The 144,179-nt window shown below is 49.0% G+C and overlaps 4 protein-coding genes across 4 annotated transcripts; 3 read left to right on the top strand and 1 right to left on the bottom strand.

Moving 5' to 3' along the window:
• Window positions 1–12,785: 12,785 nt before the first annotated feature.
• SLC1A5 (solute carrier family 1 member 5) lies at window positions 12,786–19,976 on the top strand. The gene is made up of 8 exons (XM_077286427.1): window positions 12,786–13,353; window positions 14,747–14,789; window positions 14,881–14,964; window positions 15,062–15,228; window positions 15,302–15,535; window positions 15,921–16,115; window positions 16,199–16,333; window positions 19,179–19,976. The coding sequence occupies exons 1-8, from the start codon at window positions 12,788–12,790 to the stop codon at window positions 19,393–19,395; spliced, it is 1,641 nt and encodes a 546-aa protein (XP_077142542.1). The 5' UTR covers window positions 12,786–12,787; the 3' UTR covers window positions 19,396–19,976.
• An 18,998-nt stretch (window positions 19,977–38,974) lies between these two features.
• FKRP (fukutin related protein) lies at window positions 38,975–54,458 on the bottom strand. Its single transcript, XM_077286425.1, has 2 exons — window positions 54,186–54,458; window positions 38,975–40,682 (listed from the first exon to the last, which is right to left on the bottom strand). Exon 2 carries the CDS (start codon window positions 40,651–40,653, stop codon window positions 39,205–39,207), a length of 1,449 nt encoding a protein of 482 aa, XP_077142540.1. The 5' UTR covers window positions 40,654–40,682; window positions 54,186–54,458; the 3' UTR covers window positions 38,975–39,204.
• Window positions 54,459–54,891: 433 nt separating this feature from the next.
• DACT3 (dishevelled binding antagonist of beta catenin 3) lies at window positions 54,892–99,070 on the top strand. Its single transcript, XM_077286424.1, has 4 exons — window positions 54,892–55,105; window positions 95,492–95,570; window positions 97,325–97,438; window positions 97,521–99,070. Exons 1-4 carry the CDS (start codon window positions 54,968–54,970, stop codon window positions 98,444–98,446), a joined length of 1,257 nt encoding a protein of 418 aa, XP_077142539.1. The 5' UTR covers window positions 54,892–54,967; the 3' UTR covers window positions 98,447–99,070.
• A 4,341-nt stretch (window positions 99,071–103,411) lies between these two features.
• On the top strand, window positions 103,412–107,215 carry GNG8 (G protein subunit gamma 8). The gene is made up of 3 exons (XM_077292575.1): window positions 103,412–103,690; window positions 106,794–106,878; window positions 107,002–107,215. Exons 2-3 carry the CDS (start codon window positions 106,795–106,797, stop codon window positions 107,128–107,130), a joined length of 213 nt encoding a protein of 70 aa, XP_077148690.1. The 5' UTR covers window positions 103,412–103,690; window position 106,794; the 3' UTR covers window positions 107,131–107,215.
• Window positions 107,216–144,179: the final 36,964 nt, after the last annotated feature.

Genomic DNA, 144,179 nt, shown 5'->3' with positions numbered 1-144,179 from the left:
CGTTCGCGTTTTTCCGCGTTTGACGACGCATGCGTCGTTTGCGGCTTGGCGCGGAAATGCAACATGTAGTAATTTTTAGAGGCGTCAATTTGCCGCCTGGAAACGCATGCGGTCGATTGCGAAAGGATTTCTGCAAAAAAAGCATTGCTGTCTATATGAACGCATGCGTTTACAAGCACATGCGTCTGCTTGCGTTCATGAACGCATGCGTTCCACAAGAGAAAAACATGTCTAGACTCTGATAAGCCGCCCCCCACATACAAGGTGATAAAGGGAGGGAGTTATCATTTCATATTATCATTTCAGAAAATTACTGGTACAGATCGAATAACAACAGGACATTTACACAACATTGTCCTGCCATGACACACGTCCAATAACTGAATCAAAAAAGGCAGCAAATTGGTCCCGCATGTGACCAACTTCAGCAGTTGACCGCAGCGGGTGATGATGGAAATCGGGCAGTGGGTGTGCAACTGGTTCATCCAGTTCAGTGTTGGGTCGCTCCTTAGCCATTATATAATTGTGTAGAACCACACAGGCTTTGACCACCTCGTCGACTGTTTCCACTTTTAGATTTATGGCTGATGCAAGAATGCGCCATTTAGAGACCAGAATGCCAAAGGTACACTCTACTGTTCTTCGGGCCCTGGTCAGTCTGTAGTTAAAGATCCTTCTAGTGTGGTTCAAGTCCTGACTGGAATATGGCTTCAGTAGGTTTTCACACATCTGAAAGGCCTCATCCCCAACCATAACAAATGGCATCGGTGGACCTTGAGTGTTGGGGAGAGGTTGTGGCGGGGGAAAATTGAAATTTTTGCCATACACACGGCGGCCCATATCCGAGTTCTTGAAAGTCTGGGAATCGTTGCCACGGCCAAAAGCTCCAATGTCCACGGCGATGAAGCGACAGTTCGCATTGGCTATTGCCATAAGCACAACAGAAAAATATTTTTTGTAATTGAAGTACTCCGATCCTGTTCTGGCTGGTTTGATAATGCGAATGTGCTTTCCATCCACCGCTCCTAAACAGTTGGGGAAATCACACACACTCCAGAATTTTTCCGCAATTTCAAGCCACATGTCGACGGTGGGTAGGGGTATAAACTCATCCCGGAATACATTCCACAAAGCCCGACAGGTGTCCGCAACTATTCCCGACAGGGTGGATATTCCAAGCCGGTATTGGAAGTGGAGGGATGATAAACTCTCTCCGGTTGCCAGAAATTTAGAAGAAAAAGAAACCCCCCAAAAATTACAAACTATTCTATTTATGGTGTGGTTACGCTAAAGAAAGAAAGGAAAATACCCAATAAATACATGACAGAAAACACAAAATTTGGACTGTCATTGTTTTAGATTTGGAACGTACCTTAATGTAACCAGCAGACGTTCCTCCGGTGGAATCGCTCTACGGAGCTGGGTGTCCTGTCTCCGTATGGCTCCTTGGACATGAGCAAGCAAATCCCGGAACGAGTCTTGCGACATCCTTCTATATTCATGAATTTCTCCGGGTTGGCATTAAGCTCGCCATACAGCGTGTGATAGGCACCACGGCTCTCACGTAGTTCGATAATGGGGTGTCTCCAAAAACGCCTATGTTGTCGTCTCCTCCATCTTTCGCGATTTTTGTCTTGCTCCCAAGCAAAAGCACAGGCAAGAAACAGCTTGAAGCTTAAATCCAGGTTGAAATAAAAGCTCTCCATGCGAAGATCCATCATAACACAGGATACAGGAGCAAAATCTGAAGATTACAGCTGTTCAGGGGTCTATATAAAGAAATCCCATAATACACACCCTCTGTAGTCCCATTGGCGGTGTCTGGTTATCTTGATTTTTCTCTTGTGAAATTTCTCATCATGCGCACCAAAAACGCAAACGCAGGGAAAAACGCATATAAACGCGGCATTTTTTTAACCGCATGCATTACCGTATGCTTCTAAAAAACGCCGCGTTTGTACGCGTTTATATGCGTTTTTTCCACCACTTGCGGATGCAGATTAAACGCTGCGGATTTAAACGCAAATGTGAAACTAGCCTAATTGTATGACCATTCTTCGGCCACGCCAGACGGTTTTTGTTCTTGGTCAACAGTTAAATAAAGGATGTTCTACTCGCACTGACAATGTGATGTAAAACCAATAAGGAGCACTTAAAGTGATAACTATTTACAATTAAGTTCTGATGATCACTCACTGTTCATGACCACAATGTCCTGAAACCTTCCTGAACAGACCTAACCAGGTTAACCAACTATCAACTATAAACATTGACTTTCTGCTACCTCATTTACTTTCTTTTCCAGGGCAGTTCCTGGTGCTCACAGCCTCCTGCTTGGGGAAGCTCTCTTTCCTGTATCACAGCGGGTGATACCAATAGGGCTAGTCCAGCAACTGGGGTCTGCGTTGCCTGTGACCGCACTGCGGTTTCGGTTGCTGCAGCTGCAAGTGAAGCTGCCGATTGCTTCTTTGGCATCGCTTCCATTTGTTTGGAATCAGCATGCTCCCCCGTGCATTTTTTTACATCGTGGGTGTACCAGCCCCTTTCACCCCCTACGCCGGGTAAATGTTACCTGATCCCCCAGGTAGAGGTCACGGTACGGGTGTCCCTTTTGTAAACCGCCGGAACGTGGAATCACATCTCTTATAGGTCACGGTACGGGTGTCCCTTTAAGAGATGTGATTCCACGTTCCGGCGGTTTACAAAGAGTTCCGAGGACTCTCCATGCTCCCTGATGAATCCCCAGCCCTTGTTCAGGTTGAAAGAGACCACAGTGCCCTGCCTTAGCGGACCCCGGTCAGCAGGTCTGACTTTGCGGGTCTGGGCCTTTGCCTGCATGTTGTGCTCCTCCATTGCCTCCCACTGGGCCCTGTGCTCCCGCCCCTCCGCCTCCAACTTCAGCCCCTGCCGCCGGCAGTAGTCCTCCCCGCTAATGGTCTTCACATGGTTTGCCCCTGCTTGGGCCTCCTCCAGAAACCCCATCAAGTCTGTCCCCGGGTGTTCGCAGCTGAGTGCCTCTCCTTCGCCGCGCACCTCCAGGAACAAGGGTTCAGGTATCAGCGGATCCACCAGCATACCCCCTAGGTCTGCCATCCGGTACCAGGTTCTATCTATCACTACCTGGCCGGCGGGGGGCCTTAAAGGTCCCACCAGGGTCTCCTCTGCTACCGGGTCAATGTTCGTACCTCTCCTCCGCCACCGCTGGCGTTAAGGACGCTGGTTTCGAGGCCTTTCTCCGCTTAGTCACCCGCTTCAGCAGAGCCTCCTTCCACATTGTCACTGCGGCCAGCTGTGACCGCAGAGCAGAAGTTGGCGTGTCACGTCCTCCACCCCAACGCCGAGGAGCTCTGGGTCCACCGCTGGCAGCTGGTCTGGGGCTTTATCTCGCTGGCCGGGGGAATCTACTTCTCCCACTGCACACTCCTGAGGCTTTCGATCACCGCCCGCCATCATGTCCACCGGGTAGCGTTCCGCCATGCCTGCTTTACACTTTTCTGCGCGTGTCTCCTGCGCTCCGTCTCGTGGGCGGTTCCTTTTTCCTTTCTCTCCCGCCAGCCATATCAGGAGGCGGATCCGTCTCACTGACGGACAAGATCTTTCTCCATTGAAGTCTTTACAGTGGGCGGGTACAGTTTTTGCGCCCTTTCTTGGGCTCTGCCCACGACAACTCATCTCCATGTCTCGCACACCACGTGGTGCAATAATGGTGATAATTAAATAATTCAATAAAGTCCCTCGCACACCTGACCCAGTTTGCTGGGTCGGTCCATCCTGTTTGTGATGCCAAAATGGAGCGCCCCCCAGGGCCGTGGGGATACTCTGTACCGGGCCGATTCTTAAAGGGATGTCACGGCAGCAGTGATCTGGTCCGTGGTCCTGGGTGTCCAATGAAAAATGATCATTAAAGGGGAAATAAAGTTTATAGGGGAATTATTCGTGACGCCACCTGTGGTACTCGGCTAGGGATGGCAGACGCTGCTTAAAGAGACAGCTGGGGCTGATGATGATGCAGCAGAGTTGTTGCAGCTCTTCACTGGTAGAGCTTAGTCCCAGGGCAGTTAAGTGTTAAGATGAAGTTACTGATGGAAGATAGTAGTGCAGGGCAAGTGACACAGGAAAGAATGGAGAGGACACAGCAGGGTGCAGTCTTCACATTTTCCTCACAGTTCTCAGAGTACGGTACCCAGCCGGGTGCTGTGTCCTCCGGGTCAGTGGTCCAGCCAATTCTCCAGTAACTTGGGGCACTTGTCCAGGACCCCCTTTGTCTGTGCCTTTTCCTGGCCGACTCGCTGCGCTGGCTCCCACCTCTCCTGCCCTGCGCTCCGCACACAGTGTCCTAAGCCGGTAGCTGCGGGTCCTGTCTGGTGACGTCCTCACTGTTCCCTGGATCCTCTTTGGCTCCCTTTTAGCGAGATATGTGGGAATGTGGCTGTCGCACATACAGAAACGACAGCCTCCGGATAACTAGCTGGGACTTGTAGTTCCTCCACTAGTTCGGGGTTGGTCCCCTACTGCGATCTGGTCCCTCCACCTGACTATAGTCAGCGTCAATGCGGGCCCCACAGGTGGTTTCACACTTCCCATGCCCCTAGAACCCCTTTGTTCCTTCTGGGAGCTTCTCTCCCTCTCTCTCTTGTTCTCTCGTGCTGGGACGAGCTCCTCACAGCTCGAGTCCCCAGCTCCAACTCTTCTCTCTCTCTTTCCTTACCCGACTCCACCCCTTCTCCACTTTCTCCACCCACACATTCTGTCTAATCCCTCCCTGGCCGAGAGAGGTCTAGTGATGGGTGCAAGTGTTATGGTTCTGTACAGTGTCTCCTCCTTACCAGAGAGTTGCTCTTCTCTCTCTCGGTGCTGTGCGCTGCCTGTTCCCGCCAAGACTGTAGCGCCGACAACCACTGGCGCGCTGCTTCTCCAGCGAGGTCCTGCAGACCACGGTCCGACGACGAGGGCAGCAGCGCGAACAGTCCTGGACTCTGCCCTGGCTCTTAGGCTGGCGTGTGGCGCTTACTGCGGGGGGCTCCGGCAGCCTCCCAGCATCGGCCCGGCTGCGCACCCCTCAGAGCCCGCTGCGCATGCACCTTGCTTCTGTCACCACCGGTGGGAAACTGCCCGACGCTGCCCGCGCTTTTACTTATAACCGCGCCCCCAGCTTCCGGGTCAGGGAGCCTGTCCGGGCTTTTTTGCCTTCCCCCGGACAACATGGGACGCAGCCTCAGTAGTTCCGGACCCGGTCTGGCACAGCTACCCACAGTCCGGTCTTCCTCCTTACAGCTGCACCAACCTGTCATATTTGTCACAATGTATCGGTGCAGTTGGACTGTTCCTCTCCATAAAGCTGACCTACAACATTTCAGTAGCCAAAATCAGGACATTTAAAGGGATTGTCCACTGCTCAGACCGGTCGGCTGTGGGGAGGCCAAATATGGACACTGTGCGGGGCAATATATTCTGCGAGGGACATTATACTGACCGGGGGGCATATGATGAGTCACATGATCCATAATCCATCACAGGCCTGGAATACAGGCGAGGTCTCCATGGAAACCATTACGTCTTCTTACACGAGTCACCATGGAAACCGATAGGGGAAAAAAGGGTGAAAAATGACCCCAAGACAACTCAGCACGAGGATCAGTGACGGGTTTCCTGCTTCATCCTCGGGGGTCCGGTAGCTGCTTTTCTGGATGAGCCGCCTGTGACACGATCCATAACCAGAATATCAGGATAGACCGGGCTGTCGGGATTCCCAGGATCCGGCCATTAACCCGATGCTGCCTGTCAGACCCCCCATCAACAATATATAAACAAGGAATGTTCTCATTCACTGACAGCAAGCAGAGATCTTTTAAAATGAAGCAAAACAAAATTATTAGAATGTCGCAGAACATTTTAATATTACAACCATGAATCCGTCATTTCCAGAAAACTGGCCGCCGGCCCTTGAACTGTAGCTGGGGACCACCGCATCACAGATTGAGGGCACCAGTAATGGTGGCACAGCTGGCCCAAGGGTCTTACATTCAGGAGGACACAGATGAGCGGGCGAGGGTCACCATGTGCCAGATCACTGCATGCACATCTGGAGCCTGGGGGCGCCCAAAAGATCACACTGTTAAAGACCCATAATAGTTGGGGGCCATGAGTTTCTGGTTTCACCACAGCCCTATGACTCTGCAGTAAAATGCCAGGGGGTCGCTGCCAGCACACAACCAACGAGATCAAGTCCAAGTCTCAGTCGGGTTAAATAAGGTCAAGATGCAGGAAATAAGAGACTGGGCCGACACATGATATGAGAAGGTGAGTGCCAGCAGCGGAGGGTGTGGGGTACAGAGGACGAGTGCCAACAGCGGAGGGTGTGGGGTACAGAGGACAAGTGCCAGCAGCAGAGGGTGCTGGGTACAGAGGGTGAAGCCAGCAGTGAACGGTACAGAGGGCGAGTGCCAGCAGCAGAGGTTTCGGGCTCCAGAAGACAAGTGCCGGCAGTGAAGGGTGCTTGGTACAGAGGGTGAGTGCCAGCAGCGGAGGGTGCGGGGTACAGAGGGTGAGTGCCAGGAGCGGAAGGTGTGGGGTACAGAGGACGAGTGCCAACAGCGGAGGGTGTGGGGTACAGAGGACAAATGCCAGCAGCAGAGGGTGCTGGGTACAGAGAGTGAAGCCAGCAGTGAAGGGTACAGAGGGCGAGTGCCAGCAGCAGAGGTTTCGGGCTCCAGAAGACAAGTGCCGGCAGTGAAGGGTGCTTGGTACAGAGGGTGAGTGCCAGCAGCGGAGGGTGCGGGGTACAGAGGGTGAGTGCCAGCAGCGGAAGGTGCGGGGTACAGAGGGTGAGTGCCAGCAGCGGAGGGTGCGGGGTACAGAGGGTGAGTGCCAGCAGCGGAGGGTGCGGGGTACAGAGGGTGAGTGCCAGCAGCGGAGGGTGCGGGGTACAGAGGGTGAGTGCCAGCAGCGGAGGGTGCGGGGTACAGAGGGTGAGTGCCAGCAGCGGAAGGTGCGGGGTACAGAGGGTGAGTGCCAGCAGCGGAGGGTGCGGGGTACAGAGGGTGAGTGCCAGCAGCGGAGGGTGCGGGGTACAGAGGGTGAGTGCCAGCAGCGGAGGGTGCGGGGTACAGAGGGTGATGCCAGCAGCGGAGGGTGCGGGGTACAGAGGACGATGCCAGCAGCGGAGGGTGCGGGGTTCAGAGGGTGAGTGCCAGCAACGGAGGGTGCTTGGTACAGAGGGTGAGTGCCAGCAGCGGAGGGTGCGGGGTACAGAGGGTGAGTGCCAGCAGCGGAGGGTGCGGGGTACAGAGGGTGAGTGCCAGCAGCGGAGGGTGCGGGGTACAGAGGGTGAGTGCCAGCAGCGGAGGGTGCGGGGTACAGAGGGTGAGTGCCAGCAGCGGAGGGTGCGGGGTACAGAGGGCGATGCCAGCAGCGGAGGGTGCGGGGTACAGAGGGCGATGCCAGCAGCGGAGGGTGCGGGGTACAGAGGACGATGCCAGCAGCGGAGGGTGCGGGGTTCAGAGGGTGAGTGCCAGCAGCGGAGGGTGCGCGGGTGAGAAGTACGCACAGAAAGCACGTATCATCCCTCGCTGTGAGGGCCGGTGCCAGGCCTGAGGGGCAGATTACACAGGGATTATTGTGGAGCAGTTGGCAGGCCATGGCGCGGGGTGTGGTGTTCTGTTCTTAGCAGGATTCCATCGCTCCTGTTCTGGGGATTGTGAGATCTTTGCTTTTCCTTAGTTGCAATGTTAGAGGGCCGGGGGGTATTTTGTGCCCCCGTGGTTGCAGCGGCCGGAGGGGAATGTTCGGGTCTCCTCATTCGTACCCGTGGGGCAGGTGAACAGACGCCACGTTTGCGCCGCTGACTGGCACATTGCAGTGACCTGCAGCAGCGCGGGCGGCGGCGGCGTCAGCCTGTAATGAGCCGCTTGGGTTATTAGCCCAGGATTTCTGAAAATCTCCCCCGGAGGCTACAAATCTGGAGCTTTATAGGGAGCGTCCTCATGTCTGGCGGCAGACATTCCCGCCTGGACCCCCCGCCGCTGCTGTGTGTATGTCAGGAGCACCGTCACTATGGCTACGTTCACATTAGCGTTAAGCTAATGTGCGTCGGGTTTGCGTCGGCGACGCAGCGGCGACGCATGCGTCATGCGCCCCCTATACTTAACATGGGGGACGCATGCGTTTTTTTTTTGTTGCGTTGTGCCACACATGCGTCTTTTTTGCCGCAAGCGTCGGACCAAGAAAACGCAACAAGTTGCATTTTTCTTGCGTCCGATTTTCGGCAAAAAACGACGCATGCGTTTTTGCGTGCGTTGTGCGTTGCGTCGCCGACGCAGCGGCGCACAACGCTAGTGTGAACTTAGCCTATGAGAACACATCACTGCGCAGGAGGCTGCATACCCGGCGTGTAACACTACTCTGCAGCCCGACCACATGCGAATGAATGAGAGCAGTAAACAGCAGGCGTGGCCCCAGGGGTCATCAACCTGCAGAAACAGGGGTTAATAATATCCTGCACTTAGGGTCAAGTTATGGAACCTGACAAAGGGGCGGGGCATAGAAAAGGGAGTGGCTTATATTTTACTCCTGAAGGAAAAGCAGGGGGAGAGGCTCCTGCTGCAGCCATGTGGCCTTTATATAGCAGTAATATATTAGCAGTGTATGGCAGTATTATTTCAGTGCTGTACGGTGGTAGCGTCACTGATGTGCTGCAGTATTGTCACTGTCGGGCGATGTTATATGGCGGTGTTAGGCAGCACTGTACAGTTTATCCTGCTCTTTGTTATCGCTCAGTGCTGTGACCGCTCCGTTTTATAGTTTTGTTATTCTTCTCACTTTTCCCCTTTGCTCTGGATTCGGGGAGTTCAGATCAGACGTCCGGAGTCGCCACGTCCGCACTCGATATTAAATATAACGCTCTAGACTACAAAATACTCACTAAAATCCTGGCAGATCGCTTGCAAGAGTTTTTACCAGGTTTACTCATACCCTCACAACTGGGTTTTACAAGAGGCCGCCACTCTGCCCTGGGAGTTAGGACGGCTGTGGCCGCAACAATTCTTGCTAAACAACAAAACTGTCCTCCCTTACTGCTACTCAGCCTTGATGCTGAGAAGGCATTTGACTCAATATCATGGAGCTTTCTGAGCACGGTTTTAAGGCACAGAGGCTTTGGCGATATTTTTCTTAGATTTCTACATACCATACAACATAACGCAACCACTAAACTATCCATAAATAATTTACTATCTCCTCCAATCACTTTGGAAAGGGGAGCAAGACAGGGATGCCCAATCTCACCGATACTTTTTAATCTGGCACTGGACCCTCTATTAAGGTACTTGCAGAAGTGGCCAGGTCTTCAGGGATTACAATTTGGGAATACTGAAATTAAAACGATGGCTTTCGCAGATGACCTTTTAATCTTTATGTCAAGACCTCGGGTCAATCTGGGCCCTTTGCTTTCAATAGTAGAGCAAAAGGGAGCAATAATAGGTTTCTCAATAAATGTGACAAAATCTGAAGCTCTGATGCTCACGGGACCCGCAAAACCTATGTGGACTCAAAATTACCCTATCCAGTGGAAAACCCAATCTATTACATACTTGGGTGTTCAAATTACTAGATCTCCAACAGAACTGCAGCGGACTAACCTGCAGGCATTTATCAAATCATTACAGGACGACTTAAATGCGTGGAGTAAATTCACCCTCTCTTTTATAGGTCGGGCAAACCTAATAAAAATGATCTCCTTCCCGCGGCTGCTATACCTGTTTAATGTCTTGCCGTTCTATCTAAGACCTGTAGATGAACGCAACATCAATCGACTATTCCGCAATTTCATATGGCAGGGAAAGAGACCTAGAATTGGACTGTACATCCTCCAACAGCCTAAGACTAATGGGGGAATCAATTTCCCAGATGTTAAATTATATAATTTGGCAGCCAATATGCGGATCCTTAAGGACTGGCTGAACGGTACATCCACTTATTCTTCCAATGCCGTAGAATCACCTCTGATAGGTAGTGGGTCCCTGGTAAACTTGTTACATTCCCCTTATCCCTCACTAACATCAGACCATAAAAATAACCCCTTATTCATGTCAATGTGGAGGACGTGGGTGATGGTGCGTAGGAGGCTGCATTTATCCAGTGGTGTTTCACTTGCACAATCATTTTCCAATAATCCTAATTTCCATGATGGAAAGGCACACCCCATCTTCTCTAGATGGCAGAGGGAGGGTTTACGGTCCATTGGAGACATAGTTGACATACAGACAAGGACCGTAATTTCATTTGCTCAGGCATGCACTTTGTTTGATTATATACGCGCACACCCTTTCCACTACATGCAGCTGCAAAGCTACGCACATAGTGTCATACACACTTTCAATGACGATGACTGGCAGGACAAATTACTGAACAAGTTGAATACATGCACTCAGAATAGGGGCCTGGTCTCGGAGTACTATACATTCCTTCGTCCTTTGCTACAATATGATACCGTAGGGGTGGGAATTACAAAATGGCAGGTGGATGATGTCTCCTTTACGCCATCTCTTCTCTTGCGGGCATTACAGAAAGCACTTAAATATATACCTTCTGTCTCTTATTGGGAAATGGCATTACAGATCCTACACAAGACCTATGTTTCACCAAAACGTAGTTATCTGATGGGGAATCTGGCGAGCCCGGCCTGTTCTAGATGTGGGGAACCTGAAGCGGACCACTATCATTGCTTCTGGGCTTGTCCACAAATTCAATTGTTCTGGCAGCGTATACATACCTTTGTGTTGACGCACACTTTATATAACATCACACTTACTCCAGCCTGGGCTCTCTTTGGTCATATTACAGATAATGATGTCCATGTACCATACCATGGTAAAAAATTCCTTTTTATTATCTCAGCTGCAGCTCGTAAAACAATTCTACAAAACTGGTTGGCGCCTAAAGTGCCCACATTGCGACTTTTCCTAGAGAAACTTGCTTTTCTGTTTAGAATGGACTGGATAGACGCTTCCCTTCAGAAAGAGAGACGGACTCAGACATTCTTTGACACATGGGAACCATTTATAGCGATTCTTCCGGCTCACACTAAGCAAGGAATCAGAGATTGTTTTGAGATGACTACTTGGTTCTTGGAACAGACAATAGCAGGTCGTCCGCCTTTGTGAGGATGATTCGCGGATTGGGGCATGCAAACCTGAGGATGTAGAGGTGGAAGCCGTGTGCTCTCCCCCCTTCCCCCTCCACCCCTCCCCCCACTCCCTTTTTCCCCAGATGTTCTCCTCCCCCCCCTCCCCTCCCCCCCAAGAACAGACCTTTCAAAATTAGTCATTTTGCTTATTTGTTATGTTTATGCAAATTATTTTATTTACTCACACCGTATTGCTCGAGATGTGACGTAGCATTGACTGATATGAGAATGTGCAAGTTATATCTTGTTTCAGTTTTTCCTTGACCCCCCCCCCCCCCTTTTTTGTCTACTTTTATATTTGTATTGTTAAAAAAGTTTAATAAAAACATTATTGAAAAAAAAAAAAAAATATAACGCTCTAGTGGCAGGAACATAACCCCCAGCCGCCATGACGCCTGCTGGGGGTTATATTGCTATCATTATTAAAGTGCTGTGGAATATGTTGGCGCTATATAAATAAAGAGATTATTATTATTATTGCACTTTCTGATTGATGACATCTTGATCAGCGCTGATCGATCCTCCGCTACAAATCAATTCAGCTCAGAAGAACCCGTTTCCAGGAGCCAACAGGGCGGAGCTATGCAAATCGGCTCAAATAACAGCAATACGTGTATGTGGAGGGTCTCTACATATCAGCAATGTGGCCACAGGGACCGCAGAACCAAAGTCCCATCATGCCTGGCTTTATATCAGTTGCAGAAGAACCACAAGTCCCAGCCTATCATGCCAGCAGTTCAATACATTGCAAGGAGAGATATAAAATGTGACAGGCCTCCACCAGTGCTCCTCCGTTAACCCTTCCATCATCCATCCCATCTCCCAGGTATATTCCTGGGGTCTTCTCAGGGGGCAGAGGGGGCTTCCGGCTCCAGGGTCCGTGATACCCCTAATACCCGCCCCGGTTTGTGTCCTGGGGTCTCTCCTCTGTCCTTGATAGACATTGCAGTATATAGTGCAAGCGATCGAACATTTGCAGGTTAAAGTCCCTTATGGGGACTACAAATAATTATAGTAAAAAAAAATATATGTTTTTAAAAATGTTTTAAATAATATAATAATAAATAATAATAAATACATAGTAATAATAATTATTAATAATAATAATAATAAAAATTGGCTTTTCCCAATCTAAAAATGCATTGACAAAAATAAATACATTAGAATTTATCATACTGAGGATCGCCGGGTCCCTTACAAGTCCGATCTATAAAACTATTGTCTGTACAAGTCCCCTCTAAAATGTGAGGGGCTGCGGAATATGTTGGCGCTAAAGAAATAAAATTCTTATTATATATAACAGTATCTAACTCATAAGGGTAAAGTCCTTTAAAAAAAATTACTAATTAAAACAACAAACGTTTTGGTGGATGCACCTCACCCAAAAATGCAATAAAAAGAGAGCAAAATGTACCCAGAAATAAAAGTAACACAGTGACAAGTTTGGGAAGAGAGGGAAAAAATGAAAACTGGCAGGAAAGGGTTAAAAAGGGGGCGTGGTCATGCTTACACCCTAGACACACCCCCTCTAGTTTCCGCCTGTGTTGCGTCAGTGTTGACAGTGGCCACGCCCCTCAGTATAAGAGCGACACCTCCGCTCGTTCCATGCTCTCTAGAAGCGGCAGCGGGCGGTGCACGTTACGTGCGGGTCTCTGGCTTACAGACACGTGTCCAGGCATCATGAAGGAATGTAACGGAGGCGACCCGCCGGTGCCCCCCGGCCTGCACCGGCCCCAGAAGGACTCCTCTTCCTGCTGCGCCCGCACCCGGCGCTTCCTCGGCGGCAATGCCCTGGTGCTGCTGACCGTGGCCGGGGTGCTGGCGGGAGCGGCGCTGGGGATGGGGGTCCGGCAGCTGGAGCTGAACGCGGCGCAGATCTCCCGCTTCTCGTTCCCCGGGGAGCTGCTGCTGCGGCTGCTGAAGATGATCATCCTGCCGCTGGTGGTCTGCAGCCTGGTGTCCGGAGCCGCCTCCCTGCAGCCCTCCGCCCTGGGGAAGCTCGGCGGCTGGGCGCTGCTCTTCTTCCTGGTCACCACCCTGCTTGCCTCCGGCCTGGGAGTCTGCCTGGCGCTGCTCATCCGGCCCGGGGACGGCGCCGAGGCCAAGCTCGGGAAGGACGGCGACATCCCGGAGAAGAAGGAGGTGGTGGACTCCTTCCTGGACCTCGTGCGGTGAGTTACGGGCGACAGAGGAGGAACCGGGTGTGAGGAGCCGGGAGACAGAGGGGGAACCGGGGCGAGAAGTGTGGGGTGAGGAGCCGGGAGAATGAGGGGGAACTGTTGGGCGAGGAATCGGGAGACTGAGGGAGAGCTGTGGGGCGAGGAACCGGGAGACTGAGGGGGAGCTGTGGGGCGAGGAGCCGGGAGACTGAGGGGGAGCTGTGGGGCGAGGAGCCGGGAGAATGAGGGGGAACTGTTGGGCGAGGAATCGGGAGACTGAGGGAGAGCTGTGGGGCGAGGAACCGGGAGACTGAGGGAGAGCTGTGGGGCGAGGAACCGGGAGACTGAGGGGGAGCTGTGGGGCGAGGAGCCGGGAGACTGAGGGGGAGCTGTGGGGCGAGGAGCCGGGAGAATGAGGGGGAACTGTTGGGCGAGGAATCGGGAGACTGAGGGAGAGCTGTGGGGCGAGGAACCGGGAGACTGAGGGGGAGCTGTGGGGAGAGGAGCCGGGAGACTGAGGGGGAGCTGTGGGGCGAGGAGCCGGGAGAATGAGGGGGAGCTGTGGGGCGAGGAGCCGGGAGACTGAGGGGGAGCTGTGGGGCGAGGAGCCGGGAGACTGAGGGGGAGCTGTGGGGCGAGGAGCCGGGAGACTGAGGGGGAGCTGTGGGGCGAGGAATCGGGAGACTGAGGGAGAGCTGTGGGGCGAGGAACCGGGAGACTGAGGGGGAGCTGTGGGGAGAGGAGCCGGGAGACTGAGGGGGAGCTGTGGGGCGAGGAGCCGGGAGAATGAGGGGGAGCTGTGGGGCGAGGAGCCGGGAGACTGAGGGGGAGCTGTGGGGCGAGGAGCCGGGAGACTGAGGGGGAGCTGTGGGGCGAGGAGCCGGGAGACTGAGGGGGAGCTGTGGGGCGAGGAGCCGGGAGACTGACAGGGATGGGAGCTGTAGTTCTGGATTGAGGGGTGCAGATGATATTGGGGTCTTGGTTAGATGAGGCTCTGGTGTTATGGAGTTGCCGCGCTCCCCTCATACTTCCTCTGCATTCAGCTGATGCAATGTTGACTGTGGATTGTGTGAGACACGTGGGGGGGGCTGGCTGTTGTGACGGTGTGTGTGTGTGTGTGTGTGGGGGGGCTGGCTGTGGTGACATCGCCTCCTCCCTGTGATGTCAGCCGCTCATTGTTTCCCTCCTGCGTCACTTGTGGTCTCTGGTTACACGGTCCGGGATGTTCCTCCTCTGATGTCAGTGCGGGGTCCGGCCTCTTGTTGCCTGATTACAGGCTGTTATTGTCCTGTCTGGTTGCTACGGAGACGGGCAGAGAGGTGTATGTCTGCAGCTCCTCGTCCTGACACCTGTTGCGTGCAGACGGATGTCACTTCCATGTCTGATGTTCGTCTTTTCTCCACAGAAACATCTTCCCTTCGAACTTGGTGTCGGCCGCCTTCCAGTCGGTGAGTTTGGTGTGGCCCCCCGAGCTGTGGGTGAGCTGTAGTGGCGGCTCCTCCGGGCGGCAGCGCTGTGACCTGTGCGTTTCTCTTGCAGTACTCCACCTCCTATACCTGGGAACACCTCAATGGTTCCCGCGTCAATGTGTCCGAGGCTGCCGACATGAACAGTACGATCCAGGTGAGCGGTCACAGCCATCGTCCACAGCCATCGTCCGCAGCCATCATCCACCATCGTGCCCACCCGCTGCTTGTGTCTCACAGCTTGTGTCCTCTAGGTGCCCTATGGTAAAGAGGTGGAGGGCATGAACATCCTGGGCCTGGTGGTCTTCGCCATCGTCTTTGGGGTTGCTCTGCGCAAGTTGGGGGAAGAGGGAGAGATTCTCATCAAGTTCTTCAACTCCTTTAATGAGGCCACGATGGTGCTGGTGACCTGGATCATGTGGTAGGTGCCGCAGACGTAGATGCCGCTGCTCAGGCTGTCACTGCCGCCCGCTAAATGTCTGTCTGCTTCCCAGGTACGCACCGCTCGGTATCATGTTCCTGGTGGCTGGAAAGATTGTGGAGATGGAAGATGTGGTGCAGCTGTTCACCAGCCTGGGCAAGTACATCTGCTGCTGCCTCGTGGGCCACGCCATCCACGGCCTCATCGTCCTGCCACTCATCTACTTCGCCTTCACCCGGAAGAACCCGTACCGCTTTCTCTGGGGCATCATCAGTGCTCTGGCCACAGCGTTTGGAACATCTTCTAGGTGAGGTTGTCAAGCGGGTAGTGATGTGTGTACACAGAATAGTGAGTGCAGCTCTGGGGTATAATACAGGATGTAACTCAGGATCAGTAATGTATGTACACAGTGACTGCACAAGCAGAATAGTGAGTGCAGCTCTGGAGTATAATACAGGATGTAATTCAGGATCAGTAATGTAATGTATGTACGCAGTGACTGCACCAGCAGAATAGTGAGTGCAGCTCTGGGGTATAATACAGGAGGTAACGCAGGATCAGTAATGTATGTACACAGTGACTGTACCAGCAGAATAGTGAGTGCAGCTCTGGAGTTATATCCTGATGTAATCGCCTTTGTTTAGTGGTCCATGTGTTGTGCTGTAGTGTTAATTCCTCTGCTCTTCCTTTAGCTCGGCCACCCTCCCTTTGATGATGAAATGTGTAGAAGAGAGGAATGGTGTTTCTAAGCAGATCAGTAGATTCATCCTCCCCATCGGTGCCACAGTTAACATGGACGGTGCGGCGTTATTCCAGTGTGTGGCAGCCGTCTTCATTGCGCAGCTTAATAACCATCCCCTGGACTTCATCCAGATCATCACCATCCTGTGAGTGCGGTGCCCGGAGCGGCTTCTCTCCTGACCAGGGGCCATTTATCTGGATCTGACCTTTTCTCTTCACTTTCTCTCAGGGTCACGGCCACAGCGTCCAGTGTGGGGGCTGCGGGGATCCCGGCGGGCGGCGTGCTGACACTCGCTATCATTCTCGAGGCGGTGGGGCTGCCCACTAATGACATCTCCCTCATCCTGGCTGTGGACTGGTTGGTGTAAGTATTGGCCTTTGGTCTCAACAGTCTTTGATACCTGGTTTGTAGCTGAGCTCTGATGTGATGAGGACGACAGGGGGAGCGGCTGCTGTAATCTGACACATGGGTGGAAATAATCCACACTATTACTTAACACCGGCCACAAGTTGAAATGTAAAAATGTTCAATACCTGTCTAGGGTTGAAACGATTCTTTAAAGCGCCTTAATTACATGGGCCAAAGCTGCAGTGTGACTGTGGGTGGTAGAGTCTGGCATTGCGTGGGTGTTCAGAGAGCAAAGATAAACTGCTCAAAAAGATAACGGGAACACTTAAACAACAGACTATAAGGCCATATGCACACGTTCAGTTTTTTTCGCTATAAAAACGCTTACATATGCCTCCCATTATTTTAAGTGTTTCTTGTGCAAATGTTGCATTTTTTTCTGCGAAAAAAATCGCATCGCGGAAAAAAAAGCAACATGTTCATTAAATTTGCGGAATTGTGGGGATTCCGCACACCTAGGAATGCATTGATTCTGGCCTGTGCCCACCATGCGGGAAGTAAGCGGATCATGTGCGGTTGGTACCCAGGGTGGAGGAGAGGAGACTCTCCTCCACGGACTGGGCACTGTATAATTGGTAAATAAAAAAAAGAATTAAAATAAAAAATAATGATATACTCACCTTTGATGTCCCCCGGAGTCTTCCCACCTCTCAGCGGTGCATGCTGCCGCTTCCGTTCCTATAGATGGTGTGTGTGAAGGACCTGCGATGACGTTGCGGTCACATGACCGCGACGTCATCGAAGGTCCTGCACACACCATCTATAGGAACGGACGCCGCTGAGATCGGCTGTCTGCAGAGGGTGAGTATAACCTTTTTTTTTTTTTTATCATGATATCTTTTTACTATTGATGCTGCATAAGCAGCATCTATAGTTAAAAGCTGGTCACACTTGTCAAACAGTATGATTGACAAGTGTGACCAACGTGTCAGTCAAATTTCCAAGCGATGCTACAGATCGCTTGGAAAACTTTAGCTTTCTGCAAGCTAATTTCGCTTGCAAAATGCTAAAAAAAACCCGCAAAAAAAAAAGCGGACTTCTTGCAGAAAATTTCTGGTTTTCTTCAGGAAATTTCTGCAAGAAATCCTGACGTGTGCACATACCCTAACTCCAAGTAAATCAAACTGTCCATTTAGTATGCAACACTGTTTGACAATCAATTTCACCTGCTGTTGTACAAATGGAATAGACAACAGATGGAAATTATTGGCAATTTTCAAAACACCCTCAATAAAGGAGTGGTTCTGCAGGTGGGGACCAGCTTTCTGGCTGATGTTTTGGTCACTTTTGAATGTTGGTTGTGCTTTCACACTCGTGGTAGCATGATACGGACTCTATGACCCACACAAGTGGCTCAGGCAGTGCAGCTCATCCAGGATGGCACATCAATGCGAATGTGCATGTGTCTGCACAAGCTGTTAGAAACTGACTCCATGAGGATGGTCTGAGTGCCCGACGTCCACAGATAGGGGTTGTGCTCACAGCCCAACACCATGCAGGACACTTGGCATTTGCCACAGAACACCAGGACTGGCAAATTTGTTACTGGCGCCCTGTGCTCTTCACAGATGAAAGCAGGTTCACACTGAGCACATGTGACAGGCGTAACAGAGTCTGGAGACGCCGTTGAGAGCGATCTGCTGCCTGCAACATCCTTCAGCATGACCAGTTTGGCAGTGGGTCAGTAATGGTGTGGGGTGGCATTTCTTTGGAGGGCCGCACAGCCCTCCATGTGCTCGCCAGAGGTAGCCTGCCATTAGGTACCGAGATGAGATCCTCAGACCCCTTGTGAGACCATACGCTGGTGCGGTTGGCTCTGGGTTTCTCCTAATGCAGGACAATGCCAGACCTCATGTGGCTGGAGTGTGTCAGCAGTCCCGGCAAGATGAAGGCATTGAAGCTATGGACTGGCCCGCCCGTTCCCCAGACCTGAATCCGATTGAACATATCTGGGACATCATGTCTCGCACCATCCACGAACGTCACATTGCACCACAGACTGTCCAGGAGTTGGCGGATGCCTTAGTCCAGGTCTGGGAGGAGATCCCTCAGGAGACCATCCGATGCCTCATCAGGAGCATGCCCAGGCGTTGTAGGGAGATCATACAGGCACATGGAGGCCACACACACACTCTACTGAGAATTTCCTTGTCATGATGCATTTCCACTGAAGCTGGATCAGCCTGCAATTTGATTTTCCACTTTGATTTTGAGCATCATTCCAACTGCAGACCTCTGTGGGATATTCATTGAGATAATTGTTGTTTTATTGTTCTGAACACATCCATTATGCAATGAATAAAAATTTGCAAATTGAATATTTCATTCAGAGATATTTAGGATGTGGGATTTTAGTGTTCCTTTTTTCTTTTTTTTTTTTTTTTGAGCAGTGTATATAGCAACAATGAAATACAAGACTCCAGACTCATCCAATGTCCACAACACAGGGCAGGAGTGGAAGATCTGTTGAGTCCAGCACCGCAACATAAGTCGGGTCTGAATGTGACAAGGTCTAGCTGGTTCTCATCTAAGCTCTCTAAAACACAAGGGTGAATGCCATCAGATTTTCAGGTGTTAGTACCAGATGCTGTAATCTGATCAATGTTCTGCGTGACTGCACAATGCCTGGTCCATAGACGACTCTGCCTGCCCGTTAGAAAACGGTAAGCTTGTGGACAAGTAGTAACTATCAACCAGCAGTACTGGGAGTTCAGCTCTGTAGTATAATAAATCAGTACAGTGTGTAGGGATGAGTCTGTGCGCTCTGTCATTATATTAACACCATTTTTGTTTCCCCTAGTGACCGCACTTGTACGATTCTGAATGTAGAGGGAGATGCGTTTGGTGCCGGCCTTCTCCAGGTTTATAGCGACCGGACTGCAAAAACCAGCGCTGACGACGTGGCTTTAACATCGGTCCGTGTGGTGGAGGATCAGCCAGAAGGCAACCCCCTCCTGAAGGACGCATGTGTGGTGGAGGACGGCTACAGCCCTTCAGAAAAGGAGTCCACCATGTGAGGCCGAGCGTGGTGACGTCTGGACTTGTTTAGGTCGAGGGCAGTTTTATTTTTTTATATTATATTATTTTTTTTACCTGGACTTTAACTTATGCTGCATCTTCGGGGCAATTGGGTTCATTTTCTGTCAATCCGAGCCCAGCGCTGCCTCCTTTACCTCCAATCACGGTGACGTAATTATCTGCCAGCAGGTCCTGCCTGTGTCCGCTATGCTGCATGGAGCCGTTTCCCAGGTTCCGCACTATTTTATACGTTTGTCGGGGACGTGAGTGTCTGTAACTCTATTTTGGGAATATGATTTTTTTTTTTTTTTGGGACCAAATTGACTTTGTATAATTATCGCTGTGGCTGCAGTGCGGTACAGAGGTCGTAGCTGTGATCGGCCCGCTCTACTGGGTCCACATGGGTGATTACTGCACACGGGGAAGCGGTCGCTGCTAATCAAGCACTGTACAGGACGTGTGTAATATGGAGTCTGTTACTTGTGGTGATCCCCCAAATCTAAACATAAAGTGTGAGTGACGGAGTGGATAATGAGAACGTAGTGCTCAATGAAGTAAAGACAAACAATCACATAATTGACTTTATTGTGCATTTTCTCCGTAACGCAGACATGATCCTGGGTACAATGGTCCTTTCCCTCTGATCTGGTCCTGGGAGCTCACAATCTGATCACTACCACACTGTCTGGCTCCATCCTCCACTCATCAGTAAATGCTTGGGGGGGGGGGTAAAGTCACTGTTCAACCCCCCTAATTATGCCATTATCTGTGGGGGGCTTACAGCACCTGCCAGTCTATTAAATGGCTGGATCAGCTCTAGACGTTCTGCTGGACTTGTAGGAATACACTATGTTCCAAATTATTATGCAAATGACATTTTTCTCTGATTTTCCTAAATGGTCGGTGCAAATGACAATCAGTCTAATAAAAGTAATCACCCGTTAGATTATACATCGAATTTTATTGAAGAAACCTCCCAATGATAACAGTATAATCTCCAAAATGAATAAAAACTTAAAATGCACTGTTCCAAATTATTAGGCACAGTAGAATTTCTAAACATTTGATATGTTTTAAAGAACTGAAAATGCTCATTTGTGGAATTTGCAGCATTTAGGAGGTTACATTCACTGAACAACAAAGATATTTAACTCCAAAACCTCCTAACAGGCCAAGATACATGTTACCATAGGAACCCTTCTTTGATATCACCTTCACAATTCTTGCATCCATTGAACTTGTAAGTTTTTGGAGAGTTTCTGCTTGTATTTCTTTGCCTCCCAGAGCTGCTGTTTTGATGTGAACTGCCTCCCACCCTCATAGATCTTTTGCTTGATGATACTCCAAAGGTTCTCTATAGGGTTGAGGTCAGGGGAAGATGGTGGCCGCACCATGAGTTTATCTCCTTTTATGCCCATAGCAGCCAATGACTCAGAGGTATTTTTTTGCAGCATGAGTTGGTGCATTGTCAGCATGAAGATGATTTTGCTCCTGAAGGCACATTTCTGCTTTTTATACCAGGGAGGAAAGTTGTCAGTCAGAAACTCTATACAGTATACTTTGCAGAGGTCATTTTCACACCTTCAGGAACCTTAAAGGGCCCTACCAGCTGTTTCTCCATGATTCCGGCCCAAAACATGACTCCTCCACCTCCTTGCTGTTGTTGCAGCCTTGTTGGGACATGGTGGCCATCCACCAACCATCCACTACTCCATCCATTTGGACCATCCAGGGTTGCTCAACACTTATCAGTAAACAAGAATGTTTGGAAATTAGTCTTCATGTATGTGTGGGCCCAATGCAACCATTTCTGCTTGTGAACACTGTTTAAGGGTGGCCAAATAATAGGTTCATGCACCACAGCAAGCCTTTGAAGGAGCCTACACCTTGAGGTTCGAGGGACTCCAGAGGCACCAGCAGCTTTAAATATCTGTTTGCTGCTTTGTAATGGCTTTTTAGCAGCTGCTCTCTTAATCCGATGAACTTGCCTGGCAGAAATCTTCCTCATTATGCCTTTATCAGCACAAACACATCTGTGCTCCGATACAGCCACAAATCTCTTAACAGTACGATGATCACGCTTAAGTTTTTGGGAAATTTCTAATGTTTACATCCCTTCACCAAGGCATTGCACTGTTTGATGCTTTTCAGCAGCAGAGAGATCCTTTTTCTTTCCCATGTTACTTGAAAACTGTGACCTGCCTAATAATGTGGAACATCATTTTTATGTAGTTTTCCTTTAATTAGAATCACCTGGAAAACTAATTATCCCATGTGTTTAAGATTGATTTCAGTGATCCATTGAGCCCTGAGACACAATACCATCCACGAGTTTATTTGAAAAACAAAACAATTATTTTTCACACTTAAATCCAATTTGCATAATAATTTGGAACACCGTGTAGTGGTGCTGATGGTGGTCCCAGTTCAGGACTGCACCCAATTCTCACTGCTCGGTGTGACGGGAGTTGACGCTTCATTGCCTTCTCTAAACTACCAAGACACAAGTAATAGGTTGTGCAGCAGGAACCACCAAAATACAGGGGCATCTCACAAAATTAGAATATCATCAAAAAGTAAATTTGTTTCAGTTCTTTAATACAAAAGGTGAATCTCATATATTATACAGAGTTATTACACAGAGTGATCTATTTCACGTGTTTATTTCTGTTAATGTTGATGATTATAGCTTACAACCAATGAAAACCCAACAGTCTTATCTCAGTAAATTAGAATACTTTATAACATCAGCCGGAAAAATGATTGTAAAATCCGAAATGTTGGCCTACTGGAATGTATGTTCAATAAATGCGCTCAGTACTTGGTCGAGGCTCCTTTTGCATCAATTACTGCATCAATGCCGCGTGGCATGGAGTCGATTAGTCTGTGGCACTGCTGAGGGGTTATGGAAGCCCAGGTTGCTTTGATAGCAGCCTTCAGCTCCTCTGCATTGTTGGGTCTGGTGTCTAATCTTCCTCTTGACAATACTCCATAGATTCTCTATGGGGTTAAGGTCAGGTGAGTTTGCTGCCAGTCAAGCACAGTGATACTGTTTGTACACCAGGTATTGGTACTTTTGGCAGTGTGGACAGGGGCCAAGTACTGCTGGAGAATTACATTTCTGTCTCCAAAAAGCTTGTCGGCAGAGGGAAGCATGAAGTGCTCTAAAATGTCCTGGTAGACTGCTGCGCTGACTTTAGTCTTGATAACACAGTGGACCTACACCAGCAGATGACATGGCTCCCCAAACCATCACTGATTGTGGACACTTCACACTAGACCTTGGAAATCAAGGTCCCAGAGTCTGGAGGAAGAGTGGAGAGGCCACAATCCAAGCTGCTGGAGGTCTGGTGTGAAGTCTCCACAATCAGTGATCGTTTGGGGAGCCATGTTTTCTGCTGGTATAGGTCCACTGTTTTATCAAGACCAAGGTCAGCGCAGCCGTCTACCAGGACATTTTAGAGCACTTCATGCTTCCCTCTGCTGACAAGCTTTTTGGAGATGGGAATGTCACTTTCCAGCAGGACTTGGCCCCTGTCCACACTGCCAAAAGTACCAATACCTGGTTTAAAGACAACAGTATCACTGGGCTTGATTGGCAGCAAACTCACCTGACCCTAACCCCAGAGAGAATCTATGGAGTATTGTCAAGAGGAAGATGAGACACCAGACCCAACAATGCAGACGAGCTGAAGGCTGCTATCAAAGCAACCTGGGCTTCCATAACCCCTCAGCAGTGCCACAGGCTGATCGCCTCCATGCCACGCCGCATTGATGCAGTAAATTATGCAAAAGGAGCCTCGACCAAGTACTGAGCGCATTTACTGAACATATTTCAGTAGGCCAACATTTCGGATTCTAAAATCATTTTTCAAGCTGGTGTTATAAAGTATTCTAATTTACTGAGATAATGACTTGTGTTTTCATTGGCTGTAAGCCATAATCATTAACCCTTTAAAAGGCGTATCGGCGGTCATTAACGGCGGCCGCTAAGGGTACTTAAACCACAGCGCCGTTAATAAACGGCGCTGTGGAAAAAGTGAATAGCGCCCCCCAGAGTCAGATTTTCTCTGGGGTCTTGGTTTCCGAGGGTAGCCGAGACCCCAGAGAACATAATTCGGGGGGTTTTTACCGACCCCCGAGTTGCGATCGCCGGTAATTAACAGTTTACCGGCGGTCGCAACAAACAAAAAAAAAAAAAACGCGATTTGCCATTTAATTTCTCTGTCCTCCGATGTGATCGCACATCGGAGGACAGACAAATAGTGTCCCCGATGGCCCCCCAATACTCACCTATCTCCCCCGGTGCTCCTCGTGGCTCCCGATGGGCGCCGCCATCTTTTTTCTGGGAAAAAATGGCGGGCGCATGCGCAGTGCGCCCGCTGCCCGGAAAATCTTTGGGGTCTCTGCTGCCGGGGGTAGCCGAGACCCCAAAGAACATGATCGGGATCGGTTTTTACCGACCCCTGTTTTGCGATCGCCGGTAATTAACTGTTTACCGGCGACCGCAAAAAACGATCTGTAATTCTCTGTCCTCTGATGTGATCGCACATCAGAGGACAGAGAAATAGGGGGATTCGGGGACCCTATCATACTCACCCGGTGTCCCCGGGTCCTCCTGCGTCTCCTCTTGCCGGCCGGCTTCTTCCTCTGCAAAGAAAATGGCGGGCGCATGTGCAGTGCGCCCGCCATCTGCTGGCTGGCAGGAGAGACGAGTTGGGGCTAAAATTAGGGTTAGGGCTAGTGTTAGGGATAGGGTTACGCTACTTTCACACTAGCGTTTTTTGGCTTCCGTCGCAATGCGTCGTTGGAGAAAAAACGCATCCTGCAAAAGTGCTTGCAGGATGCGTTTTTTTCTCCATTGACTTGCATTAGCGACGGATTGCCACGTCGCATCCGTCGTGCGACGGATGCGTCGTGCTTTGGCGGACCGTCGGCACAAAAAAAGCTACATGTAACTTTTTTTGTGCGACGTGTCCGCCATTTCCGACCGCGCATGCGCGGCCGGAACTCCGCCCCCCCCGCACCTCACAATGGGGCAGCGGATGCGTTGAAAAAACAGCATCCTCTGCACCCGTTGTGCGGCGCTTAGAACGCTAGCGTCGGTACGTCGGCCCGACACACTGCGATGGGCCGAGTACGACGCTAGTGTGAAAGTAGCCTTAGGCTTTTTTCACACTTGCGTCGGTACGGGGCGGTCGCAATGCGTCAGACTGACGTACCGACGCACGTTGTGAAAATTGTGCACAACGTGGGCAGTGGATGCAGTTTTTCAACGCAGTTTTTTAGACTCTGCCCAGTCTGTCTTGGGGAGGAGGGGCAGAGTTACGGCCACGCATGCGCGGAAATGGCGGACGCGACGTACAAAAAAAAGTTACATTGAACTTTTTTTGTGACGACGGTCCGCCAAAACACAACGGATCCAGTGCACGATGGACGCGACGTGTGGCCATCCGTCGGTAATACAAGTCTATGGGCAAAAAAGGCATCCTGTGGGCACATTTGCAGGATCCGTTTTTTGTCCAAAACGACGGATTGTGACGGATGCCACACGACGCAAGTGTGAAAGTAGCCTTAGGGTTAGGGTTAAATTTAGGGTTAGGATTGGGGCTAAAGTTAGGGTTGGGGCTAAAATTAGGGATAGAGTTGGGATTAGGGTTGGGATTAGGGTTAGGGTTAAGGTTAGGTTTGAGGTTAGGGTTGAGATTAGGGTTAGGGGTGTGTTGGATTTAGGGTTTTGATTAGGGTTATGGTTAGAGTTGAGATTAGGGCTGTATTGGGGTTAGGGTTGTGATTATCGTTAGGGTTGTGATTAGGATTATGGATCAGGTTGGGGTTAGGGGGTGTGTTGGAGTGAGAATTGGGGGGTTTCCACTGTTTAGGTACATCAGGGGGTCTCCAAACACGACAGACAATTTTGCGCTAAAAAAGTCAAATGGTGCTCCCTCCCTTCTGAGCTCTGCCGTGCGCCCAAACAGTGGTTTACCCCCACATATGGGGCATCAGCGTACTCGGGATAAATTGGACAACAACTTTTGGGGTCCAATTTCTCCTGTTACCCTTTTGAAAATAAAAACTTGGGGGCTAAAAATCTTTTTTTGTGGGGAAAAAAAATATTTTTTTATTTTCACTACTCTGCATTATAAACTTCTGTGAAGCACTTGAGCATTCAAAGTTCTCACCACATATCTAGATAAGTTCCTTAGGGGGTCTAGTTTCCAAAATTTGGTCACTTGTGGGGGGTTTCTACTGTTTAGGTACATCAGGAGCTCTGCAAACGCAACATAACACCCACAGACAATTCTATCAAAGTCTGAATTCCAAAATGGCGCTCCTTCTCTTCCGAGCTCTGCCGCGTGCCCAAACAGTGGTTTACCCCCACATATGGGGTACCAGCATACTCAGGACAAATTGGACAACAACTTTTGGGGTCCAATTTCTCTTGTTACCCTTGTGAAAATAAAAATTTGGGGGCTAAAAAAGTCTTTTTTGTGGGAAAAAAATATTTATTTTCACTACTCTGCATTATAAACTTATGTGAAGCACTTGGGCATTCAAAGTTCTCACCACATATCTAGATAAGTTCCTTGGGGGGTCTATTTTCCAAAATGGGGTCACTTGTTGGGGGTTTCTACTGTTTAGGTACATTAGGGGTCTGCAAACGCAACATAACGCCAGCAGACAATTCTATCAGTCTGCATTCCAAAACGGCGCTCCTTCCCTTCCGAGCTCAGCCATGCGCCCAAACAGTGGTTTACCCCCACATATGGGGTACCAGCATACTCAGGACAAATTGGACAACAACTTTTGGGGTCCAATTTCTCTTGTTACCCTTGTGAAAATAAAAATTTGGGGGCTAAAAAAGTCTTTTTTGTGGGAAAAAAATATTTATTTTCACTACTCTGCATTATAAACTTATGTGAAGCACTTGGGCATTCAAAGTTCTCACCACATATCTAGATAAGTTCCTTGGGGGGTCTATTTTCCAAAATGGGGTCACTTGTTGGGGGTTTCTACTGTTTAGGTACATTAGGGGTCTGCAAACGCAACATAACGCCAGCAGACAATTCTATCAGTCTGCATTCCAAAACGGCGCTCCTTCCCTTCCGAGCTCAGCCATGCGCCCAAACAGTGGTTTACCCCCACATATGGGGTACCAGCATACTCAGGACAAATTGGACAACAACTTTTGGGGTCCAATTTCTCTTGTTACCCTTGTGAAAATAAAAACTTGGGGGCTAAAAAAATCTTTGTTAAAAAAAAAATATATTTTTTATTTTCACGACTCTGCATTATAAACTTCTGTGATGCACTTGGGCATTCAAAGTTCTCACTACACATTTAGATAAGTTCCATGGGGGGTATAGTTTCCAAAATGGGGTCACTTTTGGGGGGTTTCTACTGTTTAGGCACATCAGGGGCTCTCCAAACGCGACATGGCGTCCGATCTCAATTCCAGTCAATTTTGCATTGAAAAGTCAAATGGCGCTCCTTTGCTTCCGAGCTCAGCCATGCGCCCAAACAGTGGTTTACCCCCACATATGGGGTGTCGGCGTACTCAGGACAAATTGTACAACAACTTCTGGGGTCCATTTTCTCCTGTTACCCTTGGTAAAATAAAAATTTGGAGGCAAAAAGATCATTTTTGTAGAAAAAATGCGATTTTTTTTTTTTTTTTTATTTTCACGGCTCTACGTTATAAACTTCTGTGAAGCACCTGGGGGTTTAAAGTGCTCACCACACATCTAGATAAGTTCCTTAAGGGGTCTAGTTTCCAAAATGGTATCACTTGCGGGGGGTTTCTACTGTTTAGGCACATCAGGGGCTCTCCAAACGTGACATGGCGTCCGATCTCAATTCCAGCCAATTCTACATTGAAAAAGTAAAACGACACTCCTTCTCTTCCAAGCTCTGCGGTGCGCCCAAACAGTGGTTTACCCCCACATATGGGGTATCGACGTACTCAGGAGAAATTGCACAACAACTTTTGTGGTCTAATTTCTCCTGTTACCCTTGTGAAAATAAAAATTTGGGGGCAAAAATCATTTTTGTAGAAAAAATGCGATTTTTTTATTTTCACGGCTCTACGTTATAAACTTCTGTGAAGCACTTGGGGGTTCAAAGTGCTCACCACACATCTAGAGAAGTTCCTTAAGGGGTCTAGTTTCCAAAATGGTATCACTTGTGGGGGGTTTCCACTGTTTAGGCACATTAGGGGCTCTCCAAACGCGACATGGCGTCCGATCTCAATTCCAGCCAATTCTGCATTGAAACAGTCAAACGGTGCTCCTTCACTTCCAAGCTCTGCGGTGCGCCCAAACAGTGGTTTACCTCCACATATGGGGAATCGGCGTACTCAGGAGAAATTGCACAACAAAATTTGTGGTTAAATTTCTGTTTTTACACTTGTGAAAATTAAAAAATGGTTCTGAAGTAAAATGTTTGCAAAAAAAAGTTAAATGTTCATTTTTTTCTTCCACATTGTTTCAGTTCCTGTGAAGTACATAAAGGGTTAATAAACTTCTTGAATGTGGTTTTGAGCAGCTTGAGGGGTGCAGTTTTTAGAATGGTGTCACACTTGGTTATTTTCTATCATATAGACCCCTCAAAATCACTTCAAAGGTGATGTGGTCCCTAAAAAAACATGGTGTTGTAAAAATGAGAAATTGCTGGTCAACTTTTAACCCTTAACTCCCTAACAAAAAAAAATGTGTTTCCAAAATTGTGCTGATGTAAAGTGGACATGTGGGAAATGTTATTTATTAACTATTTTTTGTGACATATCTCTCTGATTTAAGGCCATAAAAATACAAAGTTTGAAAATTGCAAAATTTTAAAAATTTGCCATATTTGCGATTATTTATGAAAAAAACGGAAGTAATATCGAAGAAATGTTACCACTAACTTGAAGTACAATATGTCACGAAAAAACAATCTCCGAATCAGCGGGATCCGATAAAGCGTTCCAGAGTTATAACCTCATAAAGGGACAGTGGTCAGAATTGTAAAAATTGGCTCGGTTATTAAGTACCAAATTGGCTCTGTCACTAAGGGGTTAACATTAACAGAAATAAACACGTGAAATAGATCACTCTGTGTGTAATGTCTCTAAAGAATATAGGAAATTCACTTTTTGTATTGAAGAACTGAAATAAATTCACTTTTTGAAGATATTCTAATTTTGTGAGACGCGCCTGTAAGAACTCATTCTGAGGCTGCGGGTGATTCCCAGAACTGAATAGAATCATTGTGAGGATGAATAACAAATGTATCCGGTGGAGCTGAACCTCTGCACACTGTTACATTGTTGACTATGTGCACAAAAAGAGGTGCAGAATTTTCTGCACAAAATCCACAGCTGCGGATTTGCCGTGGTTTTTATGCAGTTTTAGTGCGGATTTTCTGCAGTTTTTACCACTGTGGATTTCTATTAATGGAGGGGTGCAGAAACGCTGCAGATCCGCACAAAAGAAGTGACATGCACAAAAGAAGTGACATGCACTTCTTTGAAATCTGCAGCGTTTCTGCGTGGATTTTTCTGCACAGCTTTTTTTTTTCTCACATTGATTTACATTGTACTGTAAATCACAGTGCAGTTCTGCATCGTGTGCACAGGCCCTGTGTGCTGCCTGGCGATCTACATACATATATGGGAAGATCGGGGTTGAAGACGTCTCGTTCCTCTACTATATATTACCAGCGTTACATACACCGCCATATACAGCTAGTGTCAGGTGCGGCTCCTCCGTGTACAGAACCAGATCAAACTCGTCACTGCTTTTCTTAGACTCGTATTCAAGGTCAGCGACGCCTTATCCTGTAGTGTAGCACAGCGCTGCCCCCAAGTGGTTAAAGCCTTGAAGTGCAGGACTTATCAATACAGTATATACCTGTTATTCAAACAGCCTCCGTTATCTGGAATGTATTAATTCAGTCTTAGCTAAATTCTATTTTGGCAAATGCACATATATCCAAACCTCACTGGAAAGGCCATGGGCAGTAAAATGTCCACTTTCTCTAGTCACCTTCCACGACAGCCACTTCGGAGGTTGTCTTCCCCGCCCTAATAGGGGACAGGAACACAAAGAGGTTAAATACCCCTCCCCTTCCTGCACCACCAGTGTTTTCCTGTCCCCTATGGGGCATGAGGAGATTCTGAAGGGGCTGCCGTGGCCGGCGACCGGAGCTCCACTTACCAGAAAGCCGGGCAGCATGAGGTCGGGCGTCCCTCCTCAAAGAACGCTGTTCCCGTCTCCTCTCTTCGGAGGGACTCGGGACCTTCCCGCCCCTCCTGCGCTCCCTTCGTGGGGTAATGCGGGGCGGTGACGTGCGTACCGGGGGCCTCCTGCAGCCCCCCGGTTTCCTTCTCCCTGCCTGCAGCGCTGGAGGTGGCGCGCGTCCCAGAGTCTGTGGCCGGCCGACGGCTGGGTCACTTCCGGGTTAACGCGCGTCACTTCCGGTTCACTCAGGTGCGTTCCAGGGAGCACGCGCCGGCCGGCAATGGCGTCCGAAGCAGCAAACACGCCATACAGCAGCGTTTTCGGGGGCGTTCCAGGACCCTACCCCAATCGGGCAATGGGGGGGGGGGGGGGGGGAGGAGCACCATGGCGCTGGGCCTTCGAGCCTACATAAAGAGATCCGGGTAGCAAGGTAAGCTGTCTGACTGTTCACTACGTGACGGACATAGACGGTAACAGACCCCCTTGCTCTGCATCTGCAGATGCCAGCGTTCCCCCTCCTACCAAAGTAAGTAGCAGGTGTTGGGCCCATCTATCCCGTATATACGTATATGCATATATGTATATATAGCTATACACCCTTAAGTGGCTTAGCAAACCCTCTTTCTCTCTTTTATAGGGAGAAAAAGTTTCTGATCCTAGAAAGTCAAGCCGCAAATGTAAAGTGTGTGCGACCAAACTCCCATTAACATACGGTAAAAAGCTCTGCCAATCCTGTACGGATGAGGTCCTACACGCTGAACAACCCTCGCTGCTGGATAGCATTAGATCCCTCATTAAAGATGAGGTCCGTTCTTCTATGGCCACCTTCTCACAAATGTCGGTGCCTCAGCCACCCCCTCCAAAGAAGAGGAAAAAAGCCCCAGTAGAATCCGACCCAGACTCAGGAGAAATCCAGTCCTCGGGTTCGGAAGATAACTGGGAAAATGAAGGCTCCACTTCTACCCCCACCCTTAAATCAGAAAACAAAAAATACTATTTTAATTCTGAGGACATGAGTGACCTAATCAGTTTAGTAAGAGGCACCATGGGGGTAGAGGATGAAGAAGTTACACTCACAGTACAAGATGAGATGTTTGAGGGTCTGAAGCCTAAAGATCAAAAAGGGTTTCCAGTACATAAGAATTTACGAGATCTAATTCTTCATGAATGGGACCTCCCTGAAAAGGGTCTGACTGTGCAATCAGAGCTAAAAAAACGGTGTCCATTGGACGGGGATAACTCTCTATGGGAGACCCCCGAAAGTGGATGTACAGGTGTCCAGGGTAACTAAGAAAACAGCCCTTCCAGTTGAGGACTCTTTGCAACTCAAGCATCCGATGGATCGTAAACTAGAGAGTTTGTTAAAAAAGTCCTGGGACACCTCCACAAATTTACTAAAGTCCAATATAGCCTCCACTTGCGTGGCCAGATCTCTATTTGTCTGGTTACGCAAGCTTGAGGATCACTTGACACAGGGTACCCCAAGAGAGGAGATTTTAGACTCCCTACCCTTGCTACAGAAGGCAACGGGATTCCTAGCTGATGCTTCTGCTGAATCGGTCCGAGTAGCCGCGAAAGCTGCCGTCCTTTCTAACTCATCCAGGAGAGCACTTTGGATAAAATCCTGGGGAGGCGATTTTGTCTCCAAGTCCAAATTATGTAGCATACCCTTTCAGGGTCATAATGTGTTTGGACCCGTTCTGGATGATATTTTGGATAAGGCGGCAGATAAAAAGAAATCTCTCCCTGAGCAGAAGATTCCTAAAAAACGCTTTTTTCATCCCTCCCGTGACCAATCTTCACAGAGAGGAAAAGGCAAAACGGGAAGGTGGAGCTATCCCAAGGGAGGCAGGGGAAAAAATATCCTGGCCCCTCAGGCCCAACAGACCCCAGATAAGCAATGACTGTGCTCCGGTCGGGGGTCGACTCTCACGCTTTTTCACCAAGTGGCAGAACATCTCCACAAATCAATTCGTGAGACCACCCCCTCAATGCCTAAGGATAACCTCCCTTCAAAACCCAGACCTCCAAAACTCCTTGTTACAAGATCTACAAAAACTACTACGGTCAAATGTGATCTCGCAGGTACAGAAATTGGAGGAAGGACGTGGTCATTATTCACGCCTTTTTCTGATAACCAAGCCATCGGGGAAGAACAGAATTATCATAAATTTGAAACCCTTAAACGAATCAGTCCGGTACAGGAGATTCAAAATGGAGACAGTCAAATCAGTAATTCCCCTCATCGGTCAAAATTGGATGATGGCGACTGTGGATCTGAGGGATGCGTATTACCATGTGCCAATCCACCCAGAGCACAGGAAATTCCTCAGATTCGCAGTCTCCAAGGGTCACCAGATCGAACATTTCCAGTTCAGTGTCCTCCCCTTCGGCATCTCATCAGCCCCACGGGTTTTCACGAAAATTATGGCAGAAGCAATAATCTTCATCCGTCAACAAGGAATATGCATCGTCCCGTATTTAGACGACTTCCTTATTATGGCTCCATCTGCCCCCCGTCTGGAAACAGACGTATCAAAGACCCTAGAGATATTACAAACCCTAGGTTGGATCCCAAATCTGGAGAAGTCAGAGATCCATCCCTCCACAAGAAGAAAATTTCTGGGTGTGCTACTGGACTCGGAAGTAAGAACATCTTTTCTGCCCAAAGATCATCAAATCAACCTTGTCCGCAAAGTAGCCAAATTCAGGGGCCAGCGTGCACCGACCCTCAGAGAATCGATGTCTGTACTAGGGTCCCTGACCGCATGTATACAATCAGTGTCCTGGGCCCAGGCTCACACACGAGCTCTCCAGACTTACGTACTCCTACATTCCAGGAGACGACAGATTCCATTGAGTCAAAAGATTCTTCTCCCTGGCCATGTGAAAGCAGCTCTAAAATGGTGGCTAAATTACCAAAATCTCCAGAGAGGAGTCAGCTGGGACCACCTTCCCCTAAAAACACTCCGCTCAGATGCCAGCAAAAGAGGCTGGGGTGCAGTGGTAGAGGGTTTCCACTTTCAGGGACAATGGGCATCGAATATCAGCAGCAGCTCCTCAAATCTAAGAGAACTAAAAGCTGTAGAGGAAGCCCTAAAGGCGTCATCTACGCTGATCAAGAATCATCACGTTCGTATTTACTCGGACAATATGACCACGGTAGCCTATCTACAACACCAGGGAGGAACAAAGTATGCCTCTCTGAAGGAAGTAGCTGCAAGAATATTTTTCTGGGCAGAGAAAAACCTTCTATCGGTCACAGCGGTACATCTGAGGGGGTTAGACAACACTCAGGCGGATTTCCTCAGCAGGAAAGACGTTCATCCAGGAGAGTGGTCCCTAGACCAAACAGTGTTTCAATCCCTAACCTCAAAATGGGGTACTCCAGAGGTGGATCTATTCGCCAACAGGCAAAATGCGAAGGTAGAAACATTTTTCTCCCTTCATCACAAAGACAAGGCACAGGGAATAGATGCCTTCTCACAGCAGTGGAAGTTCAACCTTGCATATGCTTTTCCTCCCATTCCCATGCTGGCGAAAACTCTGCAAAAGATCAGAGCGGATGGAGTGACCACAATTTTGATTGCCCCATTATGGCCCGGGAGGAGTTGGTACGGCGCCCTGTTAGATATGGCCCTGGAAGGTCACTGCCTTCTACCTCAAAAGCTCGATCTCCTACACCAGGGTCCCCTACTACATCCAGACCTAAACAGGTTGAACTTGGCAGCATGGCTACTGAAGCCACAATCTTAAAAGCTAAAGGTCTCTCGGATGACGTAATTCGGACCCTTCAAAAAAAGCAGGAAAGTGGTAACCAACGCCATCTATACTAAGGTCTGGAAAAAATTTACGTCCTGGTGCTCAACAGAAGTTCCAGACCCCTTCAATCCTGATATAGCAAAAATCTTACAATTTTTACAGAAGGGCTTGGAAATGGGCCTTACCCCTAGCACACTCAAAGTGCAAGTATCGGCCCTTAGTAGCTTTTTTGATTTCAGCTTAGCCAATCACCGCTGGATCAAACGATTTATGACAGCAGCATCCAGAATTCGTCCTACGCTCCGTAGTAAGGTGCCTTCCTGGGACCTCAATACAGTACTTAACGCACTAACCCAGAGTCCATTTGAACCCCTGGATGCTATAACCATAAAGAACTTATCTTTGAAAACAGTCTTTCTAGTTGCAATCACTACGGCTAGACGTATTGGTGAGTTACAGGCCCTGTCGATACAGGAGCCTTATCTAACGGTCACTGAGGATAGCATTATACTAAAACTAGACCGGTCCTTTTTACCTAAAGTGGTCTCGAATTTCCACAGAGATCAGGACATTCTACTACCTTTATTTTGCCCAAACCCCTCCAACCCTAAAGAACAAGCCTTCCACACCTTGGATGTTCGCAGGGTGGTCTTATCTTACTTATAACAGACTGAAGCCTGGCGAATTGATCAAAATTATTCATCCAGTTCTCGGGACGAAACAAGGGAAAGAAGGCGGCAAAAAATACTATTGCAAGATGGATCAAACAGTCTATTTGGCATATTCATCACAGGGACTGGATCCACCTGCCTCTCTGAAAGCACACTCTACCCGAGGGATGGCAACATCATGGGCAGAGAGGGGGAATGCCTCATCAGAGCAGATTTGCAGAGCCGCCACCTGGTCGTCCATCCATACGTTCACCAGACATTACCGGCTTAATTTCAATAGGGATTTAACATTTGGCAGACGTGTTCTGCAGGCCGTGGTCCCTCCCTAGAGAAATTAGTTGTTGGTACTACTCCGAAGTGGCTGTCGTGGAAGGTGACTAGAGAAAAAAGAATTAGTTCTTACCGGTAATTCGGTTTCTAGGAACCTTCCACGACAGCACTAATTTCCCTCCCTATCTGATATTCTTATTGGATGATTCCTGCACTTTTGTGGTAATTATACATGCTACTGTGTCCAGGAAAACACTGGCGGTGCAGGAAGGGGAGGGGTATTTAACCTCTTTGTGTTCCTGTCCCCTATTAGGGTATGTGCACACGTTGCGGATTTCTTGCAGAAAATTCCTGAAGAAAACCGGAAATTTTCTGCAAGAAATCCGCATTTTTTTTTTTGCGTTTTTTTTCCGTTTTTTTCGCGTTTTTTTAGCATTCTGCAAGCGTAATTAGCTTGCAGAATGCTAAAGTTTTCCCTGCGATCTGTAGCATCGCTTGGAAAACTGACTGACAGGTTGGTCACACTTGTCAAACATAGCGTTTGACAAGTGTGACCAACTTTTTACTATAGATGCAGCTTATGCAGCATCAACAGTAAAAGATAGAATGTTTAAAAATAATAAAAAAAATAAAAAAATGCTTATACTCACCCAGACATCTCACCGGCGTCCGTTCCGTATAGCTGGTCTGTGCGCACAGGACCTCCCGTGACGTCACGGTCACGTGAGCGGTCACATGACCGCTCACGACCAATCACAGGACAGTGACGTCATTCGGCGAGGTCCTTCAGCGCACACCAGGTACAGAAACCGAACGGCAGCGTGCGAGGAGGCGGCAAGACATCGAGGGTGAGTATAGGACTGTTTATTATTTTATTTCTTATTTTTTGACCACTTATATGGTGCCCAGTGCGTGGAGGAGAGTCTCCTCTCCTCCACCCTGGGTACCAACCGCATATAATCTGCTTACTTCCCGCATGGTGTGCACAGCCCCGTGCGGGAAGTAAGCAGATCAATGGACCCCTAGGTGTGCGGAATCCCTGCAATTCCGCATTTTTAATGAACATGTTGCTTTTTTTTCCGCTATGCGATTTTTTCGCGGAAAAAATCGCAACATTTGCACCAAAAATGCGGAATACCCTGTAAATAATAGGAGGCTTATGTAAGCGTTTTTTTTCGCGTTTTTATCACGTTTTTATAGCGAAAAAACGCGAAAAAAACGCTAACAATCCTGAACGTGTGCACATGGCCTTAGGGCGGGGAAGACAACCTCCGAAGTGGCTGTCGTGGAAGGTTCCTAGAAACCGAATTACCGGTAAGAACTAATTCTATTTTCCGTGGCTTCTTTGCCTACATCGATATTACCTGTGCAATAGTAAGGAAATCCTGAAAACATGATGTTTTGGGGCTCTTGGGGACTGGTGTTTGGGAAACACTGACCTAACTGGTTTTCACTTTTTGGATAAATGCCATTGCAGTTTGAGTCCAGGCCTGAACTGGAGCCAGAAAGCTACAAACGCTGCGAAGCCTTACAAGGCTATGTGATGAATAGATGTAGAATGTTCCCTCTCCTATACAGTCAACTGGTCCCCTAGTAGATTCCTCCATCATGCACCTCACCTTGTGACCTACTGCCCCCCAATACCTCCAACATATGCAGTAAATGGGTGGTCCATCCCCCGATGCTATGGGTGCATGTCACAGCCCTGTCCTATGGAGTGAGGAGGTCCGGGCCATCAGCAAGTTACCTGGTGGTTAATAACTTGCATAGATGAGAATAAGCCTTTGACATTTTCTTTTACTTGCCATTAACCATTTGTGACCAGGAGAATGTGTTTTGGCGCTTTCCTTTATCCTCGCCTCCTGCTGAGGGCCATAACTTTCTGTTTTTCCTGTCGCCATATTGGAGCTGTTTTTTTGCTGTGGGAGTTGTAGTTTATGACTCCATTCACTTCACTAAAAAACGCAGAACAAGAAACATGCGGTAGAATGACAACAAAAAAACCCACGATGCCATCATTCAGTTTTATGGCGGTCTGTGAGCAGAAATTATGAGACTTTGAGTTTCACATTTTACTGGTTAAAATGAAATCTTAAATTTGTTAGGAAAAAAAATAGCTTCTGTCCAACTTCTCTGAGAGCAGTCACTCATTTTTCGGTCAGTGTCGCGATCTACATTGTGACTGTCACTTTCTGATGCACCTTCAGCTCGGTGTGACACACACGGTAGTGGGGAACATCACAGACCGACAACTCTCCAAACGCTGACCAATAATAAAAGATGTGTTCTAATTAGAAACGTTATCACTTTTAGGGGGCAGGCAAATAAACTCGCCAGTTCTGCCGCTCCATGTGGGTTTATTTATTCCTTTGACATTTCCCACATGGGTTAATTTTATATCTTCATGGATCGGACTTTACAGAAGTGGTAACAGGAAATATATGTTGTGTTTTTAGATTGGCAACAGCAGGCGGGGGGGGGGGGGGGGATTCAATTGTTTTTTTAAATTATATATATATATATATATATACACACTCACCGGCCACTTTATTAGGTACACCTGTCCAACTTCTTGTTAACACTTAATTTCTAATCAGCCAATCACATGGCGGCAACTCAGTGCATTTAGGCATGTAGACATGGTCAAGACAATCTCCTGCAGTTCAAACCGAGCATCAGTATGGGGAAGAAAGGTGATTTGAGTGCCTTTGAACGTGGCATGGTTGTTGGTGCCAGAAGGGCTGGTCTGAGTATTTCAGAAACTGCTGATCTACTGGGATTTTCACGCACAACCATCTCTAGGGTTTACAGAGAATGGTCCGAAAAAGAAAAAAAATCCAGTGAGCGGCAGTTCTGTGGGCGGAAATGCCAGAGGTCAGAGGAGAATGGGCAGACTGGTTCGAGCTGATAGAAAGGCAACAGTGACTCAAATCGCCACCCGTTACAACCAAGGTAGGCCTAAGAGCATCTCTGAACGCACAGTGCGTCGAACTTTGAGGCAGATGGGCTACAGCAGCAGAAGACCACACCGGGTACCACTCCTTTCAGCTAAGAACAGGAAACTGAGGCTACAATTTGTACAAGCTCATCGAAATTGGACAGTAGAAGATTGGAAAAACGTTGCTTGGTCTGATGAGTTTCGATTTCTGCTGCGACATTCGGATGGTAGGGTCAGAATTTGGCGTAAACAACATGAAAGCATGGATCCATCCTGCCTTGTATGGAGCATCATTGGGATGTGCAGCCGACAAATCTGCGGCAACTGTGTGATGCCATCATGTCAATATGGACCAAAATCTCTGAGGAATGCTTCCAGCACCTTGTTGAATCTATGCCACGAAGAATTGAGGCAGTTCTGAAGGCAAAAGGGGGTCCAACCCGTTACTAGCATGGTGTACCTAATAAAGTGGCCGGTGAGAGGTTTTTTTTGGGGGGGAATGGGAACTTCGTGGGCATACAAAGATGGCAACATTGGGGACCTTCAGCAGGAACATAACTGTCTTAACTCATCGGCACGCAGCGATCTCGTGTACAGAAGGGGGATGAGCACGCTCAGACTGTAACCATTTAAATGCTGCTGTCAAAGTTTGACAGCTATGATCGGAGCCAACTTCTGTTACTGCTGTTTGAGCCAGATAGTGGAGTCAGCAGCTGCGCTTGTTCCTTACACCCACACTGGACATAGAAGGTACTTGGACATTGCATGTAGGCAACAGCGAGATGATCATTTTGAGTCAGATGTAGCGGGTGCTCTTCATGTTGTGGGCCCTGCACCCCTCGCCCCCGCTGACCGCCTGGCTCCGGCCTCCTGCATCCCTCGCCCCCGCTGACCGCCTGGCTCCGGCCTCCTGCACCCCTCACCCCAGCTGACCGCCTGGCTCCGGCCTCCTGCACCCCTCGCCCCAGCTGACCGCCCGGCTCCGGCCTCCTGCACTCCTCGCCCCCGCTGACCGTCCGGCTCCGGCCTCCTGCACCCCTCGCCCCCGCTGACCGTCCGGCTCCGGCCTCCTGCACCCCTCGCCCCCGCTGACCGTCCGGCTCCGGCCTCCTGCACCCCTCGCCCCCGCTGACCGCCCGGCTCCGGCCTCCTGCACCCCTCGCCCCCGCTGACCGCCCGGCTCCGGCCTCCCGCACCCCACCTGGCTCCGGCCTCCCGCACCCCACCTGGCTCCGGCCTCCTGCACCCCCGCTGACCGCCCGGCTCCGGCCTCCCGCACCCCCGCTGACCGCCTGGCTCCGGCCTGCTGCACCCCTCGCCCCCGCTGACCGCCCGGCTCTGGCCTCCCGCACCCCGCCTGGCTCCGGCCTCCTGCACCCCCGCTGACCGCCCGGCTCCGGCCTGCGGCACCCCTCACCCCCCCTGACCAACTGGCTCCAGCCTCCTGCACCTCTCGCCCCCGCTGACCGACTGGCTCCGACATCCTGCACCCCTCGCCCCCGCTGCCCGACCAGCTCCGACGTCCTGCACCCCTCGCCCCCGCTGACCGACCGGCTCCGACGTCCTGCACCCCTCGCCCCCACTGACCGCCTGGCTCCAGCCTCCTGCACCCCTCGCCCCCGCTGACCGACTGGCTCCAGCCTCCTGCACCCCTCGCCCCCGCTGACCGACTGGCTCCTGCACCCCTCGCCCCCGCTGACCGCCTGGCTCCTGCACCCCTCGCCCCCGCTGACCGCCTGGCTCTGGCCTCCTGCACCCCTCGCCCCCGCTGACCGCCTGGCTCTGGCCTCCTGCACCCCTCGCCCCCGCTGACCGACTGGCTCCAGCCTCCTGCACCTCTCACCACCACTGACCGCCTGGCTCCGACGTCCTGCACCCCTCGCCGCGATGACCACCTGGCTCTCGCCTCCTCCACCCCTCGCCCCCGATGACCGCCTGGTTCCGGCCTCACTGCCCCTCTATTCTCAGTACGGCTGGGTTTGGATACTGAGGAACCTCTATTGCTCTCTCCCCAAACTTCATCTTCAGCAGCTCCACATGGTGATTTGGAGCCTGAACTAAAGCACCAGCAAAAGGCAACGTCTGGAGGGGCCGGAGGAAGCGCTCTGGAAACTCAATGTCCTGCGGGTGACCGGTCCACGAGTCCCGGGTCATTAACCCATCCCGGGGATAGAAAGGCCACAGATCCACATGTAAGTGGTTGCTCTGACTGTACTGCACCCTGAAGAAGTCGCCCTCCACGGCCCGCTCCCACACAAAGCCCTCCTCATCTATGAGAGACCCCCCCTGAGCCCCCCGAAGCTCTGGACACAGTGTGACATCTTCCAGGTAGATGCCCAGATCCACATCAAAGTCCCAAGGTATGATGTCCCCGTGCCGGGCCGCCCCCAGCAAGCTTCCACCTTCGAGCCAGTACCGTATATTGTTTGCTTCCAGGACCTTGATAACATGGAGGGCAGTGACCCTCAGCGCACGGAGGCAGCAGGGGGGTGTCCAGCGCCCCTCATACAGGTAATCCGGGGTTTCTCCAACCACAGTCCCAAAGCAGCGCGGGGTCTCCTTACTGCATCCGAACCAGCGATCCCCTCCGTCCAGACCGCGGACCCGTCTAATGTTCAGCGCTCGCATTGTTGCTGCCTCCTCCGCTCGCTCCGCCTGCTCGGCCTTCCAGCGACCATGGTCTGTTGCTGGAAACGAAGTGCGAGGAAACACAGCGTCAGCCATCACCTTAACCTTCCACCCCCGAAGAGCTGCCTGGATAAATATGGCCGCCTGTAGAGGGCGGGAGAGAGGGAAAGGCAGGTCAAACAAGTCACGGGAGCGCATCAGCAGGACGGCAGCGCCAGACACGGCTCCGCAGGACTCTCCGGTGCCGGCCGCTCGGTACTGTGCTGTCCACTCGCGCTGAGACACGTTCAGGTGCAGACAGTGCAGGGCAGCGCCAGCTCCGGCCGCCACGAGCCGGACTCCGGGGGGAGCATCGCGCAGTCCTCGAGCCATCCGCTCCAGGAGATCAGGAGGGTCCAGAGCACATCCATCCGGAACCAGCGCCACCAGACGAGTGTGAACATGGGACTCTAGGCGGGAGGCCGAGCCGGGCTGCTCCGGGGACGGGTGAAGCCGCAGCAGGGTTACCCCAGGTACCGGGGGGTACGGAGCCGTCTCTGAAGCCACCAGGATATGGAGAGAAGGGTGGGAGCGCAGGAAGCTGCGGTGTAACTCCGCCAGGCCATGCTCAAAGGGGCGGAACTCCCGCACAATGACGGTGACCCCAGCGGACAACGAGGATGGAGGGCGTCCTGCCGGCCGAACGTGGAGGTGCCAGGTGTAGTACAGCAGCAGCACATTACAGAGCAGGGTCAGCGCCACCAGGACGTGGCAGAGCGGGCAGCGCATCCTGCGGCCATCACACGTCCCTGCCCAGCCTGCGGGAGAAGACAACACATTACTACACCAGGGATGGTGGGGGTTATGGGACCTCGGCCCCGTCTGGATGGTGGGTGTTATGGGACCTCGGCCCCGTCTGGATGGTGGGTGTTATGGGACCTCGGCCCCGTCTGGATGGTGGGTGTTATGGGACCTCGGCCCCGTCTGGATGGTGGGTGTTATGGGACCTCGGCCCCGTCTGGATGGTGGGTGTTATGGGACCTCGGCCCCGTCTGGATGGTGGGTGTTATGGGACCTCGGCCCCGTCTGGATGGTGGGTGTTATGGGACCTCGGCCCCGTCTGGATGGTGGGTGTTATGGGACCTCGGCCCCGTCTGGATGGTGGGGGTTATGGGACCTCGGCCCCGTCTGGATGGTGGGTGTTATGGGACCTCGGCCCCGTCTGGATGGTGGGGGTTATGGGACCTCGGCCCCGTCTGGATGGTGGGGGTTATGGGACCTCGGCCCCGTCTGGATGGTGGGGGTTATGGGACCTCGGCCCCGTCTGGATGGTGGGGGTTATGGGACCTCGGCCCCGTCTGGATGGTGGGGGTTATGGGACCTCGGCCCCGTCTGGATGGTGGGGGTTATGGGACCTCGGCCCCGTCTGGATGGTGGGGGTTATGGGACCTCGGCCCCGTCTGGATGGTGGGGGTTATGGGACCTCGGCCCCGTCTGGATGGTGGGGGTTATGGGACCTCGGCCCCGTCTGGATGGTGGGGGTTATGGGACCTCGGCCCCGTCTGGATGGTGGGGGTTATGGGACCTCGGCCCCGTCTGGATGGTGGGGGTTATGGGACCTCGGCCCCGTCTGGATGGTGGGGGTTATGGGACCTCGGCCCCGTCTGGATGGTGGGGGTTATGGGACCTCGGCCCCGTCTGGATGGTGGGGGTTATGGGACCTCGGCCCCGTCTGGATGGTGGGGGTTATGGGACCTCGGCCCCGTCTGGATGGTGGGGGTTATGGGACCTCGGCCCCGTCTGGATGGTGGGGGTTATGGGACCTCGGCCCCGTCTGGATGGTGGGGGTTATGGGACCTCGGCCCCGTCTGGATGGTGGGGGTTATGGGACCTCGGCCCCGTCTGGATGGTGGGGGTTATGGGACCTCGGCCCCGTCTGGATGGTGGGGGTTATGGGACCTCGGCCCCGTCTGGATGGTGGGGGTTATGGGACCTCGGCCCCGTCTGGATGGTGGGGGTTATGGGACCTCGGCCCCGTCTGGATGGTGGGGGTTATGGGACCTCGGCCCCGTCTGGATGGTGGGGGTTATGGGACCTCGGCCCCGTCTGGATGGTGGGGGTTATGGGACCTCGGCCCCGTCTGGATGGTGGGGGTTATGGGACCTCGGCCCCGTCTGGATGGTGGGGGTTATGGGACCTCGGCCCCGTCTGGATGGTGGGGGTTATGGGACCTCGGCCCCGTCTGGATGGTGGGGGTTATGGGACCTCGGCCCCGTCTGGATGGTGGGGGTTATGGGACCTCGGCCCCGTCTGGATGGTGGGGGTTATGGGACCTCGGCCCCGTCTGGATGGTGGGGGTTATGGGACCTCGGCCCCGTCTGGATGGTGGGGGTTATGGGACCTCGGCCCCGTCTGGATGGTGGGGGTTATGGGACCTCGGCCCCGTCTGGATGGTGGGGGTTATGGGACCTCGGCCCCGTCTGGATGGTGGGGGTTATGGGACCTCGGCCCCGTCTGGATGGTGGGGGTTATGGGACCTCGGCCCCGTCTGGATGGTGGGGGTTATGGGACCTCGGCCCCGTCTGGATGGTGGGGGTTATGGGACCTCGGCCCCGTCTGGATGGTGGGGGTTATGGGACCTCGGCCCCGTCTGGATGGTGGGGGTTATGGGACCTCGGCCCCGTCTGGATGGTGGGGGTTATGGGACCTCGGCCCCGTCTGGATGGTGGGGGTTATGGGACCTCGGCCCCGTCTGGATGGTGGGGGTTATGGGACCTCGGCCCCGTCTGGATGGTGGGGGTTATGGGACCTCGGCCCCGTCTGGATGGTGGGGGTTATGGGACCTCGGCCCCGTCTGGATGGTGGGGGTTATGGGACCTCGGCCCCGTCTGGATGGTGGGGGTTATGGGACCTCGGCCCCGTCTGGATGGTGGGGGTTATGGGACCTCGGCCCCGTCTGGATGGTGGGGGTTATGGGACCTCGGCCCCGTCTGGATGGTGGGGGTTATGGGACCTCGGCCCCGTCTGGATGGTGGGGGTTATGGGACCTCGGCCCCGTCTGGATGGTGGGGGTTATGGGACCTCGGCCCCGTCTGGATGGTGGGGGTTATGGGACCTCGGCCCCGTCTGGATGGTGGGGGTTATGGGACCTCGGCCCCGTCTGGATGGTGGGGGTTATGGGACCTCGGCCCCGTCTGGATGGTGGGGGTTATGGGACCTCGGCCCCGTCTGGATGGTGGGGGTTATGGGACCTCGGCCCCGTCTGGATGGTGGGGGTTATGGGACCTCGGCCCCGTCTGGATGGTGGGGGTTATGGGACCTCGGCCCCGTCTGGATGGTGGGGGTTATGGGACCTCGGCCCCGTCTGGATGGTGGGGGTTATGGGACCTCGGCCCCGTCTGGATGGTGGGGGTTATGGGACCTCGGCCCCGTCTGGATGGTGGGGGTTATGGGACCTCGGCCCCGTCTGGATGGTGGGGGTTATGGGACCTCGGCCCCGTCTGGATGGTGGGGGTTATGGGACCTCGGCCCCGTCTGGATGGTGGGGGTTATGGGACCTCGGCCCCGTCTGGATGGTGGGGGTTATGGGACCTCGGCCCCGTCTGGATGGTGGGGGTTATGGGACCTCGGCCCCGTCTGGATGGTGGGGGTTATGGGACCTCGGCCCCGTCTGGATGGTGGGGGTTATGGGACCTCGGCCCCGTCTGGATGGTGGGGGTTATGGGACCTCGGCCCCGTCTGGATGGTGGGGGTTATGGGACCTCGGCCCCGTCTGGATGGTGGGGGTTATGGGACCTCGGCCCCGTCTGGATGGTGGGGGTTATGGGACCTCGGCCCCGTCTGGATGGTGGGGGTTATGGGACCTCGGCCCCGTCTGGATGGTGGGGGTTATGGGACCTCGGCCCCGTCTGGATGGTGGGGGTTATGGGACCTCGGCCCCGTCTGGATGGTGGGGGTTATGGGACCTCGGCCCCGTCTGGATGGTGGGGGTTATGGGACCTCGGCCCCGTCTGGATGGTGGGGGTTATGGGACCTCGGCCCCGTCTGGATGGTGGGGGTTATGGGACCTCGGCCCCGTCTGGATGGTGGGGGTTATGGGACCTCGGCCCCGTCTGGATGGTGGGGGTTATGGGACCTCGGCCCCGTCTGGATGGTGGGGGTTATGGGACCTCGGCCCCGTCTGGATGGTGGGGGTTATGGGACCTCGGCCCCGTCTGGATGGTGGGGGTTATGGGACCTCGGCCCCGTCTGGATGGTGGGGGTTATGGGACCTCGGCCCCGTCTGGATGGTGGGGGTTATGGGACCTCGGCCCCGTCTGGATGGTGGGGGTTATGGGACCTCGGCCCCGTCTGGATGGTGGGGGTTATGGGACCTCGGCCCCGTCTGGATGGTGGGGGTTATGGGACCTCGGCCCCGTCTGGATGGTGGGGGTTATGGGACCTCGGCCCCGTCTGGATGGTGGGGGTTATGGGACCTCGGCCCCGTCTGGATGGTGGGGGTTATGGGACCTCGGCCCCGTCTGGATGGTGGGGGTTATGGGACCTCGGCCCCGTCTGGATGGTGGGGGTTATGGGACCTCGGCCCCGTCTGGATGGTGGGGGTTATGGGACCTCGGCCCCGTCTGGATGGTGGGGGTTATGGGACCTCGGCCCCGTCTGGATGGTGGGGGTTATGGGACCTCGGCCCCGTCTGGATGGTGGGGGTTATGGGACCTCGGCCCCGTCTGGATGGTGGGGGTTATGGGACCTCGGCCCCGTCTGGATGGTGGGGGTTATGGGACCTCGGCCCCGTCTGGATGGTGGGGGTTATGGGACCTCGGCCCCGTCTGGATGGTGGGGGTTATGGGACCTCGGCCCCGTCTGGATGGTGGGGGTTATGGGACCTCGGCCCCGTCTGGATGGTGGGGGTTATGGGACCTCGGCCCCGTCTGGATGGTGGGGGTTATGGGACCTCGGCCCCGTCTGGATGGTGGGGGTTATGGGACCTCGGCCCCGTCTGGATGGTGGGGGTTATGGGACCTCGGCCCCGTCTGGATGGTGGGGGTTATGGGACCTCGGCCCCGTCTGGATGGTGGGGGTTATGGGACCTCGGCCCCGTCTGGATGGTGGGGGTTATGGGACCTCGGCCCCGTCTGGATGGTGGGGGTTATGGGACCTCGGCCCCGTCTGGATGGTGGGGGTTATGGGACCTCGGCCCCGTCTGGATGGTGGGGGTTATGGGACCTCGGCCCCGTCTGGATGGTGGGGGTTATGGGACCTCGGCCCCGTCTGGATGGTGGGGGTTATGGGACCTCGGCCCCGTCTGGATGGTGGGGGTTATGGGACCTCGGCCCCGTCTGGATGGTGGGGGTTATGGGACCTCGGCCCCGTCTGGATGGTGGGGGTTATGGGACCTCGGCCCCGTCTGGATGGTGGGGGTTATGGGACCTCGGCCCCGTCTGGATGGTGGGGGTTATGGGACCTCGGCCCCGTCTGGATGGTGGGGGTTATGGGACCTCGGCCCCGTCTGGATGGTGGGGGTTATGGGACCTCGGCCCCGTCTGGATGGTGGGGGTTATGGGACCTCGGCCCCGTCTGGATGGTGGGGGTTATGGGACCTCGGCCCCGTCTGGATGGTGGGGGTTATGGGACCTCGGCCCCGTCTGGATGGTGGGGGTTATGGGACCTCGGCCCCGTCTGGATGGTGGGGGTTATGGGACCTCGGCCCCGTCTGGATGGTGGGGGTTATGGGACCTCGGCCCCGTCTGGATGGTGGGGGTTATGGGACCTCGGCCCCGTCTGGATGGTGGGGGTTATGGGACCTCGGCCCCGTCTGGATGGTGGGGGTTATGGGACCTCGGCCCCGTCTGGATGGTGGGGGTTATGGGACCTCGGCCCCGTCTGGATGGTGGGGGTTATGGGACCTCGGCCCCGTCTGGATGGTGGGGGTTATGGGACCTCGGCCCCGTCTGGATGGTGGGGGTTATGGGACCTCGGCCCCGTCTGGATGGTGGGGGTTATGGGACCTCGGCCCCGTCTGGATGGTGGGGGTTATGGGACCTCGGCCCCGTCTGGATGGTGGGGGTTATGGGACCTCGGCCCCGTCTGGATGGTGGGGGTTATGGGACCTCGGCCCCGTCTGGATGGTGGGGGTTATGGGACCTCGGCCCCGTCTGGATGGTGGGGGTTATGGGACCTCGGCCCCGTCTGGATGGTGGGGGTTATGGGACCTCGGCCCCGTCTGGATGGTGGGGGTTATGGGACCTCGGCCCCGTCTGGATGGTGGGGGTTATGGGACCTCGGCCCCGTCTGGATGGTGGGGGTTATGGGACCTCGGCCCCGTCTGGATGGTGGGGGTTATGGGACCTCGGCCCCGTCTGGATGGTGGGGGTTATGGGACCTCGGCCCCGTCTGGATGGTGGGGGTTATGGGACCTCGGCCCCGTCTGGATGGTGGGGGTTATGGGACCTCGGCCCCGTCTGGATGGTGGGGGTTATGGGACCTCGGCCCCGTCTGGATGGTGGGGGTTATGGGACCTCGGCCCCGTCTGGATGGTGGGGGTTATGGGACCTCGGCCCCGTCTGGATGGTGGGGGTTATGGGACCTCGGCCCCGTCTGGATGGTGGGGGTTATGGGACCTCGGCCCCGTCTGGATGGTGGGGGTTATGGGACCTCGGCCCCGTCTGGATGGTGGGGGTTATGGGACCTCGGCCCCGTCTGGATGGTGGGGGTTATGGGACCTCGGCCCCGTCTGGATGGTGGGGGTTATGGGACCTCGGCCCCGTCTGGATGGTGGGGGTTATGGGACCTCGGCCCCGTCTGGATGGTGGGGGTTATGGGACCTCGGCCCCGTCTGGATGGTGGGGGTTATGGGACCTCGGCCCCGTCTGGATGGTGGGGGTTATGGGACCTCGGCCCCGTCTGGATGGTGGGGGTTATGGGACCTCGGCCCCGTCTGGATGGTGGGGGTTATGGGACCTCGGCCCCGTCTGGATGGTGGGGGTTATGGGACCTCGGCCCCGTCTGGATGGTGGGGGTTATGGGACCTCGGCCCCGTCTGGATGGTGGGGGTTATGGGACCTCGGCCCCGTCTGGATGGTGGGGGTTATGGGACCTCGGCCCCGTCTGGATGGTGGGGGTTATGGGACCTCGGCCCCGTCTGGATGGTGGGGGTTATGGGACCTCGGCCCCGTCTGGATGGTGGGGGTTATGGGACCTCGGCCCCGTCTGGATGGTGGGGGTTATGGGACCTCGGCCCCGTCTGGATGGTGGGGGTTATGGGACCTCGGCCCCGTCTGGATGGTGGGGGTTATGGGACCTCGGCCCCGTCTGGATGGTGGGGGTTATGGGACCTCGGCCCCGTCTGGATGGTGGGGGTTATGGGACCTCGGCCCCGTCTGGATGGTGGGGGTTATGGGACCTCGGCCCCGTCTGGATGGTGGGGGTTATGGGACCTCGGCCCCGTCTGGATGGTGGGGGTTATGGGACCTCGGCCCCGTCTGGATGGTGGGGGTTATGGGACCTCGGCCCCGTCTGGATGGTGGGGGTTATGGGACCTCGGCCCCGTCTGGATGGTGGGGGTTATGGGACCTCGGCCCCGTCTGGATGGTGGGGGTTATGGGACCTCGGCCCCGTCTGGATGGTGGGGGTTATGGGACCTCGGCCCCGTCTGGATGGTGGGGGTTATGGGACCTCGGCCCCGTCTGGATGGTGGGGGTTATGGGACCTCGGCCCCGTCTGGATGGTGGGGGTTATGGGACCTCGGCCCCGTCTGGATGGTGGGGGTTATGGGACCTCGGCCCCGTCTGGATGGTGGGGGTTATGGGACCTCGGCCCCGTCTGGATGGTGGGGGTTATGGGACCTCGGCCCCGTCTGGATGGTGGGGGTTATGGGACCTCGGCCCCGTCTGGATGGTGGGGGTTATGGGACCTCGGCCCCGTCTGGATGGTGGGGGTTATGGGACCTCGGCCCCGTCTGGATGGTGGGGGTTATGGGACCTCGGCCCCGTCTGGATGGTGGGGGTTATGGGACCTCGGCCCCGTCTGGATGGTGGGGGTTATGGGACCTCGGCCCCGTCTGGATGGTGGGGGTTATGGGACCTCGGCCCCGTCTGGATGGTGGGGGTTATGGGACCTCGGCCCCGTCTGGATGGTGGGGGTTATGGGACCTCGGCCCCGTCTGGATGGTGGGGGTTATGGGACCTCGGCCCCGTCTGGATGGTGGGGGTTATGGGACCTCGGCCCCGTCTGGATGGTGGGGGTTATGGGACCTCGGCCCCGTCTGGATGGTGGGGGTTATGGGACCTCGGCCCCGTCTGGATGGTGGGGGTTATGGGACCTCGGCCCCGTCTGGATGGTGGGGGTTATGGGACCTCGGCCCCGTCTGGATGGTGGGGGTTATGGGACCTCGGCCCCGTCTGGATGGTGGGGGTTATGGGACCTCGGCCCCGTCTGGATGGTGGGGGTTATGGGACCTCGGCCCCGTCTGGATGGTGGGGGTTATGGGACCTCGGCCCCGTCTGGATGGTGGGGGTTATGGGACCTCGGCCCCGTCTGGATGGTGGGGGTTATGGGACCTCGGCCCCGTCTGGATGGTGGGGGTTATGGGACCTCGGCCCCGTCTGGATGGTGGGGGTTATGGGACCTCGGCCCCGTCTGGATGGTGGGGGTTATGGGACCTCGGCCCCGTCTGGATGGTGGGGGTTATGGGACCTCGGCCCCGTCTGGATGGTGGGGGTTATGGGACCTCGGCCCCGTCTGGATGGTGGGGGTTATGGGACCTCGGCCCCGTCTGGATGGTGGGGGTTATGGGACCTCGGCCCCGTCTGGATGGTGGGGGTTATGGGACCTCGGCCCCGTCTGGATGGTGGGGGTTATGGGACCTCGGCCCCGTCTGGATGGTGGGGGTTATGGGACCTCGGCCCCGTCTGGATGGTGGGGGTTATGGGACCTCGGCCCCGTCTGGATGGTGGGGGTTATGGGACCTCGGCCCCGTCTGGATGGTGGGGGTTATGGGACCTCGGCCCCGTCTGGATGGTGGGGGTTATGGGACCTCGGCCCCGTCTGGATGGTGGGGGTTATGGGACCTCGGCCCCGTCTGGATGGTGGGGGTTATGGGACCTCGGCCCCGTCTGGATGGTGGGGGTTATGGGACCTCGGCCCCGTCTGGATGGTGGGGGTTATGGGACCTCGGCCCCGTCTGGATGGTGGGGGTTATGGGACCTCGGCCCCGTCTGGATGGTGGGGGTTATGGGACCTCGGCCCCGTCTGGATGGTGGGGGTTATGGGACCTCGGCCCCGTCTGGATGGTGGGGGTTATGGGACCTCGGCCCCGTCTGGATGGTGGGGGTTATGGGACCTCGGCCCCGTCTGGATGGTGGGGGTTATGGGACCTCGGCCCCGTCTGGATGGTGGGGGTTATGGGACCTCGGCCCCGTCTGGATGGTGGGGGTTATGGGACCTCGGCCCCGTCTGGATGGTGGGGGTTATGGGACCTCGGCCCCGTCTGGATGGTGGGGGTTATGGGACCTCGGCCCCGTCTGGATGGTGGGGGTTATGGGACCTCGGCCCCGTCTGGATGGTGGGGGTTATGGGACCTCGGCCCCGTCTGGATGGTGGGGGTTATGGGACCTCGGCCCCGTCTGGATGGTGGGGGTTATGGGACCTCGGCCCCGTCTGGATGGTGGGGGTTATGGGACCTCGGCCCCGTCTGGATGGTGGGGGTTATGGGACCTCGGCCCCGTCTGGATGGTGGGGGTTATGGGACCTCGGCCCCGTCTGGATGGTGGGGGTTATGGGACCTCGGCCCCGTCTGGATGGTGGGGGTTATGGGACCTCGGCCCCGTCTGGATGGTGGGGGTTATGGGACCTCGGCCCCGTCTGGATGGTGGGGGTTATGGGACCTCGGCCCCGTCTGGATGGTGGGGGTTATGGGACCTCGGCCCCGTCTGGATGGTGGGGGTTATGGGACCTCGGCCCCGTCTGGATGGTGGGGGTTATGGGACCTCGGCCCCGTCTGGATGGTGGGGGTTATGGGACCTCGGCCCCGTCTGGATGGTGGGGGTTATGGGACCTCGGCCCCGTCTGGATGGTGGGGGTTATGGGACCTCGGCCCCGTCTGGATGGTGGGGGTTATGGGACCTCGGCCCCGTCTGGATGGTGGGGGTTATGGGACCTCGGCCCCGTCTGGATGGTGGGGGTTATGGGACCTCGGCCCCGTCTGGATGGTGGGGGTTATGGGACCTCGGCCCCGTCTGGATGGTGGGGGTTATGGGACCTCGGCCCCGTCTGGATGGTGGGGGTTATGGGACCTCGGCCCCGTCTGGATGGTGGGGGTTATGGGACCTCGGCCCCGTCTGGATGGTGGGGGTTATGGGACCTCGGCCCCGTCTGGATGGTGGGGGTTATGGGACCTCGGCCCCGTCTGGATGGTGGGGGTTATGGGACCTCGGCCCCGTCTGGATGGTGGGGGTTATGGGACCTCGGCCCCGTCTGGATGGTGGGGGTTATGGGACCTCGGCCCCGTCTGGATGGTGGGGGTTATGGGACCTCGGCCCCGTCTGGATGGTGGGGGTTATGGGACCTCGGCCCCGTCTGGATGGTGGGGGTTATGGGACCTCGGCCCCGTCTGGATGGTGGGGGTTATGGGACCTCGGCCCCGTCTGGATGGTGGGGGTTATGGGACCTCGGCCCCGTCTGGATGGTGGGGGTTATGGGACCTCGGCCCCGTCTGGATGGTGGGGGTTATGGGACCTCGGCCCCGTCTGGATGGTGGGGGTTATGGGACCTCGGCCCCGTCTGGATGGTGGGGGTTATGGGACCTCGGCCCCGTCTGGATGGTGGGGGTTATGGGACCTCGGCCCCGTCTGGATGGTGGGGGTTATGGGACCTCGGCCCCGTCTGGATGGTGGGGGTTATGGGACCTCGGCCCCGTCTGGATGGTGGGGGTTATGGGACCTCGGCCCCGTCTGGATGGTGGGGGTTATGGGACCTCGGCCCCGTCTGGATGGTGGGGGTTATGGGACCTCGGCCCCGTCTGGATGGTGGGGGTTATGGGACCTCGGCCCCGTCTGGATGGTGGGGGTTATGGGACCTCGGCCCCGTCTGGATGGTGGGGGTTATGGGACCTCGGCCCCGTCTGGATGGTGGGGGTTATGGGACCTCGGCCCCGTCTGGATGGTGGGGGTTATGGGACCTCGGCCCCGTCTGGATGGTGGGGGTTATGGGACCTCGGCCCCGTCTGGATGGTGGGGGTTATGGGACCTCGGCCCCGTCTGGATGGTGGGGGTTATGGGACCTCGGCCCCGTCTGGATGGTGGGGGTTATGGGACCTCGGCCCCGTCTGGATGGTGGGGGTTATGGGACCTCGGCCCCGTCTGGATGGTGGGGGTTATGGGACCTCGGCCCCGTCTGGATGGTGGGGGTTATGGGACCTCGGCCCCGTCTGGATGGTGGGGGTTATGGGACCTCGGCCCCGTCTGGATGGTGGGGGTTATGGGACCTCGGCCCCGTCTGGATGGTGGGGGTTATGGGACCTCGGCCCCGTCTGGATGGTGGGGGTTATGGGACCTCGGCCCCGTCTGGATGGTGGGGGTTATGGGACCTCGGCCCCGTCTGGATGGTGGGGGTTATGGGACCTCGGCCCCGTCTGGATGGTGGGGGTTATGGGACCTCGGCCCCGTCTGGATGGTGGGGGTTATGGGACCTCGGCCCCGTCTGGATGGTGGGGGTTATGGGACCTCGGCCCCGTCTGGATGGTGGGGGTTATGGGACCTCGGCCCCGTCTGGATGGTGGGGGTTATGGGACCTCGGCCCCGTCTGGATGGTGGGGGTTATGGGACCTCGGCCCCGTCTGGATGGTGGGGGTTATGGGACCTCGGCCCCGTCTGGATGGTGGGGGTTATGGGACCTCGGCCCCGTCTGGATGGTGGGGGTTATGGGACCTCGGCCCCGTCTGGATGGTGGGGGTTATGGGACCTCGGCCCCGTCTGGATGGTGGGGGTTATGGGACCTCGGCCCCGTCTGGATGGTGGGGGTTATGGGACCTCGGCCCCGTCTGGATGGTGGGGGTTATGGGACCTCGGCCCCGTCTGGATGGTGGGGGTTATGGGACCTCGGCCCCGTCTGGATGGTGGGGGTTATGGGACCTCGGCCCCGTCTGGATGGTGGGGGTTATGGGACCTCGGCCCCGTCTGGATGGTGGGGGTTATGGGACCTCGGCCCCGCCTGGATGGTGGGGGTTATGGGACCTCGGCCCCGCCTGGATGGTGGGGGTTATGGGCGCTCGGCCCCGTCTGGATGGTGGGGGTTATGGGCGCTCGGCCCCGTCTGGATGATGAGGGTTATCGGCGCACAGCTCTGTATGAATGATAGGGGTTATGGGCGCTCGGCCCCGTCTGGATGGTGGGGGTTATGGGACCTCGGCCCCGTCTGGATGATGGGGGTTATGGGCGCTCGGCCCCGTCTGGATGATGGGGGTTATGGGCGCTCGGCCCCGTCTGGATGATGGGGGTTATGGGCGCTCGGCCCCGTCTGGATGATGGGGGTTATGGGCGCTCGGCCCCGTCTGGATGATGGGGGTTATGGGCGCTCGGCCCCGTCTGGATGATGGGGGTTATGGGCGCTCGGCCCCGTCTGGATGATGGGGGTTATGGGCGCTCGGCCCCGTCTGGATGATGGGGGTTATGGGCGCTCGGCCCCGTCTGGATGATGGGGGTTATGGGCGCTCGGCCCCGTCTGGATGATGGGGGTTATGGGCGCTCGGCCCCGTCTGGATGATGGGGGTTATGGGCGCTCGGCCCCGTCTGGATGATGGGGGTTATGGGCGCTCGGCCTCGTCTGGATGATGGGGGTTATGGGCGCTCGGCCCCGTCTGGATGATGGGGGTTATGGGCGCTCGGCCCCGTCTGGATGATGGGGGTTATGGGCGCTCGGCCCCGTCTGGATGATGGGGGTTATGGGCGCTCGGCCCCGTCTGGATGATGGGGGTTATGGGCGCTCGGCCCCGTCTGGATGATGGGGGTTATGGGCGCTCGGCCCCGTCTGGATGATGGGGGTTATGGGCGCTCGGCCCCGTCTGGATGATGGGGGTTATGGGCGCTCGGCCCCGTCTGGATGATGGGGGTTATGGGCGCTCGGCCCCGTCTGGATGATGGGGGTTATGGGCGCTCGGCCCCGTCTGGATGATGGGGGTTATGGGCGCTCGGCCCCGTCTGGATGATGGGGGTTATGGGCGCTCGGCCCCGTCTGGATGATGGGGGTTATGGGCGCTCGGCCCCGTCTGGATGATGGGGGTTATGGGCGCTCGGCCCCGTCTGGATGATGGGGGTTATGGGCGCTCGGCCCCGTCTGGATGATGGGGGTTATGGGCGCTCGGCCCCGTCTGGATGATGGGGGTTATGGGCGCTCGGCCCCGTCTGGATGATGGGGGTTATGGGCGCTCGGCCCCGTCTGGATGATGGGGGTTATGGGCGCTCGGCCCCGTCTGGATGATGGGGGTTATGGGCGCTCGGCCCCGTCTGGATGATGGGGGTTATGGGCGCTCGGCCCCGTCTGGATGATGGGGGTTATGGGCGCTCGGCCCCGTCTGGATGATGGGGGTTATGGGCGCTCGGCCCCGTCTGGATTATGGGGGTTATGGGCGCTCGGCCCCGTCTGGATGATGGGGGTTATGGGCGCTCGGCCCCGTCTGGATTATGGGGGTTATGGGCGCTCGGCCCCGTCTGGATGATTGGGGTTATGGGCGCTCGGCCCCGTCTGGATGATGGGGGTTATGGGCGCTCGGCCCCGTCTGGATGATGGGGGTTATGGGCGCTCGGCCCCGTCTGGATGATGGGGGTTATGGGCGCTCGGCCCCGTCTGGATGATGGGGGTTATGGGCGCTCGGCCCCGTCTGGATGATGGGGGTTATGGGCGCTCGGCCCCGTCTGGATGATGGGGGTTATGGGCGCTCGGCCCCGTCTGGATGATGGGGGTTATGGGCGCTCGGCCCCGTCTGGATGATGGGGGTTATGGGCGCTCGGCCCCGTCTCGATGATGGGGGTTATCGGCGCACAGCTCTGTATGGATGATGGGGGTTATGGGCGCTTGGTCTGGTCTTGGATGATGGGAGTTATGAGCTCGGTCTGACAGTCCGGTTGCTATGGAGATATTGCTACACAGGTTATCAGACTCCATAGTAACGGGTCACATGACTGTTACACAGCCCCTATGGGTCAGTGGGGCCCTAACCTCTGCCGGGTGCCGGGACGCAGCACATTTTAGAGGCCCCCTCGCCTCGCGCATCTATGACCTCGGCTCACATTGACCTATAATTACGGCTTCAGGTTTCCCCTTTTTCTTACCGTTAGAAAGCCCGAAATCCCTGATGGAAACGTGACCGGAGAGCAGGCGGAGCACCGTGCGGCCGCGAGGTGCCGGCTCTATGAGGGAGGAGCCGCCATCACCGCAGTTTCCGCCGCTGGATACAATGTATCACTGCATTTACATCAAACCCACGTGTTTTCCTATGTTCCCGCCCCTATGACGTCACTTATTCTAAACTTTATTGTTCTCCACGACACGGACATAAAGAAACACTGTCTGTTCCTTCAGGAGTTTGTCTCCGCCCACCTCCTAAACAACACTGTCAGCTCCTCCCTGGGTTACGCCCACTGATGACGTTAAAAGCTCTACTTTGACGTGGCAACGCATTAGGGTGTGGCTAGTAGGGGGCATTTATAACGGCAGCCTAGGCAACTATGTGCTTATTGGCTCTTAGAGAGCTAAATACTAATCCGTGATTGGCTGCTACGTTCCTCTGAGTAATGGTATTGGCTCAGCTAAATGTCAGTTATGCAGGCTTCTTTTAAGAGGCGTGGTTTATTCGTTCGCTGAGCTCTGGGCGTGGCTAAAATATTTACAGATGACTCGTTATGTGATTGGATCAGCTCAGGGTGGGCGGGGTTAATTGCATCCGATCCGGCCTGTCTGAGACAGGGCGGGACTTGTCAGTATCTCCTGCCTATGATTGGGTAAGACGCAGCGCGTCAGTGGATCAGCGGCCTGTGATTGGTTCCTGCTGCGCTCCGGGCCGCGGAGCTGTAGCTGCGGCTGCTCAGTCAGATCGCCGCCGGCTCCGGGTGACATGCTGGGCTCCGGGGTCTCTGTGGACCGGGGGCGGCTCCGGCAGTTGTTGCGGGGCAGTGTGGCCGGGCTGTGCGAGCTGAAACTCCTGCGGGAGCGACAGGAGGTGCGAGTGCGGCGGGCGCTACTGGGCGGAGAGGTAAGAAGGCGGCGAGAGCTTCATCCCCCGCACTGTGTGCACGGCCAGCGTCCGACGTGAGCACGAGTATAACCCCCAGCATCCCACCTCAGTGTGTGTGTGTGTATATATATATCCCCCATCATCCCCCGCACTGTGTGCACGGCCAGCGTCCGACGTGAGCACGAGTACAACCCCCAGCATCCCACCTCAGTGTGTATATGTATATATATAACCCCCAGTATCCCACCTCAGTATATATATCCCCCATCATCCCCCGCACTGTGTGCACCGCCAGCGTCCGACGTGAGCACGAGTACAACCCCCAGCATCCCCCCTCAGTGTATATGGAGCGCCCCCATAGGGCAGTGGGGTACTCGTTACCGGGTCCTTCGGTTCTCGGTGGGGATGTCTCGGTGGCTGACCCGGTCTGTGGCCCTTGGGAGGTCCATTGAGAAATGGGGGAAAGGTCTTTAAAGGAATAATGTTCGTGATGCCACCTGTGGTATTCGGTCAGGGTGACCAACGCTGCTTAGGGGTCCGCTGGGGTGATGTTATGGCAGCTAGATGGTATACCTTCCCACAGGTGAAGTGTATCCCCAGGGCTTCCCAGAGTGAAGATGGTGGATGGTGTGAGGTGCAGTGAAGAACGAGGACACAAGGTTGCAGTCTCTTTACCTTTACTGAAGGCTTCAGCATCCACAGTCCAGGGTACGGACCACAGGGCTGGCAGAGTCCGGCCGGTCTGAAGGCAAATCCAGAGTCCCCTTATGCAGGTGGAAATCAGTAGCCTTCCTCTAGCGCCTGAGTGTTGTAGTACCTCCCTGCTGAGCTTCTCGGTAAGGTCCTCACAACTGCTGTCGGTGTTCTAGATGTTATGTCTCTCTTTCTGTCCCCCTAATGGAATGGACAGGACAAAACCGTATGACTGATGGCCTGAGGCTTTTTACAGGGACCCTATCACGCCCCAGCCCCCACAAGTTGCCACCGTGCCTCCTGGGTATAGGTCGGGCAGGTAACGTGGAATTAGCTGTCCTGCCGGTCTCTGAAGTAAAGCATAGAGATCCTTACTCCCTCGGTGTTCTGGCTACCGGATTCCTGCGCCTCAGAAAGGAGGCAGCCTATTTCAGGGCAGAACTCCTTCTGGTTTCCTCTCCTTTTGCTATGACTTCGTTTCTCACTCTCTACAACACAATGCCCGTCTACACTGTGTTCCAAATTATTATGCAAATATCATTTTCTCATATTTTCTCTAAATTACCTATCTGAACTGCAGTCATTGTTATTTTCCAGTCATCTACTATTCTAGTATAATTGCAATGTTTTGGAACAAACTGTCTATGAAAACAGTATCTTTTTTTAACCCCTTCACCCCCAAGGGTGGTTTGCACGTTAATGACCGGGCCAATTTTTACAATTCTGACCACTGTCCCTTTATGAGGTTATAACTCTGGAACGCTTCAACGGATCTTGGCGATTCTGACATTGTTTTCTCGTGACATATTGTACTTCATGATAGTGGTAAAATTTCTTCGATATAACTTGCGTTTATTTGTGAAAAAAACGAATATTTGGCGAAAATTTTGAAAATTTCGCAATTTTCCAACTTTGAATTTTTATGCCCTTAAATCACAGACATATGTCACGCAAAATACTTAATAAGTAACATTTCCCACATGTCTACTTTACATCAGCACAATTTTGGAACCAAAATTTTTTTTTGTGACGGAGTTATAAGGGTTAAAAGTTGACCAGCAATTTCTCATTTTTACAACACCATTTTTTTTTAGGGACCACATCTCATTTGAAGTCATTTTGAGGGGTCTATATGATAGAAAATACCCAAGTGTGACACCATTCTAAAAACTGCACCCCTCAAGGTACTCAAAACCACTTTCAAGAAGTTTATTAACCCTTCAGGTGTTTCACAGGAATTTTTGGAATGTTTAAATAAAAATAAACATTTAACTTTTTTTCACACAAAATTTGTTTCAGCTCCAATTTGTTTTATTTTACCAAGGGTAACAGGAGAAAATAGACCACAAAATTTGTTGTACAATTCATCCTGAGTACGCTGATACCCCATATGTGGGTGTAAACCATTGTTTGGGCGCAGGGCAGAGCTCGGAAGGAAAGGAGCGCCATTTGACTTTTCAATGCAAAATTGACTGGAATTGAGATGGGACGCCATGTTGCATTTGGAGAGCCCCTGATGTGCCTAAACATTGAAACCCCCCACAAGTGACACCATTTTGGAAAGTAGACCCCCTAAGGATCTTATCTAGATGTGTGGTGAGCACTTTGACCCAACAAGTGCTTCACAGAAGTTTATAATGCAGAGCCGTAAAAATAAAAAATCATATTTTTTCACAAAAATGATCTTTTCGCCCCCAATTTTTTATTTTCCCAAGGGTAAGAGAAGAAATTGGACCCCAAAAATTGTTGTGCAATTTGTCCTGAGTACGCTGATACCCCATATGTGGGTGTAAACCATTGTTTGGGCGCAGGGCAGAGCTCGGAAGGGAAGGAGCGCCATTTGACTTTTCAATGCAAAATTGACTGGAATTGAGATGGGACGCCATGTTGCGTTTGGAGAGCCCCTGATGTGCCTAAACATTGAAACCCCCCACAAGTGACACCATTTTGGAAAGTAGACCCCCTAAGGATCTTATCTAGATGTGTGGTGAGCACTTTGACCCAACAAGTGCTTCACAGAAGTTTATAATGCAGAGCCGTAAAAATAAAAAATCATATTTTTTCACAAAAATGATCTTTTCGCCCCCAATTTTTTATTTTCCCAAGGGTAAGAGAAGAAATTGGACCCCAAAAATTGTTGTGCAATTTGTCCTGAGTACGCTGATACCCCATATGTGGGTGTAAACCATTGTTTGGGCGCAGGGCAGAGCTCGGAAGGGAAGGAGCGCCATTTGACTTTTCAATGCAAAATTGACTGGAATTGAGATGGGACGCCATGTTGCGTTTGGAGAGCCCCTGATGTGCCTAAACATTGAAACCCCCCACAAGTGACACCATTTTGGAAAGTAGACCCCTTAAGGAACTTATCTAGATGTGTGTTGAGCACTTTGACCCAACAAGTGCTTCACAGAAGTTTATAATGCAGAGCCGTAAAAATAAAAATCATATTTTTTCACAAAAATGATCTTTTCGCCCCCATTTTTTTATTTCCCCACGGGTAAGAGAAGAAATTAGACCACAAAAGTTGTTGTGCAATTTGTCCTGAGTACGACGATACCCCATATGTGGGGGTAAACCACTGTTTGGGCGCATAGCAGAGCTCGGAAGGGAAGGAGCGCTATTTTACTTTTCAATGCAAAATTGACTGGAATTAAGATGGGATGCCATGTTGCGTTTGGAGAGCCCCTGATGTACCTAAACATTAAAAAACCCCACAAGTGACACCATTTTGGAAAGTAGACCCCCTAAGGAACTTATCTAGATGTGTTTTGATAGCTTTGAACCCCCAAGTGTTTCACTACAGTTTATAACGCAGAGCCATGAAAATAAAAATTATTTTTTTTTTTTCACAAAAATGATTTTTAGCCCCCAGTTTTGTATTTTCACAAGGGTATCAGGATAAATTGGACCCCAAACTTTGTTGTCCAATTTGTCCTGAGTACGCTGATACTCCATATGTGGGGGAGAACCACTGTTTGGGCGCATGACAGAGCTCGGAAGGGAAGGAGCGCCATTTGGAATGCAGACTTAAATGGATTGGTCTGCAGGCGTCACGTTGCATTTGCAGAGCTCCTGATGTACCCAAACAGTACAAACCCCCCACAAGTGACCCCATATCGGAAACTAGACCCCCCAAGGAACTTATCTAGATGTGTTGTGAGAACTTTGAACCTCCAAGTGTTTCACTACAGTTTATAACGAAGAGCCGTGAAAATAAAAATTCTTTTTTTTTTCACAAAAATGATTTTTTAGCCCCCAGTTTTGTATTTTCACAAGGGTATCAGGATAAATTGGGCTCCAAAAGTTGTTGTCCAATTTGTCCTGAGTACGTTGATACCCCATATGTGGGGGGGAACCACTGTTTGGGTGCATGACAGAGCTCGGAAGGGAAGGAGCGTCATTTGGAATGCAGACTTAAATGGATTGGTCTGCAGGCGTCACGTTGCATTTGCAGAGCCCCTGATGTACCCAAACAGTACAAACCCCCCCCAAGTGACCCCATATTGGAAACTAGACCCCCAAAGTAACTTATCTAGATGTGTTGTGAGAACTTTGAACCCCCAAGTGTTTCACTACAGTTTACAACGCAGAGCCGTGAAAATAAAAAATCTTTTTTTTCCCACAAAACTTATTTTTTGGCCCCCAGTTTTGTATTTTCCCAAGGGTAGCAGGAGAAATTGGACCCCAAAAGATGATGTCCAATTTGTCCTGAGTACGCTGATACCCAATATGTTGGGGTAAACCCCTGTTTGGGCACACGGGAGAGCTCTGAAGGGAAGGAGCACTGTTTTCCTTTTTCAACGCAGAATTGGCTGGAATTCAGATCGGATGCCATGTCCCGTTTGGAGAGCCCCTGATGTGCCTAAACAGTGGAAACCCCCCAATTATAACTGAAACCCTAATCCAAACACATCCCTAACCCTAATCCCAACGGTAACCCTAACCACTCCTCTAACCCAGACACACCCAACCCTATTCCCAACCGTAAATGTAATCCAAACCCTAACCCTATCTTTAGCCCCAACTCTAACTGTAGCTCCAACCCTAACCCTAGCCCTAACCCTAGCAATAACCCTAGTCCTATCACTAGCCCTAACACTAGCCCTAACACTAGCCCTAACACTAGCCCTAACACTAGCCCTAACACTAGCCGTAACACTAGCCCTAACCCTAGCCCTAACCCTAGCCCTAACCCTATCCCCAACCCTAGCCCTAACCCTAGCCCTAACCCTATCCCCAACCCTAACCCTAGCCCTAACCCTAGCCCCAACCCTAGCCCTAACCCTAGTCCTAACCCTTGCCCTAACCCTAGCCCTAACTCTAGTCCTAACTCTAGCCCTAACCCTAGCCCCAACCCTAGCCCTAACCCTTGCCCTAACCCTAGTCCTAACTCTAGCCCTAACCCTAGCCCCAACCCTAGCCCTAACCCTAGCCCTAACCCTAGCCCTAACCCTAGCCCTAACTCTAGTCCTAACTCTAGCCCTAACCCTAATGGGAAAATGGAAATAAATACATTTTTTTAATTTTTTTATTTTTCCCTAACTAAGCGGGTGATGAAGGGGGGTTTGATTTACTTTTATAGCGGGTTATTTAGCGGATTTTTATGATTGGCAGCCGTCACACACTGAAAGACGCTTTTCATTGCAAAAAATATTTTTTGCGTTACCACATTTTGAGAGCTGTAATTTTTCCATATTTGAGTCCACAGAGTCATGTGAGATCTTGTTTTTTGCGGGACGCGTTGACGTTTTTATTGGTAACATTTTCGGACACGTGACATTTTTTGATCGCTTTTTATTCCGATTTTTGTGAGGCAGAGTGATCAAAAACCAGCTATTCATGAATTTCTTTTGGGGGAGGCGTTTATACCGTTCCGTGTTTGGTAAAATTGATAAAGCAGTTTTATTCGTCGGGTCAGTACGATTACAGCGATATCTCATTTATATCATTTTTTTATGTTTTGGCGCTTTTATACGATAAAAACTATTTTATAGAAAAAATAATTATTTTGGTATCGCTTTATTCTCAGGACTATAACTTTTTTATTTTTTTGCTGATGATGCTATATGGCGGCTCGTTTTTTGCGGGACAAGATGACGTTTTCAGCGGTACCATGGTTATTTATATCCGTCTTTTTGATCGCGTGTTATTCCACTTTTTGTTCGGCGGTATGGTAATAAAGCGTTGTTTTTTGCCTCGTTTTTTTTTTTTTTTTCTTACGGTGTTTACTGAAGGGGTTAACTAGTGGGCCAGTTTTATAGGTCGGGTCGTTACGGACGCGGCGATACTAAATATGTGTACTTTTATTGTTTTTTTTATTTTATTTAGCTAAAGAAATGTATTTATGGGAATCATTTTTTTTTTTTTTCTTTATTTAGGATATTTTTTTTATTTTTTTTTTATACACATGTGGGGAATTTTTTTTTTTACTTTTTTACTTTGTCCCAGGGGGGGACATCACAGATCATTGATCTGGCAGTGTGCACAGCACTCTGCCAGATCTGCGATCTGCTGTGCAGGGCTGCAGGCTTACCAAGCGTCTGCTCTGAGCAGACACTCGGTAAGCCACCTCCCTCCCTGCAGGACCCGGATGCCGCGGCCATCTTGGATCCGGGACCTGCGGCGAGGAGGGAGGTAGGAGACCCTCAGAGCAACGCGATCACATCGCGTTGCTCCGGGGGTCTCAGGGAAGCCCGCAGGGAGCCCCCTCCCTGCGCGATGCTTCCCTATACCGCCGGTACACCGCGATCATGTTTGATCGCGGTGTGCCGGGGGTTAATGTGCCGGGGGCGGTCCGTGACCGCTCCTGGCACATAGTGCCGGATGTCAGCTGCGATAGTCAGCTGACACCCAGCCGCGATCGGCCGCGCTCCCCCCGTGAGCGCGGCCGATCGGCTATGACGTACTATCCCGTCGAGGGTCAGATAGGCCCAGGTCACCTCGACGGGATAGTACGTCCAAGGTCACAGAGGGGTTAAAAAAAAAAAAACACTCAAAATGCATGTTCCAAATTATTATGCACAGCAGAGTTTTCAACCTTTTTTTTTATTTTGAACAAACAAATGGTCAATAGTGAAGTTATAAGCATTATCAGCTTATTACAAAATGAAATCAGTTTTCAAGTGAAAACTTTATTCTAGGTGATGTTACATTTGCACATAGGACCCCTTGTTATAAAGAAGCTTCTGAACTCTCTCGTCCATTGAATTTGTCAGTTTTTGGATGGTTTCTGCTTCAGTTGTTTTGCATGTGGACAGAATCCCCTCCCAGAGCTGTTGCTTAGATGTGAACTGCCTCCCGCCATCATAGACACTCCTTTTGATGACGCTCCAGAGGTTCACAATGGGGTTGAGGTCAGGGGAAGATGGTGGCCACACCATAAGTTTGTCCTCTTTTATGCCCATAGCAGCCAGAGATGCAGATGTGTTTTTTGCAGCATGAGACGGTGCATTATCATGCATGAAAATGATCTTGCTGCGGAAAGCACAGTTCTTCCTCTTAAACCATGGCAGGAAGTGTTGTTTTAGAAACTCCACATAGATTATGGAGTTCATCTTTACCCCTTCAAGGATCATAAAGGGGCCGACAATCTCTCTCCCCATGATTCCAGCCCAAAACATTACTCCACCTCCTCTTTGTTGGCGCCTTAGCCGTGTTTTCATGGGATGTCCTTCAACCAGCCATCCTCCACTCCATCCATCTGGACCATTGAGCGTTGCACGGCACTCATCGGTGAACAAAACAGTTTGGAAGTCAGTCTTCATGTATCGTTTGGCCCACTGGAGCCGTTTCTGCTTGTGTGCAGTGGATAGAGGTGGTTGACAGGATGGCTTACGCACAGCTGCAAACCTCTGAAGGACCTTGCATCTTGTTGTTCTGGGGACGTTGGAGGCACCAGAAGCTTCAAAAACTTGTCTGCTGCTATGACAAGGCATTTTTGCTGCTGCTCTTTTAACCTTACGCAATTGCCTGTTGGAAAGAGTCCTCAATTTTTCCTTATCAGCACGCACACGTGTGTGCTGGGAATCAGCTACATACTTCTTGATTGTGCGATGATCACGATGAAGTGTCTTGGCAATGTTGATTGTAGTCATGCCTTGACCTAAATACTCCACAATTTGTTGCTTCTCAGCAGCCGACACATCCTTTTTCTTTCCCATTTTGGCAAAAAATGTAGGCTGTTTAATAATGTGGAACAGCCTTCTTAAGTAGTCTTGCCTTTATTTGGACACACCGGCCAAACTAATGTGCACAGGTATCTGCAATTGCTTTCAGTGATATAAAGAGCCCTGACACATATCACCATCAATGAGTTTAGATGACAAACAAAAACATTCTAACCTTATCACTCCTAAACTCTTTGTGCAGAATAATTTGGAACACAGTGTAATGTCTCTTTCTTAGGATGCTGCCGCACGTGGGGCAGGCGCAGCTCCGTGGCCTTCTGTCTAGGCCTCTGACAGGATCCCACCCCTGATAGGGACTCTCTGTCTGCTGCGTTAAGATGTTCCTCCTTCCCTCTGGCTGCCTGACAGGGTGCTGCCTGGGTGAAGCCCAGTCAGCTTCTGCCTAACTTCCTATCCAGTCCACCAGTTTAACCTAATTGTGAGGAGTGCCCTAATAGATAGGAGCGTAGCTCCCCCTGGCGGCCTGGAGTGTGAAGTGTGTTGTGTGGTTTGTGATACCTGGTAAAGAGATCTCCTTTATTGCCTTCAGATGTAATATCACTCCCCCTGGTGGAAGAACGACATCACTGCAACGACCAGGACTCTGGGGCGCTGTGTGTGTGTGTGTGTGTATATATATATATATATATATATATATATATATATATATATATATATATATATATATATATATATATATATATATATATATATATATATATATATATATATATATATCCTGATTCTGATGCATCGGGTATTCTAGAATATGCATGTCCACATATATTGCCCAGTGACGTAGTATGTTGCACAGCCACGTAGTATATTGCCCAGTGATACAGAACAGAGCCACGTAGTATATTGCCCAGCCACGTAGTATATTGCCCAGCCACGTATGTCACAGGTTAAAAAATAAACATATACTCACCTTCCGAGGGCCCCCTTGTAGTTCTGTCGCCTGTGTTCGGTTCAGGCGGCAGCTTCTGGTCCGAGGGTGTGATGACGTCGCGGTCACATGACCGTGACATCACGGCAGGTCCTTCTCGCGCAGGGCCTGCGATGATGTCGCGGTCACATGACTGTGACGTCATGGCAGGTCCTTCTCGCGCAGGGCCTGCGATGACGTCGCGGTCACATGACTGTGACATCACGGCAGGTCCTTCTCGCGCAGGGCCTGTGATGACGTCGCGGTCACATGACCGTGACGTCATGGCAGGTTCTTGTCGCACACCAACCTTGGCACCGGAACCTGACGCTTGCATGGACCGGTCACCAGAGCGTCGGAAAGGCGGCGGAAGGTGAGTATATAATGATTTGTTATTTTTTTTAAATTATTTTTAACATTAGATGTTTTTACTATTGAGGCTGCCTAGGCAGCCTCAATAGTAAAAACTTGGTCACACAGGGTTAATAGCGGTGGTAACGGAGTGAGTTACCCGCGGCATAACGCGGTCCGTTACCGCTGGCATTAACCCTGTGTGAGCCGTGACTGTGGGGAGTATGGAGCGGGCGCCGGGCAGTGACTGCAGGGGAGTAGGGAGGGGCTAATCGGACTGTGCCCGTCGCTGATTGGTCGCGGCAGTCATGACAGGCAGCTGGCGAGACCAATCAGCGAATCGAATGAATATCCATGACGGAAGTTGCCGACAGAAAGACGGAAGTACCCCTTAGACAATTATATATATATATATATATATATATATATATATTATCTCTATCCCCCATCAGAAAAATCAAAAAAGAAAAAAAGTTTGACGCACTATCAGCACCGACCCACCTGTGCATCACTTACAAATAACCAGGCGTTGTTGCTGCCACAACAGAATCGGGTGCTCGTGAAAACAGGAAACAATTGTCTGTATAACGATAATAGCAAGAAAACGAGCACTCACCATCTGTACAAAAAGTCTTCCTTTATTGAGGCTTAATGTTAAAAAAGCAGGACATTGCAGGGAGAACTGTGGTTCCTAATGACGACGATCGTTTCGCTCCTCTGAGCTTCTACGGGTCCCTTAGAAGCTCAGAGGAGCGAAACGATCGTCGTCATTAGGAACCACAGTTCTCCCTGCAATGTCCTGCTTTTTTAACATTAAGCCTCAATAAAGGAAGACTTTTTGTACAGATGGTGAGTGCTCGTTTTCTTGCCATTATCGTTATATATCCCCCATCATCCCACCTCAGTGTATATACAGTTATATGAAAAAGTTTGGGCACCCCTATTAATCTTAAGCTTAATGTTTTATGAAAATTGTTTTTTTTTTGCAACAGCTATTTCAGTTTCATATATCTAATAACTGTTGGACACAGTAATGTTTCTGCCTTGAAATGAGGTTTATTGTACGAACAGAAAATGTGCAATCTGCATTCAAACAAAATTTGACAGGTGCATAAGTATGGGCACCTCACCAGAAAAGTGACATTAATGTTTAGTAGATCCTCCTTTTGCAAAAATAACAGCCTCTAGTTGCTTCCTGTAGCTTTTAATGAGTTCCTGGATCCTGGATGAAGGTATTTTTGACCATTCCTCTTTACAAAACAATTCCAGTTCAATTAAGTTTGATGGTCACCGAGCATGGAGAGCCCTCTTCAAATGATCCCACAGATGTTCAATGATATTCAGGTCTGGGGACTGGGATGGCCATTCCAGAACAGTGTAATTGTTCCTCTGCATGAATGCCTGAGTAGATTTGGAGCGATGTTTTGGATCATTGTCTTGCTGAAAGATCCATCCCCTGCGTAACTTCAACTTTGTCACTGATTCATGAACATTATTGTCAAGAATCTGCTGATACTGAGAGGAATCCATGCATCTCTCAACTTTAACAAGATTCCCGGTGCCGGCATTGGCCACACAGCCCCAATGCATGATGGAACCTCCACCAAATTTTACTGTGGGTAGCAAGTGTTTTTCTTGGAATGCTGTGTTTTTTTTGCCGCCATGCATAACGCCTTTTTGTATGACCAAACAACTCAATCTTGGTTTCATCAGTCCACAGGACCTTCTTCCAAAAAGAATTTGGCTTCTCCAAATGTGCTTTTGCATACCTCAGCCGACTCGGTTTGTGGCGTGCTTGCAGAAACGGCTTCTTTTGCATCACTCTCCCATACAGCTTCTCCTTGTGCAAAGTGCGTTGTATAGTTGACCAATGCACAGTGACACCATCTGCAGCAAGTTGATGCTGCAGCTCTCTGGAGGTGGTCTGAGGATTGTCCTTGACTGATCTCACCATTCTTCTTCTCTGCCTTTCTGATGTTTTTCTTGGCCTGCCACTTCTGGCCTTAACAAGAACTGTACCTGTGTTCTTCCATTTCCTTACTATGTTCCTCACAGTGGAAATTGACAGGTTAAATCTCTTAGACAGCTTTTTGTATCCTTCCCCTGAACAACTATGTTGAATAATCTTTGTTTTCAGATCATTTGAGCGTTGTTTTGAGGAGCCCCTGATGCCACTCTTCAGAGGAGATTCAAACAGGAGAACAACTTGCAAGTGGCCACTTTAAGTAGCTTTTCTCATGATTGCATACACCTGGCTATAAAGTTCAAAGCTCAATGAGGTTACAAACCAAAAAAAGTGCTTTAGTAAGTCAGTAAAAAGTAGGTAGGAGTATTTAAAACAAGAAAATGATAAGGGTGCCCATACTTATGCACATGTCAAATTTTGTTTGAATGCAGATTGCACATTTTCTGTTAGTACAATAAACCTCATTTCAAGGCAGAAACATTACTGTGTCCAACAGTTATTAGATATATGAAACTGAAATAGCTGTTGCAAAAAAAAACAATTTTTATAAAACATTAAGCTTAAGATTAATAGGGGTGCCCAAACTTTTTCATATAACTGTATATACATATATATATGTGTGACTGTGGAGGCCAGGTCATCTGGCGTAGCATCCCATCACTCTCCTTCTTGGTCAAATAGCCCTTACACAGCCTGGAGGTGTGTTTGGGGTCATTGTCCTGTTGAAAAATAAATGATGGTCCAACTAAACGCAATCCGGATGAAATAGCATGCCGCTGCAAGATGCTGTGGTAGCCATGCTGATTCAGTATGCCTTCAATTTTGAATAAATCCCCAACAGTGTCACCAGCAAAGCACCCCCACACCATCACACCTCTTCTTCCATGCTTCACGGTGGGAACCAGGCATGTAGAGTCCATCCATTCACCTTTTCTGCGTCTCACAGACACACGGTGATTGGAACCAAAGATCTCAAATTTGGACTCATCAGACCAAAGCACAGATTTCCACTGGTCTAATGTCCATTCCTTGTGTTCTTTAGCCCAAACAAGTCTCTTCTGCTTGTTGCCTGTCCTTAGCAGTGGTTTCCTAACAGCTATTTTACCATGAAGGCCTGCTGCACAAAGTCTCCTCTTAACAGTTGTTGTAGAGATGTGTCTGCTGCTAGAACTCTGTGTGGCATTGACCTGGTCTCTAATCTGAGCTGCTGTTAACCTGCAATTTCTGAGGCTGGTGACTCGGATAAACTTATCCTCAGAAGCAGAGGTGACTCTTGGTCTTCCTTTCCTGGGGCGGTCTTCATGTGAGCCAGTTTCTTTGTAGCGCTTGATGGTTTTTGTCACTGCACTTGGGGACACTTTCAAAGTTTTCCCAATTTTTCTGACTGACTGATCTTCATCTTTATCTGATCTTCATTTCTTAAAGTAATGATGGCCACTTGTTTTTCTTTACTTTGCTGCTTTTTTCTTGCCATAATACAAATTCTAACAGTCTATTCAGTAGGACTATCAGCTGTGTATCCACCAGACTTCTGCTCAACCCAACTGATGGTCCCAACACCATTTATAAGGCAAGAAATCCCACTTATAAAACCTTACAGGGCACACCTGAGAATTGAAAATCATTCACGGTGATTACCTCTTGAAGCTCATCTAGAGAAAGCCAAGAGTGTGCAAAGTAGTCATCAAAGCAAAAGGTGGCTACTTTGAAGAACCTAGAATATAAGACATATTTTCAGTTGTTTCACACTTTGTTGTTAAGTATATAATTCCACATGTGTTAATTCATAGTTTTGATGCCTTCAGTGTGAAAGTACAATATTCATAGCCATGAAAATACCGAAAATTCTTTAAATGAGGTGTGTCCAAACTTTTGGTCTGTACTCTGTGTGTGTGTGTGTGTGTGTGTGTGTGTATATATATATATATATATATATATATATATATATATATATATATATATATATATATATATATATATATATATATATATATATATACATATACACACTCACCGGCCACTTTATTAGGTACACCATGCTAGTAACGGGTTGGACCCCCTTTTGCCTTCAGAACTGCCTCAATTCTTCGTGGCATAGATTCAACAAGGTGCTGGAAGCATTCCTCAGAGATTTTGGTCCATATTGACATGATGGCATCACACAGTTGCCGCAGATTTGTCGGCTGCACATCCCAAAGATGCTCCATACAAGGCAGGATGGATCCATGCTTTCATGTTGTTTACGCCAAATTCTGACCCTACCATCCGAATGTCGCAGCAGAAATCGAGACTCATCAGACCAAGCAACGTTTTTCCAATCTTCTACTGTCCAATTTCGATGAGCTTGTACAAATTGTAGCCTCAGTTTCCTGTTCTTAGCTGAAAGGAGTGGTACCCGGTGTGGTCTTCTGCTGCTGTAGCCCATCTGCCTCAAAGTTCGACGCACTGTGCGTTCAGAGATGCTCTTAGGCCTACCTTGGTTGTAACGGGTGGCGATTTGAGTCACTGTTGCCTTTCTATCAGCTCGAACCAGTCTGCCCATTCTCCTCTGACCTCTGGCATCAACAAGGCATTTCCGCCCACAGAACTGCCGCTCACTGGATTTTTTTTCTTTTTCGGACCATTCTCTGTAAACCCTAGAGATGGTTGTGCGTGAAAATCCCAGTAGATCAGCAGTTTCTGAAATACTCAGACCAGCCCTTCTGGCACCAACAACCATGCCACGTTCAAAGGCACTCAAATCACCTTTCTTCCCCATACTGATGCTCGGTTTGAACTGCAGGAGATTGTCTTGACCATGTCTACATGCCTAAATGCACTGAGTTGCTGCCATGTGATTGGCTGATTAGAAATTAAGTGTTAACAAGAAGTTGGACAGGTGTACCTAATAAAGTGGCCAGTGAGTGTGTGTGTGTGTGTGTATGTATATATATATATATATATATATATATATATATATATATATATATATATATATATATATATATATATATATATATATATATAATCTCTAATATCTCTATATCCCATCATCCCCACCTCAGTATGTGTGTATACACTGTGTGCAGAATTATTAGGCATGTTGTATTTTACAGGACTATTTTTTTATTAGTGATCAACAACTATGTTCTTAATCAACCCAAAAGACTCATAAATATCAAAGCTTAATATTTTTGGAAGTTGGAGTGTTTTTTTTTTTTTTAGATTCGGCTATCTTAGGAGGATATCTGTCTGTGCAGGTAACTATTACTGTGCAGAATTATTAGGCAACTTAATAAAAATAATAAAAACCTAATATATTCCCATCTCACTTGTTTATTTTCACCAGGTAAACCAATATCACTGCACAATATTTAGAAATAAACATTTCTGATATGCAAAAACCAAACCCCAAAAAATGAGTGACCAATATAGCCACCTTTCTTTATAATGACACTCAGCAGCCTTCTATCCATAGATTGTCAGTTGCTTGATCTGTTTACGACCAACATTGCGTGCAGCAGACGCCACAGCCTCCCAGACACTGTTCCGAGAGGTGGACTATTTTCCCTCCCTGTAGATCTCACATTTTATGAGGGACCACAGGTTCTCTATGGGGTTCAGATCAGGTGAACAAGGGGGCCATGTCATTATTTTTGCTTCTCTGAGACCTTTACTGGCCAGCCACGCTGTGGAGTAGTTGGAGGCATGTGATGGAGCATTGTCCTGCATGAAAATCATGTTTTTCTTGAACGATACCGACTTCTTCCTGTACCACTGCTTGAAGACGTTGTCTTCCAGAAACTGGCAGTAGGTCTGGAAGTTGAGCTTCACTCCATCCTTAACCCGAAAAGGTCCCACAAGTTCATCTTTGATTATCCCAGCCCATACCAGTCCCCCACCTCCACCTTGCTGGCGTCTGAGTCGGAGTGGAGCTCTCTGCCCTTTACTGATCCAGCCTCTGGCCCATCCATCTGGCCCATCAAGAGTCACTCTCATTTCATCAGTCCATAAAACCTTTGAAAAGTCAGTCTTAAGATATTTCTTGGCCCAGTCTTGACGTTTTATCTTATGTTTCTTGTTCAAAGGTGGTCCTTACCTTGGCCATGTCCCTGAGTATCGCACACCTTGTGCTTTTTATTACTCCAGTAACGTTGCAGCTCTGAAATATGGCAAAACTGGTGGCAAATGGTATCTTGGCAGCTTCACGCTTGATTTTCCTCAATTCATGGGCAGTTATTTTGCGCCTTTTTTGCCCAACACGCTTCTTGCGACCCTGTTGGCTATTTTCATGAAACGCTTGATTGTTCGGTGATCACGCTTCAAAAGTTTGGCAATTTCAAGACTGCTGCATCCCTCTGCAAGACATCTCACAATTTTGGACTTTTGAGAGCCCGTCAAATCTCTCTTCTGACCCATTTTGCCAAAGGAAAGGAAGTTGCCTAATAATTAAGCACACCTTATATAGGGTGTTGATGTCATTAGACAACACCCCTCCTCATTACAGAGATGCACATCACCTGATTTACTTAATTTGTAGTTGGCTCTCCAGCCTGAACAGCTTGGAGTAGGACAACATGTATAAAAAGTATCATGTGATCAAAATACAACCTGCCAAATAATTCTGCACACAGTGTGTGTTTATCTCTCTCTCCAGTTGTCACAACTCACCTAACCACAATCTTTAATCTCTCCCTCTCCTCTGGCATTTTCCCCTCCTCCTTCACTCTATCATTACTCCATTACTAAAAAAAAACTCACCCTCGACCCATCCTGCACAAACAGGGTCTCCAATCTCCCCTTCACCTCTAAACTCTTGGAGCGCCTGATCTACTCCCGCCTTACCCGTTACCTCTCCACTCATTCCCTCCTAGAGCCTTCACAGTCCGGTTTCCGCCCCCTACATTCGACAAACTGCACTCATCAAGGTGACCAATGACCTTCTGACAGCAAAATGTAACGGTGACCACTCTCTGCTCATTCTTCTCGACCTTTCTGCAGCTTTTGACACTGTTGACCACCCTCTCCTACTCTCTAGGCTCCAGTCACTAGGCATTAAGGACACTGCTCTCTCCTGGTTCTCCTCCTACCTTTCTGAACGCTCCTTCAGTGTTCTGTTCTCTGGCTCCACTTCATCTCCTCTTCCTCTCACTGTCGGGGTACCCCAGGGCTCAGTCTTTGGCCCCCTTCTCTTCTCCCTCTACACAGCCCCAATTGGACAGACCATCAGCAGATTTGGCTTTCAGTACCATCTTTATGCTGATGACACACAACTATACACGTCATCCCCTGACCTTACCCCCGCTGTACTACAGAACCCCACTGACTGTCCGCAGTTTCCAACATCATGTCCTCTCTCTATCTAAAACTCAACCTCTCCAAAACTGAACTTCTTCTGCTCCCGCCATCTACTAACCTCCCTAAATCTGACATTTCCCTTTCCGTGGGTGGCACCATAATAACACCCCGGCAGCAGGCACGCTGTCTGGGTGTTTTGTTTGACTCCGATCTCTCCTTCACATCCCATATACAATCTCTTGCCCGCTCCTGCCACTTAAACCTAAAGAACATCTCTAGAATCCGCCCTTTTCTTACCATGGAGACAACAAAAACCCTCACTGTCGCCCTGATCCACTCCCGCCTTGACTACTGCAATGCTCTATTAATTGGCCTCCCCCTTACTCGACTTTCCCCTCTCCAGTCCATCCTTAATGCAGCAGCCAGGGTCGTCCATCTGACTAATCGTTACTCAGATGCATCGGCTCTTCGCCAGTCATTACACTGGCTGCCCATTCATTACAGGATACAATTCAAAGTACTTGTTCTCACCCACAAAGCTCTCCACAGTGCGGCACCCCCATACATCTCCTCCCTCATTTCGGTCTATCGGCCTAGCCGACTGCTGTGCTCTGCAAATGACTTTCGAATAACCTCGGCACTAATCCGTACCTCCCACTCCCGACTCCAAGACTTCTCCCATGCTGCGCCAATCCTCTGGAATGCTCTACCACAAGATATTAGGACCATCCACAACTTGCATAGTTTTAGGCGCTCCCTCAAAACACATTTGTTCAGAGCGGCCTACCACATTAACTAATCAAGGTCATTTTATGTTTGTGTGTGTGTGTAGCCCTTTCACTATCTCCATCTATCCCCCATCCCTGAAGATGGCTGGACCATCAATGTAAATACATCATTGTAAATACACACCTGTACTTTGTATCTCCCCCACCTCATTGTAGATTGTAAGCTCTCACGAGCAGGGTCGTCTTATTTTGCTTTATTAGGCCATGTTCACACTTTGCGGCGTCCCTCTGCGGGTTCTAAACGACAAGAGGTAGGCAGACACAACTGTTAGGGATCACCTAAAACATGCTACAAAAACACAGGATAATGAACAGAAGAAAAAGAGTAGCATGCAAACAAAAGGGATCACCAGGACAATGATTTAACCAAAAAGTATATATAAATTTTATTACACCACAATGCTGAAACACTACATACCAAGGTTAAAAACATTTAAAATTTGCAAAGACATAGCAAAGAATACATATGACCAAGACCAGTAATATGATCAAGCCACAGTGCCACCCGCCAAACCATCCAGGGAACCGTGATGAGAGATCCCTGAGTGGCTGTAGATGACCACACTATATAGTGACCTATACTACCTGACAGAATGTAGCAGGCTTCCAAGGTAGCACCCCCATGGGTCAATCAGGGCAATAGAAAATAGTAAGTAAAACAGATGGATGAATAAATGAAGCAGGTGGCACCGGGCACAGATGCCCAACGCGTATCGCCAGCGGGTTCTCCCGCAGCGTATTTGATAAATCTGCAGGGCAAAACCGCTGTGGTTATCCCTGCAGATTTATCGTGGTTTCCGCTGCGGGTTTCCGCCTATACTATTGATGCTGCATATGCAGCAATATGCAGCATCAATAGTAATGTTAAAAATAATAAAAATTGGTTATACTCACCCTCTGATGTCCGGATCTCCTCGGCGCTGCACCCGACGGTCCGGTTCCAAAGATGATGTGCGAGAAGGACCCTTCGTGACGTCACGGTCATGTGACCGCGACGTCACCGCAGGTCCTGTTCGCACAGCAACTCTGACCGGCCGGCCGCGTGCAGCGCTGAGAGGTGAGTATAACATGATTTTTTATTTTTATTCTTTTTTTTACCCCAAATATGGTTCCCAGGGCCTGGAGGAGAGTCTCCTCTCCTCCACCCCGGGTACCACCCGCACATTAGCCGCTTACTTCCTGCAACGTGGGCACAGCCCCATGCAGGAAGTAAGCGGTTCAATGCATTCCTATGGGTGCAGAATCGCAGCGATTCTGCACAAAGAAGTGACATGCTGCGGGTTGTAAACCGCTGCGTTTCTGCGCGGTTTTTCCCGCAGCATGTGCACAGCGGTTTGCGGTTTCCATAGGGTTTACATGTAAATGGAAACGCTATGGAAACTGCTGCGGACCCGCAGCATCAAAATCGCGGCGGTTCCGCGGTAAAAAACGCAAAGTGTGAACATGGCCTTATTGTATTGTTAACATTGTTACCTATGATTGTTGTTTGAAACTGTAAAACTGTAAAGCGCTGCGGAATATGTTGGCGCTATATAAATAAAGATTATTATTATTATTATATACTGTATATAATTATACACAGTGCATTGAAAAAGTATTCGGCCCCCTGGAACTTTTCAACCTTTTCCCACATATCATGCTTCAAACATAAAGATACCAAATGTAAATTTTTGGTGAAGAATCAACAACAAGTGGAACACAATTGTGAAGTTGAACGAAATTTATTGGTTATTTTACATTTTTGTGGAAATTCAAAAACTGAAAAGTGGGGCGTGCAATATTGTTTGGCCCCTTTACTTTCAGTGCAGCAAACTCCCTCCAGAAATTCATTGTGGATCTCTGAATGATCCAATGTTGTCCTAAATGCCTAATGATGATAAATATAATCCACCTGTGTGTAATCAAGTCTCTGTATAAATGCTCCTGCTCTGTGATAGTCTCAGGGTTTTGTTTGAAGCACAGAGAGCATCATGAAGACCAAGGAACACAACAGGCAGGTCAGGTCCGTGATACTGTTGTGGAGAAGTTTAAAGCCGGATTTGGATACAAAATGATTTCCAAAACTTTAAACATCCCAAGGAGCACTGTGCAAGCGATCATATTGAAATGGAAGGAGTATCATACCACTGCAAATCTACCAAGACCCGGCCATCCCTCTAAACTTTCATCTGAAACAAGGAGAAGACTGATCAGACATGCAGCCAAGAGGCCCATGATCACTCTGGATGAACTGCAGAGATCTACAGCTGAGGTGGGACAGTCTGTCCATAGGACAACAATCAGTCGTACACTGCACAAATCTGGCCTTTATGGAAGAGTGGCAAGAAGAAAGCCATTTCTCAAAGATATCCATAAAAAGTGTTGTTTAAAGTTTGCAACAAGTCACCTGGGAGACACACTAAACGTGGAAGAAGGTGCTCTGGTCAGATGAAACCAAAATCGAACTTTTTGGCAACAATGCCAAACGATATATTTGGCATAAAGGCAACACAGCTCATCACCATGAACACACCATCCCCAATGGTGGTGGCAGCATCATGGTTTGGGCCTGCTTTTCTTCAGCAGGGACAGGGAAGATGGTTAAAATTGATGGGAAGATAGATGGAGCCAAATACAGGACCATTCTGGAAGAAAACCTGTTGGAGGGGATGGAGATTTGTCTTCCAAAAAGACAATGATCCCAAACATAAAGCAAAATCTACAATGGAATGGTTCACGAATAAATGTATCCAGGTGTTAAAATGGCCAAGTCAGAGTCCAGACCTCAATCCAATCGAGAATCTGTGGAAAGAGCTGAAAACTGCTGTTCACAAACGATCTCCATCAAACCTTGCTGAGCTTGAGCTGTTTGCCAAGGAAGAATGGGCAAGAATTTCAGTCTCTCGATGTACAAAACTGATAGAGACATACCCCAAGCGACTCGCAGCTGTAATCGCAGCAAAAGGAGGCGCAACAAAGTATTAAGTTAAAGGGGCCGAATAATATTGCACGCCCCACTTTTCAGTTTTTGAATTTCCACAAAAATTTAAAATAACCGATAAATTTCGATCAACTTCACAATTGTGTTCCACTTGTTGATTCTTCACCAAAAATTTACATTTGGTGTCTTTATGTTTGAAGCATGATATGTGGGAAAAGGTTGAAAAGTTCCAGATGGCCGAATACTTTCGCAAGGCACTGTATAACCCCCATCATCCCCACCTCAGTATGTGCAATGTGTGTGTGTATATGTGTATATATATATATATATATATATATATATATATATATATATATATATATATATATATATATATATATATATATATATATATATATATATATATTCTTAAAAAATAAAGGGAACACTTAAACAACAGAATATGACTCCAAGTAAATCAAACTTCTGTGAAATCAAACTGTCCACTTAGGATGCATCACTGATTGACAATCAATTTCACATGCTGTTGTGCAAGTGGAATAGACAACAGATGGAAATTATTGGCAATTATCAAGACACCCTCAATAAAGGATTGGTTCTGCAGGTGGGGACCACAGCCCACATCTCAGTACCAATGCTTTATGGCTGATGTTTTGGTTACTTGTGAATGTTGGTTGTGCTTTCACACTCGTGGTAGCATGAGACGGACTCTACAACCCACACAAGTGGCTCAGGCAGTGCAGCTCATCCAGGATGGCACATCAATGCAAGCTGTTGCAAGAATGTTTGCTGTGTCTGCCAGAATAGTGTCCAGAGGCTGGAGCAGCTACCAGGAGACAGTCCAGTACACCAGGAGACGTGGAGGGGGGTCGTAGGAGGGCAACAACCCAGCAGCAGGACCGCTACCTCTGCCGTTGTGCAAGGAGGAACAGGAGGAGCACTGCCAGAGCCCTGCAAAATGACCTCCAGCAGGCCACAAATGTGCATGTGTCTGCACAAAGGGTTAGAAACCGACTCCATGAGGATGGTCTGAGTTCCCGAAGTCCACAGATGGGGGTTGTGCTCACAGCCCAACACCGTGCAGGACCCTTGGCATTTGCCACAGAACACCAGGATTGGCAAATTCGCCACTGGCGCCCTGTGGTCTTCACAGATGAAAGCAGGTTCGCACTGAGCACATGTGACAGAGTCTGGAGACGCCGTGTTGAGCAATCTGCTGCCTGCAACATCCTTCAGCATGACCGGTTTGGCAGTGGGTCAGTAATGGTGTGGGGTGGCATTTCTTTGGAGGGCCGCACAGCCCTCCATGTGCTTGCCAGAGGTAGCCTGACTGCCATTAGGTACCGAGATGAGAACCGAGAGTCAAAACTGGCCAAAAGGGTCACAAAAGATTATATTTATTGAAAAAAGATCTGTCACATTAACATCAATATAATATACAGTGATAAATAGTTAATAAAAAACATAGCAACTGCATCCATGAATACATCAAATGATCCAGGTACACAAGACAGGGCCAAGGTAAATAAAATGAACAATATTTTAAATCATGAGTACAAAAAAGAATGCTACCCACACATGAGCTCTGCTAATTCAGGCATGTGGCGATTAAACCAAGTGGTATACTCACATTAGCCGTATTCTAAAGATCACCACATGCCGTAAGTGTACCAATTATAACATATAGAGTAAAATGAACAGGTAAATTACCCATGTGTGTGAAGGAGTCCTGTCAGGGTCCTGGGTCACGTACCCCAACGCACGTTTCGCGTTCGATTGTTACCGCTTCCTCAGGGGGCATGGTTTAATAGGGATCTCAATCCAGTTTAAATAGCTTTTACATCCGATCATATGACATAATAATAAGAAACAAGTGCGCAAGCGTGAATGCAGGCGCCACGCCCACATCACGCGACCTAGGACCGCTGCCGAGGAGAAGGCGAGGCGCAACCGGTTCTGCATACCAGCATATATTAATACAATTGTATGTCACATGATCAGATGTAAAACTATTTAAACCGGATTGAGATCCCTATTAAACCACGACCCCTGAGGAAGCGGTAACAATCGAACGCAAAACGCGCATTGGGGTACGTGACCCAGGACCCTGACAGGACTCCTTCACACACGGGTAATTTTACCTGTTCATTTTACTCTATATGTTACAATTGGTACACTTACGGCATGTGGTGATCTTTAGAATACGGCTAATGTGAGTATACCACTTGGTTTAATCGCCACATGCCTGAATTAGCAGAGCTCATGTGTGGGTAGCATTCTTTTTTGTACTCATGATTTAAAATATTGTTCATTTTATTAACTTGGTCCTGTCTTGTGTACCTGGATCATTTGATGTATTCATGGATGCAGTTGCTATGTTTTTTATTAACTATTTATCACTGTATATTATATTGATGTTAATGTGATGGATCTTATTTCAATAAATATAATCTTTTGTGACCCTTTTGGCCAGTTTTGACTCTCGGTTCTCCTTTTATATTATTATCTGCAATAAGAGTCGCCATAGATGTTTCTTTAGCATTCATAACTGACACCCTTTTGTGTCCAGGTACCGAGATGAGATCCTCAGACCCCTTGTGAGACCATATGCTGGTGCGGTTGGCCCTGGGTTCCTCCTAATGCAGGACAATGCCAGACCTCATGTGGCTGGAGTGTGTCAGCAGTTCCTGCAAGATGAAGGCATTGAAGCTATGGACTGGCCCGCCAATTCCCCAGACCTGAATCCGATTGAACACATCTGGGACATCATGTCTCGCTCCATCCACCAACGTCACGTTGCACCACAGACTCCAGGAGTTGGCAGATGCTTTAGTCCAGGTCTGGGAGGAGATCCCTCAGGAGACCATCCGACGCCTCATCAGGAGCATGCCCAGGCGTTGTAGGGAGGTCATACAGGCACGTAGAGGCCACACTCACTACTGAGCATCATTTCCTTGTCTTGAGGCATTTCCACTGAAGTTGGATCAGCCTTCATTTTCCACTTTGATTTTGAGCATCATTCCATCTCCAGACCTCCATGGGATATTAGTTGTGATTTACTTTGATCATTTTTAGGTTTTATTGCTCTCAACACATTCCACTATGTAATGAATAAAGATTTACAAGTGGAATATTTCATTCAGTGATATCTAGGATGTGGGATTTTACTGTTCCCTTTTATTTTTTTTGAGAGAGATTATATATATATATATATAATGTGTGTGTTTCTATACCAAATTCCAAATTATTATGCAAATTACATTTTTCTCTGATTTTCCTAAATGGTCGGTGCCAATGACAGTCAGTCTAATAAGTCATCACACGTAAGATTAAACATCAAATTTTATTGAAGAAACCTCCCAATGATAACAGTATAATCTCCAAAATGAATAAAAACTCTAAATGCACTGTTCCAAATTATTAGGCACAGTAGAATTTCTAAACATTTGATATGTTTTAAAGAACTGAAAATGCTCATTTGTGGAATTTGCAGCATTTAGGAGGTCACATTCACTGAACAAAAAAGCTATTTAACTCCAAAACATCCTAACAGGCCAAGTTACATGTTAACATAGGACCCTTCTTTGATGTCACCATCACAATTCTTGCATCCACTGAACTTGTGAGTTTTTGGAGAGTTTCTGCTTGTATTTCTTTGCATGAAGTCAGAATAGCCTCCCAGAGCTGCTGTTTTGATGTGAACTGCCTCCCACCCTCATAGATCTTTTGCTTGATGATACTCCAAAGGTTCTCTATAGGGTTGAGGTCAGGGTAAGATGGTGGCCACACCATGGGTTTATCTCCTTTTATGCCCATAGCAGCCAATGACTCAGAGGTTTTCTTTGCAGCATGAGGTGGTGCATTGTCATGCATGAAGATGATTTTGCTTCTGAAGGCACATTTCTGCTTTTTATACCATGGAGGAAAGTTGTCAGTCAGAAACTCTACACTCACCGGCCACTTTATTAGGTACACCATGCTAGTAACGGGTTGGACCCCCTTTTGCCTTCAGAACTGCCTCAATTCTTCGTGGCATAGATTCAACAAGGTGCTGGAAGCATTCCTCAGAGATTTTGGTCCATATTGACATGATGGCATCACACAGTTGCCGCAGATTTGTCGGCTGCACATCCCAAAGATGCTCCATACAAGGCAGGATGGATCCATGCTTTCATGTTGTTTACGCCAAATTCTGACCCTACCATCCGAATGTCGCAGCAGAAATCGAGACTCATCAGACCAAGCAACGTTTTTCCAATCTTCTACTGTCCAATTTCGATGAGCTTGTACAAATTGTAGCCTCAGTTTCCTGTTCTTAGCTGAAAGGAGTGGTACCCGGTGTGGTCTTCTGCTGCTGTAGCCCATCTGCCTCAAAGTTCGACGCACTGTGCGTTCAGAGATGCTCTTAGGCCTACCTTGGTTGTAACGGGTGGCGATTTGAGTCACTGTTGCCTTTCTATCAGCTCGAACCAGTCTGCCCATTCTCCTCTGACCTCTGGCATCAACAAGGCATTTCCGCCCACAGAACTGCCGCTCACTGGATTTTTTTTCTTTTTCGGACCATTCTCTGTAAACCCTAGAGATGGTTGTGCGTGAAAATCCCAGTAGATCAGCAGTTTCTGAAATACTCAGACCAGCCCTTCTGGCACCAACAACCATGCCACGTTCAAAGGCACTCAAATCACCTTTCTTCCCCATACTGATGCTCGGTTTGAACTGCAGGAGATTGTCTTGACCATGTGTTGCCGCCATGTGATTGGCTGATTAGAAATTAAGTGTTAACAAGAAGTTGGACAGGTGTACCTAATAAAGTGGCCGGTGAGTGTATATACTTTGCAGAGGTCATTTTCACACCTTCAGGAACCTTAAAGGGCCCTACCAGCTTTTTCCCCATGATTCCGGCCCAAAACATGACTCCTCCACCTCCTTGCTGACGTTGCAGCCTTGTTGGGACATGGTGGCCATCCACCAACCATCCACTACTCCATCCATCTGGACCATCCAGGGTTGATTGACACTCATGAGTAAACAAGAATGTTTGGAAATTAGTCTTCATGTATGTCTGGGCCCACTGCAACTGTTTCTGCTTGTGAACACTGTTTAAGGGTGGCCGAATAGTAGGTTTATGCACCACAGCAAGCCTTTGAATGATCCTACACCTTGAGGCTCGAGGGACTCCAGAGGCACCAGCAGCTTCAAATAACTGTTTGCTGGTTTGTAATGGCTTTTTAGCAGCTGCTCTCTTAATCCGATGAACTTGCCTGGCAGAAACCTTCCTCTTTATGCCTTTATCAGCATGAACACGTCTGTACTCAGATTCAGCCTCAAATCTCTTAACAGAACGATGATCACACTTAAATTTTTGGGAAATATCTAATGTCTTTATCCATTGACTAAGGCATTGCACTATTGAACGCTTTTCAGCAGCAGAGAGATCCTTCTTCTTTCCCATGTTACTTGAAAACTGAGGCCTGCTTAATAATGTGGAACACCATTTTTAAGTAGTTTTCCTTTAATCAGAATCACCTGGAAAACTAATTCACATGTGTTTAAGATTGATTTCAGTGATCTATTGAGCCCTGAGACACAATACCATCCACGAGTTTATTTGAAAAACAAAACAATTAAATCTTTGACACCTAAATCCAATTTGCATAATAATTTGGAACACAGTGTATGTATGTATGTATATGTACATATGTGTGTGTATTATATGTGTGTGTGTATATATATATATGTGTATGTATGTGTGTGTGTGTGTGTGTGTATGTGTGTATATATATATATATATATATATACTAGCTGTACTACCCGGCTTCGCCCGGGTTAATGACTGCTGTTAGCAAAATAGAATGTGTTAACAAAAATTTATTCTGCACACAAAAACCACAAAACAAATAGATAGAAATGTAATTATTAAAAGGCAAAAACTAAGCAAATAGAAGCATTTCACAACATATATTAGCTTTGTTATACTGAGAATGTCTTTGTTGCCTATATTAACCAATCAGAGCTCAGGTTAATTAACTGTAGCAAAATAGAAGCTGAGCTGTGATTGGTTGCTATTGGCAGCCTGATAAATCCCCAGCCAACAGGAAGCCCTCCCCCCTGGCAGTATATATTAGCTCACACATACACATAATAGACAGGTCATGTGACTGACAGCTGCCGTATTTCCTATATGGTACATTTGTTGCTCTTGTAGTTTGCTTATTAATCAGATTTTTATTTTTGAAGGACAATACCAGACTTGTGTGTGTTTTAGGGCGAGTTTTATGTGTCAAGTTGTGTGTGTTGAGTTGCGTGTGGCGACATGCATGTAGCGACTTTTGTGAGATGAGTTTTGTGTGGCGACATGCGTGTAGCAACATTTTGTGTGTTGAGTTGCATGTGACAGGTTAGTGTAGCAAGTTGTGTGCAGCAAGATTTGTGCATGGCGAGTTTTGCGCGTGGCGAGTTTTATGTGTGGTGCATTTTGAGTATGTGCAAGTTTTGTGTGAGGCAACTTTTGCATGTGGTGCAACTTTTGTACATGTGGCAATTTTTCTGTGTGTGCAAGTTTTGCATGAGGTGAGTTTTCCATGAGGTGAGTTTTGCACGTGTGGCGAGTTTTGCGTGAGCCTAGTTTTGCATATGGCGAGTTTTGCATGTAGCGAGTTTTGAGTGGTGACTTTTGTGTTTCGACTTTTATGTGGCGAGGTTGGTGTGTGTGTGTGGTGAAATGTGTGCTGAGGGTGGTATATGTGTTCAAGCACGTGGTAGTGTGTGGCGCATTTTGTGTTTGTGTTCATATCCCCGTGTGTGGTGAGTATCCCATGTCGGGGCCCCACCTTAGCAACTGTACGGTATATACTCTTTGTCGCCATCGCTCTCATTCTTTAAGTCCTCATTGTTCACATCTGGCAGCTGTCAATTTTCCTCCAACACTTTTCCCTTCACTTTTTCCCCATTATGTAGATAGGAGCAAAATTGTTTGGTGAATTGGAACGCGCGGGGTTAAAATTTCACCTCACAACATAGCCTATGACGCTCTCGGGGTCCAGACGTGTGACTGTGCAAAATTTTGTGGCTGTAGCTGCGACGGTACAGATGCCAATCCCGGACATACACACATACATACATACACACATTCAGCTTTATATATTAGATATACCTGTATGTAATCTCCTGTATATAGTATATACCTGTGTGTCATCTCACCTATATATAGTATATATCTGTGTGTCATCTCCTGTATATAGTATATACCTGTATGTCATCTCCTCCTATACATAGCATATACCTGTGTCATCTCCTCCTGTATATACTATATACCTGTAGGTAATCTGCTCCTGTATATAGTATATACCTGTGTGTCATCTCCTCCTGTATATAGTATATACCTGTATGTCATCTCCTCCTGTATGTAGTATGTACCTGTATGTCATCTCCTCCTCTATATAGTATATACCTGTGTGTCATCTCTCCTGTATATAGTATATATCTGTGTGTCATCTCCTCCTGTATATAGTATATACCTGTGTGTCATCTCCCCTGTAAATAGTATATACCTGTGTGTCATCTCCTGTATATAGTATATAGCTGTATGCCATCTCCTCCTGTATTAGCCCTCGTTCACACGTTATTTGGTCAGTATTTTTACCTCAGTATTTGTAAGCTAAAATGGCAGCCTGATAAATCCCCAGCCAACAGTAAGCCCACCCCCTGGCAGTATATATTAGCTCACACATACACATAATAGACTGGTCATGTGACTGACAGCTGCCGGATTCCTATATGGTACATTTGTTGCTCTTGTAGTTTGTCTGCTTATTAATCAGATTTTTATTTTTGAAGGATACCAGACTTGTGTGTGTTTTAGGGCGAGTTTCGTGTGTCAAGTTGTGTGTGTTGAGTTGCGTGTGGCGACATGCATGTAGGGACTTTTGTGAGATGAGTTTTGTGTGGCGACATGCGTGTAGCAACTTTTTGTGTGTCGAGTTGCATGTGACAGGTTAGTGTAGCAAGTTGTGTGCAGCAAGTTTTGCGCATGGCGAGTTTTGCGCGTGGCGAGTTTTATGTGTGGTGCCTTTTGAGTATGTGCAAGTTTTGTGTGAGGCAACTTTTGCATGTGTTGCAACTTTTGTGCATGTGGCAATTTTTCTGCGTGTGGCAATTTTTCTGCGTGTGCAAGTTTTGCGTGTGGCGAGTTTTGCACGTGTGGCGAGTTTTGCATGTGGAGAGTTTTGCGCGTGGCGAGTTTTGAGCGGCGACTTTTGTGTTTCTACTTTTATGTGGCGAGGTTGGTGTATGTGTGGTGAAATGTGCACTGAGGGTGGTATATGTGTTCGAGCACGTGGTAGTGTGTGGCGCATTTTGTGTGTGTGTTCATATCCCCGTGGTGGTGTGATTATCCCATGTTGGGGCCCCACCTTAGCAACTGTACAGTATATACTCTTTGGTGCCATCGCTGTCATTCTTTAAGTCCCCCTTGTTCACATCTGGCAGCTGTTAATTTGCCTCCAACACTTTTCCTTTCATTTTTTCCCCATTATGTAGATAGGGGCAAAATTGTTTGGTGACTTGGAAAGCGCGGGGTTAAAATTTCACCTCACAATATAGCTTTGACGCTCTCAGGGTCCAGACGTGTGACTGTGCAAAATTTTGTGCCTGTAGCTGCGACGCCTCCAACACTTTTCCTTTCACTTTTTCCCCATTATGTAGATAGGGGCAAAATTGTTTGGTGAATTGGAAAGCGCGGGGTTAAAATTTCACCTCACAACATAGCCTATGACGCTCTCGGGGTCCAGACGTGTGACTGTGCAAAATTTTGTGGCTGTAGCTGCTACGGTTCAGATGCCAATCCCGGACATACATACATACATACATACATACATACACACACACACACATTCAGCTTTATATATTAGATATATATATATATATGTATATATGTATGTGTGTATGTATATGCTGTATGTATATGTGTGTGTGTGTGTGTGTGTGTGTGTGTGTGTGTATATCTACTATATAATTGTCTAAGGGTACTTCCGTCCGTCTGTCCTTCTGTCTGTCTGTCGCGGTTATTCGTTCGCTGATTGGTCTCACCAGCTGCCTGTCATGGCTAACGCGACCAATCAGCGACGCGCACAGTCCGGAAAAAAATGGCCGCTCCTTACTCCCCGCACTCACTGCCCGGCGCCCGCATACACCCCTCCGGTCATCGCTCACACAGGGTTAATGCCGGCGGTAACGGACCGCGTTATGCCGCGGGTAACGCACTCCGTTACCGCCGCTATTAACTCTGTGTGTCCCCAACTTTGTACTATTGACGCTGCCTATGCGGCATCAATAGTGCAAAATGTAATGTTAAAAATAATAAATAAATAAAAAACCTGCTATACTCACCCTCTGTAGTCCGCTGAGCCTCTCGCGCCGCCCGCCATCTTCCATTGCAGGTTGCGGTGGCAAATATGGTATAGCAGAAGGACCTGCCATGACGTCACGGTCATGTGACCGCAACGTCATCACAAGTCCTGTGCGGAAAGGACCTGACGTGACGTCACGGTCATGTGACCGCTACACGGCCATGTGACCGCGACGTCATCACAGGTCCTGCGCTCAGACCAACCCTGGGACCGGAAGCTGCCGTGGACTACAAGGCGCCCTCGGAAAGGTGAGTATGTTTATTTTTTAACCTGTGATAAACATGGCTGGGCAATATACTACGTGACTGGCCAATATACTACGTGGCTCTGTGCTGTATACTACTTCGCTGTGCAATATACTACGTAACTTGGCAATATACTACGTCGCTGGGCAATGTACTACGTAATTCGGCAATATACTGCGTCGCTGGGCAATATACTGCGTCGCTGGGCAATATACTGCGTCGCTGGGCAATATACTGCGTCGCTGGGCAATATACTGCGTCGCTGGGCAATATACTACGTCGCTGGGCAATATACTACGTCGCTGGGCAATATACTACGTCGCTGGGCAATATACTACGTGGCTGGGCAGTATACTACGTGGACATGCATATTCTAGAATACCCGATGCGTTAGAATCGGGCCACCATCTAGTATATGTATATGTGTGTATGTATATGTATATGTGTATATATGTGTATATGTATAACAGAAATATTCTACCTGGAATTCTGCAAGCACCTTCTCCAGGTCCATCGGAGCACCTCCAACAGTGCTTGTCGGGCCGAGCTGGGCAGATTCCCTCTACACCTAACAGTTCTAAAGAGGGCGCTGTCATTCCGGGCTCACCTGCATAGGAGCAATCCAAGCTCCCATCACCATAAAGCCCTGATACATGTAGGTGAAACAGAAAAACCAGAACCCTCGGAACAGCCCAGCCAAACCCAACCGGACCAGAACACCAATGACAACAACCTGACAAAAGCCGGAATCAGGAAGATGGCAGACGAAGGCCAGGAGAAGTATGTCAGTGACTGGAAGAATGATATCATCAGCTCACAGAAACTGATCATGTACCGGAGTCTACAGAGAGACTACAGACTGGCCCCATAGCTGGAGAAACTCCCGGACCCCAGAGATCGCAAGATCCTGAGCCGATATAGACTCAGTGCCCACAATCTGGCCATCGAATGTGGCCGACACAGGCAGAACTACAAGCCCAGGGAGGAAAGTGCCAACACTGTGATGAGGAGGCCATAGAGGACGAAACCCACTTCCTGCTACACTGCTCCAAATACTCAGCAGTGAGGGACACTCACTTCAGGAGACTCTCACATCTCTTCCCGGACTTCATCACCATGAAGGAGGAAGAGAAGACATATATCCTGCTGGGAGAAGAAGAGAGAGCAGTGGAGATAGCAGCACGGTATGTGAGCGAATGTCATAGACTGCGAGAAAGAGAACTATGATGCCATGGACTATAGCCCCCACAATGGATCTGCCCCCATCCACCTCCCCTATGCCATGGACTATAGCCCCTACCCTGGATCTGCCCCCATCCACCTCCCCTATGCCATGGACTATAGCCCCTACCCTGGATCTGCCCCCATCCACCTCCCCTACAGCTCCTACCCAACGTCCCCACAGTCCCTATCCCTATTGCCTTTATACACTTGCTTTGGCAAAACTGATGTGTATTTGGTCCTGCCAATAAAGCTTCTCTGAATCTTGAATCTAAATATATATATTGTCTAAGGGGTACTTCCGTCTTTCTATCCGCAACTTCCGTAACGGAAATCCCGCGTCGCTGATTGGTCTCGCCAGCTGCCTGTCATGGCTGCCGCGACCAATCAGCGACGGGCACAGTCCGATTAGTCCCTCCCTACTCCCCTGCAGTCAGTGCCCGGCGCCTGCACACTCCCCTCCAGTCACCACTAACACAGGGTTAATGCCAGCGGTAACGGACCGCGTTATGCCGCGGGTAACGCACGACGTTATCGCTGCTAATTAACCCTGTGTGTCCCCAACTTTTTACTATTGATGCTGCCTATGCAGCATCAATAGTAAAAAGATGTAATGTTAAAAATAATAATAAAAAAAACCCCTGCTATTCTCACCCTCCGTAGTCCGCCGAGCCGCACGCGGCTGCCGCCATCTTCCGTTCCCAGAGATGCATTGCAAAATTACCCAGAAGACTTAGCGGTCTCGCGAGACCGCTAAGTCATGTGGGTAATTTCGCAATGCATCCTGGGAACGGAAGATGGCGGCAGCCGCGCGCGCATCGCGAGAGCTTCGCTGGATCCCGGTGGGTGAGTATCGAACTATTTTTTTATTTTAATTATTTTTTTAAACAGGGATATGGTGCCCACACTGCTAAATACTACGTGGTTAACCAATTTTCCAGAAACATCATTGTGACCCCCATATGTCACAAAAAACCATAAACATCCTCCTTATAGATCATAGTTAATAGAAGAGAACAAAGGAAGCTTTCTCAAATATATAAAAGCGATAAATTTATTAGTTACAAAAAACACTCATACAAAAAAGACCAATAAAATAGACATGATACAAAAACACATGAACACGTTATCTGTAAATACCCGTGTACAGAACACAAGAGTGTAAAGAAAGACACCAGGATTAATAGAGGAGCGTACCACATAAACCATTAGCTGTACATGTTCTTAATGTGGACCATAACTAAGGTGCTACCAAGCCAAAATCTCCATGTGTAACTATGAATAAAATACTATGTCTATCACCCTCTGTGTGTCCTATGCCATATGGACACGAGTAGTGAAAGAGCTATAGACCATGCGTTATGTGCACCCTAAGGTCCTAGACACAAAAACCTTGTGGACCCTGGAAACGCTAGTGGTCCTGAAAAAACGGTTATCATATTGAACACATGGGAGGCTGGTCTCACCTGGTATGCGGACGCTCCAGCACGCACCCCGACGCACGTTTCGCTACCTGTAAGTACTTGCTTTATCAAGGGGAATAGTGTGGATTGAGAATGGTTTTCAGGACCTTATATCGTCCTGACAACGGTCATGTGACCATCATGTGATGGTAACCACCCCCCGGCCGTGTTGGACGGCGCACGCCCACATCACTGCAGTCATCTCCCCGCCCCCGCCCGGACCTGCCCAGCCACACATAGGAGCAGGCACCGATAGGTCCCGATCCCATGCGCAGATGGGCGCCGCCGGACGAGAGCGGGTGACCGACCCCAGTAACACTGTTAGTGCGCACCACGGCCAGGGTGTATATAAGGTGACCATATGCTAAATAAAAACTAAAAAATGCATGTGTGACACATAAATAAACGATAGAGGTTCTCCCATATAGCAGGGGGTCCAAACTTTTGCAAAAATTCTCCCAATATATTGGTATTGTCCGATCTTGTGTTCCAAATAACCATATAGATCTTTTGCTGCTTGTAGCATATACGGGACTAAGTCATATTGCAGTATTCACTGCTCACTATGGAAGACACCTGCATCATGTAGAACTAAAAAATGTATCCATGTGTGGCACATAAGTATACGGTGGAGGCTCTCCCATGCGACAGGGGGTCCAGACTTTTGCAATTGTTCTCCAATATGATGGTATTGTCCAATCTTATGTTCTCAAGTGACCATATAGATCTTATGCTGTTTGTAGCATATGCGGAACTTAATCATATTGCTATATTCACTGCTCACTATGGAAAAACCTGCATCATGTGAAACAACAACAAATAAAAAAAGTGTGATTAAAACCAGACACAAAAACACATACAGATAAAATACAGGATGGTAAAGGGGAAAAACAATAATATATTGGATGGGGAGATAATTCTACAAAAATGCAGCGAAATTCAGGGATTCATTTAGCCCAGCCGGTTTCATAGTTCCCAATGTTACAATCCATCGCAATTCACGTTGCGCTAACAGCTTTTTAACATCCCCCCCTCTAATGCCAGTGTGTATGACATCTATACCTCTTACAAAAAAATTTTTTGGATTGCAATTATGTACCATACGGAAGTGCCTCGGTATTGTTTTGAGGGATGACACATCTTCTACTGTTGCCGCAGCCTCAATGTCACGCACATGCTCTCTAATGCGTACTCTTAACTCCCTAGATGTTAACCCAATATATGTGAGAGGGCAGCCACAAGTAGCGTAGTAAATTACATTCTGTGTACTACACGAGATATACTCCCCTATTTTGTACTCTTTATGATCCACTGACGCAAAAGATGACGTTTGGCATGTATTACTGCATGCCAGACAGTGACCACATTTGAAAAATCCTTTTCTGGGTTGTGTGTTGCCAAAATACTTTTTAGTTGGGGCCACATAGTGGCTCCTGACCAATAGGTCTCCAAGATTTTTTGCGCGTCGGGAAGTCATAAGAGGTCTGTCTGACAGAAAGGGTCTCAGGGAGGATTCCGCCCCAAGCACAGGCCAGTATCTAGTCAATATGTCTCTCATGCTGTCCCACTCATGGTTATATGTCGAAATAAATCGTATGTTGTCATCCTTTTTCTTATGCTTTTTTTGATACAACAGAGAGGTGCGGGACACTGACTTGGCCTTATTATACCCGTGCTTAATGCACCTCCGACTATAACCTCGATGTTGAAACCGTTCTCTCAAGTCTGAAGCCTGCATTTCGAATCTCTGGTCTGTCGAGCAGATCCGCCGCATCCTCAGGAACTGTCCAACCGGGACGGCCCTTACTGTAGACTGGTTGTGCGCAGTCGTGGCGTGAATCAGTGAGTTGACAGACGTTTCTTTGCGAAAGACATCAGTCTGGATGGTGGATGTGTGGTCCACCTCCAGGCTAATGTCCAGAAAGTCAATTTTGGTCCTGTTATATTTGTATGTCAACTTGATGTTATAATCATTTCTATTCAGATCCGCCATGAACTCCTCCAGCTGCTGCACTGTCCCCCGCCAAAACATCAAGATGTCATCAATATAGCGTAACCAGCACAGCACATGGTCCGCGGCCCCCGACCCGGCGTCACCGAAAACCAACCTCTCCCAGAAACCCAAAAAGAGGTTAGCGTACGCCGGGGCACAGGCCGCGCCCATGACCATCACATGATGGTCACATGACCGTTGTCAGGACGATATAAGGTCCTGAAAACCATTCTCAATCCACACTATTCCCCTTGATAAAGCAAGTACTTACAGGTAGCGAAACGTGCGTCGGGGTGCGTGCTGGAGCGTCCGCATACCAGGTGAGACCAGCCTCCCATGTGTTCAATATGATAACCGTTTTTTCAGGACCACTAGCGTTTCCAGGGTCCACAAGGTTTTTGTGTCTAGGACCTTAGGGTGCACATAACGCATGGTCTATAGCTCTTTCACCACTCGTGTCCATATGGCATAGGACACACAGAGGGTGATAGACATAGTATTTTATTCATAGTTACACATGGAGATTTTGGCTTGGTAGCACCTTAGTTATGGTCCACATTAAGAACATGTACAGCTAATGGTTTATGTGGTACGCTCCTCTATTAATCCTGGTGTCTTTCTTTACACTCTTGTGTTCTGTACACGGGTATTTACAGATAACGTGTTCATGTGTTTTTGTATCATGTCTATTTTATTGGTCTTTTTTGTATGAGTGTTTTTTGTAACTAATAAATTTATCGCTTTTATATATTTGAGAAAGCTTCCTTTGTTCTCTTCTATTAACTATGATCTATAAGGAGGATGTTTATGGTTTTTTGTGACATATGGGGGTCACAATGATGTTTCTGGAAAATTGGTTAATTATATTGTTTTCTGTGTTTTTCAGTCAATTCCAGGTATACTAATATGGACTTTAGAGCCCGCGATGGAGCATGGCTCACACAATTGAACGACGTAATTAAGGACACCAGCAGTACAGGTGGTGAGGGGAAGGATAAGGGGTTAAGTGAGATGATCACTAAATTTAAAGATCTCACAAGAAAAAGAACCAAAATTTGGTGGAATCACGCTTTTCTGGATAAATATTTACAAAGGGAATTAATTCCTAGGGGACTAAGAGTTCAAATATTTCCCTCATTCCCAGTAGAAAATTTAGAAATACGTGAAAAATGGGAAAAACATGCTAATAACTGTTCTGCCGGTTTCATGGAGATACTGAAAGAAATGAATACTGAATCCCTGTCCAATATAGAAAAAGAAATGGATGAATTACAGAACTCAATTAAAAAAAGATGTCATTGGAAGCTCTAAAAAAATTGAATTCTGAAATACAAGAGGAAGCACAAAAATGGGCAGAGGATATTCAGCAAACTAAGGCGAAAAAATTCCAACGTGATGTCCTAGACAAACAACAAAATAAGATGTATAAGTGGAGGAATCCCAATGAACGATCCCGTTCCTATTATAGGAATGAATCCCAATCACGCTCAAGGTCGGCTTCCACTCGATCTTATAGGGGAGAGATGCAACAGACAAAGAAAAATCGTATGGAGGTAGAAAATGACAAGGCCTCCACAAGTGATTCTTTTCACAAGGCTAATACTCGGCAGAATACCAAAAAAAGAAACGAGGCAAAACAGTCTGAGAAGGGGTCTCAGGCGGGTCTGCAGGTAATCAATCTGTCCGACCACCAATTGACCCACACACAGTTGCGGGTGCTGAGTAGGGGCCTCTCATTCTCTCCCACTAATAAATATGATTATTTTACAGCTTTGAAAGATCTTCAATTATTTTCGCGGAAGCTTATTCTAAAAAAATTGCACAGCAAAGGTGGTAATGACCTGGAAGGTTGGAGTGCTGCAGAGAGAGACACCATAAGAATTTTGGAGGAATTATTGGAGGAACAGATTCCAACTACGGAAGGTAGGTTCCCCAGAGATATTCTTCCCAGATCTACAAGTTTCCCTCCCTTGTCACTCTGCCCGGCGGTAGATGTTTTCACTAAATTAGTGAGCAATGATTTGAAGAAACTGTCTACTTACCGCCGGTACGACAATTTGACCCATGCAGAGAGAGATAGCATCCGCCAGTTACAATCTATGGATGATGTTGTATTTAAAGCGGCTGACAAGGGAGGGAATATTGTGATCTGGCCAGTGGCCAAATATGAACGGGAGGCCTATCGACAGTTACGTAATAATGATGTGTATACAAAAATAGGATATAACCCAGTGGTGTCCTTCTCTGCACGACTCCAAAAAATCTTACTGAGAGCTTTAGATTCGGGGGTCATTGACAAAAAAGTTTTTGAGGGCCTCAGTGTCAAATTCCCAAAGATACCTACCTTTTACTTACTCCCAAAGGTGCACAAGGACGCCGTCAATCCTCCGGGACGTCCGATCGTGTCAGGAATAGGTGGTCTGTGTGACCCCATTTGTAAATTTGTTGATTATTATTTAAAAACAATTGTAGAGACCTTACCTTCTTATGTTAAGGACACGACGGATGTCCTCACGAGGGTTGACGGTGCCTTTGTGGGTCGTGATATTATTCTAGTAACAGCTGATGTAGAAACCTTGTATACCTGCATTAACCATGATGATGGTATTCGGGCGGTCCGCTTCTTCCTCGGGACCTCCAACTTGGACGGCCCCCTGTGTGAGCTCATTCTTGAGCTGCTGCACTTTGTCCTCACGCACAACTTCTTCACCTTTAAAGATCAGTTTTATCAACAAAAGCGCGGCGCAGCCATGGGCGCGGCCTGTGCCCCGGCGTACGCTAACCTCTTTTTGGGTTTCTGGGAGAGGTTGGTTTTCGGTGACGCCGGGTCGGGGGCCGCGGACCATGTGCTGTGCTGGTTACGCTATATTGATGACATCTTGATGTTTTGGCGGGGGACAGTGCAGCAGCTGGAGGAGTTCATGGCGGATCTGAATAGAAATGATTATAACATCAAGTTGACATACAAATATAACAGGACCAAAATTGACTTTCTGGACATTAGCCTGGAGGTGGACCACACATCCACCATCCAGACTGATGTCTTTCGCAAAGAAACGTCTGTCAACTCACTGATTCACGCCACGACTGCGCACAACCAGTCTACAGTAAGGGCCGTCCCGGTTGGACAGTTCCTGAGGATGCGGCGGATCTGCTCGACAGACCAGAGATTCGAAATGCAGGCTTCAGACTTGAGAGAACGGTTTCAACATCGAGGTTATAGTCGGAGGTGCATTAAGCACGGGTATAATAAGGCCAAGTCAGTGTCCCGCACCTCTCTGTTGTATCAAAAAAAGCATAAGAAAAAGGATGACAACATACGATTTATTTCGACATATAACCATGAGTGGGACAGCATGAGAGACATATTGACTAGATACTGGCCTGTGCTTGGGGCGGAATCCTCCCTGAGACCCTTTCTGTCAGACAGACCTCTTATGACTTCCCGACGCGCAAAAAATCTTGGAGACCTATTGGTCAGGAGCCACTATGTGGCCCCAACTAAAAAGTATTTTGGCAACACACAACCCAGAAAAGGATTTTTCAAATGTGGTCACTGTCTGGCATGCAGTAATACATGCCAAACGTCATCTTTTGCGTCAGTGGATCATAAAGAGTACAAAATAGGGGAGTATATCTCGTGTAGTACACAGAATGTAATTTACTACGCTACTTGTGGCTGCCCTCTCACATATATTGGGTTAACATCTAGGGAGTTAAGAGTACGCATTAGAGAGCATGTGCGTGACATTGAGGCTGCGGCAACAGTAGAAGATGTGTCATCCCTCAAAACAATACCGAGGCACTTCCGTATGGTACATAATTGCAATCCAAAAAATTTTTTTGTAAGAGGTATAGATGTCATACACACTGGCATTAGAGGGGGGGATGTTAAAAAGCTGTTAGCGCAACGTGAATTGCGATGGATTGTAACATTGGGAACTATGAAACCGGCTGGGCTAAATGAATCCCTGAATTTCGCTGCATTTTTGTAGAATTATCTCCCCATCCAATATATTATTGTTTTTCCCCTTTACCATCCTGTATTTTATTTGTATGTGTTTTTGTGTCTGGTTTTAATCACACTTTTTTTATTTGTTGTTGTTTCACATGATGCAGGTTTTTCCATAGTGAGCAGTGAATATAGCAATATGATTAAGTTCCGCATATGCTACAAGCAGCATAAGATCTATATGGTCACTTGAGAACATAAGATTGGACAATACCATCATATTGGAGAACAATTGCAAAAGTCTGGACCCCCTGTCGCATGGGAGAGCCTCCACCGTATACTTATGTGCCACATATGGATACATTTTTTAGTTCTACATGATGCAGGTGTCTTCCATAGTGAGCAGTGAATACTGCAATATGACTTAGTCCCGTATATGCTACAAGCAGCAAAAGATCTATATGGTTATTTGGAACACAAGATCGGACAATACCAATATATTGGGAGAATTTTTGCAAAAGTTTGGACCCCCTGCTATATGGGAGAACCTCTATCGTTTATTTATGTGTCACACATGTATTTTTTAGTTTTTATCTAGCATATGGTCACCTTATATACACCCTGGCCGTGGTGCGCACTAACAGTGTTACTGGGGTCGGTCACCCGCTCTCGTCCGGCGGCGCCCATCTGCGCATGGGATCGGGACCTATTGGTGCCTGCTCCTATGTGTGGCTGGGCAGGTCCGGGCGGGGGCGGGGAGATGACTGCAGTGATGTGGGCGTGCGCCGTCCAACACGGCCGGGGGGTGGTTACCATCACATGATGGTCACATGACCGTTGTCAGGACGATATAAGGTCCTGAAAACCATTCTCAATCCACACTATTCCCCTTGATAAAGCAAGTACTTACAGGTAGCGAAACGTGCGTCGGGGTGCGTGCTGGAGCGTCCGCATACCAGGTGAGACCAGCCTCCCATGTGTTCAATATGATAACCGTTTTTTCAGGACCACTAGCGTTTCCAGGGTCCACAAGGTTTTTGTGTCTAGGACCTTAGGGTGCACATAACGCATGGTCTATAGCTCTTTCACTACTCGTGTCCATATGGCATAGGACACACAGAGGGTGATAGACATAGTATTTTATTCATAGTTACACATGGAGATTTTGGCTTGGTAGCACCTTAGTTATGGTCCACATTAAGAACATGTACAGCTAATGGTTTATGTGGTACGCTCCTCTATTAATCCTGGTGTCTTTCTTTACACTCTTGTGTTCTGTACACGGGTATTTACAGATAACGTGTTCATGTGTTTTTGTATCATGTCTATTTTATTGGTCTTTTTTGTATGAGTGTTTTTTGTAACTAATAAATTTATCGCTTTTATATATTTGAGAAAGCTTCCTTTGTTCTCTTCTATTAACTAAATACTACGTGGGCAGTGTTATATACCGCGTGGCTGCTATATACTACCTGGCCAGTGTTAGATACTATGTTGGCTGTGTTTTGTACTGCGTGGGCTGTGCTATATATTACGTGGCTAGTGTTATATACTACGTCGCTTGTGTTATATACTGCGTGGCTGCTATATACTGCGTGGGCTGTGTTATATAGTACGTGGGCTGTGTTATATACTGTTTGGGCTGTGTTATATACTGCGTGCCCACTGTTATATACTGCGTGGCCTGTATAAACGCATTGGGTATTCTACAATATGTATGTCTGTATGTATATAGCAGCCACATAGTATATAGCACAGGCCACATAGTATTTGTCTGCTATATACTACATGGCTCCTATATACTACGTGGCCTGTGCTATATACTATGTGGCTGCTATATACATACATATTCTAGAATACCCGATGTGTTAGAATTGGGCCTATATATATATATATATATATATATATATATATATATATATATATATATATATATGTGTGTATATATAACCTCCATCGTCCTTCCCCTCCTTGCGTGCCTTTGTGTGACGCCCATTGCCCCCCGTATGTTCTGACATTCGCCTGTTTCCCCCTCAGGATCTGGACCGGCAGCTGTGGGAGTTGGAGAGACAACTTGGAGAATTACGGTTAAGAGCAGAGAACGACCAGGAGAACGGTGAGCCGGCAACGCGACTGTAGCGGGAGATCAGCATCCGGCCCGTGAGTGGGCAGTGTGGGCCATGGGACGGCATGTGTCAGGGTGGTGACGCCATATGTGCATCAGGTGGGAGGCCCGTACAGATACCATTATGATACACGTGCCGCCACTGATTCATTGGCCGCTCGTTCTCTGTGATGTTTCTCGCTTCTGGACTTGTTTCTTTGTCACAACGTCCCCTGAGGTTCCAGTCTCACCCATTCTCCACCCCTCATATCCTCCGGCTCTGGGGTCCCATCGCCCCCAGGATGCCCGGCTCCTGTGGTGCCCGAGAATTCTCAGTTTTGCACGTAATCTGTTCTGCAGCCGATGGTCCCAGTGCCATCACCGCTGTGCTCTGTAGAGGGCGCCACTGTGATGGTTTGGATGGGGATTTTGTGGGATGACTGACAGGCCGTGTTCATTCCTGCCCAGTACACGTGTGGATCCTGAGGTTTTCCTTCTCCTGCCCAGTGGACTGTGCCCTGCGCCCTTCAGTGCTGCCTATCAGGGGGCAGGGATAAAAATGAACCCTTTGGAAATCACAACTTTCTTTTTGTGGGTGTGTGTGTGTGTGTGTGCAGTGATAAAACGGCAGGCCAGCTGTGCATCCCCTGTTCTTTGATTCCCTCCCTCCAGCACTTGCCAGACCCCCTGAAACGCCACCCAGGGAGCCACCTGAGCACCCACAAAACCCACTCGGCCCTCACGCCTTTTTCACTTCACACCATCAGGTGCAGGATTCCCGGCGTATTTTGGAGACTCCCCTTTTCCCTGGACTGTTTGACGGCTGCAGATAATGAGATTTATTTTTAGCACTGAGCTTTGTTTATAAAGCCCCTCCTGCCCACCGAGTTTACACAGCTGCCTCACGCCCACTCGCTACCGTCCTCTGAAGAAAAGTGGAACCCTGTACATATGGGAGGAGTGCGGACTAGGAAATGGAGTGCGAGGGTGTCTATACTGGGTGGTACAGTAGTGGAGGGATGTATGGTACTGGGTGGCGGAGTAGTGGAGGGGTGCGTGTGCTGGGTGGCGCAGTAACGGAGGGGTGTATGGTACTGGGTGGCGCAGCAATGGTGGGGTGTATGGTACTGGGTGGCGCAGTGGCGGGGAGGGGTGCGGGTACTGGGTGGCGCAATGGCGGAGAGGGGTGCGTGCACTGGGTGGCGCAGTGGCGGGGAGGGGTGCGTGCACTGGGTGGCGCAGTGGCGGGGAGGGGTGCGTGCACTGGGTGGCGCAGTGGCGGGGAGGGGTGCGTGTACCAGGTGGCACAGTGGCGGGGAGGGGTGCGTGCACCGGGTGGCACAGCGGCGGGGAGGGGTGCGTGCACTGGGTGGCACAGCGGCGGGGAGGGGTGCGTGCACTGGGTGGCACAGCGGCGGGGAGAGGTGCGTGCACTGGGTGGCGCAGCGGCGGGGAGAGGTGCGTGCACTGGGTGGTGCAGTGGCGGGGAGGGGTGTGTGCACTGGGTGGCGCATTAGTGGAGGGGTGCGTGCACTGGGTGGCGCAGTGGCAGGGAGGGGTGCGTGCACTGGGTGGCGCAGTAGCGGAGAAGTGCGCACTGGGTGGCGCAGTAGCGGAGGGGTGTGTGCACTGGGTGGCGCAGTGGCAGGGACGTGCACTGGGTGGCGCAGTAGTGGAGGTGTGCATGCACTGGGCATTGTCTCTCGGAGTGGGATTCACTAGACAGCACATTTTGGGTCCTATCATTTCTGTCCTTTATCTTGCAGTGGAGTATGAAGCTGATGGTTCGGAGGCAGGTGACGTGTTCCTGGACCGGGCCCCCCGAGTAGGACAAGCTGAGGCTCGGCTGCATTACGCCAGTGAGCGCCCGAAAAGCGCAGGTGAGGTCTGGCGAGTTTCCCCCGCTGCTCCTGTCGCTTCTCCTCTTCTGTGTAACTGCCCCGCTCTTCTTTCTGCCCTCAGGTGATCTGGTTGTGGGATCCCATCACCCTCGTTCCTCTTCTTCTCGTCTTCTGGTGCCTCGTTCCATGTCTGCCCCTTACCCTTCCCCTTCATCTCCCCCTCCCCCACCTCCTCCGCCACCGCCTCCTGCTCGCCGCGCTGAAGGTTATATTCTTTCTCTCCTTCGCCGTCAGCTCCGCGCCCCGTATCTCCGTTCTGTTTCTGCTGATCGTCCACCTGCCCCAGCCCCAGTGTGCAGAATGGCCAGCACCTCTTATACCCCAACTCACCGCGGCCCCCGCAGAAAGCACCCGCCTCTCTTAAAGGGCCACAGTGTGGAGGGGTCCCCACCAAAGCCCCCAAGGAAATGCCTTTCTGCAGAGGAACCGCCTAGGAAAAGAGGCGGACGAAGGACACCAAGGTCACTGTCAGAAACTAGCCTGAGGGACCCGGCCCCACGGCCGGAGGAGAACGTGGACCTCAGGGTGCCCCCAGAAGTGTGGCAGGGATCCAGGGGGCACTTAGATGGCTGGGTCAACCCCCGCACTTACAAGGAGAGCTGGGCTAATACCAGGGCTCACACCGAGGGCTGGGCGGACCCACAGGCCTTCGTGCAGGAATGGGGGGACCCTCAACCGCATATGCAAGAAGGGAGCCGTTGCTACACCCTGGGAAGAGATGGCAGGGCCCCAACAGTGAGGATCGGACCCCCCTGCAGAAAGTGGAGGTCGACGGCAGAGATTAGTGCTGGGGTCCCAGAGGGGGAAGCGAGGGTAGACTCGGAAGGAGAAGAGGAGGAAGAAGGGGGCTTGGTATGGCCCATGCAGCTTCCTCCCCGGGATGCCGAAGGGCGCCCCCAAATGTTTAAGGTGAAGGCTTCTCAGGCGCTTAAGAAAAAGATCATGCGGTTCCACACAGGGTCACTCAAGGTAATGACCACTGTGTGATCGGACCCCAATCCACACTGTGGACCCCATCCAACACAATCATGGTGGAACTCCCCCTTCCCTGCACATCCTGCCACCGTTCCCATCGAAGAACCCTAGTCAGCAGCGGCTGATAACTGGGAGCAATAGATTGTGCTAACTCGTCCTCCAGTCGCCTCACCCAGTAATGGCTGATAACAGGGAGTAATAGAGTACATTTTCTTGCACTGTACATGAAGAGACCCCCAGACTGCGGTTGTAACACGGCTTTAATGTGCCTGCTTTCTGGACTGTCTCCCACAATGCATCATGGCGCAACTCCCATGATGATTCTAGATCGGCAGGAGACTACATGTGCCAGGATGCATTTATGTCTGTGAGGTTGCATGAGTGTTTAACCCTTTCTCTGTCGGTGAAGGTTCCTCACTCCACTCCACCCCCCATCATCAGTCTCCCGGTGTTCTGTACAGTTCTGTGTATAATGACCCGGCGGCTGTGTACAGACGTGTATAGAGACGGCGCCGCGGATCGAGCATTGATTGTATATATCACCCTGCCGTGTACAGGAGGCGCCGCCGCCGCAAACTGCTGTAAATATCCGCCATTGTTTTCTATCCGAGCCTGTAAATAAAGTGTTTCTTGTCACTTTGTGTCTTCGCGCTCTTATTTCCTCGGTTACTGTAAGGGGTGTTATGTCTTGGGGGCAGCAGCTCATCAGTACAGTGTGCCCCGAGGCAAACTGTAGGTCTTATATTCATTTAGCAGGAGGCTCAGGATGAACAGACGCCCACATTAGGGTGTTGTGGTTCTCTACTGGCTGCATTGTTCTCAACTCGCTGTCCCAGAGCTGCTGCGATTGTGCTTGGATCAGCCGTCATGGCGGCCTCGGCGGTCGCTCCGCCTAGCGGTGAATGTTTCGGCGAACGCGGTTCCGTTTTGTGCACGACATTGCTGTCCCCATCACCGCAGGATCCGCGTCCACATCTGCCCCTCGCACACAAAGTGCCGTCTGTCTCATCTCCGAGTCGTCATGGAAACTGAACTAAAACCTCCAGTCCAAATATAACACAGAACGTGATTCATGCAGAGCCGCGCTGTACACGGGGAGGTGGGGGGCTGTAATCCGCAGGCTGGAGACGGCTGCCTTCCCAGGGATGAGAGCGCTCAGCCTCCTGTAATGTGCGCCCCCACATCGTGCCGCACTCATCGGTACACCTGTGCGCTGCCCCCTAGAGGAGAGGATGGAATGCAGCAGCACCAGAGAGAATTCCATGGACGCCCGCAGAACCGATATATATATATATATATATATATATATATATATCTTTGATTCCCTGTGGCGTGGCAGCTTTTCGGATAAAACAATGTTTCAACTTGCTGCAGATGGTGTCACTGTGCATCGATCAACTATACAACGCACTGTGTTTTTTTGCCGCCATGCATAACGCCTTTTTGTATTACCAAACAACTCAATCTTGGTTTCATGAGTCCACAGGACCTTCTTCCAAAACGAAATTGGCTTCTCCAAATGTGCTTTTGCATACCTCAGCCGACTCTGTTTGTGGCGTGCTTGCAGAAACTGCTTCTTTCGCATCACTCTCCCATGCAGCTTCTCCTTGTGCAATGTGCGTTGTATAGTTGACCGATGCACAGTGACACCATCTGCAGCAAGTTGATGCTGCAGATCTCTGGAGGTGGTCTGAGGATTGTCCTTGACTGATCTCACCATTCTTCTTCTCTGCCTTTCTGATGTTTTTCTTGGCCTGCGACTTCTGGTCTTAACAAGAACTGTACCTGTGTTCTTCCATTTCCTTACTTTGTTCCTCACAATGGAAATTGACAGGTTAAATCTCTGAGACAGCTTTTTGTATCCTTCCCCTGAACAACTATGTTGAATAACCTTTGTTTTCAGATCATTTGACAGTTGTTTTGAGGAGCCCATGATGCCACTCTTCAGAGGAGATTCAAACAGGAGAACAACTTGCAAGTGGCCACTTTAAGTAGCTTTTCTCATGATTGCATACACCTAGCTATGAAGTTCAAAGCTCAATGAGGTTACAAAACCAAAAAAAGTGCTTTAGTAAGTCAGTAAAAAGTAGGTAGGAGTATTTAAAACAAGAAAATGATAAGGGTGCCCATACTTATGCACCTGTCAAATTTTGTTTGAATGCAGATTGCACATTTTCTGTTAGTACAATAAACCTCATTTCAAGGCAAAAACATTACTGTGTCCAACAGTTGTTAGATATATGAAACTGAAATAGCTGTTGCAAAAAAAACCATTTTTATAAAACATTAAGCTTAAGATTAATAGGGGTGCCCAAACTTTTTCATATGACTGTATATATAATTAGTGCAGATTCAAAGAGTCCGGGACGTGGTGGCAGATTGTGGTAGTGGTATGTCCTTTTTCTATCTCCAGCCAAAAATTCCAAGATCCTTTTTTTTTTTTTTTATAAATAAAAAATAAAAAAAAACCTTTTGCTTGGGTTGTGCCTTTTTATACTAAAGGCTCGCACAATTTGTCGCATATTACTTCTGATCTGCCGAAAAGAAAGATGAGAGAGTTTCATTTTATGAAGTCACAAATGATGAATTCTCCAATATTCCTCTTCTGAACAAAGAAAATTAAAAAAAAAAATACTTGATGGAACCAAGAAAAGGTGGCCTGGGGTACAAAAAGGTGCAAATCACAAAGTCACTGTTAGGGTATGGCTCCATGGTCCGGAGGGGCGGCGGTATCGCCGCAGCGGCAAAGCCGCTCGGCACTAAGCCCCGCCCCCTTTCTGGGACGCGATGGTGCCGGATGTGTACAGTACACATCCGGGATCATCGCACCCCTCGCCATAGGGCCCTGTGATATGCCTTGCGGGGACGCTGCGTCCCCGCAAGGTGTACGGACATGCTGCGATCTGAAAAGACGCGCAGCATGTCCGGAGTCGCAGGGCCGCCGCGTGCGGGTTTCCACGCATAGTGGAGACGGGATTTCATAAAATCCCCTCCACTATGCTGGAACATCTGGACGCTGCTTGTTTGACGCTGCAGCGTCAAACAAGCAGCGTTTACTTACTGTGGAAACATACCCTTAGATGGTGAGATTAGTGGGTAGAGGAACGACGACGGCCTCGCCAGCAGAGGAAGAAATCAGAAATGTCACTAGACGGTGATTTGATGATCTCTGGGAGTAGATGTTATGGGGAGGAGAAGGGCAGGAGACTTCAATAGAGAAGGAGAAGGGCAGGAGACTTCAATAGAGACAGAGAAGGGAAGGAGACTTTAATTGAGAAGGAGAAGGGCAGGAGATTTCAATAGAGGAAGAGAAGGGCAGGAGACTTCAATAGAGGAAGAGAAGGGCAGGAGACTTCAATAGAGGAAGAGAAGGGCAGGAGACTTCAATGGAGACAGAGAAGGGCAGGAGACTTCAATAGAGGAAGAGAAGGGCAGGAGACTTCAATAGAGGAAGAGAAGGGCAGGAGACTTCAATAGAGGAAGAGAAGGGCAGGAGACTTCAATGGAGACGGAGAAGGGCAGGAGACTTCAATAGAGGAAGAGAAGGGCAGGAGACTTCAATGGAGACAGAGAAGGGCAGGAGACTTCAATAGAGACGGAGAAGGGCAGGAGACGTCAATAGAGAAGGCGAAGGGCAGGAGACTTCAATAGAGGAAGAGAAGGGCAGGAGACTTCAATGGAGACAGAGAAGGGCAGGAGACTTCAATAGAGAAGGAAAAGGGCAGGAGACTTCAATAGGGAAGGAGAAGAGCAGGAGACTTCATTAGAGACGGAGAAGAGCAGGAGACTTCAATAGAGGAGATTGTTACTGGAGGTGAAAAGCAAGAGATTTTATGGAAAAATGGTGACAATCGGTGAGGGAAGAGGAGGAGAAGACATTACTGTAGTGGAGACATTATCCGGGAGTAAGAGCAGACGAGTACTGAGAGAGGAGAGGGCTGATGTAAATGGAAGGAGATGTTACCAGGGATGAAAGGATGAGATGATGCCGGGAAAGATGTGAAGGAGACCTGACCCGATTTCTCATACCAATGGCTGCATCCTGCACAGCACTTGTTCCCTTTGTGTCGCCCGTTTCCTCATAGATTGTAAGCTCTTGTGGTCCGGACCCCCGCTCTGGTAATTGTAGCATTGTGTGCCCCTCTGCAATGTCTGATCTTGTCTGACGGGTCTCCTGAGTTGTAAAGTGCTGCAGAATATGTTAGCGCCATATAAATAAACTGATTCCTCCCAGCACAGCGCATCCTCTCTCCATGACGGTGTGTGGTATCGTACCCAGCACTGAGCCGCCCTACCAGGCACTGCCACGTACAAGGGTGGCGCTGTTTTTGGAAAATTGTGCCCATGTTTTACCTTTGGCCTAATACTTCACCCTCTAAGGTTAGAAGGGAAAATCCTCCAATAAAAGATGTCAGAACACAATTTCTGGGGGTATTAGGGCCTTGAAAGAAGGGTCCGGGGATTAGTTTAGGGTCTGCCCGATTTATCTTTATGGCTATAGAGTTGTCTTTAGTTCTGCTGAGCGGGTTGTTAGGAGAAGGTGTAACACTTCTCGTATTCATCAGGTCAGGGGAGGATTGTACTGTATTTTACAGTATTTGGAGGGTCTCGCTCTTTTAGGGAATTACTTTGAGGGGTGCTGCTGAGCTCTCTGTGATATCCAATAATAGCGAACAGCCTACTAATTCCCAAGGGCCGACACCTAGTGGGTCAGCGGGCGGCAATGGATTATCCTGTGGTCGGTGCAGGGGGATGGCGGAAGAGTCCAGGGTCACTGTGTGGTTCTGATGACCTACCCCACACTGAACTACAAATGACGAGCTACATAACGAAGCCGCCCCAAAAATACTAACCCCCCCGTAGTACAGAGGGGAAAACCTGGATAAACTAGGCCTCAATTATCAAAACTCTTAGTTACCCATAGCAATCAACCTGAATGCAGCTTTCATTTTCACACAGCAGGTTCAGAAATCAAAGGTGCGCTGTGAATAAGGCCTAATACATATCTGATGCTCACTGATAGTGAAAGGCGTCAGGTGATTCGGCCGTTGTGCGATCTGTGGACATCTCCCGCCCCTCATACTCCTATAATGAGATTCTCCTCTGAGAGGAACAATGAGGCGACATCTGCTCTGGCGTCTCCACCCCATCTCCGGGGACCGTCAATCAGGAGAAGGCGTCCCGGCCACCTGCCAGTACCTGGAGGAGACGCCCGGAGCCTGCACCGCTGTCCTGCCTGCTCTGCCCGGGATACAGGTGGGTACATGGGCTATGGGGGGCTGCATCTGGGGGGAGCTCAGGTGAATCAATATTGGGCCCCTAAGGCTGGGGGCCACAAACTGAACATTGAAGAACTTCACCATCCCAGATATCATACTGATATATTCCTAGGGAAATGCAGTGACAGATATACTGCCGCTCTATTGTCCTCAGTCATCTGCCCTGGTGTAAAGCTCTGCAGCTGCAGGTGAGCAATGCTCTGCAGAAACCAGTGTGAGGTAATGGGGGAGATTTAGTCAGCTAAATGCACTACAATTCTCATTTATTTTGCACCAGAAAAGCCTTCCCCTAAATTTCCGATCTGTTTTAGATATTTTTTTGCACCTTATCCCCTTCGTGCTCCATCGTGCATTCAGCAGGAGCGGAGTTATACAGTATCTGCCTCTAACAGCAGTGACCAAAGCGAGCTCTGATCGCTGCTGTTTAATCCTTAAAATGGCGCTGTCAATCACTGGCAGCAGCATCTAAACCGCACCATCCTGGTGGAGTGTTTCCATTTGGGTGACCATGGTCCGTGCTCCTCCATCATGGGTTCACAAGGTACTGATGTAATGGCAGCCTGGAGCTTGCTGAAGGCCCCTGCTGCTGCCATCTTGGTCCCCCAGGTTCTATCTTCATAGACCATGAGCTGTCCTCTATATTGTGGCATTGCAATGTATCGAACACGTGATTAGACAATCCTAGATTCCATATTAATAGATTAAGTCAAATGTAAAAATAAATAAGTTAACTTGAATTGCCTTATTTTTCTCAGTTAAAAAGAAAAAAATGAGTAAAATTAAATAATATTCAGGCTGCCTATACTTACAGAGATCAGATAATTAAAAACTAAATTATTCCTACAGTAAACCTTGTAAAGAAGAAAAAAAAACAGAATAAAGATGCCAAAATTACTGTGCTCACAAATAAGGATCACAGCATTGTATGTAGATTAGGATGGCCATTACACGCTGCGGTGCGGCTCAAGGGGAAAATACAAAGTCTTGTGTCTCAAAAATTGGCGACACAACCCCAATTTATCTTTTTACAAAGTTCAGGATATTTTAAGCCACTAATATAGCATAGAGACTATTATATATATATATATATATATATATATATATATATATATATATATATATAATATAGTATTCCTGTGATCGCACTGACCTGTGGAAACTTGTTACCAAATCATTTTTACCGCACAATGATCAATATAAGTGCGGAACTCAAGAAACAATGGCCGTCACGTAACTGAAATCCGCTCTGTGCGCCGCTTCATCGCAGTGCTGCACAAGTCAATGGGCTCTACCGCGACAAGTAAGTCGCATAAAGTCGCACTTGGTTTGATCCCTTCCGGATTTCTTGTTGCCGTAGTGTGTTACAATGTGACTTCATTCACTTGGGTAGCGGCGGCACAGGGCGAATTTCATGTGTCGGCTCTCGCAGCCAAAGTCGCCATGTAGCCCCATCCAAAAGGAATTTCCCCATATTAGTAGTTACATTGTATCTATAGGATAGGCGATAAACTTCGTCATTGCTGGGGTCCGGATGCTGGGACCCCCACTGATATGTACATTGTTTGCTCTCTGCTTTCACGCCCTGTTTTTCTTGCTGATGGGTTTGGTCTTGTCCCCTGCTGTGTAATTGCTGCATTGATTACCTCTCTGGGGTGATCTGCTGCCTGCAGGTACAAGGTACACCTGTCACATCCCAAATATAACTGCTCTCTCAACACATAATCCACCTCCCACTAGATGAAGGTGCATCAGCCGTGTCCGTAATCTGTGACCGCTGGGAGAGGCCGCGGAGAACCACAGCATTCATACCTCTTCTTTTGATTAGCCATCCTGGTGCGATGTCATCGTTGTGGCATGGCGCACAAGTGACTGCGCCAGGCCGGCTAATCAAATGAGCTGGTTGTGCTACAGGTATGAGGGTGTGCTGGGCTCCCAACTGGCACCCACAGATTGTGGACGTAGACAATGGACCAAAATCCTGCCAATCCATTCACAACAACTCTACCATTAACAACATGCAGGACACTGATTACTCATGAGGAGAAGCAGGTGGGGTGTAAGATTCATCTGTCATCAGTAAAACAGATGAATCAACTCTGCACTGCCCCTCCAGGGTGTCGCCCCCTCCCAAGGACTGTCCCTCCAGAATGTCTCCCCCTCCTAAGGACCACTCCTCCAGGGTGTCACTCCCCCTTCCCCAGCACCGACCTTCCAGGGTGTCACTCCCCCTTCCCCAGCACCACCCCTCCAGGGTGTTGCCCCCCCCTCCCAAGGACTGCCCCTAGAGGGTGTCGCGTTCTCCCAAGGACTGCCCCTCCAGGGTGTCGCATCCTCCCAAGGACTACCCCTCCTGGGTGTCGCCGCTCTCAGGACTGCCCCTTCAGGGTGTCGCCCCCTCCCAAGGTCTGCCCCTTCAGGGTGTCGCCACCCTCCCAAGGACTTCCCCTCCAGGGTGTTGCCCCCCCAAGGACTGCCCCTCCTGGGTGTTGCTGCTGCCCTCAGGACTGCCCCTCCAGGGTGTTGCTGCCGCCGCCCTCAGGACCAACCCTCCAGGGTGTCGCCCCCCTCACAAGGACTGCCCCTCCAGGGTGTCACCCCCCCTCACAAAGACTGCCCCTCCTGGGTGTTGCTGCTGCCCTCAGGACTGCCCCTCCAGGGTGTTGCTGCCGCTGCCCTCAGGACCAACCCTCCAGGGTGTCGCCCCTCTTCCAAGGACTGCCCCTCCAGGGTGTCGCCCCCCCCTCCCAAGGATTGCACCTCCTGGCTGTCGCCGCCGCCCTCAGGACTGCCCCTCCAGGGTGTCGCCACTGCCCTCAGGACCAACCCTCCAGGGTGTCTCCCAGTACCATTCCTCCAGGGTGTCACCCCCTTCCCCAGGACCACCACCCATGCAGAGTATTAGGACCAATACTCTCCACTCAGAGCTTCTTGAATTGAGGTTTTCATGGTTGCGCCCCCATATGACATCAGCCTAATAACTGTCAGAGTTTTGGGGGTTGATATATTTTTTTCTGTGTAAGGAAAGTGTCCAATATCTAAATATTATTTTATAACCCTATTGTGCTGTTGCTTTATTACAGAATGTCTAATAATTTAGCCAAAATTGTTGAGGCCCGAAAAGACGTGGAGCAGCTAAAGATGGAGGTGAACATAGACCGGATGAAGGTGAGGCGTGTCTGTGCTAGCCATCAGGATTGGTTGCCCATAGCCCCGCCCCCTGGTGATGACATCACTGATATGACATAACTGTGCTGTGTTGCTGTCTGACACTGTGCTGTTGTCTCGCAGGTGTCAGTCGTGGTGTCGGACATTCTCTCCTTCTGTCAGTCTCACTTTGTGTCGGATCCGCTGGTCTCTCCGGTTCCGGCTGTCGAGAATCCTTTCCGTGACAAGAGACTTGTCTGCGTTGTGCTGTGAGTTGTCAGGATCAGGATGAGTTGTCAGCACTCCGTATGTGTCCTGTGTACAGTCCTGATCTCATTAAAGCTGTCGTCGTCCCTCCGCTTCTGCGTCAGTGTCTGCCATTATTTATACTGTGGTTACAGAGCCAGGAATCAATCACTGATCATTCCACCAGGAGTACTGCAATGCCCAGCAGAGGATGTGTGGCCTCTATATGAGGGCAGGTCTCGTGTATTATGGCCCGGAGCTCCCTATAGATGGCGATGTAGCAGGAGGTCAGCTGCTCTCAGTGCGGTCTGTGGAGGAAGCGGGCCTGCACCGTACAGATAATCCATCAGTGTATATAATAATATAGTGATATAGCTCCATATAATAGTGCAGCAGCCTTTATAATAACTCCATACAATTATTCCTCAGTCACCACAATAAATAATTCCCCTATATAATAATAATTGTATTTCTATAGCGCCATCATATTCTACAGCACTTTACATTTTAGAGGGGACTTGTACAGATGATAAAGATATTACAGAATAACACACAACTCCGATACCAGGAGCAGTGGGGGTCTGGCTGCTCACTAGCTACAATCTATGAGGAATTATGGGGGACACAAATGGTAAATGGTCACAACTACTTGTATTGTAGTGTCCGGCCATAATGTAATAAATAGGGAGTTCACATAACGCTGCATGAACCGGTCAGCGGCCAGTGTGTGCACAGCACAGACACCGAGGGTAATAAGTGAGTAGAGGGTGAGAACAGATGATACGAGGGTCCTGATTTTGAAGAGAGTTGTGTATGGGCAAAACGGGGATAGTTATATAAGTGAGACAGTAGGCCGGTCTGAAGAAATGCGTTTTTAGGCCACACTTAAATTGGATATTAGGAATTCATCGAATTGTCCTGGGTAGGGCATTCCAGAAAATTGGCGCAGCATGAGAGACGTTTTCGAGATGGGAACGCGAGGTTCGGATTATTGAGGATGTTAGCCTTACGCCGTTGGCAGCATGGGGGACACGGGTAGAAGACGAGTAGGAAATATTGGGGGTGCAGAACCGTGGAGTGATTTGTGGATGAGAGTGATGAGTTTATATTGGACCCTGTGGTAGATGTGCGGCCAGTGTAGTGACTGGCGCAGGGTGGAGGCATCGGTGTAGGGGCTGGAGAGGAATCTGGTCCTGGCTGATGCATCCAGGACGGATCAGAGAGGGGAGAGAATAGTGAGAGGAGACCGATCTGTAGAGAGATGTAACAGTCCAGGTGAGAACGGATAAGAGCCGCAGTCAGAGATTCTGCAGAGTCAAAAACAGTAAGAAAGGTTGAATTCTAGAGATGGTTGTGAGATGTAGGTGACATGAGGGAGTGATCAGATGTAAGGAGTGAAGGAAAGATCTGAATCAAGAGCGTCTCCAAGACAGCGGATGTGGTGCTGGGCAGTAATGGTGGAACCACACATGGGAATGGCAATGTCCGGTATAGGTCGGTTAGTGCAGGAGGAAACACAAGGAGGTCAGTTTTTGACAGGTTCAGTTTTAGACCCAAGGAGGGCCTGATTTTAGAGACATCGGACTGACAATCTCTGGTATCTGTAATAATGGGGGGTGATGTCAGGAGACGAGGTGTATAATTGGGGTCTTCAGGAAAGAGATCGGACTGGAAACCAAATCTACTGATTGTTTGTCCAATAGGTGCGGTATACAAAGAGAAGAGGAGAGAACCTAGGACTGATCCTTGAGGAACCCCAACAGTAAAGGGAATATGAGAGGAGGAGGATCCAGCAAAAGATACAGTGAAGGAGTGGTTAGAGAGATAGGAGGAGAACCAGGAGAGGGCTGTGTCCTTGAGGCCGATGGAGCAGAGCATAGTGAGAAGGAGCTGATGATCCACAGTGTCGAATGCTGCAGAGAGATCCAAGAGAATTAGCATGGAGTAGTGACCATTAGATTTAGCTGTTAGTAGGTCATTAGATACTTTAGTGAGCGCAGTTTCAGTAGAGTGTAAAGAGCGGAGTTATCTGAGAGATGGCGGATAAGACGTGAGTGGACCAGGCGTTCTAGAAGTTTAGAGACCGGTTTGTAGTTAGCAGCGAAGTTCTGGCCCAGGGATGGTTTTTAAGTAATGGCTGTATGATGGCGTGCTTAAGGTACCGTTACACTAAACGACTTACCAACGATCACGACCAGCGATACGACCTGGCCGTGATCGTTGGTAAGTCGTTGTGTGGTCGCTGGGGAGCTGTCACACAGACAGCTCTCTCCAGCGATCAATGATCAGGGGAACGACTTCGGCATCGTTGAAACTGTCTTCAACGATGCCGAAGTCCCCCTGCAGCACCCGGATAACCAGGGTAAACATGCAGGGCCGCGCTTAGTAACCCGATATTTACCCTGGTTACCATTGTAAAAGTAAAAAAAAAAACACTACATACTCACATTCTGATGGCGCGCTGCTGCAGAGAGCTTCCCTGCACTGAATGTGTCAGCGCCGGCAGCGGCCCTGCGCTTAGTAGTTTACCCTGGTTACAAGTGAACACATCGCTGGATCGGCGTCACACACGCCGATCCAGCGATGACAGCGGGTCATCAGCGACGAAATAAAGTTCTGGACTTCTAGCTCCGACCAGTGATATCACAGCGGGATCCAGATCGCTGCTGCGTGTCAAACACAACGAGATCGCTATCCAGGTCGCTGCAACGTCACGGATCGTTGTCATTCTCGTTGTAAAGTTGCTGAGTGTGAAGGTACCTTTAAATGAGGAGGAAAATAGATAAGAGAGATTATATATTTTAGTTAGGTGCTCCCTAAAATCACATCTGTTTATATATACAGTGCCTTGCGAAAGTATTCGGCCCCCTCGAACTTTTCAACCTTTTCCCACATATCATTCTTCAATCATAAAGATAACAAATGTAAATTTTTGGTGAAGAATCAACAACAAGTGGAACACAATTGTGAAGTTGAACTAAATTTAGTGGTTATTTTAAATTTTTGTGGAAATTCAAAAACTGAAAAGTGGGGCGTGCAATATTATTCGGCCCCTTCACTTTCAGTGCAGCAAACTCCCTCCAGAAGTTCATTGTGGATCTCTGAATGATCCAATGTTGTCCTAAATGCCTAATGATGATAAATATAATCCAACTGTGTGTAATCAAGTCTCCGTATAAATGCACCTGCTCTGTGATAGTCTCAGGGTTCTGTTTGAAGCACAGAGAACATCATGAAGACCAAGGAACACAACAGGCAGGTCCGTGATACTGTTGTAGAGAAGTTTAAAGCCGGCATTGGATGCAAAATGATTTCCAAAACTTTAAACATCCCAAGGAGCACTGTGCAAGCGGTCATATTGAAATGGAAGGAGTATCATACCACTGCAAATCTACCAAGACCCGGCCGTCCCTCTAAACTTTCATCTCAAACAAGGAGAAGACTGATCAGAGATGCAGCCAAGAGGCCCATGATCACTCTGGATGAACTGCAGAGATCTACAGCTGAGGTGGGACAGTCTGTCCATAGGACAACAATCAGTCGTACACTGCACAAATCTGGCCATTATGGAAGAGTGGCAAGAAGAAAGCCATTTTTCAAGGATATCCATAAAAAGTGTCGTTTAAAGTTTGCAACAAGCCACCTGGAAGCCACACCAAACGTGGAAGAAGGTGCTCTGGTCAGATGAAACCAAAATCAAACTTTTTGGCAACAATGCCAAATGATATGTTTGGCGTAAAGGCAACACAGCTCATCACCCTGAACACACCATCCCCACTGACAAACATGGTGGTGGCAGCATCATGGTTTGGGCCTGCTTTTCTTCAGCAGGGACAGGGAAGATGGTTAAAATTGATGGGAAGATGGATAGAGCCAAATACAAGACCATTCTTGAAGAAAACCTGTTGGAGTCTGCAAAAGACCTGAGACGGAGATTTGTCTTCCAACAAGACAATGATCCCAAATATAAAGCAGAATCTACAATGGAATGGTTCACAAATAAATGTATCCAGGTGTTAGAATGGCCAAGTCAAAGTCCAGACCTCAATCCAATCGAGAATCTGTGGAAAGAGCTGAAAACTGCTGTTCACAAACGATCTCCATCAAACCTCACTGAGCTCGAGCTGTTTGTCAAGGAAGAATGGGCAAGAATTTCAGTCTCTCGATGTACAAAACTGATAGACACATACCCCAAGCGACTGCAGCTGTAATCGCAGCAAAAGGTGGCGCAACAAAGTATTAAGTTAAAGGGGCCGAATAATATTGCACGCCCACTTTTCAGTTTTAGAATTTCCCAAAAAATTTAAAATAACCAATAAATTTCGTTCAACTTCACAATTGTGTTCCACTTGTTGTTGATTCTTCACCAAAAATCTACATTTGGTATCTTTATGTTTGAAGCATGAAATGTGGGAAAAGGTTGAAAAGTTCCAGTGGGCCGAATGCTTTTGCAAGGCACATATATATATATATATATATACAGTGCCTACAAGTAGTATTCAACCGCCTGCAGATTTAGCAGGTTTACACATTTGGAATTAACTTGGCATTGTGACATTTGGACTGTAGATCAGCCTGGAAGTGTGAAATGCACTGCAGCAAAAAAGAATATTAAGAATGTTATTTCTTTGTTTATTTTTTTTTAAATTGTGAAAAGTCTTTTCAGAGGGTCATTTATTATTCAACCCCTCAACCCACCAGAATTCTGTTTGGTTCCCCTAAAGTATTAAGAAGTAGTTCGGGCACAAAGAACAATGAGCTTCACATGTTTGGATTAATTATCTCTTTTTCCAGCCTTTTCTGACTATTTAAGACCCTCCCCAAACTTGTGAACAGCACTCATACATGGTCAACATGGGAAAGACAAAGGAGCATTCCAAGGCCATCAGAGACAAGATCGTGGAGGGTCACAAGGCTGGCAAGGGGTACAAAACCCTTTCCAAGGAGTTGGGCCTACCTGTCTCCACTGTTGGGAGCATCATCCAGAAGTGGAAGACTTATGGAACTACTGTTAGCCTTCCATGGCCTGGACAGCCTTTGAAAGTTTCCTCCCGTGCCGAGGCCAGGCTTGTCCGAAGAGTCAAGGCTAACCCAAGGACAACAAGGAAGGAGCTCCGGGAAGATCTCATGGCAGTGGGGACATTGGTTTCAGTCAATACCATAAGTAACGTACTCCACCGCAATGGTCTCCGTTCCAGACGAGCCCGTAAGGTACCTTTACTTTCAAAGCGTCATGTCAAGGCTCGTCTACAGTTTGCTCATGATCACTTGGAGGACTCTGAGACTGACTGGTTCAAGGTTCTCTGGTCTGATGAGACCAAGATCGAGATCTTTGGTGCCAACCACACACGTGACGTTTGGAGACTGGATGGCACTGCATACGACCCCAAGAATACCATCCCTACAGTCAAGCATGGTGGTGGCAGCATCATGCTGTGGGGCTGTTTCTCAGCCAAGGAGCCTGGCCATCTGGTCCGCATCCATGGGAAGATGGATAGCACGGCCTACCTGGAGATTTTGGCCAAGAACCTCCGCTCCTCCATCATGGATCTTAAGATGGGTTGTCATTTCATCTTCCAACAAGACAACGACCCAAAGCACACAGCCAAGAAAACCAAGGCCTGGTTCAAGAGGCAAAAAATCAAGGTGTTGCAGTGGCCTAGTCAGTCTCCTGACCTTAACCCAATTGAAAACTTGTGGAAGGAGCTCAAGATTAAAGTCCACATGAGACACCCAAAGAACCTAGATAACTTGAAGAAGATCTGCATGGAGGAGTGGGCCAAGATAACTCCAGAGACCTGTGCCGGCCTGATCAGGTCTTATAAAAGACGATTATTAGCTGTAATTGCAAACAAAGGTTATTCCACAAAATATTAAACCTAGGGGTTGAATAATAATTGACCCACACTTTTATGTTTAAAATTTATAAAAATTTAACTGAGCAACAAAACTTTTTGGTTTGTAAGATTTATGCATCTGTTAATAAATCCTGCTCTTGTTTGAAGTTTGAAGGCTCTAACTTATTTGCATCTTATTAAACCTGCTAAATCTGCAGGGGGTTGAATACTACTTGTAGGCACTGTATATATCACATTCATTGTTTCTCTGAACATAATTCTGCATCAAACTCCACCTCATCCAAGAGCACCACACATACCGTATACCTCATGCAACCTTTATCTACCCCCTTTCTCTCAGGATGGCTGGACCATCACTGTAGATAAGCCCCTGTACTGTGTCTCCCCAACCTCATTGTAGACTGTAAGCTGTTTGCTTTAATTATTGTATTATCTTTAGCTTTGTTACTTATGACTGTTGTGTATGAACTGTTGAATTGTAAAGCGCTGCGGAATATGTTGGCGCTATGTAAATCAAGATTATTATTATTTTTTATTGAGTAGTGACAGCCGAGGAAAGGGACTGGAGGAGGTGTGAGGGAATAGGGTCACTGTTGCAGGTAGCAGGGTGAGAAGATGCAAGGAGCCTGATCATTTCTTCTTCAGTGACTGGTTCAAAGACAGAAAGTGACCTAGATGCAGTGCAGGAAGGAGGAGAATGCAGAACATTAGGGGATTGGGAGAACATTTCCTGTCGGATATGGTCCATTTTTTCTTTCAAATGATTGCCCAGATTATTAGCGCTGAGGTTGGTTGTCGAGGCTTGCACTCTTGGATTGAGGAGAAAGTGAAAAGAGTCAAAGTTGTTTAGGGTTGTTGGATAGTGCAGTGATGAGGGCGGGGAAGTAGGAATGGTTGGAGAGGTGAAGGACAGAGTTGTAAGTTTTAAGCATAAACTTATAATGGATGAAATCTTCAACCAGATTGGATTTTCTCCACAGACTGTTGGCACCTGGAGCGCCGCTGGAGAAAACGTGTTTACAGCATGTGCCAGGGTTGTCGCAGATGAGGTGCGGGGATTACCAATGGGGATTTTAAAGATCCCCATGATGAGAGTGGGAATGTCACAGGATAGAAAATGTAGAAGTCAGGTGGCAAAGTGATCTAGGAACTGACAGGAGGGGCCCGGAGGGCAATACACAACCGCCACTCGCAGGGATAAGGGCCGGTAGAGTCTGACAGCATGGACCTCAAAAGAGGGGAGGATACATGAGGGTACTGGGGGGGGATCACCTGAAAAGTACATTTTGTTGAAAGGAGTAGACCAACAACTCCACCTGATCTGTTCTCAGGTCTGGAGGTATGTGAAAAATGAAAGCCACCATACGAGAGCTGCAGTGGCGGTGGTGTCTGACTGCTGGATCCATGTTTTATTAAGAGCCAAAAGGTTGAGGGAATTAGAAAGGAAAAAGTCATGGAAGTAGGAAAGTTTGTTACACACTGACTGTGAGTTCCAGAGGGCACAGTTAAGAGACAGAAGGCATGCAAGGAACACTAATGAGATTTGCAGGGTTTCTGAGCGTAGCACGGGAGGAGTTAAACTTACTATTACAAAAAGGGCCTGGGTTGGGAGAGATATCTCTTGTGACTAGGGGAAGGAGAATAGAGAGGGTGAACAAATGGTAATGAGATTTGTGAGAGGGTCTCTTGTGTTGTATGGTGGGATTAAATGGATCAGTGCAGTTTAAGATTGTGAAAAGAGCTTGAGAGCCGAATAGAGTAGAAGAGAGGGGCTGATGTGGATGGAGAGCATACAGTGTGTGAAAGAACGGTAGATGTGAGTGATTACAGCAGCTTGAACATACCTGGTACAAATATATTTTGCAATGCAAATGACCTGAAAAGAAGTTTCTTTGACTGTCTTATGTGTCTCCTGCCCTGATACTTTGCAAAATCTGGTGCAAAATCTGCACAAATGCCGTCCCCGAGGCTAGGTCCAAATATATAGGGAAGTTTGTGCTTAGATGTATCACTAATTTATCTCATTAACAATCAACTAAATTAAGAAAACAGGAGAAAAATAAAATGCAGAAACAAACTTACACATCAACATGGATCATAAACTCTAAGAGCAAGTGAGACAACTTCAATAAGAGGAATGAAGTATATACTATTAATCCAAGATTGTAGAGATGGAAGTGAGGGTGCAGGCTGTAAAGGGATAAATACGGCAGATACAACTGCCTATATAATAATTACTTTATGTAATACGTCATCAACCTGCACAATGATCCATCACTCTGTATAACAAGTCCGCTCTCTGTAGAAGTCTCTGCTCCCACAAATAATTCAGCGACTATAAGTAATAATCGCTTCCAGCCCGGTATAAGGCACAAGTCAGCGACCAGATCAGGGCGATATAAAGTCATTGCTCTATATAATAAGTCGAACCTATATATAATACATCCTCACTATGTGTAATATGTTCACCCCAAGCTGTATATAGTATATAATTGCTGTATATAATAGGTCTGCCCTGTATATATCAGGTCCTCACTGTATATAACAAGTCCTCTCTGTATATAATAGGTCCTTGCTGTATATAATAGGTCATCACTGTATATAATAGGTCCTTGCCAGTAACGTAGCTACTGGGGGGCAGAGGGGGCCATCGCCCCGGCCTGACCCGGAGCCATGCTCTGTGGCAGAGCAGGGAGAATCAATCTCCCTGCTCTGCCGCCCGGCCGCTACGGGACCCCTGAGCAGGCGGGGGGCGGTGCCAGCAGTGGGCCCTCACCTGTCATCACAGGTTCAACTGTATCCCCTGGATGCTGTTACGCTCCCTCTCCCATCATTCCCCTCTCAGCGTCTGATGCAGACACTGACACTGCGGGCGCTCAGAGCAGCGCAGGAACCAGGAGGAAGAGAGGTGAGTATTGGATATTTTTTATGGAGGTGCATCATACTATAGATACTATGGGGGCTGCTTTATATTAGAGTCTGCCTGGGGGGTGCATTATATTAAAGTCTGCCTATGGGGGGCTGCATTATATTAAAGTCTACCTATAGGGGCTCTATTATATCAGAGTCTGCCTGGGGGGTGCATTATATTACAGTCTGTCTATGGGGGACTGCCTTATATTAGTCTGCCTATGGGGGGCTCAATTTATTAGTCTGCCTGGGGGCTGCCTTATATTAGTCTGCCTATGGGGGTGCATTATACTATATTGAGGTCTATCTGGTGCATTATACTATATGGAGGCTATTTAGGGGGCCATCGTACAGTGGGGATTACAGTGTTGGAGCCATCAAACAGTTTGGAGGCTACTAAGGGGTCAGTATACTGTGTGGATGGCACTATACAGTGAGGGGCATTATACTGTGTATAAGAGAGCATCATACTGTGTATAGGGGAGCTGTACAGGGGGAGACTCGGGACATTATTAAATGTAAAGTGGGCACTTATTGTTATAAGGGAACTCAGGTTACTGTGACTATCAAAGGGGCAGACAGGGAATTATTACTTTCTAGTCTGGTTTATATACTTTCTAGGGGGCAGAATGTTGGCAGTGTTTCCTAGGGCACTTGCACCCGGCATTACTATATTATAAAGGGGTGATTTAGAATTTAGAAGGCACAGAGAACCACACAGCAGGTGCAGTAATAGTTATACCCAATAAAGAGAAGAACAGGAGCATTCAGAATTATCATAAAATTACAAAAGTTTATTGAAACACACTTATAACATACATACGGTACATATATACATATACATAAAATTACAGACACCAACCACAAAACTCCTGTGAATCAAATAGAACCATAAATATTCACCAACCACTAAAATTCCAATAGGAAGTGAGAGAGTGTTGCAGCAGGTCCAGTACCCCTCCACAGAGATAGAGAATATGAGTCTAGGAAGAGGTTTTCACAGGTACCCATTCACATGGAGACGTTTATTCTCAGCGAGGAAGGCAAGCGTAGGACCTGATATAAGAGAGATGCCGTAAAGTGGCTATCAGGTACACATAAAATTGGCCATTTTTATGCGCTAAACGCTCTCATTTTTCATATTTCTAGTGCAGTAATGCAGTTCAGTTTTCATGTTTCATGTTTGCATGTCTTAGCGTTGCAGTGTGCTGCCTTTTTTACTTGACTACTAATAGATCACAGACTGCACATGAGTCAACAGTGTGATGCAGCAGCAAAAAGGGCAAATACAATTCTGGGATGTATTAACAGAAGCATATAGTCTAGATCACGTGAAGTCATTATTGCCTTCTACTCCTCTTTGGTCAGGCCTCATCTGGAATACTGGGTCCAGTTTTGGGCACCACATTTAAAAAAAGACATCAACAAACTGGAGCAAGTTCAGAGAAGAGCGACCAGAATGGTCCTATGAGAAACGGTTACAGGATTTGGGAATGTTTAGCTTGCAAAAAAGAAGACTGAGAGGAGACTTAATAGCGATCTACAAATATCTCAAGGGCTGACACATTTTAGAACGATCATCTTTATTCACATTTGCACAAGGAAAGACTAGAAGCAATGGGATGAAACTGAATGGGAGGAGATACAGATTAGATATTAGAAAAAAACTTTTTGATAGTGAGGGTGATCAATGAGTGGAACAGGCTGCCACGAGAGGTGGTGAGTTCTCTTTCAATGGAAGCCTTCAAACAGCAGCTGGACAGACATCTGTCTGCGATAGTTCAGTGAATCTTGCATTGAGCAGGGGTTGGACCAGATGACCCATGAGGTCCCTTCCAACTCTACCATTCTATGATTCTACATGTTAGACCAGTAATTCAGGATCAATGATTGTATTGGCTGCGGTACGGACTCAAAGTGTAATAATATTTATCTTTTTGCACATTTTCCACAGTTGCTTTCGGTGGAGTTTTTGTTTGGACATTTTAAAAGTATCTCAATAAATTTTATATTTAAGATGTTTATGTTAGAAGTTAGTCCTGTACCCTTGTAAAACTATATACTCTGTGATCTGAAGTATCTAAGTGGCCAATATGACAGGAAATGAGAAGCTGATAACAGAGAGCACTAGTAAAGAGAGAGGGGCTGAGCCAGCTCCCCGGATATAGGGGTTGTGTGGTCAACAGTTGCTCACTATGGGCCCGATTCACCGTCTCTCCTGCCTTGATTGACATGGCTGATGTCTCCTATGTTATCCACTGTCTGTCCGTCTCTCACTCCCGCACAGGAGGGAACAGGAGCTGCGCAGCGCAACAGACTGGATGACATAGGAGACGTCAGTAAAGGCAGGAGGATGGCAGTTGTGGGGTCAGAGGAGGCACCGAGCAGGGACCATAGACGCTCATCCGGCTGGACGCTGATGATTAGCTTACGAGAAGGAGATTGATTATTTTCTTAAGTTTGCCAGCGGCTGGAATCTTGAAGGACGGCTTTTAAATGTAGCTAAAAGACGGTGGCTATAGGTCTAACAGATTAAAGGGAGGTCGTCCCCATATAAGCATGTGTACGCCCTCACATACAGTGTTCTAGAATGCTCTATATGTCCTCAATCTTCTATGCCAGGCACAAGAAAAAAAAAGAGCTGTTATTATACTCACAGACGGCGCAGTCTGGGCGTCTCTAGTCTCGATCCGGCGCCTACTATCTTCGTGTGGAAGATGCGTCCTACATCCTGCACTCAGTGTCCTCTATCGCACTCCTGTGCAGGCGCACTCCCCTATACCCTGCTGAAGTCAGAGCACAGTATTGTAGTGCGCATGCGCCGGCTTTATTTCCAGGTCATCAGCGCCCTTTGGCCTTTCCCTGCGCATACGCACAACAGTCCTTAGCTCTGCTTTCAGCAGCCCAGAGAGAAGGTCGCCTGCACAGGAGCGCGATGGGTGACACTGTGTGGATCATGTAGGACATGTCATCCAGATGAAGCCGTAATGGAGGATGGCGATCTTAAGTCAAGACCAGCTATGCCTTGGTGAGCGCCGTTGGTGAATTATAATGAGGGGTCATTTTTATGCCTTGTAGAGGGGACTGGGGACAGATTAACATCCTTCTATATAGAGGCTGCCTATGGGGATGCATCACGCTATAGAGGCTGCCTATGGGGAGTGCATTATACTATATAGTCTTCCTATGGGAAGTGTATTATACTATAGTCTATGTGAAGTTAAGGGATATTAAGGGGTCAGTATATATACAGTGAGGGGGCATTATACTGTGTATAGGGGAGCTGTATAGGGGGAGACTCGGGACATTATTAAATGTAAAGTGGGCACTTATTGTTATAGGGGAACTCAGGCTACTGTGACTATCAAAGGGGCACACTGGGCAATATTACTTTTTAGGGGGCAAAATGTGTGCTCTGTTTTCTAGGGCACATGCACCTGGCATTACTATATTATAGAGGGTTGCTTTAGAATTTAGAAGGCACAGAAAACCGCACAGCATGTGCAGTAATAGGGACACATACGGCAGCAGCGGCTCAGTATTGGGGTATCAGGGGCAGTAATAGGGACACATACGGCAGCAGCGGCTCAGTATTGTGGTATCAGGGGCAGTAATAGGGACACATATGGCAGCAGCGGCTCAGTATTGGGGTATCAGGGGCAGTAATAGGGACACATACGGCAGCAGCGGCTTAGTATTGGGGTATCAGGGGCAGTAATAGGGACACATACGGCAGCAGCGGCTCAGTATTGGGGTATCAGGTGCAGTAATAGGGACACATACGGCAGCAGCGGCTCAGTATTGGGGTATCAGGCGCAGTAATAGGGACACATACGGCAGCAGCGGCTCAGTATTGGGGTATCAGGTGCAGTAATAGGGACACATACGGCAGCAGCAGCTCAGTATTGGGGTATCAGGTGCAGTAATAGGGACACATACGGCAGCAGCGGCTCAGTATTGGGGTATCAGGGGCAGTAATAGGGTCACATACGGCAGCAGCGGCTCAGTATTGGGGTATCAGGGGCAGTAATAGGGACACATATGGCAGCAGCGGCTCAGTATTGGGGTATCGGGTGCAGTTATAGGGACACATACGGCAGCAGCGGCTCAGTATTGGGGTATCAGGGGCAGTAATAGGGACACATACGGCAGCAGCGGCTCAGTATTGGGGAATCAGGTGCAGTAATAGGGACACATACAGCAGCAGCGGCTCAGCATTGGGGTATCAGGGGCAGTAATAGGGACACATACGGCAACAGGCTCAGTATTGGGGTATCAGGGGCAATAATAGGGACTCATACGGCAGCAGCGGCTCAGTATTGGGGTATCAGGGGCAGTAATAGGGGCACATACGGCAGCAGCGGCTCAGTATTGGGGCATCAGGGGCAGTAATAGGGACACATACGGCAGCAGCGGCTCAGTATTAGGGTATCAGGGTCAGTAATAGGGGCTCATACGGCAGCAGCGGCTCAGTATTGGGGCATCAGGGGCAATAATAGGGACACATACGGCGCAGCGGCTCAGTATTGGGGTATCAGGGGCAGTAATAGGGGCACATACGGCAGCAGCGGCTCAGTATTGGGGTATCAGGTGCAGTAATAGGGTCACATAAGGCAGCGGCTCAGTATTGGGGTATCAGGGGCAGTAATAGGGACACATACGGCAGCAGCGGCTCAGTATTGGGGTATCAGGTGGAGTAATAGGGACACATACGGCAGCAGCGGCTCAGTATTGGGGTATCAGGTGAAGTAATAGGGACACATAAGGCAGCGGCTCAGTATTGGGGTATCAGGGGCAGTAATAGGGACACATACGGCAGCAGCGGCTCAGCATTGGGGTATCAGGGGCAGTAATAGGGACACGTACGGCAACAGGCTCAGTATTGGGGTATCAGGGGCAATAATAGGGACACATACGGCAGCAGCGGCTCAGTATTGGGGTATCAGGGGCAGTAATAGGGACACATACAGCAGCAGCGGCTCAGTATTGGGGTATCAGGTGCAGTAATAAGGACACATACGGCGGCAGCGGCTCAGTATTGGGGTATCAGGTGCAGTAATAGGGACACATACGGCAGCAGCGGCTCAGTATTGGGGTATCAGGTGCAGTAATAGGGACACATACGGCAGCAGCGGCTCAGTATTGGGGTATCAGGTGCAGTAATAGGGACACATACGGCAGCAGCGGCTCAGTATTGGGGTATCAGGGGCAGTAATAGGGACACATACGGCAGCAGCGGCTCAGTATTGGGGTATCAGGGGCAATAATTGGGACACATACGGCAGCAGCGGCTCAGTATTGGGGCATCAGGGGCAATAATAGGGACACATATGGCGCAGCGGCTCAGTATTGGGGTATCAGGGGCAGTAATAGGGGCACATACGGCAGCAGCGGCTCAGTATTGGGGTATCAGGTGCAGTAATAGGGTCACATAAGGCAGCGGCTCAGTATTGGGGTATCAGGGGCAGTAATAGGGACACATACGGCAGCAGCGGCTCAGTATTGGGGTATCAGGTGGAGTAATAGGGACACATACGGCAGCAGCGGCTCAGTATTGGGGTATCAGGTGAAGTAATAGGGACACATAAGGCAGCGGCTCAGTATTGGGGTATCAGGGGCAGTAATAGGGACACATACGGCAGCAGCGGCTCAGCATTGGGGTATCAGGGGCAGTAATAGGGACACGTACGGCAACAGGCTCAGTATTGGGGTATCAGGGGCAATAATAGGGACACATACGGCAGCAGCGGCTCAGTATTGGGGTATCAGGGGCAGTAATAGGGACACATACAGCAGCAGCGGCTCAGTATTGGGGTATCAGGTGCAGTAATAAGGACACATACGGCGGCAGCGGCTCAGTATTGGGGTATCAGGTGCAGTAATAGGGACACATACGGCAGCAGCGGCTCAGTATTGGGGTATCAGGTGCAGTAATAGGGACACATACGGCAGCAGCGGCTCAGTATTGGGGTATCAGGTGCAGTAATAGGGACACATACGGCAGCAGCGGCTCAGTATTGGGGTATCAGGGGCAGTAATAGGGACACATACGGCAGCAGCGGCTCAGTATTGGGGTATCAGGGGCAATAATTGGGACACATACGGCAGCAGCGGCTCAGTATTGGGGTATCAGGGGCAGTAATAGGGGCACATACAGCAGCAGCGGCTCAGTATTGGGGCATCAGGGGCAGTAATAGGCTCACATACGGCAGCAGTGGCTCAGTATTGGGGTATCAGGGGCAGTAATAGGGGCACATACGGCAGCAGCGGCTCAGTATTGGGGTATCAGGGGCAGTAATAGGGACACATACGGCAGCAGCGGCTCAGTATTGGGGTATCAGGTGCAGTAATACGGACACATACGGCAGCAGCGGCTCAGTATTGGGGTATCAGGGGCAGTAATAGGGGCACATACAGCAGCAGCGGCTCAGTATTGGGGTATCAGGAGCAGTAATAGGGACACATACGGCAGCAGCGGCTCAGTATTGGGGTATCAGGTGCAGTAATACGGACACATACGGCAGCAGCGGCTCAGTATTGGGGTATCAGGTGGAGTAATAGAGACACAAACAGCAGCAGCAGCTCAGTATTGGGGTATCAGGAGCAGTAATAGGGACACATACGGCAGCAGTGGCTCAGTATTGGGGTATCAGGTGCATTAATAGGGACACATACGGCAGCAGCGGCTCAGTATTGGGGTATCAGGGGCAATAATTGGGACACATACGGCAGCAGCGGCTCAGTATTGGGGTATCAGGTGCAGTAATACGGACACATACGGCAGCAGCGGCTCCGTATCGGGGTATCAGGTGCAGTAATAGGGACACATACGGCAGCAGCGGCTCAGTATTGGGGTATCAGGGGCAGTAATAGGGACACATACGGCAGCAGCGGCTCAGTATTGGGGTATCAGGTGCATTAATAGGGACACATACGGCAGCAGCGGCTCAGTATTGAGGTATCAGCAGGATGAGGAGTTTGTGCAGGTTGGGAATAGATGGTGTTGGGGCTGGAATATGAGAAGTGAAATGTGTCTTTGTTGTATTCTCTGCAGCCGAGTTGTGGCTGGAAGAAGTTGTCATGTCGGTCTGGGCCAGATGGAAAAGACGGGAAAAATGAACGATTCCATCAGAAAGATCGTCAGCGGTAAGTCATTATCTGTAACTGTGCTGTGATCTCTTATATGTTCTGTAGGGCTGGTATCTACCACTGACCATATGGCGGTAATATCCATGTTGGTCTTTATATAGAGATTATTTTCAGTAACAGCGTGGTCATCTGCTGAGGCTCTCCTCCAGTATTAGGGTCCGTCACCGAGTTGTATTCAAGGTTACCTGGTTAGGGGCCCACTCAGAAGCTTCGCCCCCCCTGAACCAAAACCCTAGCTATGCCTCTGGTCCCATCATTTCACTGTGTCTGTAGATGGATATTATGGATTTTATACTTCCATAGCACAATATCTCCACCGTGTGGTAAGTGTGAGGTACTGCATGTGAGTTTATGTTGTGCATAGAGGACTATACAATAAGAACAGGGAGCAGCTCCTCGCCCTCATGTTTCCCAGCACAATCCTGCTGGAGCTCATCACTGCCAACCTGTATAATCTGCTGTGCGGTAGTCACTGTAAAAAAAAAAAAAAATCACAAAAAAAGATAACTCCTTCCCAGCCAGGCATTTTTTTTCTTTTTATGTGTGACACAGTGTAGAGTTGAATGACACCGTTCGCTTTCCATGTAATAAATAATGGGTGGTGGGGGTGAATTCCAAGTGAGATGAAATAGGGGAATGAAATCCACACTCGTTTCTGGGTTTAGTTTCCGCCGCGTTCGTTGTGCGGTGACGGTCGGCAGGCAGCGATGTTCTTCAGATCCGATTCCGGTGATACAATTATAGCTCTATTTGTATTTTAAAGTTTAGGGGCTAAAAAAATTCCAACCTTTGTTAAAAAATAAAATAAATTTTTTTTGTTGCCTTTTCCTGAGATCGCTGTTTTGGGCCTGTGGAGTGTGGAGGGGGGCACTAGTTTTTATTGCCAGCATTTTGGGGTACATAAGACATGTTTCATCCATCGTTGTTGTATTTTGGGGGAGGCGCTGCGGTGGCGATTCTGGTGATTGATTTCTTTCTTCCTCACATTTATTCAGGTCAGTTAATTTCATATTTTCACCAATACTGAATATGTTTATGTGTCTTTATTTGTTCAGCTGTGACTAATTACAACTGATTTATTTTTGATGTTTTGTTTTGCAGACTTTGCTTTGTGTTTCAGCCTCTCCGGTGATTATTTCCTCTCTTGTGCTGCAGTCTCAGCTCCAGTGCCGACATTTCCCACAATCCCGTCTGCCGCTGACTGGGGGTGCACTTATTTCTGAGCAGCCGCCGGTACCGCGTCTGGCTGGTGGCGCTCCGAGTCTTATCATCACTTTACCGCCATTGATTTTTCCATCTTGTCATCGTTGCAGATGTCACTCAGGGGAGAAATCAGAAATCACCACTGCCATTAATAACAGGAAAGGATCTGGAAAATATTCATCCCCGGGAATAAAGGAAATGAGTGTTTGTCACCAAATCTAAGCGGACACTAAGTCTGCATCTAAACAACTTCATACAAGTAGTGCTAGAGCTACAGCAAAATGCTTATGTTATACCAGCTGTACATATATCATTATATACAGAGGATGCCCAGGTTATACCGGCTGTACATATATAGTTATATACAGGAGATGCCCAGGTTATCCCGGCTGTACATATATAGTTATATACAGGAGATGCCCTGGTTATACCGGCTGTACATACATAATTATATACAGGAGATGCCCAGGTTGTACCGGCTGTACATATATAATTATATACAGGAGATGCCCAGGTTATACCGGCTGTACATATATCATTATATACAGGAGATGCCCAGGTTATTCCAGCTGTACATATATCATTATATATAGGAGATGCCCAGGTTATACCAGCTGTACATACATAATTATATACAGAGGATGCCCAGGTTATACTAGCTGTACATATATAATTATATACAGGAGATTTCCAAGTTATACCAGTGTAATAATTCTAGGGGATAACTCAGGAGACTCTTTGCGTGGAACAAGACAACTACAGGACACAGTTTTATAAGTGGTAAAGTCTATATTATCACACGGTGATTCAAACAGGTGCAGAGAGAAACTCAAGTCCACAACACTTGGTGCAAATATCAAATGCAGCTCAGCAGTCTATAGGAAACTTCAGAGGAAAATGCAATCACGCAGAAAGTCTATGAAGCACAATTATTCTTGAGGATACTTGACACGAATAAGTCCTTGCTTAGTCCACAACACAGATAGATATGCTTATAAGGCAGTTCAAATAATATCTTAGCTCAACCAGGGAGGTCTCGGTAATAGTCTCAGGTTCTTGCAGAGCAGAAACAGCTTACATGTCCAGCAAATGCAGATGGAAGTAAACACGAGCAGCAGATGAAGGAGGATTACTGGAACTGGTGTATGCAGCAGGAACTCAGAGCAGAGCAGCAGGATAACCCCACAGGTTCACAGGGAGTCACCAGAGGTCAGGAGCTGGATGCAAGGCAGAATACTCTAGCACAGACTGAAGGCTGGGGTGGAGTTTTATAGCAGGAAGACACAGTGCACATGAGACCAAAGACGCCATCTTGGAAAAGGGCAGTAATGCACAAAAAGGTAATAAAAAATGTTCAGAGTCCTGACATTACTCCATCCTTAGAAGCGGCCTCAGGACGATCCTGGACCTGGTTTCTCAGGGAATCTCTGATGAAAACGAGAAATCTTCTGTTGGGCATTGATGTTTTCCACAGGTTCCCAAGAGTCTTCCTCAGGGGGATATCCCTGCCATCTTATCAGATATTGGAGCCGATTCCTGCGAATCCTGGAATCAACAATTTCCTCCACCACAAATTGTTCTTGCCCATCAATAGCCACAGGCTGCAGAGGTGGCAAAACACGTCCCTAGAAGGTATTAGGAGATACAGGCTTTAGTAAAGATACATAAAAACTGGGTGTACCATCATAGTCCTAGGCAGCTTCAGCCGGCAGGCCACAGAGCTCACAATACCGTTGATCTTGAAAGGGCCAATGAATTTCTGTCCAAGTTTTTGTGAAGGAACGTTTAACTTCAGATTCTTAGTTGCTAACCACACGGAATCTCCTACCTTGAACATGGGTGCAGGTTTATGGAATCTATCAGCCAATCTCTTATAACGTTCTTGAGCTGTGGTCAGGGATTCCTTCAGAACCTCCAGATTTTGCCTCGTCGCAGTCAGCCTTTCCTCCACTACCGGAACCAGAGAATTAATTGGAGACCTAGGTAAGATACACGGATGATAACCCAGATTGGCAAAGAAAGGAGTAAATTTAGTGGAGGCGCTCTGAGAATTGTTATATGAAAATTCGGCTAACGGCAGCAACTCCAACCAATCATCCTGGAGATGGCTGACATAGCATCTTAGATATTGTTCCAGCGTCTGGTTGGTACACTCAGTCTGACCATTTGTCTGGGGATGGTAAGCGGAAGAGAGACAGACATTAATATTGAGAGCAGAGCAAAACCCCTTCCAGAATCTTGAAGTGAACTGCGCTCCACGGTCAGAAATGATCTCATCCGGAACCCCATGCAACCGAAAGACATTCTGTATAACCAAGTTCACTGTATCTTTAGCTGAGGGGAGGCCGGTGCACGGAGCAAAATGAGCAGCTTTAGTCAGGCGATCAACTACCACCATGATTGTATTCATGCCCCCCGATGTAGGCAGCTCCACAATAAAGTCCATTGATATAGACCCCCAAGGGCGGGACGGAACAGATAATGGTTGTAGAAGACCCGTAGGTGCCACATGAGGAGTCTTGTAAGGAGCACATACCTCGCAAAAGAGAACATAGTCCTTGGTATCCTTCAGGCAAGTTGGCCACCAGAAGAATCGGCTCAGGAACTCTTGTGTCTTCTGTACCCCCCTGTGACCAGCCAACTTGGAGTCATGTACCAACTTGAGGATCTGCAGACGGACGACCTCAGGGACCTAGATACGTCGATCTCTGAACCACATGCCACCCTTAAAGACAAGATTAATATCCACAGGTGGGTTGGCCAGAAATACATCACCGTCATAGGCCTCCCTGCACTCCTTCCACAAGTCCTGATCGTGGATAACTCCGATGAAATTGGCATCAGATAGAATGGTCTTGGACGGGGCTCCAGGTACGGAATCCGCAGCATAGATTCGGAATAAAGCATCAGCCTTCCCATTACGAGAACCTGGACGGTACAAGATAACAAAGTTAAATTGATTTAAAAATAAGTTCCAACGAGCCTGACGAGGAGAAAGACATCTAGCGGATCTAAGGAACTTTAAATTGTGATGGTCAGTTAGCACTATGATCTGTTGTGCAGCTCCTTGCAGATGATGCCTCCATTCTTTGAAAGCCGCAATAATAGACAGCAATTCCTTGTCTCCCATGTCGTAATTATTCTCTGCTGAGGTTAGTCTACGGGAAAAGAAAGCACAAGGATGTAGCAGACCCTTCTCTCCAGTTCTTTGGGATCGAATAGCCCCCAAAGCATTATCAGAAGCGTCCACCTCCACAAAGAAAGAAAGTGTTGGATCAGGGTGTATCAACAGCGGTGCTGATGGGAAACAGATCAAAAGCTTCTTGAGCCTGTGTTGACCACTTAAAGGGCTTTTCCTTCTTTGTCAAGGAAGTAATGGGACGGACAATATCAGAAAAATTTCGAATGAAGCGTCTGTAGAAATTTGCAAAACCAATAAAACGTTGGACCTCCTTAACGTTCTTGGGTACCGGCCAGTCAAGGATAGCCTGAATCTTACCAGATTCCATGTTCAGCCCCTGGGGAGAGATGATATATCCTAAGAACTGTACCTCAGAACGATGGAACTCGCATTTCTCCGGCTTAATATACAGATGGTTCTCTTTCAGACGTCTTAAAACAGTTTTGACATGTTCTTCATGTTCCTGTAGAGAGTCAGAAAAGATTAGTATATCATCCAAATAGATCACTACAAACTGGTCCAACAAATCTCTGAAAATGTCATTAGCAAGGTGTTGAAATGTTGCAGGGGCGTTACAAAGCCCGAAGGGCATCACAAGAGATTCAAAGTGTCCATACCGGCATCTGAATGCTGTCTTCCACTCATCCCCTGGATGAATACGCGCCAAATTATAAGCCCCACGAAGATCCAGTTTAGAGAACACCTTAGCATGGCGGACTCTTTCCAGTAATTTGGGAATCAGAGGCAAAGGGTAACGGTTTTGTACGGTTACCTTATTGAGTTCCCGATAGTCAACACAGGGTCTCAGGGTCCCATCCTTCTTCTTTACAAAAAAGATAGATGCCCCTGCTGGTGAGGAAGAAGGATGTATGAAGCCTTTGGCCAGATTTTCATCAATATACTCCTTCAAGGCTTGAAGCTCAGGTGCTGCCAAAGGGTATACGTTACCAAAAGGAATGGCTGCCCCAGGAAGCAACTCAATGGGACAGTCATAATGCCTGTGTGGAGGAAGCTGATCTGCATTCTTCTTGTCACAGATGTCAGAGAACTCTTTATATGCTGGAGGTAAAGAAAATACCTGTACATGTGGTTCCGTAGCCGTGGACTCAGGGACAGCTTCTGTTAACGCTGAGTTGCTCCTTGTTGGAAAGATAATCTCCTTGGTCTCCCAGTTGATAATTAGGTTCTGAGAACGCAACCAAGGAATGCCTAAAATCACAGGAAAATGAGGAGAAGAAATTAGCAAGAAAGAAAGTTGCTCCTGATGATTAGGCTCCAACAAAATTTCAAGGGGTACGGTCTCCTGATCCACAGGCCCAGAGATTAAAGGTGACCCATCCACTGTTTCCATGGTAATTGGAGAGGCTCTTTGCTGAATTTCAATACCATGTTCCTTGGCAAATGCGATATCCATTAAATTGCCACCTGCATCAGAGTCAATCATAGCTGCACTGGAAATCCACTGTCCTGAACACAGGATCTTAATAGGGAGAGAACAGTGAGAGTTATTCTCCTTCAGCTCCTTGGGGGGTGAAGCCATAGAAAGTGAATGGAATACAGCGTTTAAAGGCAGGCTACATTCAGAGATGTCAGATTCATCATCACAGTTGTCATACTCCCCTGCTACTGCTAGCACCTTGTTAGGCCGTCTAGGACACTTAGGACAATTGATCAAGAAGTGGTCAGACTGGCCGCAGTAGAAACATAGACTTTCACGAAGGCGATGCTCCCGGCGCTCATTGATCTCGTGCCTCTGAACGGAATCAATTTGCATGGGCACCTCCTCCACCTCCCGAGATGTTTTACCTGCAGGCTCTTTGGATGGAAGGGAAAAGTTAGAAACACGGTTATATGCAGCAAACTTCTCCTGCCTACGCTCAGTAAGGCGAATGTCAATGCGCACCCAATGCTGTATAAATGTCTCTAGCTCTTGTGGTGACTCAAAGCGAGCTAGTTCATCTCTTACAATATTAGACAGACCCCTTTTAAAAATAGGCAATTGTGCATAACTGTTCCAATTGGTATCTACCGCTAATCTCCTGAATTCAGTAGCATACTCAATAACAGAACGTTTTGCCTGGCGTAAAGACAATAAAGCAGATTCAGCGGTTGCACGGCGATTAGGATCAACAAACACTAATGCCATAGCGGCCAAGAAATCATCCAAGTTATTTAACCGTGGGTCACGAGACTCAATCATCGGATTCGCCCAGGCGAGCGCTCGTGCGGTCAGCAGCATTATTACACACAATACTTTGGATCTATCATTAGGAAAACGGTCAGCATGCACATCAAAATATAGCATACATTGATTCACAAAGCCATGAAATTTGTCACGATCACCATTAAATCTGAATGGGGGCAACTTAGGTGGGCTAGCTGGTGGCGGTTGCCCAGAGGGAAAAGTCGCTTGTGCATCAATTTGCGTGCTTATGTCCTGAAAAGCCCGTCCATACTGGGACTCTATGCCAGCAAGTTTGTTTTCCTGGGCTGCCATGCGGGTGCTTAAGTCCTGCAAAGTCTGTCCAAACACTTGTTGATTGAGTTCAAAGATTCCAAACTTCTTTTGCAGACCTTCCACATCTTTCTGCAGTGATCTAATTATGGAAAACACCTGCTCTAGTCTGCTTTCTGCAGTCATTGTTCCAGCAGTCTCCTTTTTTTTAGGCTAGAGTATCCTGTAATAATTATAGGGGATAACTCAGGAGACTCTTTGCGTGGAACAAGACAACTACAGGACACAGTTTTATAAGTGGTAAAGTCTATATTATCACAAGGTGATTCAAACGGGTGCAGAGAGAAACTCAAGTCCACAATACTTGGTGCAAATATCAAATGCAGCTCAGCAGTCTATAGGAAACTTCAGAGGAAAATGCAATCACGCAGAAAGTCTATGAAGCACAATTATTCTTGAGGATACTTGACACGAATAAGTCCTTGCTTAGTCCACAACACAGATATGCTTATAAGGCAGTTCAAATAATATCTTAGCTCAACCAGGGAGGCCTGGGTAATAGTCTCAGGTTCTTGCAGAGCAGCAACAGCTAACATGTCCAGCAAATGCAGATGGAAGTAAACACGAGCAGCAGATGAAGGAGGATTACTGGAACTGGTGTATGCAGCAGGAACTCAGAGCAGAGTAGCAGGATAACCCCACGGGTTCACAGGAGCAGGTATATAGCCAGGGAGTCACCAGAGGTCAGAAGCTGGATGCAAGGCAGAATACTCTAGCACAGACTGAAGGCTGGGGTGGAGTTTTATAGCAGGAAGACACAGTGCACATGAGACCAAAGACGCCATCTTGGAAAAGGGCAGTTATGCACAAAAAGGTAATAAAAAAATGTTCAGAGTCCTGACAACCAGCTGTACATATATAGTTATATACAGAGGATGCCCACGTTATACCGGCAGTACATATATAATGATATACAGGAGATACCAAGGTTGTACCAGCTGTACATATATAATTATATACAAAGGATGCCCAGGTTATGCCAGCTGTACATATATAATTATATACAAAGGATGCCCAGGTTATACCAGCTGTCTGTATATAATTATATACAGGAGATGCCCAGGTTATACCAGCTGTACATATATCATTATATACAAGAGATGCCCAGGTTACACCAGCGGTACATATAAAGTTATATACAGAGGATGCCCATGTTATACCGGCTGTACAGATATAATTATATACAGAGGATGCCCAGGTTATACCAGCTGTACACATATAGTTATATACAGAGGATGCCCAGGTTATACCGGCTGTACATATATAGTTATATACAGGAGATGCCCAGGTTATATCGGCTGTACATATATAATTATATACAGGAGATGCCCAGGTTATACCGGCTGTACATATATAATTATATACAGGAGGTGCCCGGGTTATACCAGCTGTACAATATAGTTATATACACAAGATGCCCAGGTTATACCGGCTGTTCATATATAATTATATACAGGAGATGCCCTGGTTATACCGGCTGTACATATATAATTATATACAGGAGGTGCCCAGGTTATACCAGCTGTACATGTATAATTATAAACAGGAGATGCCCAGGTTATACCGGCTGTACATATATAATTATATACAGGAGATGCCCAGGTTATACCAGCTGTACATATATAGTTATATACATAGGATGCCCAGGTTATACCAGCTTTACATATATAGTTATATACAGGAGATGCCCAGGTTATACCAGCTGTACATGTATAATTAAATACAGGAGATGCCCAGGTTATATCAGCTGTACATATATAATTATATACAGTGGATACCCAGGTTATACCACCTGTACATATATAGTTATATACAGAGGATGATCATGTTATACCAGCTGTACATATATAGTTATATACAGGAGATGCCCAGGTTATACCGGCTATACATATATAATTATATACAGGAGATACCCAGGTTATACCAGCAGTACATATATAATTATATACAGGGGATGTCCAGGTTATACCGGCTGTACATATATAATTATATACATGAGATGCCCAGGTTATACCGGCTGTACGTATATAATTATATACAGGAGATACCCAGGTTATACCAGCAGTACATATATAATTATAAAGAGAAGATACCCAGGTTATACCGGCTGTACATATATAGTTATATACAGAGGATGATCATGTTATACCAGCTGTACATATATAGTTATATACATGAGATGCCCAGGTTATACCGGCTGTACGTATATAATTATATACAGGAGATACCCAGGTTATACCAGCAGTACATATATAATTATAAAGAGAAGATACCCAGGTTATACCACCTGTACATATATAGTTATATACAGAGGATGATCATGTTATACCAGCTGTACATATATAGTTATATACAGGAGATGCCCAGGTTATACCGGCTGTACATATATAATTATATACATGAGATGCCCAGGTTATACCGGCTGTACATATATAATTATATACAGGAGATACCCAGGTTATACCAGCAGTACATATATAATTATATACAGGGGATGTCCGGTTATACCGGCTGTATGTATACAATTATATACAGGAGATGCCCAGGTTATACCGGCTGTACGTATATAATTATATACAGGAGATGTCCAGGTTATACCGGCTGTACGTATATAATTATATACTGGAGATGCCCAGGTTATATCGGCTGTGCGTACATAATTATATACAGGAGATTCCCAGGTTATACCGGCTGTACATAATAATTATATACAGGAGATGCCCAGGTTATACCGGCTGTACATATATAATTATATACAGGAGATGCCCAGGTTATACTGGCTGTACATATATAATGATATACAGGAGATGCCCAGGTTATACCAGCTGTACGTATATAATATACTGGAGATGCCTAGGTTATACCAGCTGTATGTATATAATTATATACAGGAGATGCCCAGGTTATACCAGCTGTATGTATATAATTATATACAGGAGATGCCCGGGTTATACCAGTAGTGCGTATATAATTATGTACAGGAGATGCCCAGGTTATACCAGCTGTACGTATATAATTATATACAGGAGATGCCCAGGTTATATCGGCTGTGCGTACATAATTATATACAGGAAATGCCCAGGTTATACCAGCTGTACATATATAATTATATACAGGAGATGCCCAGGTTATACCGGCTGTACATATATAATGATATACAGGAGATGCCCAGGTTATACCAGCTGTACATATATAATGATATACAGGAGATACCCAGGTTATACCAGCTGCACATATATAACTATATACAGGAGATTACCAGGTTATACCAGCTGTACATATATAGTTATATACAGAGGATGCCCAGGTTATACCGGCTGTACATATATAATTATATACAGAGGATGCCCAGGTTATACCAGTTGTACATATATAGTTATATACAGAGGATGCCCAGGTTATACCGTCTGTACACATATAATTATATATAGAAGATATCCAGGTTATACCGGCTGTACGTATATAATTATATACAGGGGATGTCCGGGACCAAAATAAAAACTGCAAAGAGAGACAGAAATATTAAAATGTCACCAAAACCTTTAGAAAAATTATTTTTTAATGACAATTTAGTTATATTGTGATGATGTTTTCTCTTGAAGAGATTTGTAAAACCACTAGATGGCGAAAAAGTACAAATCACAAGAAAAGTCAGACAGGATAATGACTCTGACACTCGGGGTACAGGATAATGACGCTGACACTCAGGGTGCAGGATAGTGACGCTGACACTCGGGGTACAGAATAGTGACGCTGACACTCGGGGTACAGGATAATGACGCTGACACTCGGGGTACAGGATAATGACGCTGACACTCGGGGTACAGGATATTGACGCTGACACTCGGGGTACAGGATAATGACACTGACACTCGGGGTACAGGATAGTGACGCTGACACTCGGGTACAGGATAATGACGCTGACACTCGGGGTACAGGATATTGACGCTGACACTCGGGGTACAGGATAGTGACGCTGACAATCGGTGTACAGGATAGTGACGCTGACACTCGGGGTACAGGATAATGACTCTGACACTCGGGGTACAGGATAATGACACTGACACTCGGGGTACAGGATAGTGAAGCTGACACTCGGCTTACAGGATAATGACGCTGACACTCAGGGTACAGGATAGTGACGCTGACACTCGGGGTACAGGATAATGACTCTGACACTCGGGGTACAGGATAATGACACTGACACGTGGGGTACAGGATAATGACACTGACACTCGGGGTACAGGATAATGACTCTGACACTCGGGGTACAGGATAATGACACTGACACGTGGGGTACAGGATAATGACACTGACACTCGGGTTACAGGATATTGACGCTGACACTCGGGGTACAGGATAATGACGCTGACACTCGGGTTACAGGATGATGACGCTGACACTCGGGGTACGGGATGATGACGCTGACACTCAGGGTACAGGATAATGACAATGACAGTGACACTGGGGGTACAGGATGATGACACTGACACTCCGGGTACAGGATGATGACGCTGACACTCAGGGTACAGGATAATGACAATGACAGTGACACTCGGGTTACAGGATGATGACTCTGACACTCGGGGTACAGGATGATGACGCTGACACTCAGGGTACAGGATAATGACAATGACAGTGACACTGGGGGTACAGGATGATGACACTGACACTCGGAGTACAGGATAATGACACTGGCACTCGGGGTACAGGATAATGACACTGACACTCGGGTACAGGATAATGATGCTGACACTCGGGGTACAGGATATTGACGCTGACACTCGGGGTACAGGATAGTGACGCTGACAATCGGGGTACAGGATAGTGACGCTGACACTCGGGGTACAGGATAATGACTCTGACACTCGGGGTACAGGATAATGACACTGACACTCGGGGTACAGGATAGTGAAGCTGACACTCGGCTTACAGGATAATGACGCTGACACTCGGGGTACAGGATAGTGACGCTGACACTCGGGGTACAGGATAATGACTCTGACACTCGGGGTACAGGATAATGACACTGACACTCGGGGTACAGGATAGTGAAGTTGACACTCGGCTTACAGGATAATGACGCTGACACTCGGGGTACGGGATGACGCTGACACTCGGGTTACAGGATGATTATGCTGACACTCAGGGTACAGGATAATGACAATGACAGTGACACTGGGGGTACAGGATAATGACAATGACACTGACACTCGAGGTACAGGATGATGACAATGACACTGACACTCGAGGTACAGGATGATGACGCTGACACTCGGGGTACAGGATAGTGACGCTGACAATTGGGGTACAGGATAGTGACGCTGACACTCGGGGTACAGTATAATGACACTGACACTCGGGGTACAGGATAATGATGCTGACACTCGGGGTGCAGGATAATGACTCTGACACTAGGGGTACAGGATAATGACTCTGACACTCGGGGTACAGGATCATGACACTGACACTCGGGGTACAGGATAGCGACGCTGACACTCGGGGTACAGGATAGCGACGCTGACACTCGGGGTACAGGATAATGACACTGACACTCGTGATACAGGATGATGATGCTGACACTCGGGGTACAGGATGATGACGCTAGTGCTGCGCCCCAGAGTCCTGGTCGTTGCAGTATTGTCATTCTTCCACCAGGGGGAGTGATGGTACGTCTGATGGCACTAAAGGAGTTCTCCTGACCAGGTATCACAGTCACACACTACACTTCACACTCCGACCACCAGGGGGAGCAAAGGGTTCTATCTATTAGGCCACTCCTGACACTCGGGTAAAACTGGGGGCTGGATAGGAAGTTAGGGAGATAGCTGCTGGGTGAGAGCCAGGAAAGACCTGTCAGGCAGACAGGGGGAGAAGGAGGAACATCTGAGCTGCAGACAGAGGGTCCCTGTCAGGGGTGGGATCCTGGCAGAGACTTAGCAAGAGATAGAACGTTACGGAGCTGCGCCTGCACCCCATTGCGGCAGCATCCTAAGAAAGGACAAGAAGCGGAGTATATTGTGGAGAAGTGAGAAACGAGATCACAGCACAAGGAGATAATACCGGGAGGAGTTCTGCCTTAAGATCGGCAACATCCTTCTGAGGCGCGTAGCCGGTGGCCGGAACACCGAGGGAGTAATAAGCTCTACGCATTACTTCAAACTACGGCAGGACAGTTAATTCCAAGTTGGCTGCCCAACCTTTAACCTAATGAAGACAACAGAGGCAAATTGTGGGAGAGGGGCGTTACTAGGGTCCCTATAAAATAGCTCCAGGCCTACCCCGTCATACGGGTCATCCTATCTATATCATCTGGGGGACGTAGAGAGAGAATATCAGAAACATAGACGACAGTTGTGAGGACTATCCCATGGTGCTCAACAGGGAAGTACTACAACACACAGGCGCTAGTAGGAAGGCTACTGATTTCCACCTGCAAAGGGAACTCTGGATGTGCCTTCGGACCGGCCGGATTCAGCCAGCCCTGTTAGCAGTGCTCTGGATTGTGGACGCTGAAGTCTACAGTAAAAGGTAAAGAGACTGCAACCCTGTGTCCACGTTATTTACTGCGACCTACACCATCATCATCTACCTTACTGGGAAGCCGTGGGGACATACTTCACCTGTGGGAAGGTATTCCATCTAGCTGCAATAACATCACCCCAGCGGACCCCTAAGCAGCGTCGGTCACCCTGACCGAACACCACATGTGGCGTCACGAACACTTGACAAACTATCACCCTTTTAATTGGGCGCCCCTTAGCAGGGCCATGGAGCGAGTCGGGCCACCGTGACATCCCCAGAACCGAGACAGAGGGACCCGGTACCGAGTACCCCACTGCCCTGCACCTGGGGGCGCTACACTGACACTTGGGGTGCAGGTTGATGACACTGACACTCGGGGTACAGGATAATGACAATGACAGTGACATTGGGGGTACAGGATGATGACACTGACACTCAGGGTACAGGATGATGACGCTGACACTCGGGGTATAGGTTAGTGACGCTGATACTCGGGGTACAGGATAGTGACGCTGACAATCGGGGTACAGGATAGTGACGCTGACACTCGGGGTACAGGATAATGACGCTGACACTCGGGGTGCAGGATAATGACGCTGACACTCGGGGTACAGGATAATGACACTGACACTCGGGGTGCAGGATAATGATGCTGACACTCGGGGTACAGGATAATGACACTGACACTCAGGGTACAGGTTAATAATGATGCTGACACTCGGGGTACAGGATAATGACTGACATTCGGGGTACAGGATAATGACACTGACACGCGGGGTACAGGATAATGACACTGACACTCGGGGTGCAGGATAGTGATGCTGACACTCGGGGTACAGGATAGTGACGCTGACACTCGGCTTACAGGATAATGACGCTGACACTCGGGGTACAGGATAATGACGCTGACACTCGGGTTACAGGATGATGACGCTGACACTCGGGGTACAGGATGATGATGCTGACACTCGGGGTACAGGATAATGACAATTACACTGACTCTGGGGGTACAGGATGATGACACTGACACTCAGGGTACAGGATGATGACGCTGACACTCTGGGTACAGGATAATGACACTGACACTCGTGGTACAGGATGATGATGCTGACACTCGGGGTACAGGATGATGACGCTGACACTTGGGGTGCAGGATGATGACACTGACACTGGGGGTACAGGATGATGACGCTGACACTCGGGGTACAGGATAATGACAATGACACTGACACTAGGGGTACAGGATGATGACACTGACACTCGGGTTACAGGATGATGATGCTGACACTCGGGGTACAGGATGATGATGTTGATACTCGGGGTACAGGATAATGGCACTGACACTCGTGGTACAGGATGATGACACTGATACTCGGGGTACAGGATAATGACACTGTCACGAATCCCACCGTATGTCAGGGATCCCACCAATATGTCACGGTTCACGGGGAAGATACCTTTAACATCCTCACCACTCGCACCAATTTGTCATGAACCGGGGTTGTTCGGTTGCCCCTGGTTCTTTCTGAAGGGGATTTATCTGTATCCCACTTCCCAGTTCCGGTTTGGAACTTGCAGCTCTCTGGCGCCTCCTTACCCTCAGGTCAGTCTAGGTACTGAACCTAGGATAATTAGTCGCCAGAAAGGCTGCCTGCTATGTACTGGCTACTGAGCACGCTGCAGCGAGGGCGATATAACTACTCCCACTCAGGCAGGAACAATAATTATCAACGTCGCCATCGCTACAAAGCCTCCCAACTCACAGGACAAATTCTTCTGCCACCAGCTCCGATTTTCCAAGTATTAACGGGTCCGGAGCCAACCAAAATCAGTAGTGTAATTCACCTCAGAGGAGACAACAGTTCGTTATAGAGCAGGGAGCGACAAGCTAATAAATTGTATATTTTACTCCAAAAAAGGTAGGCAGTGTTTACAAAGTATAAAAAGATATTATAAAGGAGACAAATCATATGTACAATACAATTACAAATAAAATGGGATTAAAATTGAAAAGAACACTTACAGGTCATTATGTCATTGCATTGTCATGGCTGGCCGTGTGCTGAAGAGTAGCGGTTACATCTAGATGCATATCACACATCTGTACAGCAGCTAGACCCCGGACAAAAGACACTGAAGACTCCTTCTTCACACAGTTATTTCCTAGCCTAGAACCAAAGCCCTCCCCCTGTGGTGACCTAACTGAGAGGCTGAAACCTCACCTTTACTTAGAATTATGAAAACTATTTTTATGCCTAGCTCGCTGTATGAATCTCGTATATGAAAGACACGATGATCAGAATGTGCCCCACATCATGGGGATTCTTTTAAGTGTAAACACTGAGTAATTATATGATCCACTTACGGAGAAATCCACTCTTTGCACTCGTTGCGTTTAGCTGCTAGCGCTTTCAGTGAGTGATAGATCTATTGAGGGACATCCGGAATATATGCTTCTTATATCTCTAGCCCGGATCGGTGCCCCTATATATCCCTTTAATAGAACAAAGAGACCCATGCAGTTTGGAAGTGGCTATACCAGTTTTGGCTGCTATTATGCGGGAGGAGGGAATGAGTAGTTTAGGGAGACTGGTTTGCCCACAGCATAGAACCATATAAATTCTTGTGGGATTCACACACTCACAGGCAGCAGGCAGAGGGGGTCGGAATGGCCCACAGTGTGTGCCTGCCATGGAACCTTATGGAACTAAACTCACAATATGACATTTTTACATTGTCGTGACAGACACTGACACTCGGGGTACATGATAATGACACTGACACTCGGGGTACAGGATGATGACGCTGACACTCGGGTACAGGATGATGACACTGACACTCGGGGTACAGGATAATGACACTGACACTTGGGGTACAGGGTGATGGCACTCTGGGTATAGGATAATGACACTTGGGGTGCAGGATAGTGACACTGACACTCGGGGTACAGGATAGTGACACTCGGGGTACAGGATAATGACACCCGGGGAACAGGATAATGACACTGACACTCGGGGTACAGGATAATGACACTCGGGGTACAAGATAATGACAATGACACTCGGGGTACAGGATAATGACACTCGGGGTACAGGACAGTGGCACACTGGTTCTTTACTTGGGGGTAGTCTTTGTGTACCCGTCTTCGTAGGGGCGATCGTTATGTTAGACCGTGGTCACAGTTGGATCCTTCTTCTCTTGTATGACAGATTATTACACAATGTCGCTTTTCCTCCATCTTGGGTCACATGACTTATCATATGTGTTTGTCCCCCGTCCTGTGGCCCCCACAGTATTTACTGCCGCGCTCATCTGCTCCACACCGGAAGCTTTTAGTGTCAGTCTGTTTGCCCGGTTCCTCTGCTTGCGGCAGATTTCACATCCTCTGGAGCTTCGCTGCACAGACGATTACACACGTGTCACTAGACCGTACGCAGCGATAGAAGCCGCGACTCACAGACAGGAACATAAACACGAAGTGTCCGGCTGCCAAGATACACACAGCGTTCCCAGAGCCAGGAATATAACGGGCACCACAAATGTTCAGAATAAAGGGCGACTTGGTGGAAAGATGGCGGAATTCCCCCGACACCCATGAATCCTGGCGCCAGAGAAGATTCATATTATGTCCTGTCCAGAATTAGACCCACGAACGAACCATGGAAGGAAATGGCCAGAACGGCGGATATCCCCAAGTAATATCACACATGTAATACTGATGTCTCTTGTATAATATCACACATGTAATACAGATGTATCTATTATAATATTACACGTGTAATACAGACGTCTCCTGTATAATATCACGTGTAATACAGACGTCCCCTGTATAATATCACACGTGTAATACAGACGTCCCCTGTATAATATCACACGTGTAATACAGACGTCTCCTGTATATCACACATGTAATACAGACGTCTCTTGTATAATATCACAAGTGTAATACAGACCTCCAGTATAATATTAAATGTGTAATACAGATGTCTCCCATATAATATCACACGTGTAATAGAGACGTCCAGTATAATATTACACGTGTAATACAGATGTCCAGAATATCACACGTGTAATACAGACGTCCCCTGTATAATATCACACGTGTAATACAGACGTCCCCTGTATAATATCACACATGTAATACAGACGCCCCCTGTATAATATCACACATGTAATACAGATGATCTGAATAATCTAACACGTATAATACAGACGTCCTGTTTAATATCACATGTGTAGTACAGGAGTCCAATATATCACACGTGTAATACAGACATCCAGTATAATATCACACTTGTAATGCAGACATCCAGTATAATATCACACGTGTAATACAGACATCCAGTATAAAATCACACTTGTAATACAGACGTCCAGTATAATATCACACGTGCAATACTGACACCCAGTATTATGTCACACTTGCAATACAGACGTCCAATACAGACACGTATAGTACAGACACGTGTAGTACAGATGTCCTCTATAATATCACACGTGTAGTACAGATGTCCTGTATAATATCACGTGTAATACAGACATTTTCTGTATAATTTCTCACTCTCGTATGTGTTGTGACAGGTGAATACGTCCCTTTGTCCTATTCCTTATCACCCAGGGTGCGTTTCTGGCGTAGACACTGAATGTGCAGGGTAGAAGTTGTGTGACCGGCGCCGCACACGTGGCAGCAGCCTCCTCGTGTCATCCTCATTAGTTTGGACCCGGCAGCTATTAATCGTTGCTTGGGCCACTGCCGACTCCAAGACACAGGGGGAGCGGAGAAGGTTTTATAACGTATTTTTCCTTATTTGGGGTCTGCAGGGAAGAACGGGGCGTTGGTGACTGCGGGCGGGCGAGCGTCTCATGGGGTCCTGGACTATTATCTGCACAATATGAGCTGCGTCTCTGTGATAAGTGAGAAGATGAAAGCGCAATCAAAAGATAAATGTGTGTTTATGAGGAGGACGTCTGAGGGACCCAGACTGCGGGGGAATGTGTATATAAGGGAAAGCTCCGACCATGGGATCAACCCTCAGCCAGAATATAGGACCAGATATGGGACCGAACTATGGAGACCACAGAATATTGGACTAAATATGGGACCGGACTATGGAGACCACAGAATATACGACTAAATATGGGACCGAACTATGGAGACCACAGAATATAGGACTAAATATGGGACCGGACTATGGAGACCACAGAATATAGGACTAAATATGGGACCGGACTATGGAGACTACATAATATAGGACTAAATATGGGACCGAACTATGGAGACCACAGAATATAGGACTAAATATGGGACCGAACTATGAAGACTACAGAATATAGGACTAAATATGGGACCGGACTATGGAGACCACAGAATATAAGAGAAGATATGGGACCGGACTATGGAGACCACAGAATATAGGACTAAATATGGGACTGAACTATGGAGACCACAGAATATAGGACTAAATATGGGACCGAACTATGGAGACCACAGAATAAGGCCCAGATATGGGACCGAGCTATGGAGACCACAGAATATAGGACCAGATATGGGACCGAACTATGGAGACCACAGAATATGGGAGAAGATATGGGAACGAACTATGGAGACCACAGAATATAGGAGAAGATATGGGACCGAACTATGAAGACTACAGAATACAGGACCAGATATGGGACCGAACTATGGAGACCACAGAATATAGGACCAGATATGGGACCGAACTATGGAGATCGCAGAATATAGGAGAAGATATGGGACCGAACTATGAAGACTACAGAATATAGGACCAGATATGGGACCGAACTATGAAGACCACAGAATATAGGACTAAATATGGGACCGGACTATGAAGACTACAGAATATAGGACCAGATATGGGACCGGACGATGGAGCCCACATAATATAGGACTAAATATGAGACTGAACTATGGAGCCCACAGAATATAGGACCAGATATGGGATCGAACTAAGAAGACTATAGAAAATAGAAGCAGATATGGGACCGAACTATGAAGACTACAGAATATAGAACCAGATATGGGGCAGAACTATGAAGACTACAGGATATAGGTGCAGATATGGGACCAAACTATGGAGCCCCCAAAATATGGGCCATATATGGGACCAAACTATGGAGCACACAGAATAAAGAACCAGATATGGGACCGAACTATGGGGCCAACAGAATATAGGACCAGATAAGGGACCGGACGATGGAGCCCACACAATATAGGACCAAATATGGGACCAGACTATGTAGCCCACAGAATATTGGACCAGATATGGGACCAAACTATGGAGACCACAGACTATAGGACCAGATATGGGACTGGACGATGGAGCCCACAGAATATAGGACCAGATATGGGACCAGTTAATGTAACAAAACCCGGCACGCAACTTCAATATGGATGCTGTAAGGTTTATTGTGTAGTATTAACAATAAAACGTTTCGGTCTTCTCACAGTGGTGCTCGACTCTAACCATTTCCTGTTTCAGGACGAATTTTTTCTACAGACACGCGGGACCGCAATGGGCTCCAATGTGGCGCCCCCGTACGCAAACTGTTACATGGCAGATTTCGAGGAAAGTCATATCTATCCCAACGCACGATTCAAGGATAACGTGCTGTTGTGGAAACGCTATATTGATGACATTTTTTGCGTCTGGGGCGGCACACTGGAGTCCTTGCTACAATTCTTTGAATTTCTCAATGTTACATGGCCCGGCATTACATTCACAATAGCCCATGACCCTAACAGGATGAACTTCCTGGACACGATCATGATCAAGGACCCAAATGGTGTTCTGAGCACAGACCTACATACAAAGGACACAGACCGCAACAGCCTACTCCATTATGACAGTCTGCATCCACAGGCTGTCAAAAGGTCTATCCCTAGATCTCAGATCCAGAGGGTATCCCGCATCGTGTCGGATGAGAATCTACGGGCACAACGGGTCTCTGAAATAAAAACTACGGTAAGTTCCGCACAAGGGGCTACCCAACATTCATTTTGGATGATACAGAAGGAACCCCTAGAGAAACGAGACAGAAAAAAGACCGTATTCCTTTCGTGCATTCCTTCCATCCATATGCTTACATATTACACAGGAAAATACGCCAGCACTGGCACCTTCTGGCCACCGCCCATCCCAATATCAGGGAGTTTAGGGAACCCTTTCTTCCCTGTTTTAGGAGGGCAAGGAACATCAGAGATACTCTTATTCGAGCAGACTTGGGAACAGATAAACAACACCACAGACAACGGTTCTTACAAAACCCAAAATATGGCACTTTCCCATGCCTCCACTCAGCGTCGGACTGGGGTGTCTGGGGCCCACCAGAGGAATGGACTCTAGGGGCCCACCCTACAGCTATATGCAAATATCTGTCATTATAGTGGAGCATCGGCTGTAAAACACCGGCGGCTGCTGCACATCTACCGTGTGCCCCAATAACTGGGATGTATAATTACGGTAGTTTACATTAATGTGGTTCTTGGTAAAACAAGTTATCACTGATCCATGGGCTCCACAGGATAGGTGATCGCTTAGATCCGACCATTAGAAACTGGGGAAGTTTTATCCCTGACAGGACACTTTTATCACTATTTTAAAATGCAGCGGCAGGTGGGATTTCTGACCGCAGCTCCATTCATTCTCTTTGGGGCTTCCAGAAAAAAACAAGTGCAGCCACTGAGGGAATGAATGGATCAGTGATCTAGTCGGAC

Source organism: Ranitomeya variabilis, chromosome 2, assembly GCF_051348905.1.
Source record: "Ranitomeya variabilis isolate aRanVar5 chromosome 2, aRanVar5.hap1, whole genome shotgun sequence".
NCBI classification, from domain to species: Eukaryota; Metazoa; Chordata; class Amphibia; order Anura; family Dendrobatidae; genus Ranitomeya; species Ranitomeya variabilis.
Note: the sequence above shows the minus strand (reverse complement) of the source record. Positions and strands in the feature narration are given on the sequence as shown.

Coding starts and splice junctions, on each gene's coding strand:
- SLC1A5 (XM_077286427.1), top strand. CDS start 12,788: ATGCTCTCTAGAAGCGGCAGCGGGCGGTGCACGTTACGTGCGGGTCTC. Junction 14,790..14,880: donor TGTCGGCCGCCTTCCAGTCG/GTGAGTTTGGTG, acceptor TTTCTCTTGCAG/TACTCCACCTCCTATACCTG. Junction 15,536..15,920: donor GCGTTTGGAACATCTTCTAG/GTGAGGTTGTCA, acceptor CTCTTCCTTTAG/CTCGGCCACCCTCCCTTTGA.
- FKRP (XM_077286425.1), bottom strand. CDS start 40,653: ATGCGCTGCCCGCTCTGCCACGTCCTGGTGGCGCTGACCCTGCTCTGT.
- DACT3 (XM_077286424.1), top strand. CDS start 54,968: ATGCTGGGCTCCGGGGTCTCTGTGGACCGGGGGCGGCTCCGGCAGTTG. Junction 55,106..95,491: donor GGGCGCTACTGGGCGGAGAG/GTAAGAAGGCGG, acceptor TTTCCCCCTCAG/GATCTGGACCGGCAGCTGTG. Junction 95,571..97,324: donor AGAGAACGACCAGGAGAACG/GTGAGCCGGCAA, acceptor TTTATCTTGCAG/TGGAGTATGAAGCTGATGGT.
- GNG8 (XM_077292575.1), top strand. CDS start 106,795: ATGTCTAATAATTTAGCCAAAATTGTTGAGGCCCGAAAAGACGTGGAG. Junction 106,879..107,001: donor TGAACATAGACCGGATGAAG/GTGAGGCGTGTC, acceptor GTTGTCTCGCAG/GTGTCAGTCGTGGTGTCGGA.